At 34.3% G+C, this 126,283-nt stretch overlaps 4 protein-coding genes across 8 annotated transcripts; 2 read left to right on the top strand and 2 right to left on the bottom strand.

Annotated features, from left to right (window-relative positions):
* Positions 1-43,139: 43,139 nt before the first annotated feature.
* On the bottom strand, positions 43,140-44,440 carry LOC119189081 (rhomboid-related protein 3-like). The gene is made up of 4 exons (XM_037437844.1): positions 44,222-44,440; positions 44,008-44,031; positions 43,287-43,385; positions 43,140-43,214 (listed from the first exon to the last, which is right to left on the bottom strand). Exons 1-4 carry the CDS (start codon positions 44,393-44,395, stop codon positions 43,140-43,142), a joined length of 372 nt encoding a protein of 123 aa, XP_037293741.1. The 5' UTR covers positions 44,396-44,440.
* A 6,366-nt stretch (positions 44,441-50,806) lies between these two features.
* Positions 50,807-57,274, top strand: LOC115446309 (spermatogenesis-associated protein 20). Of its 2 annotated transcripts, none has more exons than XM_030172909.2 (6): positions 50,807-51,082; positions 51,670-53,295; positions 53,369-53,577; positions 54,559-54,779; positions 55,206-55,338; positions 56,175-57,274. In XM_030172909.2, exons 1-6 carry the CDS (start codon positions 50,934-50,936, stop codon positions 56,318-56,320), a joined length of 2,484 nt encoding a protein of 827 aa, XP_030028769.1. In that variant the 5' UTR covers positions 50,807-50,933; the 3' UTR covers positions 56,321-57,274. The 2 variants fall into 2 exon arrangements, with proteins under 2 accessions (XP_030028769.1, XP_030028770.1); XM_030172910.2 differs by having other exon boundaries at positions 55,206-55,323.
* A 683-nt stretch (positions 57,275-57,957) lies between these two features.
* On the bottom strand, positions 57,958-65,445 carry LOC115446311 (ubiquitin carboxyl-terminal hydrolase nonstop). The gene is made up of 7 exons (XM_030172911.2): positions 64,999-65,445; positions 64,003-64,238; positions 63,498-63,663; positions 63,039-63,149; positions 62,814-62,953; positions 61,972-62,607; positions 57,958-61,107 (listed from the first exon to the last, which is right to left on the bottom strand). The coding sequence occupies exons 1-7, from the start codon at positions 65,116-65,118 to the stop codon at positions 61,053-61,055; spliced, it is 1,464 nt and encodes a 487-aa protein (XP_030028771.1). The 5' UTR covers positions 65,119-65,445; the 3' UTR covers positions 57,958-61,052.
* Positions 65,446-66,378: 933 nt separating this feature from the next.
* On the top strand, positions 66,379-115,859 carry LOC115446321 (cytohesin-1). Of its 4 annotated transcripts, XM_037437998.1 has the most exons (10): positions 70,020-70,219; positions 71,476-71,728; positions 71,929-72,244; positions 95,530-95,662; positions 101,315-101,513; positions 103,046-103,307; positions 106,524-106,642; positions 108,128-108,239; positions 111,079-111,209; positions 112,185-115,859. In XM_037437998.1, exons 3-10 carry the CDS (start codon positions 72,032-72,034, stop codon positions 112,318-112,320), a joined length of 1,305 nt encoding a protein of 434 aa, XP_037293895.1. In that variant the 5' UTR covers positions 70,020-70,219; positions 71,476-71,728; positions 71,929-72,031; the 3' UTR covers positions 112,321-115,859. The 4 variants fall into 4 exon arrangements, with proteins under 4 accessions (XP_030028789.1, XP_030028788.1, XP_037293895.1 ...); XM_030172929.2 differs by lacking the exons at positions 70,020-70,219; positions 71,476-71,728; positions 71,929-72,244 and adding exons at positions 66,379-66,589; positions 66,698-66,771; XM_030172928.1 differs by lacking the exon at positions 71,476-71,728 and having other exon boundaries at positions 70,019-70,219.
* Positions 115,860-126,283: the final 10,424 nt, after the last annotated feature.

Raw genomic sequence — 126,283 nt, forward strand, 5'->3', positions numbered from 1 at the left:
TAGGAATTGAATGTAAGGGCCATAGATTTTTAATATAATCAGTAACCAATAGCTACCAATCTATTGTACTATTTAACATGTATTAGTACGCTATAAGTGCAAACATTATTGATATATGTCTGGCAAAACAAAATGTAGGCTATGAGAATAAAAATATTGTATTTTTCCTAAATAAATAAATGTCTGCCGCATAATGGAAGAACATACGATCCCGTTTCCCAAAAATAGCCCAATAACACCGCTTTTATTTTACCTAGTATGTAGTAGGTATTAGGTACATAATCACTTATTAAATTAGAACATTTTGTTTCCCTATTTTATTTAATTTCTAAAGTTCTGCTGAAAATGAATAAAGAATATTGGGTTTCTTATTCTTCATTATATGGATCGCTACTGAATAAGTTATCTGAATACTTAAGAAATAATAAAGTATTATTAATAGATTTTTGCAATATTGAAGATATTTATTTACTGAAAAAACTTACCTATCATAATCATAATTTAAATGACCACGGAGCTGCTTAAAGTATTACTTTCTATGCTAAAAATATTGTGTAATTATGATCAAGTTAGATATGGCGATAATACAAAATTGTGAACTTGTTTTTATACATCAGACAAAATGTAATCCACGGACCGACTGGTGTTTGGGCACACGTGTGCCAAATAATTGAATAGTTACTGTACAAAGACACCTTGCCCACCAGATGTTATCGAAATGAGCCGAACCCTGATCGATCGCTGTTTCCATCGCATAATATTCGACATTTAGGAATATTAAAACTAATACCCTGTCATTTACATATATTAAAATGTCACATTTCCTAGTAATTACACATGAATTTATTAAAATCAAAATGTAAAAAACTACGGTAATTTTTTTGTATGTAATAGTAATTTGTACATAGTTAATTTGATATTTATTGTCTGATTTTAATGTCTGATAAAAATAGTTTGATACTATAAGTTCAAAGTGGGATTTTATTCTGGCCGATACGTGGACGTAGTCACGAGCAAAACCTCGTAAAAAACATAAAAAGGAAACGTTCCGCTATCTTTTTTCAATTAATGTTATGCATTAAGTTCCCCACTAATATAAAAAATATATTTCGCACGTATCCTCTAAGTTATACAACTGACAAAAAATCGTCGTATCTGTACAAATCGTTGTAAATAAAGTTGTTAGAAGTGCACAGATCTCGTATAAATAGATAAACGCTAAGTAGCTAAGTGAATAACTTGTATCATGTTACTTCATCTGTTGTCCTCTTTGGGGCACTGCTGTAACGGAAGCGACGCAACTCAGGGCTACCGCTTGAAACACTTACGTTATACTTGTGGTATTCTACTGGTGGTAGGTTTCTCATACGTGAGAGTTCTCCTGGATAGATGCCACCGCAATGTCTATTTCTGTCGCCAAGCAGCAGTGTGTAGCAACTGTTGTGTTCCGGTTTGAAGGACATTATAGCCAGTGTAAATACTGGACAAAATGAGACTTAACATCTCATGTCTCAGGACGTCGAGCGCAGTGGAACACCAAACAATTATTTGTAATTCAAGGTGTTGGATAGTGTTTCTACTGTTTATGGGCGGTCGTATCGCTTACCATCAGGCAAACGGCAAGCTCGTCTCGTCATTTAGAGCAATAAAAAAAAACTTGGTATCTAAGTTGTATAACTATCTAGATTTGCCTAAATATATTCTTCATATTAAATTTAACAATGAAATATCAAGTAAAATAGCACCGTTAAAGTAATTGATATCTCTAAATAAATGTAAAGTGGAACATATTTTATCATGCTCAAGATATTTTGTTTATGAAATTGGGTTATATAATTATCTACGGCACACAACAAAACTTTATGTCGTATCAACATAAAAGTTAGGCGATATATTTCATAGCACACGGTGTGCCACTAGTTTTACTACAAAGATAACTGTAACAGATAAGGTGGTTTCGCTAGGCGCTAACCTGTGTCGGGACAATGGGATTAGAAGCAGAACACAAAGAACAGAACGTACGGCGCTAAGTCTTATCTCGTTTTACAAGTTTGGGACAAACTTTGTAATAAGATTACATGGTTTTATATTATGTTGTAATTTGAGGCGTCAATTCATAGATTTATAGAAAAGTATAATGGTGATTGAATGAACAGAAATTGGTTACACTTTGAAATTAAACATAAGCAAAAAATATGGAAACATTTATCACTTTAATCAGTTTTGATTTAATTCCAATTAAACACACGCATATAAACGTGTTATTTATAAACTCGAGCCATTTATATTACGCTGTTTAAACAAACTTAAACGGACATAAAAACTCTCTACACAACACTCGAAACGAGAGCTTTTTTGTAGATTTCTTTATAAATAATCTAATAAATAAGAGCAAACAAACTAACCTCTGCTCTACAATGGTTGCCGGAAGCAGGTTGGCGGAAGAAGGCATTCGGCGCGTGGCGTTTTTGTGAGCACTCCGGCGCAGCGACATACAAGTTTATCGTAACGACGACAGATGAGAACCACTTCTGTAGCCGACCGTACTAGTCATCAAATTACTGATACTTTATCGACTTCAACGGATGTGCCGAATAGATGTGGTATTGGCTTCTGTTTTGTATTACCTGTACTCTGTAAGTACTTTAGATATCAATAGTCTGGAATCCATGGAATACGTACTTTGTATCTAACACTGCAATTTATATGAATTATTTTGACCAAAACCATTAAACATTTTACATAAAATTAGTCACTATGTTACTTACTAATTAGGCACTAATTTAGAAAATGTATATGTTGGTATATTCTTGGAAGTAATTAAAACAACATAAACTTATATCTCTTAGGACTCTATAAACTCGGTAGTTTATCCCTCTGCCACTTGCAACGCGAATAGCCGCTCTATTATCAACATAAAAATGACCACTAGCTCCACACTAACATTAAGAAAACCGCTAAACGTCCAGCCCTGTTACTGATGTTTCCTGTACTAATGTAGACACCCATCGTACTCCTTTATACAATTCTCTCTTCGCAAGACCAATCCGAATTATAAACGGCAATGTACAAAGAGATGAAAACTTCATGTGTTTCTTAGTTTTGCTTCTATTTTTACACTGGATGTAACATCTGTATGTAGTTTCCGTTTACGCTTAAAACAATCAAAGAAAAACTTTCCGCGGGGAATTAGTTTTTTGTCACGAGTAATTTTTTAAACGTGGCATCGATTTGTATGGTTTCGTGGTATGAAAAACCCTCCCATGCTTGCTCATATAATGTTTTTTCGGTACTCCTGTGCAATGAACCATCTTCAGATGATTTTTTTGTAATCCAGGTGATGAATCGTCGGAAGCTCGGTGTCCCCCAACTGGTGTTTAAAAATAAACCGAACATCTACACGTTGCTATAAATAACTATTTAAATCTAAACATATTTCGTGTTTATGTGCAAATATTTGAAAAGGTTGTGCTTTTACGTCGAAGCAGTGATTTGTTTTAATTTAATTTAAGATTAGTACGTTTTATATAAAATGTGTAGCTGATGTAGATTAGTGTCTAGTGTACCTAAACATTATACACTTGGTTTCGAATTGTATCATATTTAAAGTAAATTTAACTGAAAATTCCTTAATTCTTCGTTCATAGTTACGCTCTATTGTAATTTTAGCTCAAGTTAACGTACGTACAGCTCAGTGTACCAAACGGAAATGACCTATTAGATAGCAGCTGTTTGGCAGCGCACGCGCAGCTGCCGCCCGAATTTCGCTGAGAGATCGCGAAACACGCGCCTTCCGTTTCCGTCCAATTGTAGTTACCGGTTCTTTAAGTCGACGGCACTTAACGGTGGTGAGTCCGCGCCGGGTTGGTGGGGTGGATAAATTCAGCCTTAATTTATTGTTTCTTTGATAACATTAATTTAACGTTAAATAAGATTCGTAATTATAATAATATTTGTATTGTACATGAATATTAGAAGAAGTTAGATACAATTATTATAAATAGTAACAATAAATATATGTGTACATAAAAAATCCTTTGTTACGCTCATTTTGTTGCTGGAATTTAAATACGTAACTGATAAATTATGATAACTTTTATCACAAATAAGTTATAACAACATTAACATTTTTGGAAAATCCCGTGAGAAACAACAAAACGAAAACTTTGTTGGCGAGCGTCGCTTCGCCTGTATTTACATAACTAACTAGAGAGCACATGGTCAAACAAAATATTTCTTTGTAACTTGCTATAATTAAGGAAATTGTATAAAATTAGTACCGGTTTACATTGTGGTGTCAAATGACGGCGATACAGTGACAACACGCCACTTGGACGGACCACAGATTAAATAATTTTATTGTGGTCGTACGCTACCAACTGTGTGGACTATTGTCTGTTGCGTTCTAGTTGTCTGCCACCGTGACTATGTGCACTCACTGTGCATATTACGGTATATGCTAATTATACTGCTTGTGTCATCTGTAAATTAATTTGAACAGTGGTAGGTTGTTCGTTAGGTCAAGAGTTTGCCTAATTTTATTGCGTTTTCTATTTCTGCAGAACAGTAGCGTGCCAGCACTGCTGTGCTTTGAAGAGCATTATAGTTACTGAAATTTATGTACGTTGTGGTGTACATCTGATAGTCTAGGCGACTAGGGCAGTTTACTGCACCGCGTAACATTATAATTTAAACTTGTGTGGGGTGTTAATGCTGATTTTGAGTTAGTAGTAATAGTTAAACTAATATTAATGTACAATAAATATGTAAATAAGATTTTTTATCACTCTTTCGGATTTCAGTTTTGAAACCAATAGAAATCTAGGTGCGATCCCCAAGTCGGTCATAAATAGGTGCCTGGGACTGGAATTTGTGTTCAATATAGCAATAGATTCGTTATTTATTCTATATTTAGCAATTAATCTTATTGAGTCGCGATATATTTTATATACTCGGGTTACTCATTGCAGAAACTATCCATAAATTCGCGGCTTATGTGATATAACTTAGTCGTATAGATCGCATCGAGGTGACTGAGCTAATTAAAAAATTGCTCGTATTTTTCTTAGAATTGATAATTTTGTCGCAGTCTAGCCAAAATAACATTATACAACAAACTAGCGGATTAGTGACCTAAATATTTTATCTACAATACAATTTATAGCTATTCTTTTCTAAGTCTAGGAATCTATAAAAAGTAGCTCTTTCATTAAATAAATCTTTATTTTAACCGATTTAAAAAAACAAGGAAGGTCATCAATTCGTCGTGTATATTTTTAATGTTTGTTACCTCAGAACTCGGTCATTCTGTTCGAAAGAATATACCTCCTAGGTTGGTCTCATAAACTTTTTTTCATAATTGCTTCAGTAGTTTGGTTTTAAAACTTAAAATAACTAGAATTAATTTATGTCGTAAATCGCCAAGTAAACAAAATTGCCCATTATGTATTCTTGTGACGTTTTTAGTTATTGTTTTGCATTGGGTTTGGTTTAGTCTACTTTTTACATACTTATGTATGTAGAATAACACCTTTTCCCCTTTTCAGGGGTAGGTAGAGACGTAACATCTTAGCGCGATGGTTTCACCGCGTGCGAAACACGTTACTTGTGTTTTTTTACTTTTGGTTTGTTTGAGTCTGCTTCTAACATATGTATGTATTATAATTAATTATATATAGTATCACACCTTTTCCATTTTTCAGGGGTAAGCAGAGGTGTAACACCTCAGCTGTATAGTCGAACCGTAAGCGCAACACAACTACGCCATTGAGATAGGCTATTTTTTACTAACACAAGAAAGCAACAAAGAAAATCTTTTTAATGAAATATTTAACCGTCTTGTAATATCACTAATAACCAAAAATAATTTAACATAATAGGAATAATATACTTGATACCAATTTTGGAATCGGTGACAAATTAAAAATGATAGATAAACTAATTAAATAAATTAACAAATGTAAGAAAATAATGTTTAATTTTAATTAGTCATCGAATCCAAAATTTGTAACCAGTATATACCCTGTTGTGTTACATTATTTTTGGGTTTTTAGTGGCAAAAAAGTTTTTTTTGGCAATTAATTACACGTTGAACAGGTGAGACGACTATCCATGAATAACGCATAACTTTGCGGAAACTAGTAAGTACCTGTTTTAAGAAAGAATTCCGAATGACGAAGAGAAATTTCTAAATATTACCTTCAATTTTAGTTTAGACGAAATAAAGCAAAAAGTACTAAATTCCAGGAACCAGATAATGCTTCTATAGTACTACATTATGATGTGGGTTGGCAATTAATTCGCATACTCTGCGGTCGCCTCATTATTCCGGTAATAACGCGACAAAATGAGAGCATTATTGTGCTTTTGATGTGCCCATCGAAGCGTTAAATCATGATACTAGTGGTACGTGAAAATTACGTTTACACTTACAGTTGTAATTTTGTATATTTTAAAAATATGGCTCCGGTGAAAATGTTGTTATTGTGGAATAAATTTTTCACATTACCAAGTATAAGACAGTACTAGTTTATATACGAACCACAGTTAAAGTAATTTATGGTTCTCCTTTTCTACAAATTTATTTCACATATTTACGCGGTAAATTTGTTGTAATTCGACGTAGATAATGTAAGAGTGCACGTACCTATTTAATTTAGATTTAAGTAGATATTTTATAGTCATGTTTTACAATCTCACAAATATAGGAATGATATTTGAAATTTTAATTGAGTGAACACCGAACACTCGAGCTCTAAGCATTGTCTTCCGGTCAACGAAAGAATGAGGCTAAAATAGTCAAGACTAGATTCTTTGAGTTCCGGAAAAGGCATAAAATAATATTATGTGGACTTCTAACATTAACTCATTAACATGTCCGAAAATAGGCTGGTATTGCAGACAACACGATACTTTAAAATATTCATTTTCGAAAAAGGCGTCGTTAATTGACAACCAAATACAAGTTAAATATTGTGGTGTTTCTTTTACTACAGGTACTTCAAGTATAGAATAAAACTACATAAGTGTTTTACACATTCAAAACTATACTTATAATATTCGATGCTACGTTCTTACATTAATTATGTTTAAAATGCTATTAAATTGCACAACATAGATATTGAAATATATATAAGTGAAATTTCCGCTCTGAGGTCTCAAGCTCGATTCCCGATAGAGGGTTTTTATGCTATTCAGCTGAGTCTGTAATCGGTGCCATATATAATTGCCATAGGTTTGCACCCTATCACATCATGGATTAAACACATATTGTGAAAATAGATTCACTAGTAGCACCTCTACTTCTTCGCGTATAAAAGGCGTAAGTAGGTCTGTGTGTACAATTATATCAGCAATAAAGTATTTTTGTTACTCAATGTACGTAATATCTATATCGTAATAGTACATAATAATCGATTATAAAAACAATAGTTAAAACCTTTTCCGATCACAAACAGCTATGGATTCGACTTAAACCGAAGTTACACTCTTTATCCCCCACCCGAGATATAAAAGATATTGTTTTATCGGCATTAAAAAGCAATTAAGACTTTGTGACTTTCTAATATGTTTAAAATTAACATATGTGGTTAATCCACGTTTGGGATGGAATCGAAAGCTGCGTCGCACGTGCTGCCACACCTGCCCGGACCCTCAAGTATAGCGCTACCACGAGCCACTCGTAAACATTCTTGTATTTTATATTGGCACTTATTATACAGGAATAAAGTCATTATTTAATTATTATTTTTTTAACGACTTGTTTGCACTTATTTTATATATTTCAAATCCATTTAAGGCTTACCTTTAACTAAATTACGTCTTCTCTTCCTTTGTTTACAAAAATATCATTCACCAATGTCTACAGTTACTACCTGCATCCAAAAGCTTTCTACAATTTACAAAATTCATCACATTTTTGCTCTATGGATGCTTTTGTTGCATAAAGGACAATTTAAAACTAGGTAAAAAAACTAAATGCGGATTGTTTCAAATCAAAAGCGTCTGGTGTTTCCGAATCGGAAGTTCCCACGTCAACAAAGTGTTTGAAAGTTACAAAAGCATTCCCATTGAATAGTCGTGGACAAAAAGGAAGTGAATGGAAAAGAGTGTTGACAATACTTTGTAATGAGTCAAATCATTGTTTACCTAGTTATTGCAATACTACGGATATATGTTTTGAGTTGTACTCGTATCTGTCGTATTATTATACTCATATACTTTGCTTATATCTAATACCATTATTATTATTATGCTATCTAAAGTCATATAAAGTTGTTAGAATATATAATATTAGTATGCCGTAACATAGCCAGTGAATTTCGCTGGCAATTAAGTAGTTTTTTACGAGCGTTTAACTAGCAGTTAAAGTCCAATTAACATTTGTCGAACTTCCCCTTTCGTGTTAAAATATCATGTTATCTGTATCTGAATCAATTGGCTTTTTAATTAAGGTTTTGATCTGTATTTTATTGTAAGATGTCAATTTGAACCAACTATTATAATTAAAACATAACAAAAAGTATTTCAAAACGTTATTAATATTCATATAAGTTAACTGTACTTTTTACTGTATTTTTTTATATTCTTACGAAAAGTTTAGTATTTAAGAACAATAGCAAAGACTAGTAGATAAGTAATTAAATAATACTTTTATAGATATTACTCAATTCAACAGTATAAAATAAAAATTATCGAAGAGTCTAGAAGCAGGAGTACACAAGCAACTTGACTAATATAATACTAAATCACATTTCAAATACAGTAGTAGAAACTTATCTATACTTATCTATACTATTATATAAAGCTGAAGAGTTTGTTTGTTTGTTTGTTTGTTTGTTTGTTTGTTTGTTTGTTTGTTTGTTTGTTTGAACGCGCTAATCTCAGGAACTACCGGTCCAAACTGAAAAATTCTTTTTGCGTTGGATAGCCCTTTGTTCGTGGAGTGCTATAGGCTATATATCATCACGCTATACCCAATAGGAGCGGGGCAGTAATGGCTAATCTCAGGAACTACCGGTCCAAACTGAAAAATTCTTTTTGCGTTGGATAGCCCTTTGTTCGTGGAGTGCTATAGGCTATATATCATCACGCTATACCCGATAGGAGCGGGGCAGTAATGGCTAATCTCAGGAACTACCGATCCAAACTGAAAAATTCTTTTTGCGTTGGATAGCCCTTTATTCGTGGAGTGCTATAGGCTATATATCATCACGCTATACCCAATAGGAGCGGAGCAGTAATGGCTAATCTCAGGAACTACCGGTCCAAACTGAAAAATTCTTTTTGCGTTGGATAGCCCTTTGTTCGTGGAGAGCTATAGGCTATATATTATCACGCTATATTCAATAGGAGCGGAGCAGTAATGGCTAATCTCAGGAACTACCGGTTTCAACTGAAAAAATCTTTTTGTGTTGGATAGCCCTTTGTTCCTGGAGTGCTGTAGGCTATATATCATCATGCTATGACCAATAGGAGCGGAGCAGTAATGAAACATGTTGCAAAAACGGGGAAAATTATGAGTTTTGAGAGCTTCCGTTGCCTGCGCTGCGTAAACGGTTAAAGTTATGCAACAATGATGTATGACGGGATTGTTTCACTTAAAAAGTTCTAAATAATATAACAAAGTCCCCCGCTGCATCTGTCTGCCTTAACGTGTTAAACTCAAAAACTACCTAACGTATTAAGATGAAATTTGGTATGGAGACAGTTTGAGACCCTGGGAAGAACATAGGCTCCCGGGAAACTACTATTTTTATAACGGAAAACTTTAGCCTGAATAACTTTATAACGCGGGCGGAGCCGCGAGCAAAAGCTAGTTATTATATAAAGCTGAAGAGTTTGTTTGTTTGTTTGTTTGTTTGTTTGAACGCGCTAATCTCAGGAACTACCGGTCCAAACTGAAAAATTCTTTTTGCGTTGGATAGCCCTTTGTTCGTGGAGTGCTATAGGCTATATATCATCACGCTATACCCAATAGGAGCGGAGCAGTAATGGGTAATCTCAGGAACTACTGGTCCAAACTGAAAAATTCTTTTGCGTTGGATAGCCCTTTGTTCGTGGAGTACTATAGACTATATATCATCACGCTATACCCTATAGGAGCGGAGCAGTAATGGCTAATCTCAGGAACTACCGGTCCAAACTGAAAAATTCTTTTTGTGATGGATAGCCCTTTATTTGTGGAGCGCTATAGGCTATATATCATCACGCTATACCCAATAGGAGCGGAGCAGTAATGGCTAATCTCAGGAACTACCGGTTCGAACTGAAAAATTCTTTTTGTGTTGGATAGCCCTTTATTTATGGAGTGCTATAGGCTATATATCATCACGCTATGACCAATAGGAGCGGAGCAGTAATGAAACATGTTGCAAAAACGGGAAAAAATTATTAGTTTTGAGAGCTTCCGTTGCGTGCGCTCCGTAAACGGTTAAAGTTATGCAACAATGATGTATGACGGGATTGTTCCTCTTAAAAAGTTCTAAAAATATATATTATAAAACAAAGTCCCCCGCTGCATCTGTCTGCCTGAACGTGTTAAACTCAAAAACTACCCAACGTATTAAGATGAAATTTGGTATGGAAACAGTTTGAGACCCTGGGAAGAACAAAGGCTCCCGGGAAACTACTACTTTTATAACGGAAAACTTTAGCCTGAAAAACTTTATAACGCGGGCGGAGCCGCGGGCAAAAGCTAGTAGCTTATAAAACTTAAGTGTGGGATCGCAATGAGAATATATTTCAAAATTTTAACACGAGACTGGCCACTGGTCATTCGAAGTTTAAATATGGAATTAAAAAAAACAACACTAGCATTAATCTTTATTTGATTGGAACTGTTTCATTGATCAAACTCATTACTATTCTCGGAAGTGCAGCGCGTAGCTGGCGGCTGAGGTTAATGCAGTGGTGGCGTACAATGGCGACGGAAGCAGCGTGTCCGCCGGACGCGGGACCACCATCGATCCCCTACGTCACCGACGGAACCACGTAATTGGTTAATATCGTTTGCGTTATATGATATTGTCCTGTTTCGTCTGTATTTTACTAAGGCCACACTAGTGCGGGTACAGCTCGCAGCCTCGTCAGTATGACAGACCTTCCCCCGGGTAAGAGAACCAATTAACACCGTATTAAAAATTTGCCTATATAATCCAGAGCATGGGTTCTCTCTGTGTGCGTTTTTTTCTAACAAATGTAAAAACATTGAAACAGCGAAACATCTACACAAACTCTTGCAATTATTTATAAGAGTAAGCATTTAACTATACTATTAGATGTATATCTAACGACGTGTTGCTTGCGCGCGTGAAATGCCTTTTCTGCTAGAAAAGTCTTCAAAACATGATACTCATCGTAGCGCCATTTAAATATTTAAAAAGCGTATTACAAAATTATATTATTTCCCAAGGGAGCACATTACCGGAATACGAATGACACGGTGTACTCGTATGCCAAATTCCATCTTTGTATGTTTACTTCTAACAAACATAATACAAGCATCCAAACATTTGCACAAACGTTCGCATTTATTATATTAGTAAGATAAGATTTTCGGTGTAGGCATTCTATTTCAGACGACATTTTCTACAGCAGTTTTGTTAGTTATCAATTGTGATAATGGGAGTCAGACTTTACATAACTCGGAATGGTGAACGTAAAATTTATACAAGAATATGGATCAGAATCGTACAATTCAAGATCAATATTTTTTAAGTAAATATAAAGGTAAACATTCCTTTATTTAATGTGTTATTTTAATTAATCGTGAACAAACTTATTTAAGTAGGTATAATGTTTGTTATTAATTTTATTAGATAGTCTTATAAGATAATTAAAACATCTCACGATCGTGCGTCAATAAAAGTACCTACACATTTTTTGCAATATTTAATAAAACTGACTTTTACATAATTAATTTATAACAATGTTTATAAAATATTTATAATGTACTCATCAAGAATAATTTACATAAACACATCCGGTAATTATAACCGCTAAATATGTAAAGTCCAAATAGTTTCCCACGGGTAAAGTCACAAAATTAACAATTGCATTTTCTCGCCTGAATTGTTACGTGATAGTATGCAAGTCCGTCGGCTTAGGGTATCGCACCGCAATAGAGGCAATAGCCGATAGATATTCATTGTTTATGACACCTTTTGTACACCGCCTACACATAAAACGTTAAATTTTGTGTGTTGCCCGGCTTTGTACGGGCACGTAGAACACCGTCGGGGTAAAGTTGTTTTAAACCAACATTCTCACGTTCGGTATCCATTGTAAACTAAACACTGGGACACCCCGTTACGTTTCGTTTACCGCTCTCATTCTCCTATAGGCTTGTGAAACGCAAACATGAAAATGAAACGTTTTTAAAAGGGTGTTATCTCAATGACATTGTACTCGGCAAAGTAATGAATGAATTCAATTCGTAGCCATCCTCGTATCACGCATTGCGAGCACGTACGTGTGTCGCTTCGACTGTTTTTCAATCCAGCTAAATGTTATTGATAGGTACCAAAGAACATAAATTGTAGACCCTCCTGGTTTCGTTGTAAAATAAATTATTTAACCTCGCAAAATAAAGGCAGAATTTTTACGAAAGTAATTATAGGTAATTTTTATTAAACCAGTATAACAGGTCTTAAAATTGTGTTTTTAAAATAAACAAAATTCCTAAATGATGGAAATTATTGTAAATTAAAAAAAAAACGTACGAAGCTATTATTGGTTTCAAACGAAAGGATGCCTAAAACAATTACGATAATCTAGTCAACGGTTATGGAATTAAGGCAGGAAGAAAGTAATTGATGTTACTTAAGTTGTGTGATTAATGGTTGAGTACTTCTAAAAGGCATTTATAATATAGTTGCACAGTAAGCGAACATAGAAACGAGGTTTTAATGTTAAAACATTCGAAATACTAGGTTTTTACGTCTGTGATTAAAATTAGTAATTCCAAAAATAATAAAATTTCACTTTGCACATTTAATATGGTTGTGTACAGTCTCGCCCACTCGACTTCCTTATTAAAACTTACATTATGATGTCCGCATTCTGTGTTTGTTCTGGACAGCGGCGGTGCATTGCGGCAGTCTCTACCTACACGGGTACGACGGGTCAGGTGAACTGCGCACTCAATAGAGTGAGCTATACAGAATTCTGTATACCTTGCCTTGTATTGGTTATTGGTGTCGCGTATTTCCTTAAAAACTTTTAGAAAATATATTATTAAATTACATAATATTAATATTATTTTATTGTTAATATATATTGTATATTTAGAATCTGATGATTAGTGGCCAAAACTAATTTGAAAATGTTAGAATTATTGTGGGTATCGCTAACGTTTACAGAATGGGATTAAGGTTTGAGCCCCGCAGAATTTCATGAATGAAGTATCATTCATGAAGTTAATCCTACAACTTTGCTTGGTTCTAAATTAAATGGTTTTTATTCTATGGCGCTGGTGCATTGTGGTAGTGTTTTCACGTATATATGTACAGGTGAGGCGGGCGCATTGGCTACGTCACTTGCACTGTGGCTCGCATGACTGCCATCGTCACGTATGATTCATTCATTCCTAGCAGTCTGGTAATTAGTAGAAATACTAGTCTGTGGTACTGGTGCAATGTAGTTAATGTTAAATGCCGAACTGTTTATTTTCTATTCTAGTACTAAATGACTTGAATAGAATGAGTATGTAGTACGTATCCCAAATACAATATTACGACTTACAGGAGACCTCGCGGCCGTCAATAGTGACTAAAATTTTTAAGGCCATTTTTTTGGATATGCATTGCCAAACGCGAAATATTAGCTGTTAATATAAGCAATTCTATCCCTAATCACCTTGTGTTAACGTTCGCAACCACGTCGAATACAAAATATATTCAGTAGGTGTTCCACCGCACCGTGTGCCCTAATTACGTTTATTCTGTTTACCATGACTGTGATTACTGCGCAATTATTTGAAAAAAAAAAAAAAAATGGTTTATAGCTTAAACATGTCCTTGTTAGATAACAGCTCGGTTGCGGTAGTATTCCGATAACAGACGCATTTGCGCGCAGGTGAACCGCGAAGTACGTCACAAGTGTCCGCATGCCCAGCGGCTTTCCGGTTGCGGCTTGCATTGATTTCGATTCATCTGTATGATTCAGTTTCTATCGGAAATTGTTTTAGTAAGGCACCGAAACATTCATAATGTGTCATTCTATCATTTTTTTAGAGAATAATACATATCTAATTAGGTAAACAAGATTTCAAAAATTCACACGGGTAATTCAAAATTTCCATACCTTATCTATTTGTATATTTTTAAGTCGAAATCACTATTCTTTTATTATCTGCGCGAAATTATGAGTTCTAGTTATATCATAAATTCTTCGCGTTAGCACTTTTATATAATCAATTCATACTTTAGTTATAACGAAATCGTTTGCATTGATGTGACATCCACGTACTCAATTTGCACGGCGATTTATAGATCAGCGGTTGTGTTAAACGATTGGCAACACTTGCGCATGCTGCGCACGCGCCGCGCCGCCGCGCCGTGCCGCCGCCATACCTCCCCATCCCGCTGCTGTCCCGCTAGTGTCCAGCCATAGCTCTACACCGCTCTCTTAGTCGGTATTGTTATTGTTTTGGTGCGTCGCTCCCTTTGTTAGTCGCCCATTCATAGCTTTACAAATATATCTTGTAGATGCCGTCGCGGAAGTCATTATACTAGCATAGTTTATCTTATAACCGTTGGTTATATTTGTGTTTTTCAGTTTCATTTGACCTCTTTATTGCGTTATTTTGCTACTAATTAAAGAACATGGAAAGCACACAGTCCAATTTGGAAAATATTTTCATTATTATTATTTTTTAGGGAAATTATCTATATGTATATTTTAGAGCAACCTTCTGATGTTTACAATTCTCATATTAGTGGTCTACATTTCGCACTTCGCTTGGTGCGTTCAAACAATAGTAGCCTTGCATCAATTCATGCTCCGAGTGTTACAATATCAAACAATGCAGTTAACACACTTTGTTTTTTTATTGCATAATTTCGACACGCAAATTCGATCTCAATACCAGATACATTAACACTTTAATTCTTATTAAGTAAAATTGAATAATATTTTTTTTTATAAAAATCCCAAGCTATTAATAATAATTAAAATCGAATAATATATTTATTTAAAATTATTGAGATTTGTGATATATAAAAATATAAAATGATTTTATTATTTTTTATGTAACAAAAATCGCGGCAAAAATTATGAAATATAATATTAGGATACTGAAACTAAAACATTACACATTTACAAATATTTTGTAAATCGGTTTTAACGAAACATCAGTCGAGAATGCCACTATATTTGCAATTCTCACATGTGAGACGCCATGCTATTTCACAAATTCACACCAATGCATCGTTTCTGTTGAACTATATTCATGTTTATTTGTGGATTATAACATAACAAGCAAGTAAGTGTACCAGGTCTGATATTGTGCAGGCAATTTATGTATGCTTTCTCCAGTTTATTATGTAAATAAAAATGATTTAACGAGTTTAACTTTCAAAAGTGACGGCTGGAACAGGAGTCTAGTCTGTACTAGACTATAACATCCAGCGTTGTCAAAAATGAATTTCCATTCCAGATTTCTTTTCATTTTATTAATTGTGCAATCCCAATTCAATTGTTCCAACGATTCCATATATTTATGCACTTACCTTCTTTACTTTCAGGTTTCATCCAACCCTGTTTGTCAATTATAATTTATTTTTAATAAATTATTCTTTATTTATTATAAAAATATATATGTAGATACTCATAAGTATACAATGTACAATAATGGTCGACCTTAACAAAAATCTTGACAGCCACACAAGTAATGTATTTATCACATTAACAGTTTTTCAATTGTTCTTTGTTTTGTTTTTCGTTTAGCAAACATTATATTGCATCACGTCTTAATTATCTTTTGTTAGTCGTTGCATTGTTGATTTGTTCATTGATTAACTTCTTGCTTAAATTACTCTTACATTCGTAAGTATATAATTTCTCTTCCCAGCTTCAACAAAAACAAAATAAAAGCATTTTTAAAATACCCAGGAATCGTAGTTTATGTCCACAAACCAACTTATTCGAATCTCAAAAACATGAAACATAAGCATGAGGAGTACACCATACAAATATTATCTAAAACACTGGAGCGTATAACAAGTGAGCAAAGTTCAAACAGAGTGATCTGTATTAGGGGAGCGCAACCCGCGGCCGACCCACGCCACTCCGTGGGAACCTATACGTTTAAATTATTAACAAAAATATTGACACGGTGGCTACTTAAAGGATTTGACCACTAGTTGTTTGCGTTGCCAGTTTGCCGCTCCCGGCAAACACGGCGACGTGTCGACGCTAGTTTCCAAGCTGTATGGGAAAACTTGCAGTCAAACGTATTCGACATCGGTCAATATTTATGTGTGATTTTTTTATGGCAAATCGATGTCAATTGGTGAAATTTGTCGAAAGTTGGTAATTTTTGCCCGATCTTTAATTCTTTTTTTTTTACATGACTTCACTATAAAATAACGTTGTCATAGACGAAATACAATAAGCTCATTACTCGTATATTTTTAACTTTGTAGCTTTAACTTAGTAATCTTTTGCTGAAATAAACGGAAAGTGATCAAAACCACTTTCTGATAAATATGTGAACGGTGAATCTCACCACCATCCAAAACAATTTGCTATCGTGGGCAAATCATTGTTTCAGAGATCATAAGGAATTAATGACAAGAAGTCCTGGCCACTGATCTGCAACATGTCAAGTAAGTACTGTGAGACAACGAGCTCCAAATGCCACGCCGCCGTCATAGGAACCGAGTGAAACTAGCCATAGTTGAACGTGTTGCGGTTGTATTACCATATGTTCGAGGAGTAACCGACAAGATTGGCTATATCCTGAAGCGTGCTTCCATGTAAACTTATTGCATTTGTTTGCAAGCCGCCTAAGAAGATTAGTCAATTTTTACCACATGTCAAGTGTCATATACACTTTACGCCCGGACGTATACAAAATAGATTGCAACTGTGGCCTCTCTTATATCAGCCCGACTAAAAAAAATAAATAAGGGATTCACGTAAAAGAACATATAGCTGATGTGAAACACAATTATATTTAATCGTATTGTAAATTGTATATAGGTATTGTAACTGACTATTCGGATAACCTACATCTCAGTACCCCCCCGGCCCCGACCATGAAGGCTGTAAACTCTTCGAACGTCGGAAGAAAATTATAACATAAAAATCCGCGATAAAATTTGAAAAATAGTTTCATTTCAATGTCTAATATTCGCGTAAACATTAGAAATCATTATGAAAACCTAAAGTAGTTTAAAAATAATCATTATTGGACATATTATAATTTACCAAAAGTTGCTCTAAGAAAAGCAGCTTTTATAACAAGTAAAATTTGAATACATTTAAATTAATCTTAAGTGGATTATTCTTAAACAGTTAGCTATAACAGGCGCCGTGACGTTTCTCAGGGGTATAATAACATTAGTTGCTCGCTCGCCGCTAATCCATTAATTAACACCGCCGAGGTTTAATTGGGCTAGTTCACGTGGACGCAGACACCGTGGCCGTACAAATGAAATTATATTTAATTTTTAATCAACGCGAAATGAACTTGTTTTTCTCAGGCTTTACGTAATTGCGATAGAGCAAATGATTTGGTAATTTTATGTTGGAATTTTTTTATTTATCACTTACAAATTGTTGTAGGTTAATATTTCAAATTGAGACCAATATTTAGTTTATAAGCATCATGACATAAAATTCATCATATTTTGTACAGGCTTTAATATTATTAATATGCAGTATATTTTTTCACCAATAATATAATTGAGCAATTGGTTCGCAATAGACGCCGCTGATTGCGCCAATTACCTGTATTCAGTATTTTGTGGAATATTTAACCAAATTTACTCTCGGGAGTCATACAATTTTCGATAGATAGCTGTTTATTTTCGACATTCACATACAGTGCACTAGGTTAGTTTTGTTATGCAATGGTTATATTATGCAATGTACAACATCGTGTGAAGAAAATTTGTTTTAAATGAATAGCCACTATCAAAATATGTCAGTTCTTTGTAACATTACATTACTACAAATGACTTTACGTTGAGATCATGTCTAATAGTTACACGAAAAATTGAAGCTAACGAAAATCCTTTCATATAAATATCTCCTTATTCTACAACGTTAGAAAATTGTAGTTGGAGATAATTGCGATTCGCGATGCTACGTAGTATTCGTAGCTATGACAACTGGCAGCAATCATTCAATTGATCGCACCGGTACTCGAGCTGCGAGCCCAGCGGGATTGCCTTATTATCCAATGAAACAGACGTCGCCGACGGCGCCTCGTCTCTGCCACTTTACATAAGGCACATGCGTCGGCTAATAAACCGATGAATAACATGTTATTACTCTACATTCAATTTTAGTTCTCTGTATCATACAGATTTTCCTTGAAAAAATTAGGTTCGTAATGCGCGCATGGATCATACTGCAAACTCGAGAGAGACTTAAACTTTTTTTAAGAAATAGTAGTTCTCGGTCGTAGGTTTGAGCTGCAGGTTGGCTAATAGAGTTGTATAACATCTCCCGAATTAGTGAGGCAAGGTATTATAATGCTATTATTATTTCTATTATTTCTATAAAAAATACTTAAATATTTTATATCAAAAACCTTAATAATATCATTATATCTAAATCGATTTACAATGTTTACCTATATTGTCATCACTTTCACAAAAGGAAAGCTCGCAAGAAATACGAAATCGCGTTTTCATATATACCTATTACCCATACGTATTAGTAATTACTCCAATTTAAACATCTTACGTAAAATATACAATAGTTCATAGTGATTGATGTCTTCCTCTTGACGTCATTGCGTAGTTTCGCCAAGCATGATACTGATCTATCGTAACCTTTTTATTCTCGAATAGCGATAAAGGCACATTAAATATAATATTGCCGTGTCTACGCGTTGTAATGTGGAGTTGGCGCCGCGACGTCGACGCCGCTTGCTCCGGAACACCGTCAATTGAACATTAACCTCTGACGAGAAATTGATTTTCCACCTGATTCTATTACGAGTTATATGTTTGATAGAACAGTGTTCAGTCTCGCTTAGTTTTCTGTTGAGCTAGTGAAAATATTGTTTATAAACATTAATACGGTTCTTATAAATCAACACTTTTGAAAAGTTTTATATTTATAAATTATCTTCGCAATTAAACCAATCAAATCATTTCTTAAGTTTATTTGTAGAGAAAAAAGGATATAGAAAAAAATTAAAACATAAAAGGTTTTGACATAAAAGGACGAAACCATGAAATCAATATACGTATTTCAGTCGACATGTGTTGCGAGTCACAACGTGCTACGCATTGGGACACGTGAAGCATTTCCTCATTGTCGCACAAGCGATCGCTGCTTTTTGTCCCTGCTGTGAATATGTACTGCATACTAATTATAATTTATCGTCTTGCTTGTTGCTACGTTTTAAACGATATTTTCGATGAAAAACAGAAAGATATTATGTATATTATTATTTTCTGCATTCTGAATTAAATAACTATCTAGGTACAAATAAAAAATAACAGTTCGAACCATTGTGTTAAAACATTAACTATAGTGATTTCTTATGTTTACGCGAATATTAGACATTGAAATAAAACTATTTTACGGATTTTATCGTGGTTTTTTATATTATTATTTTCTCCCGACGTTAATTATTAACTATAGTATTAACATAATTATGGCCTTCATTATGATAATCGTGCTCGTAAAGAGTTAAGAATAAACGTGGATTCGTCCGTCTCTTTTACGAATTAAAATGAAATGGAAGTCTTAGGCCATAACGTATAATATTTAACACTTGGCAAACAAAGTTACTGTAACCTTTGAACCCTCCAAAATATAATCAACGAGAGTAACAGCTCATACCGGAACACACACTTAGTAACCGCACCAATGAAAATGCTATAAATGGCTTACGAAACCAAAGTAATATTCTTGAGAAAAATAAAAACATTGAAGCATACAAAATAAATCGGATGCCATGGTAATTGGTTAGCTATCATGTAAACACAAACCTACACATTTTTATAGAAGACTGGAATTTTTATTAAACTAACTAGTTGTTGCGTAGGTAGAACCAACTAGACCGGTAGAATCTCATTGCCTGCATCCTGTCTTCAATTCCCGACTAAGAGAGGTGATCTAACACTGACCCATATTCCTAGAATTTCTTGAATGTTGATAATCAGGTCGATAGTCAATCGAAAGATCCGCAAGTAGGGAACTACATGGCTGTGCATTGTTGTGTGACAATGTATATTTTTTGTCAGTTGTAAGCGTTTCTGTAGTAAATACCAATAATCTTAATTTTTTCCACATATTTGATCTTGTCGAGTAGAATCGGCTCCGCTAAATATAAGGGACAGAACATAATACTTTTTGTGAATCATTCGCATTTTTTCTGCCTCGGAAGCCGCAGGTAAAAGATCCTAGATCCGGGTTCTGGTTTGTGTGCATTTTGTTATTGTGAATTTGTAATGTTTACTAGTATGCAATTTTATTATCAATGACAATCACATCAGCTGCGTTATTTGGGCAATTGGGTCGCTTTTTTTCCTATAATTTTTTTTTACACTTCAAATATATATGAATGTGTTCTTTCATCGGATTTTTTGATTTGAGGTTATTTCATTTGAGCTATGTCCAATATAAATTGTTTATTAATATTATGAAAACATAACATCTTTACGGTTTCAGATATTGTATGTGCCAGTTTTGTCTTAATATATCGGAATATTTCTAATTCCAAAATTTGTGTACATATTTACATTTATTGAAATTTTAAGATTATATAACATATATTATCTTTTTCTACCGAACTACTTACATCTTCTTCTGCCATATTGAGATCGAAATGTTCTATAAAATTTCTAGATATAAACTAAAAACTAAATGTTTGTTCCGGACTAGGAAAAGTCTGTGGACATACTGAGGGGTTACTAATTGCCGCTATTGCCGTAGTATGAAGCAAGGAGCGCAATAAAGCTATCCCGCAACCATCGCACTATTGTATTGACGTCTATGAACTACAACGCCTTTTAGCTTTACCGACGCTCTTTATTTTTTTTACAGCTTTAACAGCCTTCTGGCTTTTCAAGTCTCAACATTTCTATTTTTTAAGGCAGTAGCTGAAATCAACTGGGAATCACTGATAAAGTTCAATCCGTAAGACGACTTCGTGAGAACTAACAAAATTTGTAACTAATAGAATTTGTATGTTTCTGAGGCTAATCTCTAGAACTGTTGAACCGATTTTGAAGATTCTTTCACTAATAGGAAGCAACATTATTCCTTAGTGCTATAGCTTCATTGCAAACTTGGTTTTTGTACATAATTTAAATATTAACTTGTGATGGGGTTTTCGCTTTTCAACCACTTACATTTTCACTGTATGTGTTAGTCTTTCGTCTAGACATTCCAAGTGTTAGAATCAGTGGAGCAAAAAGATTTATGCATCTTATTAGAAATATTTTCCATCCAGTAATTTCGTGTTATAGAAAGTATTTTCCAACATTTCTGATGCTGTTATATTTCTTGTGCTGTCCAAATCATTACCGTGAAGTAATAGTAACACGCTATGTCGACAGTTATTGCTTTTACCATGTTTTTTGTGTCAGTTTCCCATTAGTTTCCTTACGGTGGCTGTCAGTTCATATCTCAACTAGAATCTCGTGCGAACGTATCTGCATACGGTTCCATTCACTTTCCTAGGCTTTCCTGTGAAGGTATTTCATGTCTTATTCAACACCGGAATTAGAGAATTCTTTGCGCTTACGCGAGTTTTTTTAGCATTGCTCATTCATTCATTTCCGACACGTGATCAGAGTTTGCGATTAACGTTGTTCTGTAAACATTCTCTATATAAGTTTGACGTATATGTTGCGGCTCGCTGCTATCCGTTTCGTATCTTTATTTAGATTTCTAATAGGAGAAACAAGGAAATTAATTTTAAAATAAACATGTTGTCGGCTTTTTAAGAATGTTGTGTCAGTATGAAAACAAAGTTTATATTTAAAATTTGTGTCATAGCGCTTGCTAAACCGTAGCCGGAATTTGTGAATTTTAATTCATATCAGTTATTATTCTTTGTTAATGTTCTTACTCTTAGCTTATTTTTTTTATCAATTAATGTTTTTTTTATCATCAATTTTGTTATACTAAAAATAATTTCATAAGAATTTTATACATTTTTATTTGAAACACAATATTAACGCTATTGTTAATAAAATAATTTCTGCGTGCATAAAAGAATTCGGGATAATAATCTCGCTATATATTTTACCGGGATAAAAATTAGCCTGTGATCTATTCCAGACTATGATCTATCTGTGTGACAAATTTCATCTCGATAAGTTCAGCCGTTCTAGCGTAATTGAGGAAAAAACATCCACCTAAACTTTCGCATTTATATATAACTTTCACATTTTATTATTATAGATATATTTATTTTTTGTATAATCAAATTGAACCAATTAAGATGTTAATTTTATTCCAAAATAAGCTTATTATAAACTGGAAACACGCAGCGAAATATTTTTACAAACTTTTTAAAACGTTTTATTTACTTCAAGAAGTAAATTTTACATTAATATGTAAAATAGTTATTGTCTTTTTGTATACACATGTGCCAAATACAAAAATTTATGCTACATTATCACCTTAACCAGTTGTATAAAATCGCAACAGCAATAAAAAAGACAAACAAACAAACAGTTGCGCCACCATCCGTGACGACTCGTCCCGCGTAAAATGGTCGAGTGATCGATCGCGACCGCCGCGCCACCGTCGGCATGTGGCGGAACTAACAAGTCGCATTACCGTTTACCGTATTTTCCCCGTAAACCAGTAGAGCACTGAAGCATTCGCTTTATGCAAATTCTTATCGAACCGTATCTGCTAACGTGTTTAATCTGACCCGTATATGGATTAGGGTTGTCTACATGTCTTAGATCAGGCATTTTTGAATTGCAGTTCATTAGCTGTGTGGGAAAAATTGCACGAGTAAAGCTCTTTGTTTGTGCTTTACATTTATAACCGATACTATTGTATCACAAAACTTTGAGCTCTCCTTTATCTCGTTTGATAAGTAAGTTTCGATTTAATTTTGCAAAAAACACATTTTCGTATAAATTAGCACGTAACAGAGCTGAATAACTTATAACAGGTGGTCTGACAACCCTAACTGAAGCTGCTATCTTCTTTTTCAGTCTACAGAAATAACACAGACGAGATTGTTTTGATAAACCCAGTCATAACGTTAGTCTGGATGTAGACGTTTCGCGTTTTCAAGGACAAAAGGTATTTATAAATCACAGTTTATTTGAGTTCGAATGCACACAAAGACATAAGATTGATGTTCAATGAGTTTTTCTTTTTGAACTAGATGTAACAAATCGAATGTAGATCGAATCCATTCGTCACAATCTATTTGGCTGAGTCTATGAGCAAACCTTCTCTGGTGGAACATAAAGTTGTTTTTTTTTTTAGAAAATTAAAACAATTTAGTTTAACTTTATAAAGAAAAATTGTAAAAATAAAATAGTAACAAAAAATTATTACTTTAATTCATTAAATAAATTTTACGAAACGCGGTATAACTGTAGATCTGACAATAATATTATTAAAGCGAGATTATAAAGACAATAACCTGAGCAATGATGCTACGTCATTTCATATTTATAACAATAATTGTTCTTTTTTATAAAAGTAATTGAATTACTGTATATTAATGATTCGGGATCAATCTCACTTTAATTCCTTATTTTATTTCATTTCGAACTTGGATTAAAAGCATAATATACATATAATATTTTATGCTTTCAATATTTGTTGAAAGTTTGTTCATAAAAGGACTGGATCTACAAGAATAGTAGTAAATTGATATTGAAATTAAAGCATGTTATAAAATTTCTGTAGTCGTTAATCATCTCGGACACCACAGCAATCCATTTAGCGTGGTAAAGAAAGTAAATAATTAAATGTTTTAATTACTTTTTTTACCGAAAAGTAGCAATTAACGCTTCACGGTAAATTGCACAATTCGACGTCCAACAAAAGATGCTTAAGAAATACAAATAGACGCACACTAAACAAACGTAGTCGTCTACGATCCTTAATCTAAACAACAATGAACATCTATTCCCAAAATTCATGATTCGCAACGGGTCATTAGCGTCACAAAAACGAAGCGCATTATGCACATATTCCGAACCTACCGCACTAACGCAAAAAATCTGATGATGGTCAATTATCACCCGGCGTCGTTTGTTGATACGCCGCGCCGCCGCCGCAAGCCGCGACCGGCCGCGGTGATAATGTTTACTTTGTCTCCGCAGCACACACCCTATAATCCCGAATAACAAATTATGAAATGGATGAAAAAGACAGGTTAAGTTGTCGGCAATTCCTAAACATTATGTTTGATTGTATTGTAATGACAAGGCGCATACAAAATCACCTTTTGAGAGCAGCCGACTTTCATGTGGTATGAGAAAATACGTTCGTATTGTGATTACGTTAGAGTCCAGAGTGTAATCTGATCGTAATCGCTGTCATCTCTACTAAGGAGGTCCTGCTAATTGAGCAATCATCTACTCTATCCCGCATTGTTGCGGTAAGCGATGTCGACGCGGACGCGGCCAAAACAAATCAACTATACTATTTGTTTTGCTTCTAGAATGTTAACTGTCGGAACATTGCTATAAGACTTTGTTACTTATATCAATCATTTAAAGTACGATTAACCTTTTGTGTAATATAAACAATTAGGGCAGAATACCTTATCTCGTAGTCAACAGTGAATATATGCTTATAACAACTAATATTCACGTAATGTAAGTCTAGTTTAACTTGTTTAAAAGGAATAGCAGCGATATAAACATACATAATTGTATTCCTTTCGAATTCGTGACCATTGTTAAAAAACAGTTAATTAAATATAATGTAAATGTAAATATTACGTTTATCTACTCATTTCATTAAGGTCTAATTAACAATAATTCTTTTAATAATCCTTTATTTTTTATCTTCATTGCACAATAACCAACAGTCAATAAATGTTTCACGTGTTGAATGTAATGAATGAGCCGTTCGGATGCTTTTAAAACATCAGTTTGTTTTCATATCGATGTTTGGATATCGATTTTCATTTACAGCAAATATTAAGGCGTTGGTTCGTTTGTAATATCATGCATATAATGCAACAAAAAAGGAAAGTCGAAAACAAACCGTAACAAGTAGCATTTTTTATGAGGTAATTTGAAATTAATGAGCAAATATTTATATTGTTTTGCGACAGTAAGGCGAAAGTTCATTTGTGTACTGTCTGCAGGTTCTCATGCATAATATGTACATCTTATTGTTGTGACCTAAAAATGTGTTATGTAACACGTTTCGCACAAATACCGACACGGTGGAATAAAAAAAACATTAATTTCTTATTCATCTCCTTCCGGGGTTCCTCACTTTTGCAATGTTTGCAGATGATTAGAGAAACTATGAGCTCCTTATAATACGTGAACGATATTTCGTAATTATCATTGTAGTACAAGTATATTTCGCGGCAGGATGTAAGTAGGTTGCACAGGGGGCAATAGCACAGAACGCGACCTTGCGAATGTCGCCGGATCCGACGCACATTTGACTCACAAACTAAAGAATGTTGTGACTCATGTCTAAATAATCAAATAAATTTACAGAACGCACCTCCTGCTTGCGTTTATTAATGTCGACGCGTGAAACAAACATGCATCCACACAAGCTGATCGATACGCTACAAATATCCCTTCAAATACACATCCGACATCAAAGGGCACGTTAACCGCTCGTAACTAATTTAAACACCTTACAGGATCAACGCCAGGAAATCTGACAACAGGATATGTCAATTTAAACTATTTGAAACTAAGAACAAATAATATGCCAAAGCTCACCTTGCCGGGATTGTTTACGAGCGCGACTATTGCATTCGCTGCGATATCGGTAACGTTGTTAAACCGGGCGTAGCACATGTCTGATCAAAGGAACCCGGCATGGGATGACGTACAGTGCTGCAGTTGTTGGTAGCGTCGAACGATAAAGTGGCAGGACGTGAGCGAGTAACAAAGGAGCTCGTCTAAACAGGCCATTAATAAGGAGGTGGCTCGCGGGATCCGCCCGGGACTTCCGCCGCATTCCGAGAACCGCTATACCGGGACAAGACAGGAATAGCTCTGATGGTACTCAGCTTGAAATGTAAATGGCAATCAAATCCTCGGTACTTTCACTTAGTTGCAAACGCGAGCTTCTTGTTGATTCGATACTTTTTATTTTAGAATATTCCCTATTTTATATGACCTCGTGAATATAAATAAAATCGCGCATCATTTGCCTTATTTGCAAATTGAAAAACTGCATAATAGTAGATTTTATTCTAATCTAATTTACTTACAATGTAGTTTCTCGAGAACTGCATTTTTCAGAATTATAAAAACCATAAAACACAAATATGGCGGAAAAATCTTGACGAGAATAATAAATAGCCATCAAGATTGCTTTATACAAACTTATGTATAATGTGGGATGAAGGTGGCAATCTCGGCGATATTGTGCGTGTGTGTGTTTATGCTATATCGTCACGTTTTACAAAGGAGACAATTTATTTGTGGCGGCGAGAGAACGGGATGGCGATGCCAACGTCGACACTCGCGCAGACCACCTTGTTAGAAATAATCGGTTTACGAGCCTTTCGAAAAATTAACTTATTATGAATCGATTTTGCTCCTATACGTGCGATACATTCGACTCTGTTTATCGATAGGATCAAAAAATCGTATTTATGCTTTAACTGTGTATCAAAATCCAGAACTCCTTACGAGTCCTAATAAAATCTTCTAATAAAATTACATTTTAAAAAATTACTACATTTCCTAAATAAATGACCCATCGTTTTCAGAAACTTAAGCCTGAGATAATAATTACCGTCTTTCATGGTTGAGTGACGGGGCACTAATTGATACCCACTGACAAGTGTTAGGTATAAATAGATAAAGTGGATTTTACGATATTTTCTTAATGAGGTCTGGTTTTAACACCGAGTCCTTTTGAACACGCTATAATTAGATGATTAAAAAACATCATATTATTTATCGATAAGTAAATTTAACACTTCCCTAGAGGCGCTATCTGACTCTTTTGTGATTTATCAGCGAGAGAAGGGCTTTTGCATTGCTTATGCGCCGTGAATAAGTTATTCCACTTCTTTTTGTTTATTCTATAGTTATGCGAGCGCCAGGAAACATTCATATTGTCTATTTAACGTTAAAAGCTTGTGAAGTATTGAGAAAAATTTAATAACGTTGCTTCACAGCACAAAATCGATCATAGCTTTCCGCACGAATTTTATTATCGTTTTTTCTGAGACGTGACCGGACTGTCGCTAGCGGACGAGATGTCGAATTATTTGTAAATAATCGATCCAGTTGTTGATCGCTACTGATCCGAGGCAAGGGAACAAACAAAGCGAGAGCACAGAAGTCTCATCGCGTTACAGCTGAGTTTTACACGCTTTAGTGGATGTTGCAGTAGTTTGAACCACGAGAACCTTTAAGTATAATTAGTCGTTACATGTGATTCTTTACTTTTTTCTTATTGTTTTTGAAATATTTATTGATAACAATAAAGTTACAAAATAATAAGTTTTTGGCAACAATTATAACATTATTCTTATTAATTTTTCTTTATTTTACTGATTAATTTTGTATCACATCTCATCTCATCTCATGTCATCAGCCTACGACTGTCCACTGCTCAACATAGGCCTTGTATCACATATTTATATCCATAATTAGGGCTTCTCTATAACTGTTGTTTTGTGCGAACGACATAGTCCCGCACCTGCTGTCACGACAGTAGATCACATCCACTGATCGATGACGAATCGATTTCGTAACGTTGACGACTTCATCGGAATTGTGTCGATACACTGATTAACTTCATCACGATTTTTCCTAACTCATAACATCTGGTTTCACACCGCCGATACGAAATAAACAGACCATGAGATAATACGTAAATCAGCTTTCAAAAGTTCTCACTAAGAAAAATATAATTATTGGCAATTTTAATATAAAATTACCAATTAAATACTCAGAAGTAGAAACGGTAAAGATAATACACAAGTTGAAAAACTGATAAGTTGTTGACAATTACATGTAACTAGGTGTTGAGCATGTTACTGGGATAAAAGTTGCTAAAATGTTATTCAGGACTTGTTCTGCCTGTATGCGAAAAATCATACAAAATTTATTTCTGCATTTACTTCTAACAAACATCCAAATATCTAAATATTTAAATGTTTTTACAAACTTTCGCATTTATCATATTAGCAAGAAATAAAAATAAAAAGCTCTTTCAGACTGAGAAACTAAGGATCCGATGTTACATTTTAAATTGCAAAATATAAATTAACATAAAACCATCAAAATTAATGAAAACATATCGTAAATATTGTAGTCTGAATTATTAAATGTCCTAAACGCAAGTTTTACCGCAGAAGTCCCTAAAATGCAACAAACAAAGGGCTTTAAACTATCATTAAGGTGGTAGCTCAAAATTTAATATGACGAAATTTTAAAGGCCGAAATATCCATGATTATTAATTATTTTTACATTTTTCTTTCAACTGCGAGAACTAATCACTAACTAGACGTGAATTTAAATTCTTTACTTGCCAATACTTGTTTAGTTACCCAGATTAAAGCCGAAACAAAATGTATGAAAATGGACCTTGAGCTACCACCTTAAGCCAATAATTTAAACAAGTTTCCATTTCTCAGTAAATAGAATTGAAATGAACAAAAATATGTCATTGTTATTTGTGACAAAAAGTGGAAAAATCTGTATGGGTGTTCATGGCAAGACTTGGTTTTTTATTTACAGCACTGAGTTTATATTAATGGGTCATCGGGACCGCCCGGGCAAGGCCTCTTATTGAGACGTATATTATTATATATTGTCCATACGTATGAACAAGTTTTGTCCCTCTTTTAAAGGACAATTGTTTGTGTTCCTTATTGAATTAAATTTTATGTCAAGAATTGCTGTAGGATATTGCGCTGCTTTTGGTGAAGTAAGGTAACAAAATACATAGTGTAAAAAATTTGGGAATTCCAGAAATATGTGTGGTTTATTAAAAAACACCCAGAACCTATATTATTTAATCTGAAAGTTATAAACAAACATAATACGCGATATACTATATAGTTGATAGTGGAAAAGAACACTATTTCTGCCATCATGTCTATGATGGTGACAACAGCATTTATAATTCTTGATTTAGACTAAATGCGGGTTAATTTTGTTGGTGGAACTCGAGAGTCTAAACTTAGTAAACATTTGGTTTCCGTCCAAATTCACAAAACATATTTTCACCAGCTTTTATTTTTGTATGCAACTCGTATCAAATAACTTGCTTCTGTGGTTAATACTAACCAGTAATTATTTCGACCACCTTACAGATAGAACTGTAAGTTTTTTGAAGCATGTGTGCAGTATGACAATGGTTTTGATAGTAGTACTGAGCTAATTTTATCTCACTTGGTGGGTTCTGAAACTACCGCATGATAATCGGTAGATCGGGAAGATGTTGCGCCTTTGTCTTATTGTCATGAGTACTTTTCATTGCCTAGTAACGAAGGTATTACGACTCAACTAGTAATGATATTTAGTTATATGGCAGGACTGTCCAATATATTTAGTCTTCTATTATATAGTTTTTACGTCCGATATGCTATTTTGAATTGTTAAAAATTAAACAAACAGTAACTACTTCAAATATCAAACATTGTATTCTTTTATTTTCGTTCAATCCTACACATGAACGAGCTAATATATAAATTCAAAATTAAGACTTTATACAAATGTTTGTAGTAATTTTTCACGTAAGTGGAATAGCCGAGCAGCGGGGTGCGCCGACAAAGCGCGCAGCGTCGGGGAGCGCGACTCCAGCTGAGATTTGATAATAAGATGACACCACCAGCGTCACTGGTGTTACCTCTTTATGTTCGTAATAAATACACATGCCCTTATTGGATATGATAAAATAAATTGATTATTTTTGTTCTTTTTCTTCGTAATTTTTATTTTACGCTGTTTCTTGTTTGGTGGGCTTCAATAATACACAAAATTTTAAACTTGTGATATAAATATAATATCGCGTTTACAACAACGGTATTTAAATCTGACGAATCTATTGCTTTATCTGAATAGCTTTAATAGTGAGAGAATGCCAGGGTAAAATAAAATATAAATCTGGTAACATCTAAGCGAATTCAAATATAATAGAATACAACAAGACGAATAAGGATACACCAAAATGAACTATTAGATTCTAAAGACATTGAAACTTTACTTAATAATTCGATTATATTACCTCAAAACGCCTATAACTGCCCAGTTAAGATAGATTCAAAAAAGTGGGATACGGGATTTAGATCCGCGACGCGCCGCGACGTGGCCGCAATTTACTGTGACCGCGTAGGTTCACATTTTGGGCCCACCTGCCTACACGTCTAATAACCTATTGTCTACCCACGTGAAGACGCGAATCTCGCAGACGTGATGTCATTATATCAAAAAGAGATACGCCTGTAATTAAACAATACAAAACTAACATAAAATGTTGCCTACAACTTATATACATATGCATAGCGGTGTGTTTGAAAGTTGTCGTTTAGAGCACGCGTAAAGCCCTAAAGAATTATCGGATTAGTGACAAATGGAAGACACGCCATTTATCAGTAAATCCTTTACAGAAATACTATTAAATCTTTTGCTAGTTCGCGACAAAGACATCTATTTCTGTCAGTAATGTAAAGTAAACATTACATTTGTGGTCACTAACAATAGGCTACAGTATTGGTCGCGTAGCTCTGTCTGGCTTATTTCTAACACTTTCTCGGTAGCGGGGGATTAAGGGACGTCTTGTGTGGCGAGACTCGCACGCGTAAAACTTACTTCAGTTCCGGTCGGACATAAAAGTAATTCAAAGATTTACGTTTCGAAAATAATGTGGTAAAGATTAAATACGCTTTGTGTGAAACCAATGTGCTTACTTTAGTGTATTTGTTGCTCTATTGTAATAATATATGTGAATTTAAGAATATACTTAATATTTGAAGCTATTTAATTTCAATAAACTAATCGTAGATCGAAAGACTCTTTGTGCTTTAAAATTTTATTGGATTAAAAAAAAATAGTTTTAAGCAAGTAACATTGTCACTAGTTGTTATTCTTCTATTTGATTACATATAATATAATCATGTTTCCTTAAGGACATGCACCTCTGACTTTTTTAAATTTATGAATGTATTGTTTGTAAAATATTCCTTATTTAACGGTGATTATTGAACGGAAAACATCGTGATGAAATCTGTATATCTGTTCTCCATGATAATTTTATCTTCATTATATCAAGGTATGTGAAGTCTGCCAACCCATATTAGGTCAGTGTGTACGACTAAAGCCTGAAAACCGGTCAGTAGTAGAGTAGACCCATCTCCAGTAGTGACACAATATATATAATACAGAACTGGTAGTATATTATAAACATGCATCATCTCCTATAACAACTCCACAAACTCCTCAAATCATCTACAGCAAGCTAACCGCCGAGTCGTATGTTTCACATTAATAACTCAACTAATAACTTCTTTATATGATTACCATATGTAATAGAACAAAAGTAGTGAATGGTGAGTAATAAAGAAGAAAGGCTAGCGTCCGCCCGCGGCAGCGCTGTGGGCGTGAGAAAGCCGCGAGGGCGGGGGCCGCGCGCTAATGTTTACGTCAAACATACATGTATACTGGCTGCCTTGTCTGTCTGTACTTGTGTTCTGTTGTTAACATTATAATATAAGGAAATATTGTAGCTATTATAAAGGGGATATAAAGAGTCGAGTGCTTCTGCTGTATTAGAGTCGCATTATAATTTTTGTTTTCGAACTAAGCATATATATAAAACAAAACGCTACGTTAAATACATGCTGCCACTCATCTTATGTCTTAGCTTTTCAGTATTTGTTTGTTCAAACGTAGCGGGGATCCAAAATTGACAGCAAAGCCAAATGCGTTGTGTTAATGTATAAACATAGTCTTTTGTATGTGGTTAATTCTAGTGGACTTATCGGAATATTAAATATTTGCAGAAATAATTGTGTGGAACGAGAAGATTTTCTATTTATTTATCTTCTTAATGGACTGCCGATAATTAAGACCCGTGTGTACAACATCACACCAAGTGTTTTACACTGCTAACGTTTACATATCCGACTCCGAGCCGATGCACTTCGGAGTATTTAATCTTTTGAACAAACAAACTGTTTTAAGTTCGAATTGAACGAATACAAAATTAAGTAATTAATGTAGGTATTCAATTAAGTTCTTTTTCCGTTCGTTCCGTTAGTTCGTTAGGCAGATTTTTTTCATTTAGCTTAAAAGAAAATCAAGGAATAAAGTTTCGAATTAAATTTATCTAATTGGGACAATTTAACTTGGTTGGCAAAGAAGATTTTTTTTTTTAAATTTACCCGACATCCAAATCTTTAAGCGACCGGGTATGTATTATTTAATTATAAGTCGTGCATTTATATATTCGAAATACTAAAAACCAAATGAATAAGTAAATACATAATCTCCATATTGTGAATAAACAATCAGTAAAATTACTTAAAATATGGAAAGTCCGTCGCAAGCCGGTCGGTTTGTTAGTCAGCCAGTATCAGATCTGATACACGGTGTGGGCTCATATGAAAGTGGCTCAGCTGTGGGAGGCTCACGAGCATGCACTGTGACCGGCCCCGTCCCTCTTAGATTGAGCCAAAGAATACTTTAGATGTTATCGCCACTGACACCACTCTCACGTCGGCTTTGCAGTAACTAATTGCTTACCCGCTCACTGTGAAATTGCCACTTTTATATAAAAATATTTTATAATCATTAACCAGAAACGTTGATAGATTTAAAATTACCTAATTACATAATGTCATAACTTTTTGCGTTGTTTCATAAGTTTTGATATTTTAGGTAATGTTCCTGATGTTCCTGGAACTTAAGTTATCAATAAATGTTGTCAGTTTTTTGAACGTAAGTATAATGTGATATATAAATATAAATTTTCTATTTCCTAAATAGATATCTATAACCCTAAAAGCCTTTACGGAGAAAAAAAAATTTGAACATAAAGTAAAAAACTGTAAGTGCTTATTGACTTATAGGCTATAATATTCTTCATAGCTATAGAAAAATTCATTTAGATGATGAGATTGAAGTCTTTTGAGGAGTGGCGTAGGTATAACTCCACAATGATTTAGCATAACTGATTACAGCTTACCTCAGGTATGACTAATTGCAGCCTAAAGCCAAATCAACACCATCAAGCATTCGTAGATCAAGGAAGGAGTTGGTTGCTTCTTCTAATTAATTCGATGGGAACCGCGCTTTAATTGTGAGTAAAACCATGACACCTGTTATTATCTGGAAGTGAAGTGCATTCTAGCGGGCAGCGAGGGGCGTTTACCCCTTCTTTCTATGCATAGTTGTCATGATAATTCGCGCTCGTGACTCGTGAGCGTTTTTAAAGGAATGTCTTGATTTGTGTGTTATTTAAAAATATGTTAACCATTGTTTTCTAGTTTAAAAATGCATTGGGCTTTGCTAAATTGATGTAAAATTATAAGAATGATTGTTTGTTCAAGGCATAAAAGCATTTCGTGTGCGACTTTTAGGAAAGAAGCATACCGCAGCAATATCGTGGAATATGTATTTTTTTACTTTGTAACATAATATTTTTAAGACACTTTATTTAGATCTTTACATAATTCTTAACGTCCTGTAAAAAGCCGTATTTTGCAGTAGACCGTCGCAGATGGCAGTGCGAGGATCTCCTGGAATGTTAGCTACAATTGCCAGCGGCTACATGACGAATCCAATTAATAACACTAACGAACGCTGTCGGATGTACACTATTTATGTTTCCTCACAGTCGCACTGTAAATATTTAGTCCAGAGGGCGTCTGGAATCGGCCTTGTCTTATCTCACCATCGTGCGCGTGAACGATTTCATGGGCCACCGCGCGATAACATACAGGATCCACGCCTGTTAATACATTCGAAAGTAGCGCTTGAATGGCCCTTGAACACATCTCTATGCAGATAATCTGGAAGTTTATTATGCAAGTGCGAACTGGCGCGAACCTTGGTCTGGTTTATAGACACGTGCTTCAGGATCAAGGCGACGACAGCGCTATAAATCAAGTGCGCAAGCGCAGCCCGCAGCCGCGATGCAGCCGTGCGCGGTGCGGTCGCGGCGGCGGCGGGCTGCGGCTCGCGAGACGTCTGGGAGTCGCGTGCGCGTACGGACTACCCATCGACAGATGATACCGCTCGATTATCTGCTAATTTATGCGCGCCGCTTGACTTCTGTTCTCTCAAATAATATTATTCATTTCGACATAACGCAAACGAGCTCGCTAAATATAGAAAGCGGCATTCCACGCACAACGCGCCTTGTTCCCGGTTAACTGTCCAATTGTTTTATTATCCTTTTTAGATTACAATTTCTTATTTTAAATGCCACTTGTAGCGGACGAGTTGGGCCGGCCAGCTTCTATTTGGAGCAGTGTTTATTGTTGTTACCGGGTGATGTCACCGGTCCCATGCCATCATCGAGGGGGCCCGTTTTGGAATCTTTACGATCGACACCTCCACATATTCGCGTCGGTTCATTCACCGACGTAAATGTGAATGTCATTGTCAACTCAAATTTATCTATTTACGAACCGATCAATACATCGGTGACTTAATAACGACCTCGCCTGTACTTATATATTTAATCCAGGACATCAATCGCCACTGATCTTTACAATATAGATGGAACTGATGTAGCGATAATCAAATGTGTGAGTAGTTTATTGTTTATTGAGGCTTATTCAAACCCGTTAACATAAACGGAGCTGTATGATGTCATCGGGATGAGGAATATAAATGTTATTATGTAACATCAGCGACATCAGTCAGAATAGGCGCCGGTCGCGGCGGACGATGAAGGAGTTTCGTAAGACACGCTCAGTTTGGACAAAGTTTTATGATTTTAAAAATTTGATAGCTTTAATTTCGTCACACCGAGGCATTAAATATAGACATTTACGCTATAACCCTTTGTTGGAACTACGTAAACAAACTCAGTTTAAGGGCACAGGTGCGTGTGAACTCGCCGCGCGTGAAATTATTGTAAATGTGCTTCGGTGTGGTCTTAGAAAAAAAGTATTACGATTATACGAGCCATCAACCCCCGGCGATGATTTGCCACGGCCAACTTCGGACGCTATCATCATTTGTCCCTCCCGGGTGTCGTGTGGACCGAACGCAGAGGGATGACGTCATTTTTTACCTACATCAAGCCTAGAAAAATTTAAACGACTGAATTCGAACGATAGATGTATTTATATTATAAATATAGTATACATGGCGTTTTTCGAACGCCATATTTGCGCTTAAAATTCAATGCGAAATCCTGACATAAGTAACATCTAACCAACATCCTAAAGGTAACAGGAAAATCTTTATTAAGCACGTTTTATTCTTTTCGAGTGCAACAGTTTATTGGACTCATATATACTTTGTATATAAACCTATATTTCTTGTTAGGTATGAAATTTACATATGTTGCCCACCAGCTTGAGGCACTAGCGCGTTGACAAAACGTAAGTAAATATTTCTTATTTAAGTCATATAGCATTTAGTCCGGAAACATAACTGGACTTAATTTTTTGTTGCAAACATAAATACACAAATAAATACACAAATATTTTCTATATAATTATGCCTTAACTTGGCTAATAAACGTACACTAAACTTTAATACATTTTGCAGAGTATATTGCTTTATATGTGGACAATAAAGACAGTGCAAGATGTCACAAGTCCACATATCAATGATATTCATCTTTTTATTATGACAATCTTGTGGACAGTGTCATAAGATGTCCCTGCCTGGGCCTCAGAAAGAACAATAGGTGATATTGTAAAAATTTATGTTCAAGATCAATGTCATCGAACAATCGTTTCTAGTTTTTATTCTACTTATCATCTCGATAATCATTTATTTATTTGGCCCTTGGATTTTGAAGGAATTTATTAACTATCTATTGTGCTACTTTCTACATGATGATTGTCATAAAAAATATTTGTTCTCTTGTCATTCGTAGCTCGTAAATTACAACGTAAGTACTGGTCTTTTGAATTGAATTCTAGATTTTGTATAATATTGGTGAAAAACAACAAGCGTTTTATCTCTTAAATATTTTGACATTTTGACGTAAATTGTATGTAATTAATTATCTAATAAGACAACTAAATACACTAAACAGTCTCTTATCCGAACCCACAGGAATGGAAACGCCCTATATAGAATTATTAGGAACTACGTCGGGCGTTAGACTCTACACCATCCAGACCCTAAGACAATATTTTCAGTGCATAAAAACGTTTGTCTTATAGTATCTGTGGTGTTTTCCAACCTGCTACCTTGGGTATTATGATAAGAATTATGTAGATGGTCCTTAACAGTCCACTGCGAGACTATTAAAACTACCTAATAAGGTCAAAATACATAAGTGTAGAAGGCATTTATTTTTATCAGGTGGGAAGAAAAATGAACATCGTTTCAGTGTAAAAATGTGAGCACTTCATCAAGCGACGGATCAAAGCGGGGCAGCCGGCGTGGTCAGTCGCGTCGGGCGCCAAGATCGCAACGATATCGTCGCTAGAACAGTAATCGTCAATAAAATCTCAATTTAGATGGCACCGATAGCGCGTGAGTTACGGACGGACAGTCGCACCGAACACGAAAACTTACTCGACGATGGAATGCACCCCGCGACAGGACTCGCTAACGAATTAGGTACACACCACGATATTTTTTCCATGACATCTTTCTAATTTATTTTTTATGACACTATTTAGAACTAATCGTAAGTCGCTGTGATAAATAAAATCTGCACTAATCAAAGGATATAATCGCGATGTGAGAGCAACAATATTTTAGATGTTTAACAGTTTTACTTATGATCGATTTATTCAATCCACAAGAACCCAGGAATTTACTTTTTTAATTCGCTATTATAAAAATTCGATTCTAAAGATAAGTGCTGAGATGTTTCTATTGAATATAATTTGGAAAAATTATTCCGAATAGAGTGGAAATATACCCAATACCTACAAATGTGTTTTAATACGTGGTTAGTCTAAAAATATCTAGTTACGCATTTATATTATTCTAACAAGAAATAAAATTTTAATTTTTACGCGTCTTATTCTTTCCGGCCAAAATGGTTTTTGTGTAATGCTCATCTTAGTTGTTGAGTTTTGTGTTCAAATTTTCAAAGTGACAAGTTATTTTCAATAATTGTGGAAAAATCTATGACTGTAGGAGAATAACAAGTTTTCTATCTATCTAAGTATAATTATCGCATACAGTTTCTAAACAGTTTCGTTTGAGCTCTTATTGCTCGGCCTATTTTCGTTTGAGCTCTTTGCCTTCCTGCTGGATATCATTTTTATGATTGTGATATTTATTAAGTTTATTGACATTGTATTTGTAGGATTTGATATGTTTTAATTTGAAAATATTTCGTATTATAAACCATAAACTTATATATAAGTACTTTTTAACGGTACAGTTTGACAATACACATATTTAATATGTTAGTTAGCATGATAAAGAAGCCGTCGTATGTAAACAGTGTTTGTTTTTGCCACAAGCCGGAGACAAATCAATCATGTTCAACAAAAGAATGGTACGACGCGTGCAGCGCTCGAGATATCCCTCTAATGCCAAACATGCAAAAAATCATGCAGCTATTGGCGAATGTTTATCATACAACTTCAATAATTATTATAACTATTTAGCATAATTTGCTTAACAACATGCAATTACTTAGGTAAAATCTTTAAAGAAGTTTATTTAAGAGTTAAGTATTTTTAATGAAAATTATTAAAAGCAAATACCGTCACATTATTATGTCCTTATTATGTATTACGTCTAGTAAATTGGGATCGAGACAGTGATTTCGAAATTAAATTTCAAGAACTTGCGATTGGTAACAATTTATAACACCAAATCATCTAACTTAAGAGTGTAGTGCGTTACTATCCATTTATAAAAATATAACATGAGTACTAGACTAAATGCACTAGGCTGAACCATAACCCTGTAGGTGGTGAGTTCGATGAGACACTTGGTGTCTCCAGATCGTATTAATGACGGTTTGACGCCTCGCCGACAGCGGCACGCCTACGCCTATTTATAACAGACCTTTTCTTTTTGCTCCCACCCCAATGGCCAGTCACAGATAAGAACGTCAAAGTGGGCATTTAAAAATAAATTTGTCGAAAGTGATAAATGATGGATATAACTTTTATTATTTCAAATTAAATTAACGATCCGAACGGAACGTCTACCTTTTCTCACATTAGAGGCGTCCTATCTGGAATGATTGCTTCCATTACCTCGGTTTGGGCCATGGGCCAGTGCGGCATACGCGTTGTTTTGTTGCCGTGGTGTGGCCAGATAAAGAGATTAATGCGTAAAGCAATTAATTTTGATTGAGGTGTGTTTTATTAAGTAATTGTCTTTGTTCCCAATGTGAATTTGAAACGCATCATGTTCTAATTTGTAAACTTTTGATTATATTTATTATTTATTAGCATCGATTGTTTATTGCGTTTTTCGACAAACGTATAACTGAAATAATCTTAATATTACCTAGCTTGCGAGAATAATCTAAAATAATAATACTATAAATATATACATACTTAAACCAAATAAAACAGAATAACCGTAACAATTCGAGACAACATTAATTATCTTAAACTCGAACAACTACTTATCTTAAAGTTTATTTATTTCCAAGTAAAATGTTGGTAAATCAATAGGTGTTGTGTATAAAAAAATGTTAAAAGCAACAATTTAACATTATTAGTGTTCTGAAACTATGTTTGGCGTAGGACTCGTTCCCACACTGTGCTTTAATACATTTTCCGTGTTCCAGTTAGCGCCCCATAAATTGATTAAGGGTACGCGGCGTCGTTTAAAACGTTTTTTGTTATTCAACACAGGTAATGCTTAGTCGTGGCCTTTTTAATACCAACACCATATCTCCAAATATTTGGTCGTTAATTATCATATCAATATATTAATTATCATATCAATATATAGTTTAGTTGAATGTGTTCTTGCCAATTATAAAACTTAATTGAACTTTACAAAACACCATATATTCTGTGCATGTTACTTTTCCTTCACATATCCAGATCTCAACAGCAAACATACCTATGTAAGAATAAAAAACAAATACATTCGAAAATATAAGATTAAAAACAAACGTGTTTTATAAAACGGATAAATTTCATCGTTTCGTTTTAGCTACAGGGTGTAAATGCATCTATTAATTTCCTGTTAGGAAATTGCTTCATGGAACAAGTGCGATTTCCTTAAAAGCTTCTGTTCCACTCACTACCGAAACATCAATCATTCTTTACATCAAAGTATGTGTATTTTTGTAACAAAGAATTACTAGGTTTATAAAAGGAAATCGACCGTGCAGTAGCCATTATTTGATGGCAAAGTTATTTTTAGGTTTGAGAACAAACGGGTATGGTATTTTAGGATATAGTTATGTAAGTAAAACCAAATATAAATGTGTATTTTTATCTATATACACGCTGATGTCGTACATTAAATTTTGCTGTATTTTCAATTTTAATTACCACTAAAATTATAAAATACATTGCACCAAGTCTAAGGAACCTAAATGTGTGTTTTTGGAAAATACCAATAAAAAATTATAAGAATATATGTGCACAATGAAGTCAGCCAGTAATTTAGCTCAGTTTTGGTAGGTCCCAATAAAAAAACCGCGAGGTGACAATATAAATAACAATTTGGCCCACCCCGTTCGAATGTGGTTCGCTTGGATTAGCATAAGAATGCCGACCAGTGTTGCCTAACATAAAATAGTAAGATACTGGTTGGAAAATAAAAACATAGAGACGGGAACGTGAAGAACGATGTTGTCTGTGTAATGTTGATTTGCTATAACCAAAAAATCACAAAGTCTAACACTCCAAAAACATTTTCTTAGTAACGCGTTATAAAATCAAAGAATACTATAGTATTTAACTTATCTTTATTTTGGGATATTTTTATATTACTCCCATCTAGAATGCTTAATATCTTTTTGATTTTTTTACTACTTACTACTCCCAGAATACTTAATATCCTTAACTTTTTCTAATTAGTAGAGCAACGCTGGAAATATTATTCTGTACTACTATCGATAGAGATCACTTAGCATGAGGTAGCTGGATTTCACGATTGTTGGTCTATATAATAAAATCAAAATCCTTTACTAAGATACAGACCAATTGCACAGGGTTGCTTGGCGGCAGATTTTAGCTAAATTATTACATTTGGGGTTATCTATCCAAATTCTCGAAATACGTAAATGTTACGACTCAAAACGCTTTTAAACCGAGAAATATCTTTAAAACGTATATGTTGGCAACATCACTGTCGCATCACAGACGCCCACGATTTTACACCGTCCCTCGTTGTCTCTTTATATGTCGAATTTAATTTTGATTTACGGCCGTCCGCACAATGTAAGTGAAACATATTCCGACGAAATCAAGGAACGAATGTGACAACTAAACGCAGTTATACAAACAATATAAATTCAAATATCCTCGTTGTTTTTGTTTTGGTAATACAAGAAGTGATCAGAATATTTAGCCAACTGCACACCGAATCCGAATTAAAAAGATAAAATATTAGTACTGAAAATAAGTAATTTAAAATATTAATTCTGCAAAGAAACATCTCTCGAACATTTACGTCCACAGGCAACTTGAAACAACGCGCGCTAAGTCTTCATTTAACTTTCTTAAAATGACACAAAAAAGTGAATCGCAAGATTTCACACATGGTATTATTAAAACATGGTAGACAAGCAAATATGGTCGCGTCTCATTCGTTCTTTACTTTCCCATTTTACTGCCAAATGAGTTAAATTTACACTGACGAGACAAATAAGGAAAACCGATCAATTTATCAACGTAAAATACATAAACAGAACTCTAAGGAACAAAATAAAATCTGAAAATTAAAATAACCACAGAAGAATAGTCATTAGTGCAAGACAATCGCGCATCCGCCTTCCCGATGATTTAATGATGGATGACTGCGGTCTGCAGCTACCTATCGTAACTACTACCTATGGCTACTGGACTATAAATAGTTATTTTGATTTCTAGACGTTAGCCTCGTAACATTATTTTATATCGGACTGCCAATACGAATGTCTGCAGGTTCAAATCCCAAGGGCAGACACCTCTGACTTTTCTAAAATCATGTATGTATTCTTTGTGAATTTATCGTTCGCTTTAATGATGAAGGAAAACATCCTGAGGAAACGTGCACATCTGAGAAGTTCTCTATAGGAATTTCGAAGGTGTGTGAAGTCTACCAATCCGTACTAGGCCAGCGTGGTGGACTAAGGCCTAATACCTCTCAGTAGTAGAGGAGGCCCGTGCTCAGCAGTGGGCAAATATATAATACAGGGCTGATATTATTATATTATATAATAAAGGTAACAGATCACATTAAAATATTACTAATCCACGAATAATGATTTTAGAATAGCTTTATAATTCAAATAAAATAATAACGTAGGTAAGTGCGTATTTCATAGTACATTAAATATGCATATAATGTAACTGTACATAACGTAACAAACTTAAACCCACATTGAACCAAAAATATAAATAAGTATTTAATTTTAAAATTATACTGATACATATCGGAACCATTGCCATATTATTCTATTAACTCTTATATTAATACAAAATTAGCCGCTATCACGGATCATTAAGCTCAATAACCTTATAAAATTATAAGTGGTCCCTTTCAAATAACTTAATTAATAAAGGCAGGGGATATAATTCACGAGCGACATTAGGTCGACTTAAAGTGCTTCTTAAGATTCTTTTATGCAAATATTGTTAAAAATATCGCCTACCTCCTGAGAATAAATTAATTGAGGCCACACTTGTACGTGGCATATTCGTGCATTAAAGTAATGGATGAGGGTCGCTCCATCGAGAACATCTAATTATTTAACAAAACTCGTAAATTAAATTATTTCACTTATCTTAATGATAATATTAATAATACTATATTTAAAAGGTATTTTATAAATCAATTTAGTTATAAAACTCAGCAAATATCTTATCTTAATTCATTATTAACTATTTTTATCCTTTAACCCAATTAAACTTAAATTAGTATATTTAAGATAAAATTAAAACATAGACATCCTTTTAAGATGTTATCAAAATAAAAATAAATTCCTAATAAACGACTGTGCTCAGTGTTAATACGCATTTAAGATAATATATTTAACCGTACAAAAATAAATGTCCACCTAATAAATCGCACCACGGCTTATCGACCTTCGGGCCTGACAGTAGGCCCCGATAAGGAGAACCTTTTGGGACAATGGTTACGTATCACTAAACCTTGTAGTTTGCGTTAAGAATCCCGTATCTTGTCACAGAGAAACTACACTCGGATGAGATTTAGTTTTTGTGACTCCAGTGGTTTTCGGACGGGCTTGAGTCAAGCGTAATCGGCGTTGCATCTTAATTTAGTTGTCTTGTATTGTGGGAGGCAACGCGCGGAGACATAACCTAACCCACTACGAAGGCAAAGGGCGACCGACGACCGTCTCCGCGTGACGCATATATTGTCGTATTTATTACACGTGCGCGTATAAAAACGAATTTATCCGTTTAATTGGACAGACATCAGCAATAATAGTTTCTAGATAGAGTGCGATCGTTACATCAGAAAGAAATACACACAATTTATTTTAAGATTTTCAACTAACTCACCACATTTATAAACTCTTGAAAGGTGATGGCGTTGCTTGTCGCACTACGGGCTTTGTCTAATAGTATCTGAAAACATATAATAGCTTATAATTAACCCATTTTAAGCATAAAACATATTATATATGTAATAGAACTTACTTCTCGCTTATGACCAGGCACCTGAGCTACGAAATCTGGATGTTGAAGAGTTTGCAAGAAATCAGGCCACGGAATCTCACCGAAACCTTCCGGGTCGAACTGCAATAATCATAAGCGACATGTTTAATTCAAACGTCGTTCCGACTCCCGACACAGTCACGTCTATAAACACCTAATTATAATTTCAACATAGCATCCCGACTGTCATAATCACGTGCCATCTAACAGTTCACACTTGTGCGTACTTCGGTTATAACATTTTCATTCGTTTCCAAAAACAGTGGCACAAAAAATACACAAGCGCCCCTATCTTCTCCTACTATTATCTCTATGCATGGTACGTGACCACACATCGTTTGATCGCAGGCGCTACTGCCGCGTCTTATTGTTCAAAATATTTTAGCCCGAGCTATTATACATTTTAATAAGTCAAAATCGGAGATATTCTTTGAAATTTGTGAATCGTAAAAGTTAAGATTTTTAACGAAATATATCTAATACGAACGTTGTTTATGATGTGGTGTCACCCGAGCAGTGTTTTTTAATGATCACTTTAAAATATGATAAACTACTGTTGTAGACGCCGATTTCAAAGCAAATTTATGACTTGTAAAAATTCTATGCAGTTGACCAAAATTTTCGAAAAGTTGGCTTAATCTGTTTGTAGTTTCACATGATATATTAAATGAGCAATGGCTATATTGCATATTATTTTACTTACTCGGTCAAACAAAAGTCGCCATTTCTGCAACAATAAAAAAAAATAACATTTATCATAATATTATAAAAATATGTATGTAAGTATACATATTTTATAAAATTAGAGTTAAATGGATCCTTTACAGATATTTACAAGTAAGTCATAATTGATACTTACAAAATATTTACAAGTAAATTAAATAAACGGCATTGTTTAAATCTTATGCTAAACTTACGTCATGCATCAACTCCCTTCGGATCTCCGCCTCGTCCAATTCCGAACCGAGGTCCGTGTGATCCGTGTCATAAAGCGGCTCCGCGGCACGGGACAGCGAGCCCAGCGAATCCCTAGCCGAAGCAAGGGAACCCGTGACTGTGGGAAGCACTCCTGCTTCGATCCCGGACTCCATGGAAGTATTGTTCGAGAGAAGAGTGGAGGGCGCGGGTGCGGCCGGCGGCGCGCGCTCCTCGCCGCCTCTGCCCACCCACACAGACATCTTGTTGGCAACACCATCCACTCTACTGCACCGGCGGCTTCACAACTCAAATACCATGTACATATTTTCGGGAAATGTTTCACCGATACGTAGTATGATGTATATAATTTATGAATAGGCCACCATTTTCTTATTCTCTCGTATGGATAGTTACAATCTTATCGACTAGATATAAATAATGGTAACAGGGTAAAATTCAGTGAGCCAAATCTGACATAACTTCCTAATTTAGGACAGAACAAGTGCCTAGTTGGTGGACGATATCACGTTACATTAAATATACATTAGGCAGAAATGGACAGAAACTAGCAAAATTACAATTATCGTGTAAAATGGAGTAGGTTTATAAGGCACGTTGATTTTTCTTGTAACCAACTTTTATAACACCTGTAACAAGGAAAAACTTTACGATAATTATTTAGTTTCAAAATACTACGCTCCACTTGCACATGAAATCACCAGTAATGGAACAAATAAAATTCAAAATCGAAAACGAACAAAAGTAGGTACCTACTACATCGTATTATTACTGTCCAATTCACCAAATTAACACTATTTATCGCCATTACATCACCGTACAAGTTCAGCTATTCAAAAATCCCCCTGTTATTATTTAAATACGTTATTCGTACTTGACCTGTTTTAAAAACAATGCGATTTATGTTTAAGCGACCTTGCTCCTAACGTTTGATTAGAACTTTCATGGTTTTTGAAACAGCTGTCGATGTGAACTCGTTGCGTACGTTTATTTCGTGGTAATGTGCTAAATCGGCGTTACCTCAAATATCTGTAAAGTTTGCGAATTTTTTTTTCCATTTCTTACTCGTTAAATAGTAAATTTTCATACCTCCGCTTTGAATAAATAATAGCACAGTAAAACTTTATATCACACATTATAGTAATAAAGAATTTGAGATAGTATTAGTGCAATACGTTCAAAAATAGACATTGCTTAAATATGAGAAAAGAAAATAATACGTTTAGGTAATAGTTATACATCGGATTTCTTTGAATTTGTTAAATATTCTAGGTACTGACATAATTTAATTACATGATAATTGATTAAAAGCTCTCTCTTATAATGAGGAAACTTGTGAATATTTGGGGTAAAATTCATATTATTGGCGTAATGATATTTCTTATGACGCAACTTAAAATGAATATTAAGACGTTGATTTATTTACTGCTCTATAAATTATTACTTAAGGTGAGTCGACGTCGCGCAAAAAGCTAGTCAAGGAATAGGTCAAAACACTACGTATTACATACAGTCGCTTAGGAATATGAGTAAGAATAATATGTTTAAAGAAAACAATAGATATCTATAGATACAATTAAGTAGAACTGTAGGCAAGAACCTCTCCAGTAAACATCAGTGTTGACACTAAATACCTATTCAATAAGTTCATATTATACACACGCGCCACGTCCGTAATTTGAATCTTGACAGATCCATATCTATTACATAATAAAATATGTCGGCTAAATTGCGGAAGCAGATAATTTTTGTCTGATTGGAATATATAATACATTCATAAAGGCATACATCAATATTCCTTGAAGCTTATGAACGCAGAGCTGCAAGCTGTCAGGCTACATGCAAGATACTAAATTAAAGTTTATTGCATTTGTACGTATCCTAAAAATATATTAATGAAAAGTCCAACCTATTATAATACGAAGTCCCCCGCCGCGTCTCTATGTCTATCGGAACGTAATACACCTAAAACTAATATCGATGAAATTTAGTATGGATATAGTTTGAAACTCCGGGAAGGATATAGTCTACTTTTATCCCGAAAAAATATATAGTAGGATTTTTGTCACAGAAAAACTGTTTTACGCGGCCAAAGCCGCAAGCAAAGGTAGTTCTGTTTCACACGACGATAAAATAAATTGCATGCATTCTGTCACGCCTACAAAGAGTTAGATTTAAGCTTAGTAAATGATTATTTCGCAACTTTTTTATAACAACAAACTGACAATTACCACTGTACCTTATGGTTATCGGCTAGTCGTTTAAATATTGGCCCGTTTTAGTAAATGGATGTAGAGCTACTCGCCGTAGCAGTTTTTCAATCATAAATTGGTACAAAATGCATGTGATCCATAAATTACAAACGTCTTGATTCTAGTTATAATTGTGGTAACGATTTGTTATAAAATATGAATTATGAAATACTTACTATATAACGTCTCATCGGCGGGCTTAATAAATCAATTAACATTTTTAGAACAAATATGCGATAGGAGAATAATTATTGTTTGTGAATATCTTGTTGATATTTGTTTACATCATAGTACGCAGTACGAAAAGCTTAAACTTCTACAACTACACATGAAAAAAATACGTGTAGCTAAATAAAAGCATAAACTCTACATTGCATCATTTTACGTAAACCGTCTGCCATCTCTGACAAAGTTAGTTAGAATTCATAATTTAATTTTCGTACTAGTGAGATAGGCAATCAGCCACGGGTGAAAAACGTGAGTCGAGGAGGGCTTCAACCCTCTTCCCGTTTCTATGGCAACGGACCGCAATTTCATACCCCACTTAACTCTCGCACATACGACTCGAACACGTGATTGTAATTTCTTAAGTTATTGAATGCAATGCTCAAAACTGACTCAAATATTTAATTGAACCGGGGTCCCGACTTCTAATAAGTTGTAAAATAGGCACTTACATAGACTACATTACATAGTTTTGTAATATTTTGCAAATATGAAGGATATGTTTACGTAATTTTTATACTAAAACATAATTCATTTTTGTATGAAAACATTTAGTTAAGTACATAGTAACACTTTATAAATTCAATAACTTAAGATTTTTTTAAATAACGCGATGCCGCGTTTACTTAAATTCAAATTGGCCCCACATGACTGAACTACGGTATAACCAATGAAAACAAACCGTGACACAAAACATAACCAATAAACACTTACCTTTAACAAATTCCCTAAACGTCCACATAGCTATCATAAAAGGAACTTCACGGTAAACTCCATTTCCAAAATTTCATGTTTCGTGTCAAGAACACATTAGGCCTAGCGATGCGGTGGGTATTTATTGTACGTCAAAACACTAGCGGCAGTGAAAGTGAGAATGGCGTCCGGATTTCCGCGCATGCGTAGTGTTGGGAACACAAGAGGGTATGAAATATGCATAGAGATGCTTTTCAAGCGGTTTATTGCATGTGATCAGGACGACCTGTTATGCTACCGCGTTTAGACATAGTAACCTACGGTTAAACTGCAACAGTTCAACTAAAATGATAGATGGCATTATATGGATCTATCTCATATTTGACCAAAATAAAATTTACGTTTATTTAAGTATAATATTACTTACATTTTTAACTACTCCAGTACTTAATTAATTGGTTTAACTTTAGCTTAAAGTATTAACTATCTAAGTACTCAGATAATCTTAATCAACATTAGAAAATAGCTTAAATTTTATCAGCAAAACTGTGTTGTACCAATTGTACCAAAATCTGGAACTGCTTTACTCTTCTAATACTGTGTTGGAGAATATTTGGGCTCGTATGGCATAAAAACGCAAATTCAATGGGAAGCTATAATATTAGCAATATATCTACTATCGATGGACCAGGCCTACTAAAAAAGAATGTATGATTAGATCTTTGAACCATCATTCTAAGCAGTTCATACGGTATATGTGATATAACTTTTGCTCGCGGTTTCGCCCGCGTAAATGAATTTACCGGGATAAAAGTCCCGCTATTATTTTCCCGGGCTAGTAATATTTGTCCTAATCAGGGTTTCAAACTATCTCCATACAGAGGGAGACGAGCTATGTATCCTATAGCGGAACATCGCCACCCTCCACACCACAATTGTTAAAAAGACAAACAGGATAATTTGTAAATAAAAATGTGAAAATATATTCCAACTTTGTAAATCATTATAAAAACGATCTTCATACCAAATTTCATCGAAATTTTGAGATTATCGCGTTTAGACAGGCAGACAGATGCAAAGGGGGACTTTGTTTTATATTTTTTAAAACTTAATAAGATGATTCAGTTATATATATTTGTTGGGTAATTTCAAGCTCTCCTAAGAAATAAATTTTCCCCGTTTTGAAACATTTTTTATTGATGCTCTGCTGCTATTGGTAATTGCGTGATGTTATATAGCCTTCCTCGACAAATGGGCTATCCAACACTAAAATATTTTTTTAGCGCATTCAAACAAACAAATAAACAAACTCTTTAGCTTTATATTATAATAGTATAGATTTGAAATAAAGTCGTTACTTATGTTGTTACATTTCTACAATAATAAGTAGAACTTTGACATGCATTAAGCTTTCTGTGAAGAAGCTTTTGTAGAGAAGAAAATTTTCCTAACGACATGCTGTTTTATTTATCTTTTTACTGATAGAGGAGGAACTATTCGATAAGATGTGAAATCAAAAATAAAATCCCAAGTACCAAGTTATACGTACAGTCGGTTACATGCAAAAAACGCACTAATTTCTTCGTGCAGTATAAGGTGCATTCGCTTGGATAAGAAGATCGTATAACATAATACCGTGAAACTTTGGGTATTTTTCACTGTTAGTCACATAGGCGGCGTAGTTTGTTTTTGACCCTGCCCTATATAACATATCCGATGTTACGACCAAGAACATGTGCGCTATGAGCAGTGACACCAAAAATTAGAATTTCGCAATTACAACACAACACTAGTCTGGACTTCTACTTGTTTTTGTGGACCTTATCTTAGAAACTTTACAAGCGTTATTAAAACGTAGTCCATACTTATCATGCAAACGCCCGGTCTTATCTAAGGGTTTTAAATATTTATAAAGATATTATCATCTGTTCTTAGCGTAGCGAAGGTATAAGTAATTGAAAATGTCAAATAAAGTAAGTATCTTTAATATTTATTAATATAAGTAATATAAGGTCGTCCGTCCACCTTGTAGGCACCTACAAGGTGGACGGACGACCTGACTAAGGTCGCAGGAAGTCGCTGGATGCAGGCCGCTTCCATCAGGTCCGTGGAGATCCTTGGGGGAGGCCTATGTTCAGCAATGGACTTCCTGTGGCTGAGATGATGATGATGATGATGATGAAGTAATATAATCTAATATTTATTAATATATATATATTTTTTATTTATTAATATAATATAATCCACTGCACTACCCTCTCTTTCTATTTCTCGTTTTTATATCCATCCCATGGTTGTCTGGAAGACATTGCCTAGAGCGATAAGACCGCCATTTGTACATGTGCCTTTTGTCTTTCTTTTCTTCTTTGTATCATTTTTACAATAAAGAGTAAAATAAATAAATAAATAAAATATTTACTAGTTTGTTTGTAGAAAGTGTCGGTATTACTTAAATATTCTGTGAAAGAAAATTATTCGAGCCTTCTCTTAAGTTCTCACTAATCCGTCTGAATTTCGTCGTATGCATTAAAGAACATGCCTGAGATATAATAAATAATATATTCAATTCTTCTGTCATCAATCTTCAGAACACTGATTGATATTAATGTTAATTAATGATTGGACTAAAATAAATATTGTAATAATAACATAACATATGAAGCGCCTTATAATTCAATAGGAGCAATGACGCAAAAAGAGTTTTCATGGACTGTAGTTGAAATTGTGATTATTATGTACTGAATGCTAAAATAAATAAATAAATGCTGTAAATTAATGCTGTGAATGCATAATTTATAACTATGAACAATGTTTACCTATATAATCGTCCCTTTGTATTACATATTATTCTAGCATATCTAGTTTATCTAAAGTTCATCTAACGGAATAACAGCCAAACCCAAAAGATTTTATTACGTTCTACGTTATTACGCAATTAAGCATTCAAAAAACAGTTAAATGAACATAAAATATTGTTAACAATAATAGAAAGTACCTAGGTACTTATAAATAAAAATGCCCAATCGTAACATAATAATATTATATTGTAAGTTTATTTACTATTATTATTATACTGTAAAACTGGATAATATTTTAAGACTCAAAAAATTATTCTTCAACCTTTCAAATTAAAATATTTAGCAGCTTTAGTAATAAACGTTTGGTTCCAATAAAATAAGCTTTACAAGACAGAGAATATTCTTCTTTTTTTATTAGGAACTACCATGTTTGTTTGGCTACAAAACGTTTTTTGGTTTTAATTATGTATCATTGTGTACTTTTTGTGTATGCACAAATATTTATTCAAATATAAAAAAAAGTTATAATATTTCTTTTTAGTAGGTGTAGCAAAGAGAATTATAATTGTAGAAAATAATATGTACTTTTTTAATAGCAACACCAAATACAAATGTCAAAATAAATTCCGTCGTGGAGTTCGTCGTGAAAAAATTATGTAAGGATAAATAAAAATAAAGCGAAATTCCATGTTGTGATATCCACAATCCTTTTTTAATATTCTATTATGCCTACTGGCCGTGCCGCATTGTTTTTGCGGCGACTGTCGACGGGTGACAACAGATTTAAAAGTATAAATCTAAACCAAAACACTACTAAAGAACCGCATATTTCCAACGTAGTTTGCATTAATAGGGATTTTGGTCTGCAGAAAAGGTGCGTATATTTAATAACAACAATAGTTAATTATGTGTCCAATAATATACATATTGATTTAAATCCAGAAAATATGTTGTCGGGAAACTATTTAAGTTACTGTTACGTGACCTTGTTATTGTTTACTGTTCAAGCTTACTCTAAATTACGGGAAAAAAAATGAAAATACTATGATACAAAAGTATCTGTTTACTATTTATACTTATAATTTTTTTGAGAAATAGAATTCTTTTTATTTATTTAAAACCGTGACAAGTTAGCGAATCTTTATAAAGAGAATGTATAATGAAAAGGTAATGTTTTATTCTTATGCCATGATAATATATTTTTATTGGATGTTGGTACAAGGTAAGGTCATTACCATTGCTATTTGGCAATGCCATTTGCCAAGAGTAATCAATATCTTTGGATTCAAACTGAAATAATTAATAGCCCTGTAGAACAATATAAATAGGAAGAGTATTTAGTTTCAACACTGCAATGACAGGTGTGCTAAATGAAATGGAAAATATAAGTAGCTAGCAATTTCCCTGTATAACATAGTAACATAATAGTAAAGTACTGAGGAATATATACATTGCCCGCAGGGTCTGTTCAATTAGCCATAATAATTTAACAACTCTTCAACTGAAAAGGAGTATCAGCGACACTAAGATCAGAATGACGACTCCATCAGATCCACCAGAAGCTGCAAAACCAAAACACACAAATCGGCTGATATCCGAAAAGTCTCCATACTTACTACAACATGCTCATAATCCTGTACAGTGGTACCCTTGGGGTCAAGAAGCCATTGATAAAGCTAAAAGAGAAAATAAATTGATCTTCCTTTCTGTTGGCTATTCCACATGCCACTGGTGCCATGTAATGGAAAAAGAATCTTTTGAAAACGAGGATGTTGCCAAAGTGATGAATGAACATTATGTCAACATAAAGGTAGACAGAGAAGAAAGGCCTGATATTGATAGAGTCTATATGCTGTTTGTTATGGCCACAACTGGCAGTGGTGGTTGGCCTATGTCTGTTTTCCTCACCCCTGATCTAAAGCCTGTTACTGGTGGCACCTACTTCCCTCCTCAAGACCGTTGGGGCAGACCTGGATTTAAAACTATCCTTTTAAGTCTTGCTAAGAAGTGGAGAGAAAACCGTGATCAATTTGTAGAGGCTAGTTACAATATCATGGATGCCTTACAGAAAATATCTCTTGTGTCTGAAGGGGAGGCACAATCATCGGTTCCTGATGAAGGAACTTGGGATAAATGTGTTCGCAGATATATGTCCATATATGAGCCAGAATTTGGAGGGTTTGGCACAGCACCAAAATTTCCTCAAGCTTCGATTTTTAACTTTCTTTTCCACTATTATGCTCGGGACAAAACTCACCCAGAAGGCAAGAAATGTTTGGACATGTGTTTATACACTTTGACGAAAATTGCAAAAGGTGGTATCCATGACCATGTATCCAGTGGGTTTGCTCGTTACTCAGTTGATAATGACTGGCATGTACCTCATTTTGAGAAAATGTTATATGATCAGGGGCAATTAGTGGTCGCCTATACTGATGCTTATCTTGCAACTAAAGATGAATTCTATGCAGATGTGGTCCGCGACATTATTAAATATGTGAACAGAGATTTGAGACATGAGTCAGGTGGATTTTATAGTGCAGAAGATGCCGATTCGTATCCTTCATTTGAAGCATCACATAAGAAGGAGGGAGCATTTTGTGTTTGGGAATACCAGGAATTAAAGTCTTTGTTAAATGACAAAAAAATTAATTCAATTTCTTATTTGGATATAATTTGCGACTACTTCAGTGTTGAAGAAGGAGGTAATATTTCACCAGATAGTGATCCCCATGGTGAGCTGACAAATAAAAATGTTTTAATTATTTATGGAAGTAAAGAAGATACAGCTAAAAAGTTTGGTATAACTCTTGATCAGCTTGAAGAAGTCCTCAAAGAATCTATCCAAATTTTGTATGAGGAACGCCAAAAAAGGCCGCGCCCACATCTGGATTCGAAAATATTATGTTCTTGGAATGGTTTAATGCTCTCTGGATTAGCACAAGCTGGTCAAGGTTTGAGCGACAAAGATTATGTAGAAGATGCCATAAAGACAGCAAACTTTATTAGAGATCATTTGTATGATGCATCCAATAAATCATTGTTGCATTCCTGTTATAGAGCCGATGATGGATCAATTGCTCAGACGTAAGTATTATTTCAAGAATAGCAAAATAATACGAGAGATTAATATTCATAAAAATAATTATTTGATTTTTAGCGAGCAACCAATCAAGGGATTCTTGGATGATTACGCATTTTTGATAAAGGGTTTGCTGGACCTTTATGAAGCGTCATTAGATTTACAATGGCTTAAATGGGCGCGCGAACTCCAGGAGACGCAAAACGAACTGTTTTGGGACTCAGATAAAGGAGGTTACTTCACTTGTTCTGCAGAAGATAGTACAGTGGTTTTGAGGTTAAAAGAAGGTAAGTACTTCTAAATTATCATTTAATTACAATCACTTATTACCACAGTGGCATCAGCCACTACCTAGTGGTACTGTCCAAATAGACCTCTATTTGGACAGTATCCCCGGCCTGTCGTAAGAGGCGACTAATAGGGGCCACGAAGGGGGTCGTCGGCGGGCAGCAGGGGGCTGTCCGCCCTAGTGCATTTTTGTGCACTTTTGCACATGTTTCGGTTGACCCCCGGGATGGACGGCAGCGTGTAGTTGGCCTCATGCTGCCGTAGATGCCGAGGGCGTCCTTCGGTGCGCGGGGCTTCTGAGCCCCCCCCCCCCATAGGAGACGGGCCGCAAGGCGGCACCGCGCAGGGGCGGCTGCGGACGAATACTTAGACACTTCCGTCAGAGGAAGCCCGCAGTCGTCCCTAATGCGCCGAAGAGGGCCACCGCGGAGTTTTAGCTGGTAGGCCGTGCATAGGTTAGCTGTATAATAGGGTTAGGGACTCGGCCCGGCGGTCGCCCGAAGGTCGTCATCAAATCCGGGCGGCTCAACGCCAGGCTGTAAGGCACGGTTACCCCAGCATAACCGCTCAGTCGCCCCCCCCGAAGGCTGGGCGGTAGTAATAAGGGACTTTCTCCACGAAACCAAAAAAAAATAAAAAATGTCTATACTTAAATCCAATATTATGCCTATGAGTGTAACCAGTGCCACATACGTAAATGTTGCTGTAAAGCAAGGAATACAGGATATTGCAACCAACGAGATATTTCAGATTGGTCTGTTCTTTCCAGGCACATTGTAATGACGACCGAAAACTCTAATTTTAATAATTTTAAAATATTCCATTTACTTATTCACTAACCTAAAATGTATGTAAAATTGCTGTAGAATATGCGCACTCCATAATCAATTAGTAAAACCTACGAGTAGGCTTCCCATTTTAAACTCGGGTACCGCACGCGATTAATTTCGAACAAGTAAAAAATTCACGTATACTTTCAGATCAAGACGGCGCCGAGCCATCGGGCAATAGCGTCTCCTGCCATAATCTGCAACGCATCGCTGCCTATGCAGACAAGAGCGCCAAGCCCGAAGGCGGAGAGAAAGAAAGGGACATGGCTAAAAAGATCCTCGTCACTTTCGGCAAACGGCTCAAGGATTCCCCTACCGCGCTGCCAGAGATGATGTCGGCGCTTATGTTCTACAATGATTCTCCTACTCAGGTTTCTGAATGTGTTCATTTTGTAATTTGACTGACTACTTGATTTTAAAATATGAACCACCTGTAAGGTCACTGTATTATAGGTTTGTTTTTTAACTCTTTCTTCTCAATTATTAATTCTACATGGTAAAGACTTTGCCGCCCTCACACCCGCCACAACAACTCCTGTAAGCCTGGATCAGCAGTGGCACGCATTTTATGACACCGAGCGGTGAAGCTCGGCGAGTCTTAGGGAAAACTAATTTGTCTTTATCCCGCAACGAAATTAATCAAATAGAAAGATAGGGAGGAGTTGGCATTATTACTCTACATGGTGGTGTAGATTAATATTTCCAACGTGTAGTATGGTACACTACAATACTACTTGAACTTTGTGCGCATTTTTCCTCTTATGTGATGAGTGTGACGCCTGTATCGTGGCGGCCAGGTGCTGATCTCGGGCGGGTGCTCGGACCCGCGCACGCTGGCGCTGGTGCGCGCGGTGCGCTCGCGGCTGCTGCCGGGGCGCGTGCTGTGCGTGGCGGACCCCGCCGCCGACGCCGCCGGTATGTCCGACATACGTGAGTCGCACGATCTGACCTCTATATATACTCATCCACCGCCGTAGACGACTCTCATCCCTTCTTTCATCAAATGTGAAAATGGACCAATAAAAACAATTTTTTTGGCATTTTTACAAATGGCATAATATTTCGAATTGTTTTTTCCGGAATAGGATCAAAGATTAATATTTCTTATTGAAAACTTTTGTTGGCCAGTCTAGTGTCCAATATGCATGTCTTCACTGGGACATTTTGTTGAGACAAAACATACGCTTACATGTTTAGTAACGCGTTTATGACTGATAAATATTCAAAAGTACTGAATTCTACGCATCTACGCGGTACGATGTAACGCGTTACGCACGTCATGTAGTTAACAACTTATAAATGACAATCAATGCCGTTAAAAGAGTGCTTCCGCATTGATTATGTCTGAGGTATTATAATAATTGTTGGAACTATACATTAAATTTACTATTACGTTTTGGCGACGTGACACAATTAAAAATCTGGTGATTATGAATTAGTGAAAACATAAACAGTAGTATAGACTATTAATATAATAGAATTGAATTAACTAAAATACCAAAGCATTTATTATAATATCAGCCCTATATTATATACTATCCGACTGCTGCCTTCTCCACTATGAGAGGGATATGCTTAGTCCACTACGCTGGCCTAGTGCGGATTGGCAGACTTGCACAGTGCACAGACGCTCTCAAAATTCTTGGAGAAATTTTCAGATATGCAGGTTTCCTTACGATGTTTTCTGTCACCGTTAAACCAAGCGATTTATTATAGGTTACAAATGATGCTTATGTATTTACATTATATTATTTAATGTTTTCCAGTGTTGAACCGCGTGAGGGCCTCCGATGTGCCGACTGCTTACGTGTGCAGGCGGTACGCGTGCTCTCTGCCGGTCACTGACGTCAAGCAGCTAGAGAATTTGTTAGACGAGTCACCTACTGCTGCACACGCCGCAAAGAAAAACTAAAGTTTCATTCATTAACATTTCACCCGATAACTAGCGTTGCCTTGAACATTTTACTCCGCTATGTTTCAATTAATATAATAATTGTGGCCCCAAAACATTAAATATTTACTGTGTAGTTAACAATAAAATTTTGAATAATTGTTTGTCAGGTCATATGTAATCTCCATGAAATAGCAATAAAAATAATTTTGATGAAGTATCAGCTTTTAGGAAGCCATAATAATAATACTTTTATGAAAATAGTCATTCTAAGGTCTAATAGTAAGTAGTTATTATTTAAATATTATTTCGATGTTGCTAGATCTAGATAACCGCTTAGTAAATGGCGACTTGACATTGTTTTATATCGCATATTTTATAAATTTGTTTATTTGTAAGAAAATTGTTCAAGGTTAAGCTATTGTAGGTGTCGTTAACTATGCAGATAGAGTTGGTTTTAATATCTGAATATACATCTTAATAGCATATTATGATAATTAATAATCATAAAAATTGGTTGTACTTACATTACTAAATGTATTTACTATAGGCATAAGGGCCTTTTTCATGACGTCGATTACATATAAGACTAACAAGGCTCCCAAATAAATGCTAATCAAATGAGCTGTATACACATAGCTACTTATCATCTTGCAGTTAACATTTGCTTAAACATCGTGAAAGAAGTCTTATAACTCAAAAATCGAATTCATCAAAGTGCTGAGTGCTTAGCATAATAATTATATCTTGTTACCATGTATCCATTAGTCGCCTCGAATCCATTTAATCATTAGAATGTAAAGTTTGTCTCGAAATGTTCACACCCTAGTCAACAAAGATAGTGAACTCGATAGATCTGGTAAATAGCTCACAGATTAAGATAAATCATGCGCAATAAATTTGAAAAAATAACATTATTTAACATTCAATTTGTAGCTATTAAACGTAAGCGAACACTATTCTAATCTCTGAAAATATAATGGCTTGTATAATTGTATTTCATACTTAGAAGTCATTAGGATTATGTACCTAATCTTTGGAACTTCCTATACTGTTATTATTTGAACTATTCTATGCTTTCTGACATCTCATTTTTTACTTGTTTACGTGAACGGTTTGGGATATTAATTTTCTCTTTTCTCGAATAGGCGTATTGCGGAATTGTAAGGCTGAAATAAGAAAGGCTATTTGGAAAAAGTAGTCTGATTGTAATGTGATAGTAAATTAAAGTGTATCTTGATACCATTTTGACATAAACGGGTACTAATTTGGTATTGATGGAATTAAAAAAATATTTATATACTCGGACGAATGTCATATAATGACTCGACAGCCTTTGTGTTGTAAAACGTGAACCACATTCGTTTTCATTATTTATTCACTTTTTATTTCTTCTCTTTATATTAATTGTATTGTTTTGCTAGAAGCAAAATTGTTTTATGTTTAATTTTGTAATATTTTATTAAATATATTGAAAGTTTTCCTGATGTTTTACTAACGAAACAACTATGTAAACAATCCTTTCGATAACCAACACCCTAAACGATTCTAGACATTTAGTGTTACATTATCTTTTTTTGTAACAGCTATCTATTCTGCTATAACTCATAAATATATTCTAAAACATGTTTTGCGAGGACATTTGGTTAGAAATAAAATTATTTCGTTTTCAATTTTTTTTATTGAGTTCCAAGTAAAGTTCATAAATGAAACTATGACACGATTGCTAACATGGTCTAACGCCTTGTCGAATAACTAAACATTTGACTGCTTAATGTAATCATACATCAAGTATATGTTATATGTATTATAATAGGTATTTATAAAATTACTATGTAAAGCAGCGTACATAGCAATAAAATATATATTATACGTCGCATTTGGCAATTAAGTTGTCCACACAAAAAAAGACTTGTTTGTTACATAATTTGCACAGGACAAGATCAAAATTTCCAGCGAAGGTAAAACAATAGACTCCAAGAATACTTTATTGTTCTATGTGTCTATATGTCTTAACTATTAACTTTGTTATTATTAGTAAGTAGTCAAGACAGTCTAAACACTTAAAGACTGTTCAAATTAATGTGAAAATATTAACACTTATTTTAGATATTTACTACAAGACCAGAACGCATACACATAGGTAATATATTGTCATAAATTATATTCTCGTGATTAAAATGATATAATAATAATCAACTTGCGGTATATCACAATATCAGCGTTCTCTAGATATTTTGGACAATTGATCAGGTTCGGATCCCATTATAAATTGTTAAATGCATAAAGGTTTTAATACACTAGCAAATGATAATGATTAATAAAAATAAAACATATTTTACATTTACAAGCATTTGGGAAATATTCCAATAGTGAATTAATATTAATTGCTTGACGATAAAAATATTTATAGTAATTGTAATCCCTGCAACTGCAACTACAATTTTTATTCAGTATAATTTAATCTTTGCACCAAAAGGGAATTCTAAAGGGGTATCGAATATTTACTCGCACAATATTTAGTAAGTATTAAAATGTAATATATCATTTAAAATAAGGGCACGGTCAGATAATAAGCGTTTATAACTACGCTGTATTTTAATGAAACATTAGTGCGTTTGATGTTATAACACGCGTTAGGTACAAATATGGATACAAATACTGAAACAAATCTTACGCATTTTTATCTAGCTCTGAACGCATACCACCTGAACGCGCCGTTATCTCCACACAAAATAAAATACATACAACTAACTACATGGTTTTACAAGTCATAAATAGTAATTCAGTCATAAGTTACGAACTATTTCTACTTAGAATCAACTCACATTGACACAGAGTCTAAGCGTCACGTCGCGTTCTCTTTTTCTAAGCAAGCGCATAGACGCATGTCTTCGCGCGATAACGCTCGCATAAGCATGCTCGGATCATAGTGCTGGATCAGGTCAAAGACTTGAACATTCGTGAATGGCGCCCGTGCTTTACAGTGTACAATGGTTGATATCGATCTTATTATAATTGCTCTTATATCTGAGGAGGAAGAAACTAAAATTATACCAGAAGCTGTACGGAGAAAAAGAAATCGAAAATTTTGGGTTGTAATATAGAAATTCACAGGGAATACATTTTTCGTCTCCATCTATTATCGCGCACTTGCCTCGTCGGATTTCGGCACTGTGGTAAGTCTGGTGTGGGCGGCGTCTGACGCGTCACTGCGCGCGAGTAACGCACGGCGACGCGCGTTTCTATACTTGCATAACACAAATTTTATACCTTAATAATGAGAAAATAGAGATAAATATGCTATAGGCAAAAAACATGACGGGTCGCAACGCCTCGCGACTGCGCCAATGTGAGTTGAGCCTTAAAACCATCCCAGGGTGTGTACGTTGAGAAAGCATTTATATAAGTTCCTATAATAGTTTTCGATTTCAGTTCAAGTGATATCAGTAGTTTAGCATCACTGGCATATCTTACTGATCTGTCATGTATATGACAGTATATACGTAGTAATAATCAATATTTAAACTAATAAACAATTTGAAAATGTAATCAATAACAGATACGTATTTTTTTTAATACAGACCCTAAAATTAATACACATGAGCGATTAACGTTTAGCGCTTACATATTTTTTAATTTATAAAATTAGGATTTTATTTGGAAATACAGAGAAAATGTTTTCGTTATGGAAAAGGTAATAAAAACTATCCGATTCAACGAAAGCGCTTATGAAGTGAGGATTTCTTTTAAATATGCGTAAATAAATAAGCGCTTGTGTATCATGGTTTAGAAAAGAATCAATTTTCACAATTATATGACCTTTACACATCGCAAGTTTCGATAGAAATGCAAATAAAAAACAGCGAGGTAGATTAAAATGTTTGTTCAGTAGACGATTAAAGTAATAATTAATTATTATAAATAGAATACAAACAGACACACTCACTCACACAGATAATCATAATATTTCTTAATAGGAATGATTCAATATTAGGTTTATGTTTCATTTTATTCATAATCATAGTTAAAACTATCGCTTATTACTGTACATTTTTTATGATTATACACATTAAAGCAAAAATATGTTTAAAACTAAGTATAGATTTATAATTATTAAGTTTATGCCATAATATTCATTAAACGGTGGTAGATCTTTCGTAAGCTCAAATATTATCATTGTTTTGTCTATTCCTGTCGCCAAACTCCACTGAGTATATTACAGGAAGTGTAATTTCCGAATATTATGAAATTAACCAACTCATGTACACTGAGAGACGATCGCAGAGCATTACCATACGATATATTATAGATTTCATTTCTGGATAGATTTGCAACTGTTTATGATTAAGTTACTGATTGTATAGTTAGGTTTTGATTGCCATAGTATTCCAGCGGCATTTCAATTCAACAGTAATATTAAATACTGAATTAATATTTAGCATTATTTTTTTAAAATCTATTATATATTCATGAACATGTTATACAAGGACTTGAGTGTAAGAATAAATAATATTTAACATATTATGTTAAAGCTTAAATCTAAGAATTTTGTTAACGATTCAGGACACGTGAAGTAATATGATGATGGAGATCTAATATTTATTAACTAATATCACGAGAAACCATAATTTATTTAAACTTGTCCTAATATGTATATAGTATTTTGTGTTGAAATTATATGAAACTAAACGGAGCGATACATAGCCATAAATACATATTATATTTGTTGATCCATTTATGCAGAAATACCTTAAGACACGTCACCTTCATACTCCAGCACTGTTTTATGGTAGAACAGGAGGTACCTGCAAGACAAAAGTTACTTTAGATTAAGGATCTTCCAACATTCTCATAAAAGAATAGATTATAGCTTGTTGCTTACTTCTTGATCAATTAGTAGTATGTATGGACTACGGACGTTGGTTCGAATTAGGATTCGAACCGACGTCGGGTCGAGCTACATTTTGTAAGGCTTTGGTGAACATAAGGGGATTGGCGGTACATCATTTCGCAATAATAGACTCGCTATAATAAACGCTCCTATCACAAAAATCGTCACTTATTGAAGTGTTTTCTCTCTATATCAGGGGTGGCCAACCGGTCGATCGCGACAAGTCCACTCGATCGTGGCAAAGCAAAAATATAAATACGTAGAACAGATCGCGCAACATACCTAATCACTAACTGCTGCACGCATCGTCTTGTATAATTTTTTAATCAAAATAATAATAAATTGTGCACTGAACTGTGTTGTTTCATTTAAGATTTTAAGATGTCGGTAGCTTGGTAGATCGCACAGAGTATCATCAGTGAAAAGTAGATCTTGGGTCTTACCAAGTTGGCCACCCCTGCTCTATATAATTATACATGTATATTTTTTCCGTCATTGTATTATTGTCAACACCTATTTAGGAATATAAAGTTTTATATCTAATGTTACCTCTTAATTGGTTTCCCAAGATACAGGCCCTGCCTAGTTTGGGTACTCCTGTTAATTTGCGTTATTGTTTATAATTTTCCTATAACTTTATTTATTTTTGTATATTTTAAGCTCTTATATAAGTGTGATTTGTAATAAATGTATTTGAATTTGAATTTGAACTACTTATGTTGCACTGGAGTCACATTGAAGTGACATAAGAGCAGATATTATGACGAAAAGTACGCACCCTTCGCTGTCCAAGACTTCGCGGAGCGACGCCCGAGTGATCATGTGGTCATCGCATTTGAACCAGCTGCCTTTCATTTGACGCACGTAGGCCGTGTAGTGACCGGCGTCGAGCGAACCCAAATGATTCACTACAGCGAACAGAGAGTAGCGGTTGTCTTCGAATATTCCTTCCGGCGCGTTGTTGTTATCTGCCGCACCTACGTCCACTGCTCGGCGATGCGACGACAGGAATGGCGTCAGATCTAACTCGGCAGGGAACGAAATAAAAGTGGATATCTTGCGATCAATTTGTGAGGAATGTTCAAACCGTTTTAAATGGAAACTAGCCACAATCGGCAGTGTTTCTAGGGTCAATTGTTTAGTAGATTCGCGGTAGGCTCGGCAATTCGAGCACTTGATTTTAGCCGCGGAACCCAAGTGCTCGGCTCTCGTGAAACGCTCTAGGCACGTTTGGAGAGATGTGCCGGCGATATCGAGACTTATATCCCAGAACGGATCTATTGTGGTGGAAACGCCAGAACAAGAAGTGCAAACAACATCACTCTGTAGGCCGCCTGTGAATATTTGATCGATAATGCAATTGCAGCGGCCATTTTCTTTCTTCTCCACATCTTCAACACCATTCATGCAGTGTCTGCAAATGTTAATTGTTTATTGAACACACTTACAGATGCAGAAGACTCGAGACTAGGCGTTGAGCATTTTCTACAGTGGAGGTGTTCATGCTGAGAATAGGATAGAACAAATTAAATTTTATAAATTTATCATCCAGAAAAAAATTTACTAAAAACAAACTTAATTTATAACTGTATTAGAATAATATTTTTCTTTCAACATTACCTGTGTATGACATCAAGAGTTGCTATGAAAAATTCATGAGCGTCTTGTTGTTCATATCCAGCGAGGTGGCGCGCATGTGTCCAGATCAAATGCAGGAGCCGGTGTAAAGTCAGTGGAGTTTTGGCTCCAGAATAAAACTCCTAAAAATACACATTGTACGATAGTTAGTCACAGCTTTAGACAATTTTTAACAAATGTTTAATTTAAGCTAAACAAAAAATGTACCTGAAATAGCTTAGACACCTCACATACTAAGCATTTGCCAGATCCTTGTGATTTGCATTTATGCTTTTCTCCCAAGAAATAATCTCTTAGCAGTGGAGTATGTATCAATGTCTGTAATTTTATTAAAATAACACATTATTGCACCGGGACTAAGTGTGGCTATAAGGTTTATAAATATATTTTATCAATAAAATATACAATATTCAATTTAATAAAATATCCTACTACTCTATTAATGTTCTAGCTCAACATATTATGCAATGTACTAAGAACACATCATCACCAATCACAGGAGGTCCATTAGTAATGAGGTCCATAAGTAGTAATAGGCCTCTTGCAAGTGACAGACTAGATGCAAGTTGCTTTCGACAGGTTGGCCTGGACATCTTTAGGGAAGATGTATGTTCAGTAGTGAACTATTGCATAATCTAAATTAAAATTTGTTAATGTTCTACTCACTTGAACAATACAATTCATAAAGCAGGTGGAGCCAAGGTTCTGCAGACCTCTAAGGCCAATAGTGGTGTGTTGGCTGATGACGCGACGCTTCCTGAGACGTTTTAGAGCCATTGCTTCATTGTGGTTAGGTAACCATGGTATGTATGGCACGCTCACTCCCAATGACCTGAAAGTAAGTATTGAAGTGACTCATGTACATTATTAAGCTCTAATTACTTATCTCAAAGTCTGTTACGCCTCTGCATAAAATTGGATCATGCTGTGTAGCAGAAAGGATCCAGTCCAGAAAGAAAAATATTTAATGTTGTTGAGGTTAAATTTTATACATCAATTAGAATTATTGTACAAAATGGCAGGCATTTTAAATTATAATTTTTCTTTTATGAGTTACTCAAGTTCAAGATATTTCATATTAAATACTTTCTACTAAATCACCTACATCTAAATGCTGGCACAATTTAGCTTAGGCTATTATGCATAAAATAAATTAGATAGTCATACTTACTTTGCTTCCTTCACTCTGTTGGTAAGGGCAATCTCAGTTATTTCCCTGTCATAAATGTAGTCTTGGCACTGAGCACAAAATACATTACCATAGCTCAGGTCAATGTACAGGAAATGTTTCTTTGATTTCGAGTGGTCCTGAATATGCCCAGCATAGCAACCGAAATAGATGCAGTGAAGGCAGGAGTGCATGCGTGGGCCTGGCTTGCCACAAGTAAAGCAGACACATGTTGTAGCCTGGAAAAATATTAAAGTCAAAAGCAAATGCCACAATATTATCTGTCTATAAATACAGATTGTGCATTTTTCACATACACAATGTAAAAATGTTGGGAGGAAATATTTAAGCAATAGCTAAGCCATCTTAAAATCCTTTGATACTGAGATGGCTGTAGCTCTGTAGAAAAGACAACTCCTGAGAAGGCTTTAATTGCATAATATATATTATGTACCCTATGACTTTCGACATAAGGAATACAGTAAAGCATGTGGTGTTTTAGTTGGTATAATAGTTAAGATTAAGATGAAGTTTCATATTGCAAAAACTCAAGGTCAAAAGTTAAACCAGCAGTCCTTTTGGTAGCTTCACAATATTGTCAATCAATATATTAATACCTGACTAAATATACAATTATGTCGAAAATGCTTCAATAGCAACATAATCAGTTTTTTTTACATACCAGATTTTATGTGGGGAGTGCTTACGCTATTATCATAGTATAATATTGGTTAGTGGTAGGGACATGTGATATTTTGATACCTACATCAAACAGCTGTTCTTAGGTCAAAGATCACTAATCAGCTGATTATCGTACATTTTGAGAGATGGAAATTAAAGGAAATCATTTCTGCACTAGCGACAGTTTTAGCAAAGATGTAAAAGATGTCATAAATATACAGTTTTTTGCGTGAAATTGCCTCCAAACGAATTCCGTCGCATAAATAGTCACAAGTAGCAATATATCATGTTTTATTTAGTGAGACTGTGTACGCTCACCTTATATCTTCTGGCATCAAAGGATGTACACGACACAAAAAATGCATTCACAACTTTATAAGGCTTCGTACCCTTAGCAGCTTTAAAATTATTTAAGTGTATGCAACCATTATCATTCATTATTTCAGCTTATAAAATATACCGGGTCCGACTTACAATTTATAATCTCAATACGCAAAACTCTTAAGAGTTACAATAAATACATTATACGGCACAGTAAAAAATATTTGATTGCAAATAAACTTATGTAATTCGCAAAAAAGGTTAAGAAATACAAATATCCACGGATGTATCCCAACAGTAATAAAATCTATAAATTATAATGCAAAATTGCAATTGATTGCAATGATCAATTTGAATGATGAATGTGGTGTTTTTTTCTTTGTCTTTATGGAAAATAGAACGAATGAAATGGGCTGACCGACTAATGTAGTTGGTGAGCGGTGAATGGATATTATATAATGCCGGTGCCACACACAGAATTTTTCTGTGAACAAAGACTTTGCCACACATTTGAACACAGTTACTGTAGCATGGTTGAATCTGTGGTCCTACAATTGTCAGGTAGAAGTATCAGCTGTCAAGTGTGACAGCTGACGTTTTAAAAGAGGCACCCTCCTCTCCCCTGAGCCCCTCGAGGCGCCTTGGAGATTGAACCATTGGTGTCCGTGGTCGATTTTATTAAATATAAACTTAAAACATAATAAAAGTGTTATTTATCAAAATAACCATGATACTACACGGTGTGACAGCTGAAGTTTTAAAAGAGGCAGCCCTCCTCTCCCCTGTGCCCCTCGAGGCCCCTTGGAGATTGGACCATTGGTGCCTGTGGTCGATTTTATTAAATATAAACTTAAAACATTATAAGAGTGTTATTTATCAAAATAACCGTGATACTACAGTTACAGTTACTCACAAAAATTTAATTTTTATGGCTTTTACTTTTACGTCTACATATATTCGGTTCTCCTAAAAAAAAAACTGAACTTTGCGCAAGTGTGGCAGGTTACACAAAGTTTTAAACTTTGAACGTTTTGATGTGTGGTCGAAAAACCGATACCGAATTTCAAATACGCAAACATTTAAACAAACTTTGCACAAATACGCAAATACCCGTTCCACACATGAGTTCAAAAATGTTCAAATACTTTTACTATGTGTGGCGCCGGCATTACCTGTAACATCATAATGTATGTGCCACTGCAAACCAACTTCGACAATAAATGCTTTGCCACAGACTAACTAGACAATATATTTCCATTATTTTTTTTAGTGAGAGCGACTTTCGTCGTATATTTTGTTAAGACAAAAATATTTTAGTCTTAAATTTTAGTAAGCTACTGGACTTGGTAAAAGTGTATATAGATACATTCTAAAATTATATCTAATATACTTTTTTTGGTATTTATTATTTAATCTGTGGCTCTGTCTGTATATGTGTAAATAAATATGGCTGCGCGACATTTTACAACGATGTAGACTTTGTTTACTGTTTTATAAATATTACAAGAAATGATAAGTGAATTTGAAAATTTGTCCCTTGGAGGAAACAATGCTGCGAGTAATCATGGTGATCCTTTTACTCATACCGGTAATTGAAGCATGTTCTGCTTTTTGTACACATAGAACAAGTTGTTTGATGACCTCAATGCCTAGTGTATTATTGGGTTTATATGGTGATGATACCGTTTATTTTCAGAGTTGACACCTGAGCAGCAGAAGACTTTGATTGATATACGACGTAGGAAAACAGAACTGCTGTTAGAGATTCAGGTAACGCTAATCTAATCAATCTTGAGTTGCTTGTTATCTCACGACTTGCAATTAGACACCTTACGTTGTGTATTATAAACCTATGTCCTTGTGAGCATAAAATTGACTCATATTGGATTTCTACTGTGTGTAATATCCCGGCAGCAAAAGTATGCACAGGAGAAAATTTTAATTTATTCAAATGTAAGCACAGTCCGTGTGTTCAAGTATAAAACAAAGATACAATACTTTACATTGACGAAGCATTTATTTCATGTTTTCTAACATTGGATTATTTACGCTTATTTCTAAATACTTTGATAAACTAACTTGTTACATATTCATTGAAATTAAATAGTTGTCTTGACAATTTCAAACAAAGGATCAATCTTGGATGTCTCCTCATATTATTACATAAACTGAGTATGAGATATGAAGTATATTTTACATTGAGCTATAAATAATTGAATATGATTACATATAACATTAAATATATTCTCAAAAATTAATCAACTTAGAAATACAAAACATAGTGGAATTTAAATTTAAGTATACATTATTTGACTATCTATATCGGAAAACTTCTCTTTGTGTTTGTTATTTTTATGTGCTATATGTTAATTGTAAATAAAATATATAAATGGCTAGGGTTTTACCAACTTAGTCATATGCATGTTAGCAATAGATGTGGTAAGAAAGCCACACATTAGTATACTGTGTTTATGTATATCTAATTCTCAAGATATTGTATTCAACATAAATTTGTTAGTTAAAATAATTATATTGCAAATTAATTATATAAGTCATATTATTTACCATTTTTTTTATATTGGTACTGCCATATTACATCACTGTACCTGATAGAAAGAAGAGTGGTGTCCAGAAAGACTGTTTACAAAAAGAGATGATTTTCTCTTGCCAGTCTAACAATAATGGTGGCTAGTTTGAAATTGGATACAAGCAGTTTGATCGCTCTCCAGGCAGATATAAATATCCTACCACCAGCAAATATTATATTACAAAGGTAATTATATTAAATACTCAATTAATATTATTTCTGAAAAAAATAATAATTACACTCTATTGAACTACAATATAAAAAACTGCATATATGTATGTATTTAGTTATCCAACAAGATGTTAAATTTTATCTACACCTACAATCTGTAGGTATACTATAAATAAAAATTTGTATGTAGTCTGCAAATAGTTTCTATTAAGGTTTGTGTAGTATTAACAATTGTTACTTTGTATTTAAATCAATGTTAGTAATACTTTTGTATTTGCTACGTAACTACACACATTCAAATATTTACATGCTTCTTAGCGGTCGTAATTAAAATTAGCATACTGTGCAATTGTACAGAATTGAAAAGAAAACAATTCTACATAACTCGGAGTATTTGTATTGGCTTTATAAATATTTTACATAGCAATGAGCAATATATTATGATATTGTGGCCAACTTTCGAGCTATATTTGCATTAGCCTAAACTTGTGGTACTAAATACCGAAAATGACTAGCCCATGAATACAATTATGTGCTACTGAAAGAAACATTCAATGTCATAATGTGAAAATTTATATTTGTTTTACATTTACTGCATTTATGACTGAACTGGTCTATATGATTAACAATTTGGTTTAGACACTATGATCAGCTGCTTTCCCAAGTTCAAACTTTTCTAAGGGATACGATACTCGGCGAATCGTGTTCAAAATAACAAAAGTATTGGTCAACCAGAGAAACCCTAGTACATAGAGCCTTTAATATATTGTCACAAGACCAAGAAGGCGAAAACAAGGACCAAGGATATTTGTAATTATTTTATTGAAGTAAAATATATAGGGACTTTTAATATAATGGCAAATACGTCTTTCCGGTAAGGATTTCTTTTGCTGTAGTTTCTAAATCGTATTGTTCCATGTTATGTAATTTTTAATCAACTTTAAAATGGTAAGATTATTTTAATTAATATGTGGTAAATGATTTTTTCCTCTTCCATGTTTTAATTACCTTTTTCGTTTTTCCGCCTTTCTGACTTTTTTTCATTTTTTCACCATTCTCTCAATCAACTCTTTTAGTTTGTGGCCTTGCTATGGTTATCTAACCTTAATAAGCCGTTTGTAACGAAATCTATTAAAAATGAAATTACAATAATCCTTGAAAATAATAATGCATATTATATACATCTCGAATTTTGGCACGTAGTCATAGACCAAATAGACACTATGGTCTAGGCATTCTCCGAGATTGATTTTTGAGGATTTTACACTACGCGAATCCCGGACCATTACGCGGACGGAGCTATATCCGAAAGTGGAAAAAAAAAAGTTAAAACCGACCATGCTCCGAAATTTAGATTTATCAGTGTTTATAGCAAACTTTTTATGATAGGTTCATGCAAGGGAGCGATGACTGCGAAACGGTTTAACCATACCATAACGTAAGACGTAGGATTTGTAGAGTAGGGGACATGATTCTGCTTGTGATCTGATATGAAGTTTATAAGCTCGCGAGTCTTGACAACTTGTTTGACATTAAATATATTTGGTGGAATAAAACTCATTCTCTTATGAGCTTTTGCCTGGCCTTCGTCGGAAAGTGTTTTTTCGGATTAATACATTCCCTGGCCCCGTGTATTTTCTGATATAGAAGTTTATCTAGTGCATCATACAATTAAATAATTGTTTGATATATTTTTTCTAAATCCAATCAACGGGTCATTCGTAATACACGCACTCAAACATTTTCATGAAATTCATATTAACAATACGAACTAGGATATTATTTATTCAGTAAAGCTTTATTAACTGAGTTTACATAAAACATTATTAAATTAATTTTTCTTTCGTATGTAGTGTGTGTATGAGTTTTCTTACTATTCCTGCTTATATAAGAACATGTTCATACGATCAATGAGTGGAAGTGTTATGATGTACTTATAAACTGTGTTTTTTACAATCCCACAAACAAGATTAATACATTTTACATTAATTTATTATCTGTATTCTATCATATATTTACTAGTGTGCTAAAAATCTACGACTATTCATCGTAAAACGCAATTGAAATACCAAGAATAAGCACTATACTAACAATATCAAAGTCCATGTTATCTAAAATTTGCCAATATTTGCTCGACGCCAATGCCGAGCTTTAAGCACCCCTTCCAAAATGTTGATAAGTTTCATTCAATACGGTATGCGGTCCTCTCTGACGTAAGCCGTCAATGCTCAGCCCGGGCTGGGTTTACTACAGTGTATGAGAGTAGTAACCAGTGTGGAACCGACCGCGCTGTCGGTGAGACGCGTCGCGTTCTCCCGTTATCGGCGAACTTCATTATCACAAAACATTTTGTTACAGTAACAAATAACATACAAGTGATTAATGACCCGTGAAGTGACTTTCTATAATAATTTCATTCAATTTTTGTGCGAGTGTTCAGTGACGTGTATAGCGTTTTCCGTAAGTTTCGCGATAAAGTAGATAAGTGGAAATATTGTGACTACGTCGTCGGTCTCCGAGGGTTTTTCTCTTTTGATTTGTTTTTGTTTATATCATTTTTACTTTATTGTACAGAATTTTAACCAGTATCAAATAACAATTAAATAATTTGTGGAAGAATAAAGTTTAGTAGTACCGTTGCTGAGTGTATAAAAATCAAACGTTAGGACTTTTAGTCATAAATGAATGAATTAAACTAGGTTAGGACTTTAAGTATGCTTTACGGGTAATGGGAAATACCAATAGACATTTTTAATTAGTGATGTAGAATATCCTCTAACAGAAAGTCTTGAAATTACATGAAACAATATTTACCTGTTTGTTTATGATTACATTTATTTGTAGAATATATGAATTATCATATTATATTCCACATGCAATGTGATTGCTTCAGATTGTAAAGCTCGAATTATAACATGAGCTAATTGTTACTTTTCATTAGATCCTACGGATTTATTGTTAGTAAACATACCATTCCCAAAAATTTTTGGATTTCTTTTTCTTACTAAATTGTTGTACAGTACTTCATAAACTGATACTTATTAGACATGACGTATGCATCTAGTTCTTCGGTAGTCATTATTTGATTGATCAATGCGCTGACGTCGATGCTCCGCTCTTATCTTGATTATATTTACCGATAAAATGGAAATGCTCCCATAGAATGTATAATAAAAAAAAATGCTATGATTTACAATAGAAAATGACAAATTACATTAATGGCACTTATCCTTGCAATGTATAATACGTTTTGTATTTTATGCATTAAAAGTATATAAGTTGAAAATATTGAAATAGTTTATTTTGTTAGCGTGGAATGGCATTCCTGGAAACCGGGCAAAGTTGGCTAGGTATTCAATGGCTTTATCACATTTCCTTTGCCGCTTCCGCAGTTCGACTGCTGGATTTGATAACAGTACAGTTCAGCGTCCATTTGTTACATTTTTGCGATACGTATATCGGTCACTCAGAAATTAATAAACATTATTTTGTATTATAATTATTTGTTACGATTGCTCTAATATTATTTATTTGAGACAGACCACGTTTTGGGCATTTTCGCTTTTTGATTTTTTTTACAAATCATTATAGTTCATATTTTAACAGCCCATCGTCACACACTTCTATTATTATATGAAGTATAATTAGGTATAGAAATTACATTTCTGCTTTAATCTTATGTTTTTGCGTTAATGATAGTGCTTTGATGGCAATAGGCGCGCGTGTTCGACCTTGTCACAGACGTGCAGAAAGATAAAGAATCTACGTAGTGTAGGTATATGAGTGTAATTGTCACCGTGCCAAACATCGGTGGCGCCCGCGACTATCTTCAGTTGAGTGCGTTCCTTAGAGGGAAGTGTATGGCACGCGATGTGTTTGCATGTTCGCCTGCTGTGCGGTGCGCTGTGGTGGCCCCTGCTGGTACGTTGCGCTCGTGCTACCCGAACCTACGACGACGACTACGATCAGGTGTGTCACTGACGCCGCTTACTGTGCACTAAGCACCACTGCATTCATATTTGTTGTGTAGCTTCTGATTTAATACTTCAGCGATGTTGACGTAGGGCCCGAGGCGACCTGACGACGCTCACTTGTCCACATTTCCACTTGATTTGCTTTATTATTTCTACGTGGCAGTTTTATTTTGATTTTTTTTGTCGGCTTCATAGGTAACGCGTGGCTGTTAGCTTCACTAATATTAGTGTTTTCGTGTGGTCGAGACCCGCGCGTGTGAGAGTGTGATGCGTGCCGTGTGCTGGCACTTGTGAAGTAATGTTTATCAAAGCCGGGCCGGGAGCGGCCGAACAGGAGCGCCGTGGATCTGTCTCCAACTGGTTCTCGTCACTTAGACGCGGCGCCGGACGTCGCAAGCGTGAAGAGACCCCTGTGCCGGCCGGTTACGGTTCGCTGGGCCGTCGTAAGGATGGCTCGGCATCGCGTGGCAAGACCAGATCGGCTTGGGATCTTACCACTGTCACGAGACTGGTCTGTATTTTTTAAAGATTTTCTTACATCGTCCGACGCGACACTGCGCTGGAGACCGCATTTGGCGATTATCCAAATGTTTTGGATCGATCACGCTATTTGAGTTTGCGCCGAAAATTGATAACTGCACAGGATTTACCAATTTTGTTTGCACACTTTCTCTACTAAATAATATCAGTCGCAATTCATTACTCAAATTGTGTAAATAATGTTGCTCTATTTTATTGTACGTAATGACACATTATAACATACACTTTTTATTTTTATCTCTGATATGAGTGATTTGGCGACTGTTATCAACTCACATATTCATATTTCCTACAAAAAAATCGTAATTCTAGGTATTTGAAACACTTCTATCAATAATTTATTGTGTTACAAACTTACATTGGATGTAAACAATAACAATGTTGTATTGTTGTGTTCGCTATTAATCGCATATTGTTTTTTAGTAATGCATAACTTATATTACATATTTCCATCGGCGGTGCTGCGACATAATTATTAGACGTATTTGCTTTTTATTGCAGCTTATCGTAGATCAATGTTTTATTAATGACTCACTCCATTTATATTAGGGCACTTCGACATGTGTATCTGTGTTTACTGTCATTGTTAGCGGTTATTGCTCCAAAATTCTAAGCTTGTGCGTGTTTGAAAATATTTGTGAGGGGGGCTAATGTCTGTGTATTCAGTAACGTAATACTATGAACCATATTATGAATTCGTTTGGCTCTACCCGCCCAATGTTTGCGCAGACATTATGCCTAGTTCGTCTACATTTATTTACCTCCATATTAAATTGTTGTTGAGAATTTTTTGGGTTTTCCCTGTTCAACAGATTTTTATCGTGATTTGCTTATTAGTCATTGGTAAAAAAAAATCCTTGGCGTTGTAGTATGGACTCTAGCTACTCACATGCCAAAGTATAGGTTTAGCTTAGATCATTTTAGCTAGGTCATAATAGAATTTATTATATTATAATTTTGTTAATCATATCAAATATTCTCTGCAATATTTTTACTATTTTATAGTTTCATGAATTTAATAAATTTTCTAGTTCATGAATATGCTGTTTATTAAACCTAAGTTCAAAAGGGTATTTTAATTATGACAACAAATTAACGTTTTTTTGAAGCCCATAATTTTTGTCACTTTGTTAATATTTAACAAATTTTCTATTACTTTTATCCCACGAACCTAATTGGATATTATTTTAATTGCAATTTTTAAATGTAAATATTCGAAACGTGATGTAAAATAATATATAATGTAACAATCGTCCTCAGTATCGCCACACAAATAATATGATTCCATAAAACTAATGTTGGAATAATAATTTACATCGGGGGGGAACAATGGCCTTCGTAATGGCGCCTCTGGATTAATATGAGGGCATCGCATTGTTCTCGACTTTAAACTATGAATCCACTAATTGCTCTATCACAAGATTAACAAAATTAATTGTCAGAATATTTCCGTTAAATTTTATGGCGTACAATAAATTACAGCTTTGCAATTTTTGATACGTTGTGCCGTGATGAAATTCACAATGAAAACATTTTGTTTGCTTCTGATGATTTCTTAAACATCAATGTTCTTTTTTCTAAGGAGTATTTGAAACGAGCCTTAGAAAGCCTTAATAAAACCTCTTATGTACGAATTATTTGGCGATGCCCCTTTCATGCCCTACCTGGGCAAAAAAATTATAGATTATTTAAATTGTTGAAGTATGCGTAAGACATTCATACATAAAAAGAAAAAAAGTACGAGTCTTTTAGTTTGTTAGCGTACAACATGCAAATAACACGCAGTCTTTCAATCCAGGTTTCATTATGGGGCACCTCAGTATTTAAAAAAATATTGGCAGAGTGTAAATATTGCAAAAAAGATTCTTTGCGAACGAAGTTGCGGCCTTACAGGTACTGTAAATTATCTTAATGTAAGGAATATAAATTAAATAGTTTGACGTAAATAACCATGAATACACTAGAGACACCTTTATTTATATGTGTAGTATAGCTCCATTTCCATTTGTAAGCGTAGTTATCGAATGCAAATGTGCCTTTTGTTGGAGCAACGGTTTGTTTCGCTCCTTCACTCGTGATATTTACGCAAAATATTTCCTCAATGTTGGCGGTCAGCCCTGACTCATGTAACGTTACCCATATTCAATTAAGTATTTGGTATTTTACGGGTAAAGGCGTTATATTTTACACTCAATATTGCATTATATTCCTAATGGCCATTATTATAAGTTACGTTGTCGCAAATATTATTTAATGTATATTTACATTATTAGTTTTACCATTCTTTCGTCTTACTATTGTGTATGTTACATCGTAAGCTGAATATGGTTATAGATATTATAATTTGACTATATCTTGGGATTTGTGATGATTTTTTTCTTGCCACGGTAGCTTCAACACAAATGACGTATTTTGCATTTATTCTTTGTCGCCTTAATTAAGTTGTCCTTTTCTGAGGAACATCGCGTAGCCTTACAGCAGATGATAAAATAATGGTGCAAATTTAGTAATTTTTTTTTTGTAAACCGTTATAGTTTATTAAAGATTTTTTGACAATAGCAGTTCTATGGTACATGTAAATGTACGTCATCGACAAATGTAAAGCATTATTTATTTCTGGTTCTTTATTACAGACTATTCCTATAAATACCTAGTTTTTTTTACAACTGACTTTTCAAGCAACGAAAAACTTTATATACAAAGTAATAAAAATATTACAGAAAAATTTACAGCACGCGGCTAGTGATTTAGGTCGCACTCTCTCTTTTTGTTGTACAAACATGTTGGATCTATTTGTAAAATAAAAACTATTGTCACACAGGATTTGTGTTAATGAATGCTACCGTCAAACCCTTGATGTTACACAGGTTATGTAGAGCATTTGCTATTGTTCGTTTAAAATATATTTCCAGTTAGATCTTTAAAAGCACCTGTCGAAATGGCATTACATTTAATGACGTGGTAGCTCAACCGCTGTGGCAGGAGGTATTATTCGTTTCCAGTGACATGTTGCAACAAAAAATGTAAAACAGATCCGGCTATGCATTACATTGTATATTCCTTTCTATACCGCTCCATATTGCATCAAGCTCGTTTAGAGAATGCATGGCCTTAGTTTTTGTAACCTCTGTATTGTGCGGGCTTTTTGTTGCCTATTTTATTTTATAAAGATACGCAACCTACAGCAGGTTATATTTACTGACATTCTATTTTTAAACTTGCCTGTTTTTTATGTTAAAATTAGATACCAAAGGAGTTTTTTAACAATTCAGCTTGTACTTTTTGGTTGTTTGGGTACACATCCAGTGGTTTTGTCACCCTTCATATAACAATTTATAAATATTGATGGTAATTAACAGAAGAAAAGGATTTAATTTAATTTCAATTCTTAATATTTTATATCGATTTACTTCATGTTGACTCACGTAAACGCAAAGGCAACTCCGTTTCAAGGCATCACTAAGGTTACCTACCTCGACATTTATTGCGGCGAATGACGTCAAAGTTGGGGATTACAATATTTCATAATCGAATCCAATAAAATCTTTATATTTATTATGTCCCGGAAAAGAGGTCCATAGCAATCATTTACGTTCAGTTGGGTCACTCATTAAAACTAATAAATGGAATGTTTATTGAGAACTTCATTAGTAATAAGTATTGTACAACAATACAATTAGAATTTGACTTGATGACAGGAGCTGTGTCAATTGTTGGTCCAAACCGGTTATTAATGTATTTCCACAAACGTAGTATATTATAATATTTCTCATTAACTAATGTATAAATTAATTCATTTATAATTAATGTTGATATTATACGAACACATCATAATAAATAGAAGACATTGGTGAGATTTAAATGATTTTCGTGGAAACGTGTAAATTGTAAACAAGGCATTAATATACTATTAATAAATAAATCCGTGTAGGTAGTAAGTGAGCTGTTAAGGTTTACAAACTATTGTTGCCTTCGTAAATGTTATTTAACTAGATTTCGAAGAGTTTGCATTGAAACTTTGCACATGTTTAATGTACATCTTTTTTCATTAGTTCTTTATACAAAATTCATTCATCCAATATTTATATTCAGAAATGCCTTTGATCGAAGTTTAAGATTAAATTACGCGGGTTTAATCTACATACGATATAAGAACTCGAGAATCAAGACCCGTCCAGGTTAAAGTATTATAAATCTAGTGACCAGGTAGTCGTCGGATCACTTGGAATGGAATATATCCGTATAGCGGTCTCCTGCATTCTTGCTTATAACGTTACGTAAAACATCAATTTGTTAATTTGTAGAGTTCTCGCTAAGAACACAATGATACGTTTTCTACCCATTCTATTTCCATTGAATATCTTGCGTCACCCGAGTGATAATGAGGTTTATTAGTCTCCGCGCGTGACATGCCGCTATATTTGACACATTGTCACGACTGTGCAAATTTTCCCGTGAACTACTTACCCTGCCCTACTCTTTCTGATTTATTTATTAGGTTAAACTTTTGTGTTACAATAACCATTATGTATTTCCGATTCTGAAGATCGTCCAAGTATAAATTATTTATTTGTAAGGATGTATAAGTTCTTCATAAAAATATTGTAACATGGATCTGTTCTATGTTCTTTAGCATATTGTATCGTTTATGAGTGAACTATGCTTCTCGGTACACGTTGTGATTCACGTGTTAAGGTTAATTGATGTTTGCTACGTTTAATTGAAGTGTTATTCAAATAATATTCCTTAACGTTTCTGCAGCAGTTAGAAACTAAATCTTGAGGCGGTGATATCATATTAATATACTTAGCTTCCGAATACCATTCTCACGCGGATGTTAGTTAAACCATATGGGATGCATAAAAAGCATTCGTTGAACGGACAACAAATAACCGTAGCGGACGGTTATCTGAATGGAGACGTTCCAGGAATAATATGCGGCAGGACAAGGCGGAGAGGGGTGCCTTGACCTTGCAGGGGTTGAGGGGGGCGGGGGTCAGGCCGACCTGCACACAGCGCGGTCACTGACTCGTCCGACTAGTTTTACTTGTATGGCATTACGTTTTGAACCATCTGCATTTATCGAATTTGCTTGTTCTCATAATGTTAATTGTTAATGTACTTTCATTTGACTATTCATTACATCGTTTAGTTATTATTTTAACGTATTCTGCCTTTTTTGTATATATTTATTTCTTCATTTAATATTTGATTATCAAATATTTCGAAAACCCAGTTGTGTGTTTAGTCGTTGTCGGCACACCTCGTACTTTTACATAACTTTGTAGGTTTAATATCTTTCTTCACACTTTGTTTTTATAGCATATAAAATTTCGCAGAATCGGCGATTGGCCATCGGATTGAATCATTGCGCAATTTTGATTTGCAACGATTATGTAGCAAATTTACCATCAGAGCAAAAATTCCAATAGAATTAGAAATGCAATACGATACGGTGTTATTTTTGCTATTAATAGGTTTTACTGTCCGCGTGTTGGTGGCAATGAGTGTCTTAATACGTTTTGCCCTTTTATATTTGTTGCTGTGCATAAAAGCGCATTGGTGTAATAAATCAAGAATCAATGAAAATTATTAATAGCTTTGTTTGTTGCCCGATCGCGCCAAGTCGTCTTGGCGCAGAAGTGATCCATATCCCGGATTACCGCACATGGTCCTTGAATATTGAGTAGGATAATGTTAGCTATGCGAGCAAATAAAGCTCTCGCTCCGATGTGGGAAAAATGTGCGCTCAAAATATTTTAATAGCTCTTGAGAGTTGAGACTATAATGTATCATGATGAACGCCGTTGACTTAAATTTTTTGCTGAATCTCCAACTTAACAATTTTAGCAATTTTTTCATAGTGATTTCGAGTGATTAACTGTTTTTTTAAAAGTGCTGTCATCGAGGTCAACTTCGCTCCCATAAGTAACTTTGCTTGTCTCTAATTGCCGACATTGCGTGTCAGGTTTCTTTTTATGTTTTCCAAGTGATTTCTCTTGTAACCTGCCAGTGTCTATATAGAGGAACTGGTCTAGACCTAGTAACATGTTGCGTTCTTATTGCTACCTCCATTTTCTAATCGATCTTTACGGTTGGAATATAGGGTTTTTACCGTGATATGCCGAGTTTGAAAAATGGTGTTACCTTTTAAGATGCTCCTAAAATAGTTAACCACAATTATTAAAACATCATTAACTTTTTTGTAATAGCTGTCAGTAAAATTGGACTGGAACAAACTAAATTTGTTTCAACTTAATGATTAAACCAGTGTTTATTTAATTCATCCATTAAAAATACTACAACATTGAATAATTAAAAAACGGATGAGTTGGCAATTTGGCGAGGGAATTTATGATTAGCGCTACGGTAGCATTTTCGCATACTGTGCTAACAGTGTGCAAAACTTCTTTTTTAATAAGGTTTGTAAATGTTTTTCTCGTCAGGATGTAACCTAAAATCTCTATAGTTTATCATAATTCGTGTTTTCGGGTGTGAAATTAGGACTATGTGTATTATAGACAGTAATGTAATTTAATGTCTTTAGTTCTTGGATGTAATTTATTATTACATTTTATATTGTATATACTAACCTCGCATGGTGCTTTTAAGAACCAAAATTTATTTAACATTTATTATCAAATTGTTTATTGCACAGTATCAACTTCTATGAAGTAAAATAGTCATTAATGGCTGTCGCCAACGTTGTAAGCTTGAAGACACAGCAGGGTGCGGGATTTTAACCACCTAAAACTCTGCCTTACTCTTTGACTGTTACGAGCTTGTAGATTTTTTTGTGAAAGTTATTTTACATTGTATGGTTTTGTCCTTTACGTTAAAATGTCAATGTCTTCTTTATGTATGAGACAAAAACAAGGGACCCGTATGAACCGCATTTAGGTATACCATCAGCTTAAATCTTCTTAGAAATTGTACTGTGACTCAGAATATAGTAATCTAGCATGCGCATATAACTTATAAGCTATACCAACATTGCTTTTATGTCGCGAAGTAAATGATCCCTCACCCCGACGTCTCGTGTGGGGGGTGGGCACTCTCGTAATATCAACAAATTACTTTCATGTCACAACCGCGCTTGCTCTAACCACCCCAAATATAAGATTGAATTGCCCCCATATTTTTTTGTAAAAGGTTTCGATTCTATTTACTGTATCGTTGGATATTGCTTTCAATTATTTTTTTACCTGAATTGTGTGGCAATTGAATAGGTGTTACTGAGTAACTAATTCCCGTATTCACAAAGGTTACTTAGTAAAGTACGAAGCAATGCTGCGGCAAAACATTCTTTTTTAGCGTTTTAGGTATGACAGCCCTCGCAGTACGTAGGGGCGCTGTGATTGGCTTATATTCATATACCATTATACTTCAGTTAGTTGTTAGATAAACAAAGCTGTACGAAGCCAAAGAAAACTATGAATTTGCCAAAACAATGCGTTGGTTACACGGTGTGTCCTTAACATACGCTACTTTTTTTGTGATTATGGGTGTTAATTTACTTTGTCGGTACAATCTTGTATTACCTGTCAAAAATATATTTTTATTTGAAAGTAAAAAGTAATTACTTTTCTTTAAATTTTTCTGTTTTTCACTATACATATTATTTTACTTTCGTAAGTAAAGGGCGTTTTGTTACGGAAATATTTTGGGAACTGAACGAACTGAGTGGGCGAAGTCTGAAGCGACGGTCTCCAATCTTGTCTATTTCTGTACATTTTGTTTTTCGTATACCAACAAACAACATTCCTTATTGTAAAACGACTGTCAAGGTGATCATTGTAAGTTTTAATTTAGTACTTCATTTTTGTCATATTTTCAATAGTATCACATATTTTTTCTATGTCCTGTTGCCGTTACGTCTTAACATCTTGTTTTATAGATAATTAATTAAATACCGAACCTATATTTTTATTTTGTTTTGAATACACATTTCTATTCCGAATAGTTCAATTAATAATACTAGTAGAACTGAACTGCACTAGGATTTTTATGTTTTACGCTGGAGTTCGTTAGTCATAGTGTATTTATTAGCTGCAGCGATGAATCGGCCTATAATCCTTGACATTTAAAAATATTTCATTCCTTTGAGCAAGAGTTTTAAAATGGTCTACAGTTTATATGATACTTTGTCACAAACAGTATGCTTGTATAACTTAATAAAACTATTATTAAGTTTAAATACCTATCACACGCAAACTGTGAGCTCTGATAATATACTTACTAATCCGTATACGTATTTGTTGTATGTTTTAATAAAATACCATGCCGTTTCCTTACGTGCTTTTATAAAACCAAATACGTAAATCTATTTTTCTTTCAATTTACACTCGCCTATATTACTAAGTGGCACTGTTGAACCTATTTCTAATCCAAACCTGGAAAACTTGAAATATTTGCATTAATAGATACAGTAAGGTGGCATGTATCGCAGGTGTCTGTGGGAAATATTTACCGCTATCCATCAGTAGGACCGTCTTCTTGTTTAACTATTAGAATTATAGCTTAAGTACCAGATATTCATCCCTCTCCTTAATGCTCCATATATTACTATCGATATAAGCAAATCAATGAAACCTATCGCTTCAACGAAAGTTGAACTTCAAGCATCATGGTCAGGGTCGCAGTAAAAATCGATAGTACATAATGTGTATGTTGCGCCATATGGCTTCCTTATCACGCCACTTGAAACAAAACAAACAACGAAATATATATTCTATTCTTGGTCTTTTGCTCTGAATGTGCAAGGGATGAACTCTGCCGTTACTTAATGGAAATCAAGAAGTGTGTTATTAATTCATATTATGTTTTCATTGATTTTAAATGCATAGAATTATGTTTCAAACGAATTATGATAAAAATGTTAACATACTTATTGACAGAAAGCCATGCAAAAATGGGCGAGGTTTACCACAATGGAACACATTTATGACTCAATTTACATGTTGGATGCAATGCATAAATCTCGGGTTTATTAGTACATTGTGCCCCAAGACATTGTTAAAATGATAGGCATCAAAGAGAGGAGGAGCGATTGCTGTCAGTAGCTTGATGCGGAATTGTGTGTGAATCGTTTTCACTGCGATTGTTCCTATAATGGTCCGTGTTGAAATTTTACAAAGCATCCAAGAAACTGGAACAATAAACCATGCCGACAGTGATTACATTAATTACTGGTTGATGTTACATAAAGAAGTAAAAAAGAGGTACATTTCTTACAATGTTGTTGCGACAGTATTATAATGCATGCGTGTCGGTTGCAAATGTAATAGTAATAAAGGGTTTGTTATTTTCATAGAAACTACTTTTTATGGATTTATACAGAATTTATTTGTACATATATTGATCATAATAAATAATATGCAAAATTTTATTTATTGTCCATGATGTTTAATAAAATGATTATTTCAAATGCGAAAGAATGTCTCACCAAATTTAGTGTTGTTTAATCTTGTCTAGGCGCGCTATCGATTTGACTATTTATATTCCAAATGTATTTGAAACATAATTGTTATTCTTCAGACGGCCTCACAATCGTTGGTATTTGTTTAGGATTTCATAGGCAGGTAGTAAAAACCTTTTAATCTGTAGTGCGGTAGCATCAGTGGGGGCGTTGTCCGTCAGTTTTGCATGTGTTCCGCGAAGCATTGCTCCCTTGCCACCCGTCTCATTAGCTCCCTCGACGAATGTGTTTTTTATTCCTATCCCTGTTTGACCCTCGTCGGTTATCAGAGTATAAAGGCGACGGACGAAGTAGTTTTATTTGTTAGGAAGTTGTACTCACTCGTTTAATTGAAATAAATTTGCTCGTCTTAAATTTTTGTGCGGTTCTCACAACGCTCCTCGCTCTTGATGTTATCACTTGGTTATATAAACGCGTTGACACAAGCTATTTCAGTGAAGGACACATTTTTTTATGTCTTGATCAGTCTTGTGTTTGGATATATGTAATTTAATTTATTAGGACAATTTTTTTATACTATATTTCGGCAAGTAGGCTAAATACATAATATTTTAATATTATGGCCTATAAATCGACTTTTTCTGGGTTTGATATTGCGATTTTTCGTATTGTCTCAAAATTCTTTCCCTTTTTGGATGAAAGCCAAGTTCACGATCGGCCCTAATTTACACGCAAGCTGTTGGGAGTCCAGCCCAAATGTAAAGCGAACTTTGAGAGTCTCTTCTCAGTCGGTGCTCGATCCGTGACCGCGGACAGGAAATATGAATCCATTGTGTGTTGCTTTGCTTTTTGTGTCTAGGTACAGCCGGATTGCTTTTATACTTATAACTGTTACAATTTAAGAAACCCTGCAGTATGATTAATAACTACAGTATTCATGGTGAAAACACTCGGAGGCAAAGGTCCCAATATGTAATGGCCTCGAAATGTTGTCGATCTTGTTGAAAACAGTTATTAGGAATCTCCCAGTAACGGTTTGGTGATGAAAACATCCGTTTTGCCGACGGATAAAGTGAGAGTATAGTGTGAGTCAGATGAATAGCAACACCGTGGTCCGAGCTTTATTGAATTATTGATGCTTTTATGTGTGTGTGTATGCCTGCGTGATTTGCTAGACGCTATGTTAAATTGATTTATTTTTCTGTTTCAGGTACGGTTTTCCACTTTTACATCTAATTGGTAAGATTTGAAACACTAGAATAAGCGTGCACATAGAGTTTTGATTGTGCTCGTTATATTAGTATTTTCCCCGTACGATAAACCGCTTCGCATTGTTAGTGAATGCGTATGAAAAGAATGTGACGTCGAGTCGGGTCTGGCGTCACAGGTCAATTAAAGGTATAGCAAGCCCATCGTCGCATGATATGTGGGCACATACTTTAATTAAATACAGAATAACCGGCATTGAATAAAGCGGTTAATTTTGTTTAGGTTAGGTGTGGAAACCACTTTGACATTTAATTTAAACACAGGTTGCTCAAAAGTCTTTTCTTATTGTTTGTGACTCCTTATCTGGGATTATAATAAGCTCCTATAATCGTGATTACATTTATGGAATGCATTTTAACACGTTATGTTTTTAGAATGAGCCGAGAGCTTGGTTCGTACAAATATTTTAATGTCCTCAGGTATTTACGCAATATTCATTAGGAGTTATTTAAATGTTAGTAAAGTTTTTTAATATTGCTTCAGAATACATTGATTACATTGTCAAGTTTGTCTATGGTGTGAAATTTATTTTGATATCTCGTAACTTAAATGAATTTTACAATTATTTCTATGAAGAATATATATAGTAATATATAAACTATAATTGGGTATTTCACGTGGGTGTAATTTATTTTTCCTTCGCTTGTTAGCTCAACTAAAAATAAATTCGCTAACCGGATGAATGTTAGGTGAGTGAGAAATTCCATTTGACGATAAATTTATATCATTCGGAAACCACCACCTATAAGAGGATCTGGGCTTTACAAATCGAGGTTAATTATATTTATTTTATGAAGGCGCCGCTTTTCTGTAGAATATTCAATATCTCCATCTGCATTTATCGTCAGATTTCGCTCCAATTAACCTTCGTATTGATTGCGTATAAAATAAATAAAGGCGCCACTTGAGTTTGTACCAAAAATTGATTTTTATTCCGGTTTTTAAACGGTGAATCACGTTATTATTTTTACGCTTGAGCGTGTATTTTTACACAGGAAATGTTGTGTACTTAATTTAATAACAAAGATGCTCGTTAAGGAGAACACATTGATCCCACATGACGTCGCGTCGAGTTTTGGGATAAGTAATATAAGCCAGAGACAGCACTTGTGCTTGGGGAAAACGTAAAAAATATCTTTTAAGCATTCCTTAGAGTGCATTGTTAGTTGTAGCATATACACAGTAATAATATGCAAAACCGGTTTGCCCTTCGCATTTAGAGGTTTTTGTGTGGACACTGGTCAATCTGTGCCTAATGATGTGATAATAATATTTATGCAAAATATGGTGGTATACCATATTACTACGTGTAAGGGTATGCTACCTTACGACTTATATTATTAAATATTATCCTTGTTTATATATTAACGTAAATTAATTAAATTTATCCTTACTAATAGACGTGTTACAATCAAGTTATGTCTGATGTGTGACATCATTCATCATTTCATATATACTTACGCCGGGAATGTAAAAGAAACATATTCTAACGATATTATTTAGACGTTTGTATGTAAAGCGAATACATTACATAGCATTGACGTAACATAATTGAATCAAGCTGTCACTCCAGGTAGTATAGTTAGTGTGTAGTGTACAGCATGAGTTGTTTGTCGTTTACAGCGGCACACCCGAAGGTCATCCGTCAGGTAGTCACATTCGCATGACGGTGTCGTTTGTTAGAGAATTCTTTAGTGATTACCGCATCAGCCATAAGGTGCAAATTAAATTTAAAAACTTGGTTTTCGATGGACTTTACGCATATTACAACAAAGGTTAATTGCAGATTTGTAATTATTACGGTTCGGGATATGGGTCTCTAAGTTTTTAGAGATTTTTAAGTCATATTTTTAAAATCGTACCTTCGTAAACGACTTTACTAATCGTGTGTGTTGATTAAAATGTGCATCTAAACGGGTGCCACTTCTTAACATAAATGTACAGTGTTAACAAAAACAAGTAATACAGTTTGTGTCTTACGAGCACTTACCTATATTATTTTTTATTATTAGAACAATTTAAGTACATTTCCTATATTACACGGCTGCAATATCAATAAGTTTGCCAGTTTCGGATAAGACGCGAAAGTATCAGGTATTACTTATTAGGGGACATATTATTGAGTATAGCCGATTCAGAAGAAGTTTATTAAGTTTATGTTTGTGATTATATGAAGCCATCACTAAACTGCGAAGGCTTTTTACCTCGTAAGCATATTAATACCAGTTTTTGTTAAGGGTATAGACTGGAGTTGCTTTATACAATCGTAATACTATATTTATGAAGGAAAATAATTAGCATGAACAATACAAAGATTGCACAATAAGCAATTCGCTAATGTGTCCGTTAATTAGAGCGATTAGCGTTTGAATATGGTATTCATGAATAATATGGATGTCGTTTGTAACTTGTTACTTAAGTTTAAAAGTATTTTACCGACTAAAAACCGACATTCTTATACGTCTCGTGTTTAGATTCACCGAATCGATTTGTATTCAGAATTGTAAGAATACAAAAGCTATGTCTACGTAGAAATCTCTTGGAATTGTCAAATCACACTTGCATGCGTTCATTGTGTGCGACTAGTCGGCTAGGGGGCGTTCGTCGCGTTGTTTGTGAATTGAGTTTGGCCTGCGTTGCAACGGTTAATATTTATACACCGCACTAGCTTCAGAGGAAAAATAATATGCTGTGATTTATGCAGCCAGAAATAGAAGATTACATCCATTGTTGTAGCCATGCTGTACAACATGGTGGTCTGAATTATCGATAAATATTTTATAGATGATTGGGTGTCTAGATTTTCAGCTATACTTACTACTTGCATTTAGGCGAACAGTGGTTTTGATGTTTGATTTGATTAGATTTGCCATTGGGCTTTGATTTGTATAAATGTATACAAGATATACAATGTATACATTGCGTTACTAATTGAAACCATTTATTTGTCTTTACCGCGCCTAACATTGTTCAATAAATCGTCCATGAATAACATATATTTTCGCTAAAACATATGTTATTCATGGATAATTCTTTAGGTTTTGGATTTTTTTATTATTTTTTGTAGTTAAGTGTGAAAATGTTGTGTATGTGGTCGTATTTCTGACTGAAAGTATGATGTTGCCGCTTTGACAAATTCTTTTTGTAGTAGTATATTAGCCTTAGGGAACGTAAAATTAAAATTATTTCAATAATTCAATTTTTGTATTGTTCGAAACTTACACGTTTTTTTTACATCTATGATTCTCATAACGTATGGTAATGTGTGGTTTTTAATAAGACATGAACATGGTTTCTTTTATTACAGCAATGTTTAAATGACCCTGTATAGTATACAGGGATACAATCATTATAGTTCAATGCAATAAGGAATTTGTAGATTTAACGCGCACCGAGTTAACTGGTAAAGATCACAGTTCATACAAAAATGGAAGGTCCAATTGTAGAGTTGGCAGGCGCATCGCGATGTCAAATATCACTAGGCCACAAGAAAGTGCCGAAAATAAAAACCATTTGTTCTAAAGGGCGTTCGCTTTGCGTGCAAAATGTAATGTCTGTTGTTTTGTTAAATATCACGCTATGAAAATGCTATATTTACTTGTTTGTAAAATTACACCAAGTTTATACCGTAAACTAAACACTAATGAACAAAATGTTTTTTTTATATATTCGTTGACCGCGTGGAATGTGGTCACTGACTGGTTTTTAAAATAAAGAATTCATTGACATAATATTAAAGTAAGCTTGCGGTATGTGACATTACGAACATGTCTTGGCTAAACTTCCAATAGTTCGCGGCCAGTGCCATCGACTCACAACAATAACAATATATAATTACGTCGGGTCTAAATAGTTTTGCATGGAATAAATATAGCTTTCCTATAAATATTCAGATGTGTCAAAAATTATAACCGAGACGAGTGGAGAACATTTAGAATCGTTTTACAAGTAAATGTGAAGGTCACACTTCGACCGTATCCAAACACAATAGAGCAATGTTATATTTTGTTGGTGCGTTTTGGGAAGATTGCCAAGCACCGTTCATATTTCGTTCAAAGGCGAATCACCTCGGTGGCGTGCACCTTAACGTACCGTGGTAATCCATTATATTGTTATATGATAGTTAAACCGAAATTAAACTTTACCTGTCTACATCGTGTCGTTAGCATTAACCGAGTTACAGTGCGAGTTACCTTGTGTCGTGAAAGTGAAGCATTACATAAACCAATACGATACATTAAGGGCAATTACTTATTACGTTTTATAAAGCTCTACAGCGTTAATGTACCACACATTTATCGGAAAATGCCGTAGCACTTATAAAGCGGCCTATTTTATTTATAGAATGGCATACATTAGGCCAGCCATTAGTCGATGAGCCGTTGTTAAGGGCTGAGTAATAACCTAAAAGCTGCTGTAAATCCTTGGTGCTAATAAAATGTGATGTTGATGTTTATCTATATTTGAGGCACGCGTGCACCTTGTTGGCTTCCTGGATCGTGGTCTGCCAAGATAAACGTGTGCGAGACAAATGTCATTGGTAACGGTGTTGGCGGATAAATCGCATTTGTTCACAAACATTCATATGATATTAAGTAATATTTAATTGATCTAAAGATAATCATGACTCTGTTGGCAGCTACATTTACATTTAAGCTAGTCATGTTTTTCCAGTGAAAAAAATCACGGACGCCAAATTGTTTATTTTCGTACACTCCGCTTTCAGTTGTAATTGTGACCTTTTATGATTAGTAATGTTCTATTTGCGTCGCTGCTGTTAATGTACATTATATTCTAATGGTTGCCAGGACACAGAGGGATAGTTTATATACACGCATCCGCTCTGGTGGTTTGTCTGTCGATAGTGTGTTTGTTTGTGACGTGATTTGGCACACTCACGTGGCGCCGAATGTCTGTGAGTCGCGTCGGTGTTTAACGAGAATCGGTATGCTCTTTGATACCGCTCCTACATTAAATTTGTTATTGTTTTAGAATAAGGCAAACCTGATGCTTACTTCCATTTCAGCCGCTTAAATTTATGTCTAATTGATTGGTATACTAATAATTAAAATTGCATAAAAAATATCATTGAGAATGTAAATTTGGTAACCTACATCTAAGTATTCATTGTATAAGAAATGTTTTAACAAAATGTGGAGAATTTCAAATACAACGGTTTAATACTGATCATAATGAATTTCAAACTTTCAGATTGTGTAGTTTCTAAACGCCTACATATTTGACCGGTTGACCTTTTTGCAGCTTTCGAACAGTTTTTGTAAACAGCTCACAGTGTCACACGGACTCGACGTCTGTCTAGAGCCTGGGAAAGTGAATTAATGGGGGAAAGTCTCAAAGGATTCGCGTGTACGCTTTCATTACGTGTTGCCAATGTTAGACGATGAGCTCTCCAAATTTCATTACTTGATATCATTTAGGTATAAAGCATTTGTGAAGAAAATTACTTAAGAATTGAACAGTAACGCCAATTAAATAACAGTCCGTAATGCGGTTAGTCAATAAACCGAACCAAAGCAATTGGCAATGGAATTGCAAATAGAGCTTTGCAGTTTGAATTGCTTGATTGCTCACTGCATCGTTACTCTTGATGTAGATTTATAGTCCACACTCAATAGATTTCATAAAGATGATTGCTCAAAGAATATGACTGAGATTGCTGGTCGCAAGACGTGATTCGAGAACACTACCGCGCTGATATCATTCTTGGTTTTCTCCCTATGATTTCCAATGTGGTTGGCGAATATTCCATGTGTATGTAGTAATCTGAATCAATCAGTAAAGTCAATATTGCAGAGTTTCTATATCTAGTTGAACGTCAATAAAAGTAGCCCTTTTACATAATGATCGCCCCTCGCTGCGGTGGTAGGGCTTTTATAGAGTGTTTAGAATGTGGGTCACGCGTCACGTCACGCTATGATTGAAACGTTTATTAATAAAACACGGTGTGTATTTCTGTACTATCATCTATTATTATCAGTTTGTTAAGCTTGATTTTGAATCGTTGTTAAAAGTAACATACTCATATTTGATGGCCCTCTTATTAATACTTTCATTATTTTTTAACTGCCGTTATACATGAGATTTTAAGTTGTTTCTATATTTATGCCGTGCTCGTTACATTAGTTTTAAAGTAACATGTGGTGTGTTTACAACGTCGATGATTAAATATCGTTGTATTTTTAGCTCTGTAACACTTGAAAATCTGTTGAGTAAATACAAAAAATATGTTCCCATAGCCAATTGATTAAATTTAAGTTTCATCAGGTTTTGCGCCAGTATGAACCCTTTTCAATTGTTGCGGTTTTTTAACCCCTTTGTTGAGCTCAATCATTTAGATAATATCGAGAAAACTTCAATTATTGACTAAAATGCACAGTAACTGTAGTCACGATGAATACAGAAAAACTACATGCTTGGTAAAAAGTTTGCAGTAAAAGAATTGCAGAGATCGCTTATTTTAAGTTGTACTTTATTTGGGTTGTTATTGGATGACTAGGTCACATTTAATTCCATAGATTGTATTTTTATTTTTGTTTAATAATAACGGATATTGCGCAGTGGACCGTCACGAAAATGTAGCATTCAACTGTCGCCGGTGATGGTGACGTGGTATTTATGTAATTTTAGAAAACTTTAAATAAATTATATATTTGCATAAATCTCTTTTAGGCAGATTTTATTTGTTTTAATTTATATAACGTAGCTTCCGCTCGTCGCTGCACGCATAAAAATTTTGGTAAGGCGAGCTTTCCTTGATTAATAATACGAGAATTATGTAACTTGAAAGGCTTTTATCTCTACATGGTATAAAAAAAAGATTGATTAAATATAATAAAGGTTACCTTTTCCTTTTTAGACCATTTAAATAAAAACTTGTTTTTATTTTTTTTATTTTTGTTTACGTTATAGCGTGCCGTAATCGGACTGTTAAAGTGAAATACCAAATTATATCTGGTTCAAGAAATACAAAATTTGGAGGGTTTATATATTCCTATTTGCGTGTTAAGTAAAAAAAATATATTAACGATATGCAAATGCTCTTAACACGTTGTTTCGATGTCCGTTCACCGTTGTTGCATAACTGAGTTTTGAATGTCGATATATTTTCACCAAACTGGAATAACGCGATTTTGTATATTCAATGCAGTGCATCTTTGACTCACCGTAATTGTGAGTCACTGGCGCGTGCAAGTCGCGAGTATTTTGTCCCAATAGTGAGGGCACATGTTGACGCCATTTTCTTTACATTCGCCGCAATACTCTGTTATTCATGTCCCCCAGTCATTTGAGCCGTGTGCTTTAATGGCCCTCTATTACCGGCTCATCTCGCGCCGCATCCAAATGAGCTTCACAACAAATCATGCCCCACGTCGGTCGACATCAGAATGTGAAAATAAATGCCCGCGATGAAAATAAATGTTGGGCTGCACGTAAAAGTGTGTTCAGCGCCGGGTCCATGTATGGACTTTTACTTAGGGAGTTTGTTTTAAAAGTTACTCGAGTAACAACCCCCGGCTATGTGGTTCACACAGCTAGCTAGGCTCACTTTATCTTGTGTGTAATCATATACTGACAAGTTATGATCTATCCATTCGTCTTCGCGTGACGAAAAACCTATCACTAGGTTTGAATCAAAATAAAAAGAAAAAAATCTGATTTTAAGGTTGATTGGCCTTGTTTAACTGTTTGCAATAATTTGTGTATTAAATTATGCAATAATCAACATATATAGGGAATGATTGCGTTTTTGGCTCTAGTGTTCATTGGTCAAATCAGCACTTTGTTTAATGCTGATATTATAAATAATCACTAATAGTATTAAAATACAATGTTATAGGACGAATTACATCCTTCCATCATTGACCATGGATATTTTGTCTTATTTTTCGTCCTGTACAATTGATTTCACTGTTTTATAAATCGAAGGGTTGCAGCCGACATACAACCCCATGGGAATTGACCGTTATCCCCAGAACCCGTCTAGACGGGATAAAGTTTTTGAACGAATGACGGGATGTGTATGTATAATTTTGTTTGCAATGCCTGCGGTATTTTGCTTTCATAGATTTGAGATGTATCGTTGGAATCACATACGTAATTATTGCGTTCAGGAAAACCATTTCTAGAAAAATATATAATTATATATCAAGGAAGTTTAACAATTATGTTATATCGATAAAACAATATTCTTTTATAAGCAAGGCAACTGGTAATTCCGTTGAAAGCAAGTTCCGTTTAATAACAAATGCTTTTAATAGGAATTTTCTATTGCCTTATTTCAAAACGTGTTTGCCGAACATCTGCTGCCGATTTATGAAAAAGAACGAAACACGAATGAAATTTAACGTTTGAGAAAGTATATCACAAATGCTTTATGTAGCCTGTTGTCAGAAACAGCCTAGGCGACTTTCGGTTTCGTATAGCCTTCACTTTTGTTAACGCGATATTGGTGAAAGTTACATTTGTAATATTAATGCAGAATGAAGAAGAAATACTGGGATTATCGTAATGATTGGAATTACAGTGTTAGTGGCTGATAGCCGGTCTTTGGATTTGATTAAAATCACAAATGTAAAGCTTATTATTGGGCATAGATTGCGTTTCAATTTGCCCATTGCCACAAGCCAGATAGAACAATCAGTTGTGTTGAAACGCCCCGCCGCAGACTCATAGCTGTGGCGGTTGCGTTTGCCACTTCTTGTTTGATTTGTGATAGTACATCGAACATGTATGCCGTAGCGAATTGGGTTTTATTTATTGCCGCACACAAATTAAAGGAATTTCTTACTGCTTTGTTGTTCTATTTGAGATCGATTACAAAATATGGTTAAAGATATTTCTGATGGCAGAATACAATAAATGGTGTTAATGGAAGAAAGTTTGCTTTTATCCGATTACTTACACAATTACGATTCAGTATTTTTGCCAAGACAGTCCTTCGTACACTTGTCACGTGTGATATTGAAAAAAAGATATAACGTTGTAGTAAGCCCTAAGCCGAGGGTTAAATACACTTGCGGTCAACCGTGAAATAAAAAAGACATGCCATATCCTTAGTTTAAGCGACTGAAATGCAATCCCTTCGTTCTTATCGGAATTCAAACACGTGGTGAATTCGCAGTGCAAAAACCCGTCTAGACGCACTACATTAGCGACAAAGCGCCTGTAGACGCTTGTCGTTCGCATATGGATTTACAAATTTTAAATGCTATTCAAATATGTAATTGGGGTTCTTTGTAATAACATATTTAAATTACGTGGGAAACAATTTATTATTGTTTGTACGTAGCTGTTTGGTTAGCCTTGATGCTTGTTTTTGGATGTGTTAGTATAATGTTAGTGCCTCTAAGAAGTGTCAAATTACGTTACGTGTCATTCAATCTGTTTAAGAATGAGTTAGCTTTTGTTGTGATAATTAAAAAATATATATTATGCATAAAGATATTTGCTTTATTCATTATAACGATGAAGATAAATGAAGAGACAATGTTATCTATTTTTATATTCAAAAGGATGTTCATTGTTCACGTACACCAGGTCTTTTTATTGCGCTAATAGTGAAGAGTTAAGGGAAACGTGTAGAAATTTTTGCATAATTTTATTGTCTAGACAAGGAAGGCTGGTATCATGTCTCCCGGGGGAATAGTTAGCGGACCGCAAATAATGTTAACGCAGCCAGACCGTAGCGGGGCATTGTGTACTTGTTTAAGCTTGTACGCTTGGTTATTTATTCAGTAGCCCTAGTCTGTGTGGCAGAACACGGTGTGTATTTACTCTCTAACGTCGTAATTAGGCCCTGTTAGATAATAGATACTCGCTCGCTAAACTTTATGGAATTGTAAAACGAAACGTTGTTCCGAAATTCAACGTGAATTTGGATATTCAAATGGGTACCTACAGTCGACACGTGTGATAAGACTTAAATAGGTTTAACACTGCCATTATTGTTTTATTGTCAAAATATAGTTTTTGTAATACATTTTGGGTTTTATCATTTCATACATTAAGGTAAATCACTCATATATGTTAGATATTCACATAAAGTATACACAGAGTAAGGTATGTATCAAATTCTCCTTTAAGAAATAGAGGATGTGAATAACGATCTCCCATTACCTAATTATAAAAAAGATTCACTAGACCTCGACCGCGGCGCGGCGCGCGGCGTAGCTGTTCACAGGAGGTTAATAAACCGACGGCAACACAAAGCTTTGTTCACCTTACAGTTAATTAATGTATATTATGAAAACGGAGAAACACTTTGAAATCGGAAATCACTTTCTCGTAAATGTTTGCTATTATGTTTATATATATTTATATTGGAACGGATGAATAAAATAATGTGCCAGAAAATGAGGAATTAAAATACATAGTTCTCTGAAACCTAACAACACAGCTCCATGAAAGAATGGCAAACTTTAAAAAGCGAACAAAACCTCACTTCGTGCGGTCATTGTTCTCGGTACGTTTGTCTTTGATATTTTCATTTGGGCACAATTTTGTACGTTGTGACGCCAGTAATAAGTAGTTAGGATTCTATTATTAATTTATTTTAATTATGGACTGCGAAATTTACTGCTCATCCTGATAGTTAAGATTGCATTTAATTATCGAGGGTACTAAATTATTTTTAGAGATTGCGCAAAAGTTTACAGTAATATTATGTAAGTCGTAAAGTTTATTATCAAAATATTTATCTTGGTTTTCTGTATTTACTCGATTTTATTTATCGCGGTTAAAGTGCAATATTAATATTAAAAATATGTTTTGAAGTTTATTTCGCAGAATATTCAGAATAGTATCTTTGTAATTTATAAACCTACCGTATTTTTCTTAGAAAACAAGATACGAACTATCAACTTTTCTAGAGAATTACGTTAACTTCGTCAATGTTGCCAAACTAATTATCCTTGGCCTGATAAGAGAAGTTAGGCAAATATTGGATCGTTAGTCTGATGAAGCCGATTACGAACATGCATTAAGATAAAACGTTGTATAAGGTCAACAATGGAAGGAATAATATATACGCCTAATATGTATATTTTTTTGTAGTATTCAAGTTTTATAGGAACATTTTCGTTCTACTTGCACGGCCTGTTGGTTCACGTATGTTTAATAAATACAGTTAGTTATTGTATCAATATTTTGAACAGTCTATGTTTGCCAAGTTGATTTTGGTAACTCAAATACTGACTCACTAAACTACTTTAGCGCGTGTATTTTGCACACGTCCTTGCATGAAATCAAATATGACCTTAATAATATTTGTATATTCTTCGCCAAATTGCATTCTATATTATTTTTATTAAGTAGATTTTTCCTGCGTTCGTTTTTAGTCCTGGTTTTATATAATTTATTGCCTTAAGTCTAGTGGTACCGTACTTAGACTTTGCAACTGGTAGAGAAATTCAATTTTCTTTTTTCAAGATTTCTGATTCGATAATGTAAACAATAACACATCTAAGATGTGTGATACTAGAATTTGAGAGCAACGTGGGTTGTGGTCAGCGTATAGTGGGCGTTCTGTCTACTCCTTCGGCGAAAATGCCTTAACCTATTGTCAAGGACGGTCTGATGTCAAGGTTATTTTATCTTATAAAAAATGACACGTAGATCTATTTGAAATAATATTGAATTTATATTAGGCCGAAAGTTCTAATTAATTTCAATATGAAAACTTTCCACATCATATTAAATCCTTGTATTAAAGGCAACAGCTATGAAACCTTTATTGGATATCAAGTAGGACTACATTCTGTCGATAGCAAACATTCCAGCGGTGGAGAGCATTAGCAGCTGCTTTGTAGAATGCGTCGCGAGTCGCGGGCCGGAGTTGTGGTTCGCCTTGTGGCCGCGCCGCGCCGGTCGTGACGCGCCATCGCTGGCCGACCATTTATTTAATCTAGCAATGTCGATGGTCTTAAAATCTAGACCGCGTACTGCTTACTCACAGCGTTTGTTGTTTTGCCTATGCAGTAACCGGTCTATATACCATCGAGTATTAATTATAATTAATTGAGTCACAGCACCGTGACACCGAAAGTGCAGACGGAGGTACAACGACAGCATTTCCGTTGTATGATTAGAGTGGTGTCGGATGTTACATTTCGAATCAATTTCATTATATTTCTCTTTAATTAATTTTATTACATTTATTTTAATAATTTCCTTGTACGCAACATGTAGGGGGAGAAACCCCGAGCTGTTAAGACCCTCGGCTAATTGTTATGCATTGGGAATCATTTTGATACTACATAATATTATGATTGCAAAACGTACGATTTTTGTTGTAAATACTTTTTATTGCGGAAGATGTTTGTGACCAGAGTACGGCCACGGTGCTAGCTTAACAAATTTTAAACCTCATTAAATTAATGTAATACATTCATTTTATATTATTATTAATTAAATAGCATACTATGCTAGAAAAAAATCCAATTCCGAATGTCCAAACGTCGATATGAAATTAGAAAATTTCAGAAGAAACTTTTACATTTCGTTACATTTCCTTGCATATCATAAGGTGAACAATTTATTATTTGTTGCAGCAACTCAAAGATGAGTTGGGAGAGGTGGTGGCCGAGCTGGAGGCCCTGGACGGGCAGGAGGAGTGCAAACAGAATAGCAAAGCCAAACAGATGAGTATAGGCAGGAAGAAGTTCAATATGGATCCCAAGAAAGGTACATTCTTAATGATAATATATCTTTAGTAATATTATAAGCTTTAAGTTATTTGTTTGCAAACGCTAATCTTGGTAAATTGTGTGCCGATTCTGAAAATTGTTTCACAAGTAGGAAGCCTCAATTACTCCTAGAGCTATATGCTACGATTTATTCTGAGGACAGACTTTACGTGGGCGGATCCGCGAGCAAGTCTACTCTTATATTTTAAAGGTCACCAATAACATTTAAGTCCTATTGTAATTGTTCGCAATAATGCTCTATTGTCTGATCGATAAAACTATAAATCGAGATATTAGTACAATATCTAGGATTTTTATTGAATAGATATCGAAAGCAATAAGGGTGGAATCAGTGTTTTCTATAGATGAATACGGGATTCTTGTTTGAAGTACACTAAGATATTGCTCATTTATATTATTTGAAATAGGGGCGTATCGGAGAGTTTACGGCGTAGAAATATTGCAATGTTTATAAAGGATAGTTCATGGTTGTTGAGCATCGCAGAAACATTCGTGTTTACTTTTCGTGAATATATATGGTACTATTTTCTATTGTTTCAATATTTTTGGTATGGCTATTTTTGTTTTTGTATTATTCCTTTTGTTTCGCACGTTTTTACTAAATTGCAAATATTTACATTGCGAAATATCATGGATTGTCCATGAAGTGGTTTATAAAATAGCAACACAAATGTGTGGCATTCCGGATCAACGAACAAGAATGTTATCCAATTAAAAGAATGCCAGTCGCGTTTATTTTAATAAAATGATGGCGTGAAACAAGTAGAGTTGTTGGAAGCATGGCTTCTGATGGGACAGGTGCGCGGCTCCCACGGTCACACGCACGACGTACACGGCAAATTGTTCTATTCCTGCTCTTCACCTGCCTAACCGACTTGGAATACCTTATAAATTAGACATTATTTACGTAATTGCTAGTCGCGTGATTAAAAATTATGTCGCGATAGGTTAACTTCAACAATAATTATTAACACGCAACAAATAAATTCAACGAAATAACACTCAATAGAACTTTACTTAAATTCATGTAATATTATAAGAATCGATAAATTGAGAACACATTTAAACGTGACTAATAAATTTCGAAAACAAATGGCGCAAGAGAAGCCCTCACCAGACAGATGGTTTAACTACATCAATTCAGCCAAACATAAATCTATTGGAAATGAGTTTTTATATTTTTCACGCAACGCTGAAGACTGTAGTGTCAAATAACATTCGGAATAAGTTTGTAATTACATCAGAATCAAAATCAAATCAAATCAGATCAGAATGAAGTTTCGTGATTCAGTGATCCACCCAGTGATCCACCGTAACAGATCAGAATGAAGTTTCGTGATTCAGTGATCCACCCAGTGATCCACCGTAACAGATCAGAATGAAGTTTCGTGATTCAGTGATACACCGTAACAGATCAGAATGAAGTTTCGTGATTCAGTGATCCACCCAGTGATCCACCGTAACAGATCAGAATGAAGTTTCGTGATTCAGTGATCCACCCAGTAATCCACCGTAACAGATCAGAATGAAGTTTCGTGATTCAGTGATCCACCCAGTGATCCACCGTAACAGATCAGAATGAAGTTTCGTGATTCAGTGATCCACCCAGTGATCCACCGTAACAGATCAAAATGAAGTTTCGTGATTCAGTGATCCACCCAGTGATCCACCGTAACAGATCAGAATGAAGTTTCGTGATTCAGTGATCCACCGTGATACTCTTGTTCCAAGCTATATTGCAATAAATACAATGCTTCGAATGGTTTTCGAGTTAATTGGGTCACGATAGCGACAACAGCGCTATCTGCCAGCTTTCTCAGAGAGGTTAGAACTAGAGGTAGTCAGAAACGAGGCCTGAATGCCTACTCCAACCCGGTTTACACTCGAGCGGCCCCACTCTCAGTAACAGACATAAAGGTCTCAAAGTCGCAACGGTCCCGACGTACAACTAATGATGTCTCCTTCGAAATTAGAACACATGCTACTTAGTGCTTACACAGGTGCGCTGAAATGAATGGCCCTATTGAATATCATGACGGATTATCCTTGGTCCGGGTTAAGCTCCCTAATTTATACAAATTTCATGATAAAGTATGCAAAGTTTTGGAATTTGAGCATACATTCCTTTCAAAATTGCTGAGCGATGCGAGTGAACTGAATTTTTTCAAATGTTATTTTTAATACCTTTTATTTTAAAATATATTAGAATGACAGAGCGAAATTTGTTTTAAAATGAATGATGGTAAACCATGAAACGTGGTGTATTTTTCATAAAATTAAATTTTAATATCCATTTCCTTGCATGTCTTGTAAATTGTAATCACGTAACGTGAAGAAAGAGGAACTTGTACGTGTAAAAACCTCGTTATTCAGAGTTCAATTAGTTCTTTTAACAGATGATAAAAAAGACGCTGCATCTGAATTTTAATGAATTTCCAAAGAATACATTAAAGGATTACTATTACAGGATGTTTTTCGTACATTTTGTAATAAAAAGACTGTAACAAATTAATTCAAATGATACGTAAGTGCCTAAGTAAGTTTTTATACAAAGCATTTATTCAAAAGGTATAACGTACTCTAAAAGTAGTTAGTATTAAGTAACTTTTTTATAGTAGAACTCTAAAAAACGTTGTTACTTATAGATGGAATTTAGGTTATATCATTTTTGTAGTAACGCAATTTGTTATACAATTCAGAGAGCTTTGAAATTGATTTCATCTGATATAAAATAATCATTTTTGATGTATTCTTATATTCGTAAATAGAATTATTTACACTGATAGTCGATACAAAAAGATAATAAAATCGAGATTGTGGAATGTAGATATTACGGGGACGGGTACTTCACCGTACCCCACTGTGTTTCATAGATAGCAACGGGCATGGCATCCGTCACGGTGCTCATATCGATTTGCATGCGACAATCGACTTAACTCGTGGAAAGAAAGCCATTTGCTTACGAAATAGGGGAATCGATTCTGAGCGATGATGATATCTACAACCTGTCTATGAAAAGAGACCAACAGAGTAAAAAACATAATTTCCTGCTTTACTACGAAATGTAATTTCACGATATATAAGAGTAATAACTTCGATCAAAGCTTTTTTCAATGCGTAAGATAAGATTGCTAAATATTCAGGAAGTATAGGAGTGATGTAATTACGGAATGAGAGGGCGTCTTACCTTATTTACAATCTCGCCGTGATATTAGAGGTTAACATAATATCTTCTTACAAATTGTATAATGGATTTAATAATAAAGTATTTTTAGATACAATGAGAATTATTACTTGCATATTTAAAAGATCGTCTCTGGAATTGCAAAAAATTAAAACATGATTGCATTATAAAATAAAAACTCTTGTGAACAATAAACATATCTACCAACAGTTGACCAACGGTTTTGGCATTCTACGCTAGTTTTTATGTGCAGACTTCGGGATAGGCGCGTAGGCGAATGACGTCACCGGGAGACGTGGATTAGTATTCTTCGTGGAGACTTACGAAATTGTGACGTTATTCAAAATTGATGACCGCCTGTCATAGACAGTTATGAATGGAATAAAAAATGTTATAGGTCATGTTATAAACAACGTTGTAAGACGACATTGAGCCGTTTATTGGTTCACAGTGATTTGTATTAGGTAAGTTTATTTATTTAGAAAGGAAACTAGATCCGTAGTGTTATTTTGTCGTTAAAGTAACGCTGAAGAAAAAGCTACGAGTATTGATATTAGTTTAGAGCTTTATACATGAATGTAGATATCCTTACATATTAAAAAACAAGGCCTCCCGCTGTGTCCGTCTGTTTGACGGAACGCGATAAACTAAAAAAATACTGAACGGATATCGATGAAATTTGTTATGGAGATAATTCGAAAGCCAGAGGACATATTATGCTACTTTTATCCTGGAAAAATACATAGCGGGGCTTTTATTCCGAAAAACCTTTCCCTTGTGTGAAGCCGTTAAGGCCGAACCGCGGAACCGATTTCAATGAAGTATAATTATGGAGATAGTTTGATACCCTGGGAAGGTTATTTATATCCCGGAAAACAAAATGCCAAAATGCATGGTAGTGCAGGTATGAACTATCTTTCCATTATACTCCACACAAATCGTTTCAAACGTAGCGGCTCGAGTCGCTTAAACTTTTCCATTTACAATATTAAAGTGGCATTAAAAATCTCAAGGGTGTATTATGCTGAAAGTTAATGCAGCATTATGTGCAAAGGTCGAGATCGCATTGTTTCGCAATGGTAACATTTTAGCGTACAAACGGGCGCAGGTAGACTAGAACTGTGGAACTGCAGAAGCCTCGGGTAGCTCTTTCTCGCTTTCGCCCGAGTTTTACATGTTGCGTGTCGCCGCCGAGTGCCACTCGTCCAAGCTTTCAGATTGTTCCTCCAAACGGCAGACGGCATTGAAATGTAGCTCAATTACAATTGCAAAGTGTATGATTTACGACTGACTGTGCTTTAACAATATAACAGAGTTGCTCTATGCTGCATTCGATACTAAAGGTCTTGATACACGTTTTGTTTACGTGGAATCGCCAGATACGATTATTTTGCTTTGATATCGTGCGTTTTAATCATTGGTAATGACATTGAAGTTTGTGCGTTTGATAAGGTTTCTCATACCTATAGTAAGATTAACTATTTTCTCAAGTTATAAAATTATCTAATTATTGAAATATTGAGTCCAAAAATTAATATCTTAAGCATCTCAAATTATTTATATAAATAATTAGTTTTTGTTGCTTCCTCCAGTAAAGTTTGTTTTATTAGTTAAGAAATTACATTTTCCAGTCGTCCAGTTATCGATAGCTACCAAGCATCGTGCTAAAGTTTTCAAAACCAATACATCTCAAATGACAATTTTGCCATCGCCAATGATCAATACGCTATCCCATTACAGACTCCCACGTATTGAGAAAATGAATGATACAGCCGTAGCACATTCAGCCAAACGAGATTTATTGTAGTGCTTCACAAAAACAAGCTATCCGAATAATATTGGAATCACATCCACACACAAGTGGAACAATGTTGTCTGTCGCATAAAAACTATTTGCCTTATCGTCGAATCGTATTGAGAAAACAAGAAAGCTTGATTTAAGAATAGAGACGCTTTCGCGAGCGACGGCGGTAAGCCGCAGTTTTTCACTTTTTGTTCACGCCGCACGCGTGATCTGAATATCTGTGTGCAGTTCGCGATTCACGGTTCATTGCTTTGGTTTTGTTCTTTTGTTATATATATGTATGTCTGTTTGTGACGCGTATCATTTATAGCAGTGTCATGGGAATGTAATTGTGTGTTACTGAAATGAGTTTAGTTTGTAAAAAACTTTGGCTGGATCAATAAAAACGCCACGTAAGGCATGTTACATAATAGAAGGCCGCCTGTAAATTTATTTATTATGTAGCGGCTGTATTTACTTATAAATCACAACATTAACATGATTTGAGCATTTAAGACGTATTTTTTAATCCAATTAATCCGATAAGTCTATTACAGGTGCTAATCACTAATTGATATAGTTAGAAATTTAATCACTGGCATCCCCTTATCGTCTGCAGATTCATTTGCAAGATATCTAAGTGACTTTCGGTGTGGTTGCAGGTATCGAATACCTGTACGAAAACGGTTTGCTTCAGAGGACGCCGGAGGATGTGGCACAGTTCCTTCACAAAGGCGAAGGGCTCAGCAAGACTGCGATAGGTGACTACCTCGGGGAACGATCGGAATTCAATGAGGCGGTGCTACGGGCTTTTGTCGATCTCCACGACTTCACAGATTTAATACTAGTACAGGCATTGAGGTGAGTAAAATACTAGAACGAATAATATTTTGTAGCTTATTTTGGGGCAGATTTCATGTTAGGTGTCGAGGACCCGAAAGAAATCTTTCAATTTGGTATCCTGTCTTGCGTTTATTTAGAACTTAACTGATTACATTGGAGACATATGTCTATTGTTAATAGTTGTGAAGTCGTGTTAAAGTGAAACCTTTTCTAGGAAATTAAATGTTATTTGGGGAAAATTGTAACGGTTTGATGAATTCATCAAATGAATAGCAAGATACCTTATTTAAGAAAATTAGTTATAACTATAACTCCTCGAATATGTTTATAATATTCATCTGACTATTGGTTTGTAATTACATGTGATTTTGTTTATTGAGAATGTCTACTCAGAAGTTCTTTTACACAATTCTAAAATTCCAAATAATTTATCACTCTTACGAGTCTGTTTCACAGGTTCTGAGTAAATGTATAAGCCTACTAAATACAAAAGTCATACTAAGTAATTTATGCTCCCAAATAAATGGCAATAAAACTGAGTACAATTCACATTAACTGTTTAATATGATAACTGTTAAATAAAATGTACTTGAAACTTGTGAATTTGTACTTATTGTTTGTTCTACATAATATAATAATTATTTGCGGAATGGTGATAATTAACACGTCATGTTACCTAAACTTTATTTAAAAAATACTGCCAATCTACGCATTTTAAATAAACTGAACACATTCCAAAACAAACAAGATACGTTTAGTTTCTTAGAACATAAATGTGTAATCAAGATAAATATTTATAATATACTGTATCTCGGATGTTTAAGCACGAGTTTATTGTGTTCATTATTGTTATTGAACAAATGCCAGTGAAAGTGATACTCATAGAAGATGATACTTGGAATTTTGATTCAACTGCAACGTGATAACGAAATGCAAGATCGCACATAATTCTATCAAATCTTTTGCACATAAAGTGTTCAAATACAATAATGATACGAGAAACTTGTTTATTCGAATTTCTCCTCATATGGATGTTCATGAACATTCTGGTCGCATGTGGAATTGCGTAATGTTATCATGATACTGTGTATCACAAGCTTACACTTATCGACAACAGAATCACGTCAAATTGATATAAAATATTTCAAATATTTTTAATTCGAGACCGTAACATCATCTTCCATTGCAAAATTCAATCAAGAAAATAACTTGGCAGGCTTTTCTTTCGCTAATGAGTTCGTTAAATTTTCTGTCTCACTGAAGCTTTGAAGTATAATTATATTCTACGTGGTCTGTATGGTGAATAAATTGGAAGTTTGTTTATTTATAAAATTCTTTCTGTTTCTGCAATATCGTTCGCTGTTGATTGACTTGTTGACGGCATATTGAAAATTGATTTACGTTCAGTTCAAAAACAACAATGAATTAAATTATTTAATCTAAAAACGTTTTCGATTGAAACATCAACTCGACTTTCAAGTATTACATGAATAAATGATTAATGTAAGTCAATAGAATTACATTAATCAATAGATCCATTCTTATTCCAGACAATTCCTATGGAGTTTTCGTCTGCCAGGCGAGGCGCAGAAGATCGATCGTATGATGGAATGTTTTGCACAGAGATACTGCCAGTTGAACCCGGACATATTCACGAACGCCGACACGTGTTACGTGCTCAGTTTCGCGATAATAATGTTGAATACGTCTCTACACAACCCCAGTGTTAAGGACAAGCCGGCGCCCGAACAGTTCGTGGCGATGAACAGAGGCATCAATAACGGTGGCGATCTCCCGCAGGAATTGCTCTTGGTGAGTTTTTTTTTATGTTTGCACGATAAAACGACACGCCACCGATCAGCGTAATGGGGACACACGGGTGTAAGCGAAATGCGGTCAGTTTAAATGACTATTGGCCGAAATCAACAAACAAACCCGATAGTTATCTTCGGATGTATCCAGAGATTAAAGTAATTAAATTAAATCTGTAAGCGAAGTTTATTGATTGGTCGAGTTTTGCCATCGATTCGAAGATAGCGATGGGATTATTTATTAAATCGACTTTTAATCTAACATACTTAACAAGAGTATTCACACTTACTGTTGCTTTGCCGACTTATAAAACGATTTATTTGAATACATTGTTTGTTCCTGAAACGTTACTCACAGAAATGCGTCATTTATGACATATTTTCATTGCGTGCGTGGACGCTATCCGGGCGGCTATTTACCTTCAAGCTGAGCAAATATTAGCGCGAAATCTATCAGTGGATAGATTTCGCGCTAATTCTTGTTATTCTCCTTGATATATCATGAGGTGGTAGATTGAAACCGTTACTTCGTTTTACTATATCATTTGAGGTGTATCATTTAGAAAATATTGTGATAATTCGCTTTATATTTTACCGTATTAATCGCCCTACCTATTGTCCATAGATAATTCTCAACACATACTCTCTAAAACATGATTAGTATTCAAGTAGCCACCAACTACGGCCAAGTATTCGCTTAAACGATAATATTCATAAACGTATTGGTCACGGCGTGTATCACCCGCGAACAGTGACTCATCAACTATCGACTCGTCATCGCCAATTGTACTGAAGTTATCCAAACACGTTGCCATTTGTGCTGCACATTTTACAACGGTCCTAAATTTACCTCGGGTTGTGTGCAGACCTCTTTATCCTTGAGGGGGGTTTCACACGCCCACGTTGGTCCAATGTTTGGATTGATTTAGATTTAGTGCCGGTTTAAGTTCGAATTATTAGGTCACACATGACTTCGGATCCTCGATGTGATTTAATGGCTCTCCTACTAAACAATATACAGGACCATGCCAAAAACATGTAAAACCCAATGATAGTTACATTTCTATGACGTCTGATGATTACGGTAAATATTTATTACATTTTAGATTTTTCTTTTTATCCATAGTATAGGTTTCATTAGTATTTACAATGATCTATCTGGCCAATTTATACAACTAATATGATTTTTCAACTCTCGTCTACAATATGAGTTGCCAAGTTACCCGTATTGTAACCAACGGTCATCTACTCACGCGCCTGACCGCATTTGTTGAGGATTAACATAGGTAATACTTATTGCATGTCATAAAGTAATTACAGAACACACAACAGCTATATAGGTTATAATAATTGCTATTGTAATAATTGAGCTTGCACACGTCATAATAAGGTTCTGAGCATCTCTAACGCCACTATACATAGAACTAAACGATCTCCAAGGTATGTAATATCCTGATTCATAAAAATAAATGGTCCATACAAAGCCACGATGCCACTAATACGTTGCAACGTCTTTTTGTAATATTACTAGATATATCAAAATAACGCGATATTTGTGCATATAAGGTAAAAAAGATGATTCTGCGTGGGTGTGGAATTCAAACGCATAAAACATTTACTTATATGTAAAATATATGTAGCTATGATGTCATGGGAGGTTATTTCCGCGTGATAAATAATGTGTTTATATAGTTTATGTAAATTTTTAGATACGATTGTCATGTTTGCACATAATCTCGATGCAAACATTGTTAATTAAACGTTCGTGTTTACAGTAAAAATATTAAATGAAAAATAACTAGATAAAGTTTTGTATTTAGTACGAAAGTGATTAATGTTTTGTGTTAATATTTAAAGAGGTTTTTTAGAGTTTGATAAATGCGAAAGGTTTTTGCGGAAATGAAGACTTCCGCGTATAATTAGGTTTCAGTACATATTACAATAGGTACATATTATTAAAATATACGGAAACATTTTTATAAGTTATATAATATACATGGAGCCAATGTAATGTTCGATGTTTAAAAATCTTTTTGAGCATGACACAATCCAATACAATGACTAATCTATTCAACATAATTTTACTTGAAAAGATAGCTGTTTGAATGTTCCTTATTATATTATTCACCATATAACTTTTGTTAAAGAAATATAGGTAGGTATCTTTTGGTGTACGATCATATAAGTAATTCTTGGGAAAAGTTTAAAAACTTTATGTTACGTCGCTTTGGAGTAATTAATTTTTGCTCCAGCACTAAACAATTCACCAATAATACTTTAATTGATGACATAATTGTCTAAAGTAGACATAGGGTGTTTTTATAACAAACGATAAACCGTAATCTCCTACTGGTAACCCACATTGACGCACATACATGTGTAAACACAGTGAATCCGTGAGAAATGTTATCTGCAATGTAACTAACTACCGACTGATAATCGTCGCGAACGTTTTTAACTCGCAGTCGACCTCTTGAGTCTGCGTAAACAACTTGTTTGTATTGTGTATTATTTACGTCTGTGTTGTAATTGGTAGATACTTCTTATACCCTATATATATTTATAATACCTTACAAATCACCACTCATCGTTCGTTTAGATGTTATGTTGACCTTAGTTCGTCCTTTAGACTTAATGTTATTTGCATGATCTAATCTTGAAGCATGTTAATTGTTTCATTATGTTTGAGTTTATTTTTCAAGTAAATTAGGTTGATAACTAAAATATAAATCGTTTTTGTATACCGGAAAACGCCTACGCCTAAAGCAGTACTGATTAGGGTAAAGTCCTGGGTATTAGCTTAGTAATAAAAATGTTGGTTTTAGTTTTTATACATATGTTATTCTGCTATTTGTCAAGTCAGTTTGAATTCTACGATCTAATTTCTGAAATATATTATTTTTTTTGTAACGGGATACAAATACATATTTTGTTATTAATATGCAATATCGACCTCTGTTAAGTTGATACGAAATATTAAAACAGAGCCATCTTAATGCACTTGACTTGTACATTCCGCTCGATTTCCTTGTAATATTTATTACAGACAATCCTTTACAGATTTATTTATAGCACAAAATGCGCCACTGAATAATGAAGTTACATTAATTGAATTACATTATACATTCGATTGTAGAACCATTGAAACCTTTTGTGTTACATTATGCGCGTTTATATTGTGTTTACAAGTATCTTATACATGATAAATTGTTTGTAGTCATTGTACGAGTCTATAAAGACGGAGCCATTCAAGATTCCTGAAGACGACGGCAACGATCTCATGCATACGTTCTTCAATCCTGATAAGGAGGGTTGGTTGTGGAAGCAAGGCGGTCGGTGAGTACAACACTATACAGTCATTTAAACATTGCCTTAATGAAACCACGTACTTATCATCTTGAAAATAACATTTTACAAGATATAGATAAGATCGAACCATTAATGTAAAATAAAAAAGTGTAAGTTTCGGGCAAAAAAAAAAACAATTAATGTTATTTTTACGTGCTCTAATGCCACTTCTACTACTCTTAGTGAAGTTGTCGGAGTGATATCACAAACTTTGAGTCAGAAATACGATAATGAAGCACAAGCCATACTCGCCCTAAACTACAAAATGTTCTAAAAATTAGGAGTAAAACTGCAATTTTTGGTGTATGATTTTTTTACACAATGTTAGCAGAGGTAAAGACAAATATCTGGTTACATATATTAACGTAATGTCAAAATGAGTCTGTATATAACATATTTAGATAATGATTACAGGGAAGGGACTAAAACAATTGTAGCTCTACTAAAAAAATGGTCTGCCAATAATATCAAATGTATTAGACGTGTTTGAAAAGTGGTTAGTTGTTGATTGTATAATATATTTTCCTCCTTTGAATGGTAATAAATTCCTTAAAGCTTCTTGAATGGTATAATTAAAACGAGGTTGAATTGTTTTTATTATGTAAGCTGTAAGGGGCCAAAACGTTTGAGTAAACAATATTACTGATATTACATAATATCAAGATAGTAATTAACACTTTAAGCCAATTGAAAGTGTCTTTACACAAGCAGACGTTTTAAATCTTGCGAATAGATAAAAGTGTTTGGTTTTGATTGTTTGTGTTCAGTTGCGTTGATATAAAATCGTCGTTAGTAAATCATTTCATCCTCGAAGACGCGCCTCACAACTTTACTTAATCGCTTATAGTGTGCGTGAGTATTATGAGTACTCAAAAAGTTGTCCGGCGCGTCTTAGATGAAGTGACCTATAATTTAAAAACTTTTTGGCTGCATACGTTTCTTATCTGACTTCTAAAAATAATATAAGGAAATTTATAATTTCAATAAAAATAATAAACTATCTCTAGAAAGAGAAAAAAGTTGGTTCTAACAGCGCGACCAAACGATTGAATGTTTTCCTGTTACCAAAGATTCTACTGTTGATACCATCATAGCATAGGTCGTAGCCCGATACTTGTTATAAGAAGTAAAAATTGTTTTTAGTGGAACAAAAACCACTGGTTTTATTGAGAGTTTGTTGCATGTTTTTTTAAGTCTTAGTCGCAAAAACATGTTGACTTTATTTTTGGAGTTCGACGTTCATTTGTAACATTTTTATTTAATGTTGATACGTCAGCCGTTATTGAATAGAAAAGTAGTCTTGATACTTTCTTTATTAACTTTTAGTGTATATTAAATGTTGTTTCATAAAATTGGTGGGTCGTTATTTATTTCTTTCTGTGGGTTGGACATTCACAAGAAATCAGAATATCAATGAGGTATGTTAACTTCAAATCAAACAATTTAATAATATTCATTATCGTATCATTTCAGATATAAATCGTGGAAGCGACGGTGGTTTATACTGAACGACAACTGCCTGTATTACTTCGAGTACACGACCGACAAGGAGCCGAGAGGCATCATTCCACTGGAAAACATATCTGTAAGTATATCATTCATTAAAGAAACAATAGATTGATAGTTAAAAAAACTAACCTGTGGATGCTAAGGCTCGAAACTGCAGTCTGCAAGTACTGGGATGTTGAGGTTTGAAAGTAGAGAAATTAATTGAAGCCAAATTGATTCCTGGGCTTTATTGGAGTTTGACATTTAATTCCTCAATTGTGGTAAGGTATATTGCCATAGTCATTAGTATTCGAAGCTTTGTCTGGTAGGACAGTGTGTGGCGTTCACCATCATGCGTGTAACTTGCTTTTTCTGTAATTTATTATTGTACAATAATTATACTTATTTTTACCAAATAAAAAAGGATAATTAGCGTTAATTACCCATTGTTGCACTAAATAGCGATGCTTATCTTGTTTAATAACATTATGTAAGTAGTAAGTGGGACGCCAGACGGCCGATGCCCGATGCATGTTGGTAGTTCACTGACATTCAAATACTGATATTGGGTTTTGGTAGGACGTATTGGCGGTCAATTTATATGAATCACGTCGGATATATTCAAGGTCATTTTGACATTGCGTTATAAAATGACACCACACACTTATCTTCATTAAAATTACACTTTATAATAAGTTACTCGAACCATAGATGTACTTAATTAAAAAAGAGTAAGTTTTGAACAAATAAGTATCAATAAAAATGATTTTAATTTTACAAGCCTTAATGCTACTATCCTACACTAAGAGTGTTCGTCGCAGCAATATCATACTTTCAGTCAGAAGTTCTCTCAAGCACAAGCTATATTCGAACTAAATTAGAAATGATTAAAAAAAATAGAAAAGTAAAACCGGGATTTTTTATAAAAATATTCATTCATGGAGGATTTTTGGCACAATTGTAGCAAAAGCGAGTACATACTCATCTTTTATTTTAAATAATGAAATCTCATGTTTTCATTTATAAACGCAATATTAAAATGACTGTATAAGGTATTGGAATTTGATTATAATAATAGGTAAACGGTTTTATGAATACGCAGGTTGACGTTGATGGTTTTATTGACGAATTTTACCCCTTATTACTCCGCAATTAATAATGCAGCGGTGTTATAAGTTACGTGTATTATGGTTGATTATATATAAACGGCTTTGAAGCTTGCATACTGCGTTGACTCTCAATAAGACTGAATGAAATAGCAACATTTTAAATTATAGTCAGTGGGTCCTATTCCGTCTAAAGGTACAGATGCGACTTTTTGTAATTACGGGCGTATCGAAGTAAAGATGTAGAGATTAAGTAGTAAAAAAGTCCAGTATTTACCTTCACGGCTGTTAAAGCTGCCCTTCAATAAGACAAGTAATAGCAAAAAGTCAGATCTGGCCCCGTAGATGGAATAGGGGTGGCTAATAATACACTTATTTTCGCCTTATTTTCAGTTTCTTTATGTATATTTTGGATGAAAATAATACGGATTTCAGATCAAGATACGTTCATTAAATACGCTTAAAACATTACTTCAGCCCTTTAGTGTGTGTGACCGTACTCGAAATTACAAGTTCAAATTTATAATTTATATTACGTCACTTTCTTTAACGTATACTTTAAACACGGTAACTTTGCTAAAAGTCCTAAATTCCAAGATATGAATATCATGTGTAGAAGCTATTTATGTTATTATTTATGGATTTATTTAGTTAGTTATCGTCACGTACCTAACCCTTTGTGTTTTAATACACTCGTAGTTGTTGATTAGAAAGTTGCTTGGCTACAATGTTTTAATCTCCTAACGGCAAATTGTGATATTATGTTTTCTATTGTGTTGTAGTTTTAAATAAAATTTATCGTGTACTGTTATCCTTTGTTCTCAATATTATTATATTATTCTGCAAATTGTAATGTATTCGCGGTAATTAACCTTTTATTATGCGACTATTGTTTAGTATTAATCATAATATACAACTTTTAATAATAATACGAGAAAATCAATACGTATATGCATATAGGCACTATGTTACCCTCATTCTATCACAAAAACAAGAACTAACAGTAATAATGCGTGTACAAAACAAAATGCGTAATAAACCAACGTACCCGAGTTCATTCTGTGTTGAACTGATATAGTGGTGACTAACAGTAATTAATTTAATTTCATATGACAAATGGTTTTGTGATTCATATGGTGTTATTCTCATTATAACAATCTCTTCCTGTAAATTTGTTAAAACCGACAGAGTTAACTATGAGCGTCCGGCCGCGAGATAAAAGCGTGTTGCATTCAAGCGCCGCCAATGTAAAACAATTATGAAATAAGTTGTTATATTAATGTTTTGATTTATTGTATTGAATTTTTTTTCTTTCTTATTCCTTGGCAGATCTGGTCTATACTTCATCTTTATGTTTTCATGGGCTAGGTGAACAGTACGGCACGATTTATTCTGCAGTCATTATTGGAAGATAGCCTATTGGAAATAATAAACCTTCCCAATAGAAGAGAGGGCTTGAACATACATAATTCACGGCTGATATTATTTTTTAAAGAAATTTCAATTAAACATGCACCGACGATTAAAAAATTATTCACTCGCCGTAGACCTGGATGGGTTGGTGCTCACCCGGGGAGGTTTATGGTTGACACTGGACGGGGATAAGTTTGTTGTTTAGAATTAGCTTTAATAACTAACAAATAACTTGAGCACACTATCGGGTGGGGATTTTTCTTTATACGTAAGAGTAGCTGTACTAACGTACAAAAAAAAAAATCCCCCATCATGCGACAGTATTCTCAAATATAATAAGTAAGTAATGTGGTTGAAATCCCGCATCATGCGACAGTGTTCTCAAACATAATAAGTAACGTGGTGGTGGGTGCGCAGGTGCGCGCGGCGAGCGACCGCCAGCGCCCGCACTGCCTCGAGCTGTACGCCAGCGGCGGCGCCGACCTCATCAAGGCCTGCAAGACCGACTCCGAGGGCAAGGTCGTCGAGGGCAAACACACCGTCTACAGGTCAGTAACATATACATACCACCACGCCTGTACCCTTCCCAGGGGTAGGCAGAGGTACAATCACATTTCGACAGTTAGGTAAATTATCGTAATTAGGAAAGTTACATGTTACTAAGTTTGGCTTCCAGCTCAATCCAGGTGAAAGCCTTTTCCCTAAATATAAGATCTAATATGCTCTTTTTCGGGCTAAAATACAGCCTATATGGAAGTTCAGGACATGTTCTACATTTACCAAATTTCGTGGATATCCGTTCTTCGGTTTCTGCATTTATTATAACAAACATCCAAACATACGAGTTAATATATTATCTTCAAAATTAATGTCACACAAGGGCTGCATGTTTTGTGTATTAAAATGTCTATAATCCTGATCAGTCTTTAAACCGACGTAATGCAATAAATAACGTCAATCTGTTACTCTATTGCCGCATGAAAACACGTTTTCAAGATAAACCAAGAGTCACGCTATTGCAATTATATTCTAATTATAGAGCTGAGGATAATGTCTAGGTTAAAGATATCGATACCATGTCAATGACAACAAAGGAAAGTTTTCTTGCAATACCAATTAATATGCAGTTTGTTAATTGTTTTGTGCAAAATTTATAACCGCATAATGTCTTATAACACATGATATTAGGTTAATATTTCGCTATCAGTAATTTTGCAATTAAATTGCATGAGTAATAAAGCTATCTTTTATTACATAACTCATTATACATTACTTGACATGTTATTTGTCAAATGTATTCCGTTAATTAATTGACTAATTAATGAACCTACATACTGGTAACATGGCGGATTTAATACAAGTTGATAATAGTAATCACAAATTTCATAATGAACAATATTTCGTAGGCGAAAAGGTTTCTAATATTTTCTAGATTTTTTTATTTTATATAAGTATTATTGTCACAACTTGTCCAAGGTATATGTTTGCTGAACAAATATTGAAATATATTGTTTGTGTGTCAGGATGTCGGCGGCGACGGCGGAGGAGCGCGACGAGTGGATCGAGTGTCTGCGGCGCTCCATCAGCCACAACCCCTTCTACGACATGCTCGCGCAGAGGAAGAAGAAGGCGCAGCACAGCCTCCACTCCTCGCACTAGCGCCGCCCCACCACACCCTGCGGCGGACTGTGGAATCACTCGGGACGAAACTTATAAAGTTTCCGCTGTCGGTGGACAACGGATCGGTCCAGTTTGTAGCAAGTTGCGCCGGCGGTCTTCGCTGACACTACATGACCACTACTACATAGGCTTTTAATATAACTTTCTTACTAACGTGTCAACTCACGAGCGAGTAGTATGAAGGCTGTGGCCTGAGGATCTGTTTCGATTGCGTCCAAGTCAAAAATAGGTCCAAATTTAGAACCTCAGTTATCCACCAGAGGCGCTGAATCCTCTCATAGATATCTTTCCCTCGCATACTTGACACGTTTAGGTTTTAAATCTTGTGATAGTCAACGAATATGGCTGCTATACACATCGACACAATAAAAAAAAACATGTATTTTGTTGATTGATTTATTTAGGCTGTGCAGTACTTAAATAAAAACTATGTGAGCCATCTTGCTGTGGTTAATGTTTAAAACGATTATGTCGTAATACAATTTATTAACATCACGGCAAAGTGACTGCATTACACTTAATGGTAAGTGCTGTGTAGTCTAAATATAATGTTAATTAACACGAAACGTTCGTCCAAAAATACTCGTCTGACTTATTGGATAATACATTGGCTGAGTCGAGCTGAGAGTGTGTACTATCTTGTTGGGTACGCAACTTATTGGGCCTCTTTATAATAGTGCAGTTGCAATGAATTAATTCGAGATGACATTTATTTTACATGTTGGTGGACAATTCCTAAAATTCGAAGTTATAGTTTTTTAGATTGTGTCAGTTAAAGATAGCGACGTAATTGTATGTAAACAATTCGGTTAATTGGAAATGGGTCAATTGATGCGTTCGTCGGTGATAGTGGTCGAGAGCGGCCTACGTACAAACGTACGTAATTATGTTTTGTTTATATTTTTACAAGGAAAATGTTCCTAACATTACGGGCCGATAACAACGCCTAAACTAGGCCGAATTCTCAATTATAAAACACGCAGTCGTTAGTTTACTTTATTTATTTGAATTTTATTGATTTGTGTATAAGTAAATGAATTAAACAGATCATAGTCAACTGAATTTAGATACACGTCCATCTGTAGGTAAATAGTAAAGAAAAACGAGATTAGAGAATAAACGAACTCCAATGAATATGTGATATTTACAGCTATGAATAAATGACGGCTAACGAAGTGTACATCGTGGTACAAGCGACGAAAATTGTTACATTCGATGCTTTTAACATTCGCATGCTTGAAAATTTGTAAGTGTTGCTGTTTTTACTGACGACGTAACAAAATAATCGATATAGAGATTAATGATCTTGAAATACGATTTTGAAAAGCAAAATCGATTGCAAAAGTAATAAACTTTGATTTTTGAGCATGAGGATGATAGGAAGATCGTAATGGAAGCCGTATTATGAATTACATAAATTTGCAGCATTTTGTGGTTGTTTGTAACTGTCCATGTATATAACGATGGTAAGACTGAAAAATAAAACAAAAATAATGTACTTTTAAAGCATTATTTTACTGTTAATTTGGATTATGTACCGTTGAAATGTCAACTCAAACAGATCAGAGTAGCAAAATAAAAAAATACGGTATAACATCACTGCGACAATATGATTTGCAAGTACTGCCAATTTATTTGAATATTTTGCCATGCCTGCAATAAAAATATAATATATTTGGAATTTTTTGATTGGATTCTTACCGTTGTCTAGACAATAACGCGTTTATACAAAGTTGATCGATGTTTTGTTCAACTGGTGAATGTAAACGAGATCGTATTTAATGAGAAGTATTAATTTAAACGTATTTTTAATGTAACATACAATGGGATAGTGTAAAGTAAATTTGTGTATAAATATAATGTAGCATTAGTTGACTACTTTATTTAGTGGGAGAGTTTACTTTCGTATGTGATTGTAAATAACAGTCGTAAGGTTTGCGCTCAGTTTCTACTGGACAAACAGTATAGCTCGGTGATAGATTAATACTGGACATTTACAGTTGCATTTGTTAAAGCTGAAACGTTTCGTTTTTGTCTTCTAGAAACTGAGCGGTCGGGATGGTCTTATGCAATAGCGAGGCGCGTAAACATTCGCTAATAATGTTTACATAGTTGTATTTCTGTCATACTGTATAGATCATGAAAGCGCTTTTGATAGAGTCTGGAGAGATAAATATTAATACAAATATAGCTCCATCTATAAGCGTATAACTCTGAATAATGTTTTGTTTACACTTGAGGATTGTTGATACAACGTAATATATACTTTAAGATGGTTCCGTCAATGTAAAGTTTGGTGGCGTTTGTCATGTATTTAAGTAATTTGAAAATTACACAACACAAGGCTGTCAACTGTATTCAATTACCCGAACTTAAAATTTCCAAATAAACAGCTAAAAGTGGGAAACCACGATGATGTCATGGCAACACCCGTATCGCGTTGTATCAATTGTAATTTTATAATATTAATTGTTCAAAGAAAAAACTAAATGCAAACAAATATCTACCCTCTTTTCAATTTTCTGTTGTATTCAGTGTATTTGACAGATCATAACAAAGACAGTATTTGTAAAGAAGGTATTTGCTTATGTTTCGTTTATTCCTTGTCTCAATGTGGTATAGTCTAAACTATAGGCACCTAGTTTTGAATTTCATTATTATTTCACAAAGATTTTTTAACGTAATCATTTCTACTTATAACTCTGGCAGTCTAATGCAGTTATTTAGTTTAGTTTAATGGAAAATGTTTTACATTCCCTTATTCCTCTTGTTATACACATCCTTGAATTAGCGCAGTTTTATTTCTTATCCTCATCAGTAGAGGTTTAAATCAGTGTTTAAACTTATTACTGCTTCTCTATTTTTTCATTGTATCAAATAATTTAAATGGCAGAGACAAAACAATGATTAGGTTCATCTGTGATTAAAAAAAAAAATTGACTTATCTTAACTCTATATTCACATATTATGTCTGCTATTCTATAATCTTATTCTTCGTAACTTGTAAATAATTTCTCCCTTGCTCGTTTTAGGATTCACTGTCCTCTATTTGTATTAATATTTGATAGAGGTGCATTGGTAGAGGGGAATCAGAGAGTTCTTACGAGGCATTCTTATCCCGTATTGGACTACTTAGGGTCTTAAGCTCCTCAGCTGCTGATGGAGCCTGTAGGATGAATAGGAACCAGGTTCAACCAGCGGTTAATGGGGTTAAACCATAGCCCGACGATATGATTAGCAATCTGAGAGTGAATGAAATGATTGGTACTGAATGTAACGATGGCATTGGTGGTTTTTATACAAACGTGGTCTGTGTTTACAGAACGGTGCCTAATACTGATCTGTCTAGTTGTAGCGTTAGATGTAGCGAGCTTAGTGTAATGTCCTGTAAATTTGCCTAAAAAGTTAATTTATCTATGTAATGTCTTGTATCTCCGTTCACGGTCATATGAATATGTTCATAATAATGTTGTAAATAATTTTGCAAGAAAATAATTATACATAAATATCTTTATTTATATTTTTGTTTTTCTTATCTCCTTATTGTTTTACAGTATCATAGTTTTTCTATGACAGCGTTAGTGCATCGAACCATAACCTTGAATACAATGATTTCTTTTATAAACAGGATTCTAGAAATAATTACAGGAAAATGATCTTTATATTTTATTTTCATAAATTAAAGTTTTTAAGTATTGCGCACGTAGGAACGAAGTGAAGATTAATGTTGCGTATTGCCCATCACCGTCAATAAACAGAAAGTGATCCAGTACCAAAGTGTTAAATTGAGCTCACGCAAGTAGTGAATTACCTAAAGAACTAGTTACACGCATATATTTTGCCCGAACGCTTGTTTTAATCTTTGGACCGTAACGCGTCCGCCTTCCTTTTCCGATGTTGGTGAAACGTGTTGCGCAAAACTACTGAAATTATAATACAATGTGCCAATAATACTATAAAAAATGGTTCACTCTTCATAAGAAACGTTAGAGGCACAACATAATCCGTTTCAAATTACCATTCTTAAAAATGGGAACGTGTCCTTGTTTTCTTCGGTTATGTGGTAGTTTATGGGCGATGGTGATCATCCACTTTCACATAACTTACCTAGTTTTACTACATTTCAATAAGAAAAGAATAAAAGGGGTAGAAATGAAATCATTATAAAAGTGGCGCCATCTATCTTTGTTTATGCTACTACCTTAGACGTAATTTGGCTAGCTGCTTCTATTTACCTTATTAAATGAGTATTGTAATAAACAGGATAAAATCGAGAGTGTCAACTAACGAAAATAGAATTTTCTGAACGCAAACGCTTTTCATTGGTTTTGTACGTGATGCGAGTGGGAAATGAGAGAAATCTGTTTGATGTTGGTCGTATTTTCTAATTGGTCCGTGTTATGCTAAAATTTTACAGACTACAAATTGATTTATATTGAGGAATTACAATTGGAATATATGAATACAAATAACATTTCAAACATTAGAATTAATACATTTTATGGATCCTGGTAAAATCTCTAAACCAGCAGCGCTACTCTTTTTGAAGCACCGATATTGAACCAAATTAAACAAGTCAATCCAAATCCAATAGAGATAATGAAAAAGTAGGTACCTACCTAGCATTGTTACAATACTATCCACATATGTTTGAATTTTTTGCATTCATAACTAACAAATGGATTTTCTCCAAAACAAGTGCCATCGAAAATCTCTGGTATTCATTATATAGGGTATAGACTAATGTTAAAAGAAGTGACATTAGAGAAAAAATATTTTTGCAACATTTCTACAATATACTTTTTAATATTATATTAAGTATGTATCTTAACTTTTATGTAATAAAACCAATCTATAATATTGAAAATTGAAATTGCATTGTGAACTTTCACATTGCAATTTACTTTTTAAATCTCAAGAACATGATGAATAGCAGTATGTTGTGGTGATGTCGATGGCAGGCGCTTATGGCAGACAAATAAGAAAATCGCTTGATAAATATTGTAAAATATGTTTTTGTTTTATATTTTAATTAAAGGGAATATACATATTTTAAAATGAAATTAATATAATAAAAAATCACGAGAAACATACATTTTCACATTTTGACAAGATCATAAAACCTACCTGCCTACCCCGTGACGCTGCGGAGCGTTCTTGTATACATAACGAATAGGCCGGCACTTATAATTTGAAATTACAGTTACCGTCGTAAAAGTTAAATGTTTTTTCAGAACAATAGCACTATTAGTGATATCGACGCGTTGAATGTGGTTCAATGCTCTGTTGATCACGTATGTAGTTCTCCATTAAACGTTCTACTGTAATAACATATTAATAAAACTACATTTTATAATATGTAAATAATTAATATGCTATTGACAATGATACAGAGAAGAAATTAAAAGTGCACAAGCCCTTATGAATTGCAATTTGAAAAACTTCATTGTAGCACATTTCACATTGACTACTACCATCTTACTTATTGTTAGAGTTCTCACACTTCAAATGAGGAGAAAATAAATTAATTAATGGAATTACGTCTTCAGGTAAACAATGCCCGGTGTCTTCATTATAATTGATGATATATTGCCATATGAAAAGACATCGCATAGGTGCACCAACGTAGGTAAATACTTACCTACAAGTAATGATTGCCAAGGTTATTTACATTTTATGTTCCTACAAACTAAATTGCTTTTTTAATGCTTATTTAATCTAATTCAATTGTAATGTCTGGGAAAAATTATATTTAAATAACAAAAATTAAATCCTATTGTTCGCGCCAAATGTTCTAAGACCTGACTTACACAAAAATAAAGCCGGACGCATCTTCATAACGTCATTACCTACGTATTCCATGTCAAGGTTTTGTTAGATATAACTAAAGTGCGACGTTTGAAGCAGGTGGTTTGTGAGACTTTACCTATAACTTACAACTTACGATAATATCTTATATTAGTAGGGTGACATAAGTACATTTTTGTGGTCACATACGAAATTTAGCATAAAATGAACCGTAAAAACATTCTATAAAGTAGTTAATATCTCTGGTTGTAAAACAATAGCTTCAAGCTATTTTGGATTAAGTTTTTCTGTCGCCGGAGCACATAATAAATTAATTAGTTGAAGTTCTTATCCAAACTTAATAGAATGACAATTTCTCTGGACGTGCAAAGTGCCTTAAATGAAACAATCGTCATAATGGTCAATAACCCTCGCGTTCTGAAATTCTACTAAGAGGAATAAGTTCCCAAAGAACAAAAAGATTTATATACCTATCATATACGTATTAATGGCGAGTGTAAAGTGCGATTTGCGATTATTATATTTTCTGCTAATAAATAGTTATGACTTATTCTATTCAATCAGAACTGTGCCATATTTTATTTAGAAACATTAACAGTTAACGAACGTAAGTGAGGGAATTACTTCATATTTCCAGTCTAACAACAGTCGATCGTATTGTTACTCTGATATTGCAATACGAAGTATGTAAATACCGGGACAATCATTACTTCTTCATTAATTGTTTGTGCCGCATAGATTAATAAAGTACTAAGCATATGGGCGTCGTGGCAAAACAGAGGAATTCAGTCATCAGTCATCATTGTCGCACGTCAAATAAATAAGTAAATTTTATTACGCGGAAACGATTGTGAATCCAGTTTCAATGCGTGGCTTCACGTGTTTGTTACGTTTGAAGAATTATGTTACCTCAGATTCCACTATAATGTGGTCCTGGAAAATCCTAGACATAGCATGATTCATACAACAGCTGGCATTTTATTCGATCACTTATGTTTCCGTTGCGTTTTTTGATATAATTGTGAATGACGCGACGGCCGAGGCGTTATGACTACCCATACCTTTTTTTTTGCTTTCTTTTGCGTGAAATGCACTAGGGCGGACAGCCCCCTGCTGCCCGCCGACGACCCCCTTCGTGGCCCCTATTAGTCGCCTCTTACGACAGGCAGGGGATACCGTGGTGGAATTCTCCAAACGCCCCCATTCCACAGGGCGGATGACTACCCATACCTAGGCCATAAATAGTAGCGAGAGTGCGACACCACTAAACGCGTTTTCTCTTCCCCCGGGTCGGGTTCTGTCCCGATAATTTAAAATATTGCCAGGTACTTATAATAATGTAAAGGACAAATAAACACCTTTCATATTTATACTTTTTTAAATATTTTAATAACATCACTTGTTTAAATATAGTTTACTAGTTGCCATCCGTTATTATAATTTTGAACCAACGGCTTGCTTAGATTTCGTGACACAAATAATTTCATTAATTACCGTTGTTTAAATTCATTTTATTTTTGGCGTTATTCCTCAATTTATATCTACATTATTGTATAAAGCTGTAGAGTTCTTTTGGTTTGTTTATTTGAACGCGCTAATGTCAGGAACTACTGGTTCGAATTGAAAAAATATCTGTGGTGTTGGATCGCCTATTTATCGAGGAAGGCTTAAAACATCACATTATACCCAAAAGGAGAGGAGCATCAATGAAAAATGTTGCAAAAACGTTACGCAATAATCACATATGACGGAACTGTTCCTCTTAAGGAGTTTAAAAAAATATATTATAAAACAAAGTCAGCGTCATATCTGTCTGCCTGTCTGAAGTCTATAGAACTCAAAAAATACGCAACGAATTTTTATGAAATTTGTTATTGGGATAGTTTGAAACCCTAGGGAGGACCCTGGCTACTTTTTATTCTTGGAAAATATACATATAGAGAGACTTTTGTCCCGGAAAACTCTCCCAAGGGGGAAGCCACGTGCTAAAGCTAGTTACAGATAAAATTTAACTTAAACTCAAGGCAACATGGTCTTCATTTACAAAATAATGTTACAATATAGCAAAATCTCATCTATTTAAATGATTTCTGTCATAAGGACGAACAATGCCGGCACGATATCAATTCACCATACATTTATATCAATAATGATCCATATTACCTATTTGCATGACAATGTTATGGTGATTCATTTGACAAACCAACACATTAATGCGTATTACAAAGAAACACCAAGAAATCTGAGATGTTGATTGTTCTTTGATATGAAACACATTAGACACGATGTTTGTTGTAACAATAATAGGATGGTATGAATCTTACTAATCGAAAATTCTTGACATTTCTAGTCCAACAATAGACTTGGATTTTGCTTACTAGTCTTTGTTAACGAAGATGAGTAATGAGGACAATTTTTTAAACGTGAGTCATATAAGTAAAAAGCCTTAAAATGGCAATGTTTTAGACATTATTTCGTGAATGTAAATAAATATATTTTGATTCTTCATAATTGTTCTCATGTTCAAAACAAAAATTCGTAATCTAGGGGTAGTAGGAGACGAAAGTGGTGATCCATAAGCGTGATACACTACAGCAAGTTACTGTGTTGCGCGTTTAGCTGTGCAAAGGCTACCCAACAATCCAAGTTCCAATATTATGCTTATCATATATCTAATACTTATTTTCGTTACTAGTTATATCCCAGTTTCTCACTAAAGTACTTCTGTAATGTATATTGTACATAAAGTTAAAACTTTACCGCTTTTTGTGAGAATTCTGCAGACGAATGAAGATGAAATATGGTTCGGTTAAAGTTTATATGGATAGAGAACGCAGAAAAAAATTGTGTATAATATGTGTTACAAATATATTAAATCAATGATTTTTTTCCATTGAACGACCAATAGTAGTATTTATACTTCTTCCAACTTCCAAGTTTGTGTCCCTACCGACAAATAATTAGTAAACAAATTAACTATTAATCTAAATAGATATGACAGGTCAATATAATATAGATATAATTTCATAATTATTTATTTCTTCATAGGAGCAATGATTGATAAAAAAGAAATAATAATAATCTATACGCAACAATGTATGAAAGGGCATTATTTTTATGTAACCTGACAATTACTAAAGAAATTATTATTCATTCTGTTTTTATAGATTTGTTAATTATGATGCATAGTTACAATCATTTTAACCCACACGTTTGTTGATCTAAGCAAGGTGGGTGCCATAATGAATCATTACAATAGAGTACCACATTTTAAGAAAAGCTACCTACGTACATACGTACATCAGTGAAGAAGATATTAACATCATATCTACTTCAAATATTTTTTTGCTGATTTTAAAATATTATTTGTATGTATAGTTTACATTTCCACTTCTATATTTTATTTTACCCAGTTATATTTTCCTTCGTTTGTACATTACTACCACAGTACATAATACGATTTGAGATTTATACGTAAATCAGAAGCACTTTAAAATGTTTCAATACAGTAAATCTTTACCAATGCTAGTGTTTTGTAGTAGTAAAAAATTAAAAACGTCTACATTACTAAAACAGGCCAATAAGTTATCGATATCGTAAGAACTTTTAATGAGTTTTTTTTGCAGGCTCGGTTATGTGACCGCCTAATGTCGACTGATACGAGATGCTTATCCCTCGACAGTCATTTTTATAACGAGTTATTAACCTCTTCGGTACAGATTTCATTCATAGTTTAAAGTAATAACTATCTAAATTAGTCTATCAATATTTTCGCAAGCGATGAGGTCACTTTTTTCTGTAACAGTAGTGTAATGAACGGTTGTCATGGTTCCGATTCTGAAGTTTCACGCTTCACGGTTTCCGATTCTCAATGTTAAGTATTCAGTAGACGCTGTTCAATAAGCAGGTATACCATCGCTTGCCAAACTTTATTCTGTGAAAACATAGTTTTATCATATCGCAATCGTTATTTATAATTCAGTCTAGCAGTCACTGTAGAAACTACCTCGATGCGATGCGCCGAGCTTCTTTCGTAATATCTCTACTGTGTTTTTGTAAATATTTCATATGTTTTGTACAATATTTTACTCGCTGCTTCGTTCGCGTGAAAGTCGTTGTCTGGAATTAAAATGCAACAATTGATAAATTCAAAACCGAATCAAAATACTTAATAATATTCTTTGTTACTCTATACTCAGAGTTAGGGTGATTTTCTAGAGATTACCTTTGGAAAACTCTATTTACATCTTTGTTTTTAACGTAGGTTAGTCTTCTCAATTATAAATTTGAACAACTAGCAGTCTTGTTTCCCAAAACTTTCTACCAAAAGTAAGTTTAAGCACCCCTACCATAGAGCGAAGCACGTGTGATTAGACGACAACAGGCATTATAAAAACTTTTTACGACAAAAATCGCCTCTTTGGCAAACATAACCATACTGTTTAACATGGTTTCCTACTATTTGTATTAGTTTTTACATAAAACATTTATAACTAATCTGAAACACGTGAACTATAACGTTAAGTACTCATTAACTTTGCTTTTTAGTACCATCACGAGGTGGGTGGATGCATAAACTTAGATAAAGCGTGTTCACTTGTTTATTGTTTTGCGTTTGAGACGTGGATAACGTAGGCTACTAGTTACTATTGTCTACTAATAACGAGATGTTTTCTAAATATCTAAATCTTAAATGATAAAAAATAACTTCGGACATAGTAAAATATTATTTTGCAACGTCTCTTTGCCAGAAAATTTTGAAACGGGTAGCAAGAAGCCGTCATGTCTTCCGATAATAAATGATCATATGATAGTTCATGAATTTATGAGTCAAAAAATATTTTAGTTGAATTTTTTGATACTGAACACAAATGAATTTCTGGAGTTTTGTGATTGATTATATTGTTTTTAACAGTTCAAACTTATAAATTATTGTAATTGTCAATCATTATACTAGCAAAATTTAGCTTAAACTAAATAAATAAAGTAAAACCTTAAAAGACCACGTAGAACAGAGTTCAAGTATGATATTGATTTTTTCAAGAGGTTACGTGAGAGCGTGTTGCTATCGTGCTGTGGTACAATTTAGAGTTTTTCGCAGAAAATGAAGGTAAACGCTAAAATTGCGATGCCTTTTATATTGCTAGATGTATAAGTATACATTCATTTCGATGCCTTTTATATTGCTAGATGTATAAGTATATATAAACATAACGACCGTGCAAGGTGCTTAATAAAATTATGTAGAATTATTATCCATGCTATGTTGATTTTTTTAAGGGTATATTATGTATGATTGTGTCACCAAGGTAAGGTTAGAAGTACAATTGTGTTATACAGGTTTTTTCCCGTTTGGATATAACTGCCAAGAGCACCAGACTAAGGATATAATACTTAGTAATTTTTAAAATGAAATATGTTTTGTTCGGCTCCGTTAGTACTGTTCTGAAGTATTATATATCTATTATTATATTAAATTTTCATACTTTTTACATTTAGAAGTGTACCCGCTAAATAGCTCTGCAATTCAAACCAGTAAGAATTAACTACGTAACGAAATATAATCCGAACAAAAAGTACTCAGCAAGAGGGTCAAATACCTCTTTCATGTGAAAAAAAAGTGTGGTCCAATTTATAAGTTGTCCGTTAGTACAGTCTTCATATCTATATCATATAAACAATATCTAAATTATTATTGTTTAGGTGCATTTAAGTGTTAGTTCAATAAACACTATTCACGGACGTTTTCTTAAAAAGTCACATAGGTAAGTATATATTCCTATACAAACCTAGACAAAATTATGAAGAAATATTTCGCATCTAAATTGAACATGGAAAGATTATTTTGATTTAAATTACTTACATTGAGTTTTATTATGAACTTTTTGGTATGGTTATATTCATTTACCATGTATGTGATTGCTAATATTTTTTTTTATCATTCTTTCATCTAACATGATCCACTGTTTAGGCAAGAACGACTTGAATTTTATACTAATATCCTTGTACTTAAATATGCTTTCTTCTTTATATCAGTTTAAACGTTAGTCATGAACTGACTAGACTAAAAAAAACAAACCAAGCCATTCCGTTGAGGTTAAAGCTAAATGCTGAAAGTGTCCTACATCCCCGGTGCACAAAGGGGTTTTATATTCCTGCCTTCGTTCTGCCTCTAGGCGGAAAACTCCAGCATACTTTCATGTCACGTCTCAGTCCTAAGAGATCTCAAATATGTGGATTTTTCCACGTAATGTAGAACCTATTCATTGATTTTATTATTACTTTTAAGAGTTAACTCAAAGGAAAAATACATTACATTAACACGTATCAAAAGATAAAATGTAAATGATTATTGAATATTTAGTAAACGTTTTAATGGTAATAATATGGGTTTCTTGATTTGCATTTTATCAAACATTCTTGGATGACGACGCTGGCACAGTTCCATATTCTACGATAAAGTACAGGATAACTGACTGAACTGACAAGTTATGTTAAACATTTTCCCTCTTTCGTAAACTTTCATCAAAATATATTTATTTCTCACGGTAGACAGCCTTATTATAGAAGGTAATCATCCAAATGTTGGTAAAATGTTATTAAGTTTGTGACTAGATTAAGATTGAGTAAAAAAAATGTTATCTACCTAGATTATTCTTAACCTAACTTCATCTTTCTCGAGATTGATTAGAGATATCTTTGTCCTCAGTATTAAGAAAGTATACAATCAATAAAAAAGAACTAAAAGGCATCCACCTAGCCTGCTGACGGTAACAACGGTACTGGTAGTAAATTATTACGCGTTTTATATCAACCGTTGAAAACCGTCACGCGACGCTCACGTCACGTATAGAGTTAACGCTGAAACTACAATTTCGACTTTGCTTTGTGATATAACGGAATATTATTAGTGCTAACCGGCCATTGAGGACAACTAGATCACTGTTTATGTAAGGCGATGCATGAAAAGAAATGCTTTTAACTGTTACGACATTCGTCGCGCTGCAAACTTTTGTAATCTAACAAATACGATAGAACGATTTTACAGAAGTAACAAAGACGTGTCCTTGATAATATTTTTGATAACACAATTTCCTTATTTCTTGACGAACTGCACAACTTTTAATTTAAAATGATTGTAAACAATGCAAACTGTCTCATTGTACTTTAAAACATTATTTTTCATAAATAAAATGCACTAAGTAAGTATTTATACGTAAGTTGCATATAGCACAGAAATATTATAAATGGAAGTCGAAATCATATGATAATTGGTTACGATTTACATAACTGTTTCTAACAGCCAGATGATCGGAGATAACAAAATTCGGTGAAAGTCAAAAGTATTTAAGATAGAAACAATAAAATACAGTAGTCAATACAAAAATTTTGTAATACACAATAAAAAGTTTCTAAGAAATCAAGTCTATGGTTCAACGGCCATGCATTTTGCAATGTTGTTTCGATTATTTTTATTCCGAGTTTATGTAACAGAGTTAGAAATCTATTATTAGTATTTTCTACTTGAATGATGATAATATTGATATTTTAATTCATTATATATAATCTTTAGATAATTCATACGTGTGTTGTTGAAAATAATAGTTATGTATATTTTAATTTTCATTTAATTTTAGTTCAAGTTTGTATGTACATTTTACGAAGTAACTAGGCAGAAACTGGCCATGTATTTGATTTTAATTACTTATCGTTTTATTAATTAATATAATAAGCAATACCTGTATAATTATTTTAAGCGATTCCAAATGGAATTCGGCTCTATGTAGAGAGAGACAAACTGCTAGTTTCTGCCTATCCGCCTAGTGCGGCAGTAGACTTTTATGTAATTAATTAATTGATTGGATTCATACTTAATGGATTAGAAATTTCAACGTGATTGTTTACTTTGACAAACAGAAGTTGTTTTTGTTATTTGTAGTTAACAGAACATTTGATGTCTGTCATTGCTATTTGAATAGAAAAAGGTATTTAAAATAATTTAAGTGTAATAATTTCTAATAATGGATCATTAAGTTATCCATTTATAGGAGTGAGAAACATATTACTCGTGTTAATAACACATTAATAAGTCACTGTTGGAGCATGACGCGTCCGGCATAGCATTTCAACATTT

Source organism: Manduca sexta, chromosome 12 (assembly GCF_014839805.1).
Source record: "Manduca sexta isolate Smith_Timp_Sample1 chromosome 12, JHU_Msex_v1.0, whole genome shotgun sequence".
NCBI lineage: Eukaryota > Metazoa > Arthropoda > Insecta > Lepidoptera > Sphingidae > Manduca > Manduca sexta.

Bases quoted from the DNA above. Each gene is read 5' to 3' on its own strand.
- LOC119189081 (XM_037437844.1), bottom strand. From the start codon at position 44,395: ATGGAGTCCGGGATCGAAGCAGGAGTGCTTCCCACAGTCACGGGTTCC. The intron at 44,032-44,221 runs GTAAGTTTAGCA...TTATTGTTGCAG, and splicing joins GAAGGGAGTTGATGCATGAC to AAATGGCGACTTTTGTTTGA. The intron at 43,386-44,007 runs GTAAGTAAAATA...TGATTATTGCAG, and splicing joins GGCGACTTTTGTTTGACCGA to TTCGACCCGGAAGGTTTCGG.
- LOC115446309 (XM_030172909.2), top strand. From the start codon at position 50,934: ATGCCTACTGGCCGTGCCGCATTGTTTTTGCGGCGACTGTCGACGGGT. The intron at 53,578-54,558 runs GTAAGTACTTCT...GTATACTTTCAG, and splicing joins GGTTTTGAGGTTAAAAGAAG to ATCAAGACGGCGCCGAGCCA. The intron at 55,339-56,174 runs GTGAGTCGCACG...AATGTTTTCCAG, and splicing joins CGCCGGTATGTCCGACATAC to TGTTGAACCGCGTGAGGGCC.
- LOC115446311 (XM_030172911.2), bottom strand. From the start codon at position 65,118: ATGAATGATAATGGTTGCATACACTTAAATAATTTTAAAGCTGCTAAG. The intron at 63,150-63,497 runs GTGAGTAGAACA...ATAAAATTACAG, and splicing joins TTATGAATTGTATTGTTCAA to ACATTGATACATACTCCACT. The intron at 62,608-62,813 runs GTAATGTTGAAA...TAACATTTGCAG, and splicing joins ACTCTTGATGTCATACACAG to ACACTGCATGAATGGTGTTG.
- LOC115446321 (XM_030172928.1), top strand. From the start codon at position 72,032: ATGTTTATCAAAGCCGGGCCGGGAGCGGCCGAACAGGAGCGCCGTGGA. The intron at 95,663-101,314 runs GTACATTCTTAA...GTGTGGTTGCAG, and splicing joins CAATATGGATCCCAAGAAAG to GTATCGAATACCTGTACGAA. The intron at 103,308-106,523 runs GTGAGTTTTTTT...AATTGTTTGTAG, and splicing joins TCCCGCAGGAATTGCTCTTG to TCATTGTACGAGTCTATAAA.